At 38.7% G+C, this 113,143-nt stretch overlaps 10 protein-coding genes and 1 long non-coding RNA gene across 12 annotated transcripts; 6 read left to right on the top strand and 5 right to left on the bottom strand.

Annotated features, from left to right (window-relative positions):
• Positions 1-4,205: 4,205 nt before the first annotated feature.
• Positions 4,206-9,300, top strand: LOC144656351 (uncharacterized). The gene is made up of 3 exons (XM_078516580.1): positions 4,206-4,359; positions 6,846-7,896; positions 8,962-9,300. The coding sequence occupies exon 2, from the start codon at positions 6,879-6,881 to the stop codon at positions 7,878-7,880; it is 1,002 nt and encodes a 333-aa protein (XP_078372706.1). The 5' UTR covers positions 4,206-4,359; positions 6,846-6,878; the 3' UTR covers positions 7,881-7,896; positions 8,962-9,300.
• Positions 9,301-10,782: 1,482 nt separating this feature from the next.
• Positions 10,783-16,214, bottom strand: LOC144657092 (RWD domain-containing protein 1-like). Its single transcript, XM_078517385.1, has 6 exons — positions 16,012-16,214; positions 15,704-15,781; positions 14,785-14,912; positions 13,349-13,613; positions 11,855-11,914; positions 10,783-10,871 (listed from the first exon to the last, which is right to left on the bottom strand). The coding sequence occupies exons 1-6, from the start codon at positions 16,082-16,084 to the stop codon at positions 10,798-10,800; spliced, it is 678 nt and encodes a 225-aa protein (XP_078373511.1). The 5' UTR covers positions 16,085-16,214; the 3' UTR covers positions 10,783-10,797.
• Positions 16,215-16,499: 285 nt separating this feature from the next.
• On the top strand, positions 16,500-23,887 carry LOC144657359 (pre-mRNA-splicing regulator WTAP-like). 2 transcript variants are annotated; one of them, XM_078517706.1, is made up of 8 exons: positions 16,500-16,590; positions 16,660-16,715; positions 16,830-16,885; positions 18,620-18,684; positions 19,686-19,807; positions 21,750-21,928; positions 22,388-22,542; positions 23,099-23,887. In XM_078517706.1, the coding sequence occupies exons 1-8, from the start codon at positions 16,572-16,574 to the stop codon at positions 23,707-23,709; spliced, it is 1,263 nt and encodes a 420-aa protein (XP_078373832.1). In that variant the 5' UTR covers positions 16,500-16,571; the 3' UTR covers positions 23,710-23,887. The 2 variants fall into 2 exon arrangements, with proteins under 2 accessions (XP_078373832.1, XP_078373831.1); XM_078517705.1 differs by having other exon boundaries at positions 19,683-19,807.
• A 1,742-nt stretch (positions 23,888-25,629) lies between these two features.
• On the top strand, positions 25,630-48,922 carry LOC144657351 (NADPH oxidase 4-like). The gene is made up of 21 exons (XM_078517694.1): positions 25,630-25,832; positions 27,715-27,810; positions 27,896-28,006; positions 28,634-28,718; positions 29,753-29,850; positions 30,154-30,181; positions 30,315-30,361; positions 30,728-30,753; positions 30,946-31,026; positions 31,443-31,584; positions 31,902-31,994; positions 32,716-32,787; positions 33,599-33,661; positions 33,783-33,843; positions 34,612-34,726; positions 35,133-35,169; positions 35,631-35,713; positions 46,627-46,744; positions 47,199-47,270; positions 47,876-47,982; positions 48,501-48,922. Exons 1-21 carry the CDS (start codon positions 25,761-25,763, stop codon positions 48,619-48,621), a joined length of 1,728 nt encoding a protein of 575 aa, XP_078373820.1. The 5' UTR covers positions 25,630-25,760; the 3' UTR covers positions 48,622-48,922.
• Positions 39,262-44,935, bottom strand: LOC144657387 (uncharacterized). The gene is made up of 4 exons (XM_078517738.1): positions 44,807-44,935; positions 44,195-44,280; positions 39,865-39,996; positions 39,262-39,656 (listed from the first exon to the last, which is right to left on the bottom strand). Exons 1-4 carry the CDS (start codon positions 44,883-44,885, stop codon positions 39,369-39,371), a joined length of 585 nt encoding a protein of 194 aa, XP_078373864.1. The 5' UTR covers positions 44,886-44,935; the 3' UTR covers positions 39,262-39,368.
• A 3,174-nt stretch (positions 48,923-52,096) lies between the features above and the next one.
• Positions 52,097-61,804, bottom strand: LOC144657361 (coadhesin-like). Its single transcript, XM_078517708.1, has 8 exons — positions 61,720-61,804; positions 61,474-61,541; positions 60,059-60,236; positions 58,677-58,912; positions 56,670-56,864; positions 55,650-56,050; positions 53,219-53,397; positions 52,097-52,248 (listed from the first exon to the last, which is right to left on the bottom strand). Coding segments are annotated over exons 2-8 (1,245 nt in total). The 5' UTR covers positions 61,529-61,541; positions 61,720-61,804; the 3' UTR covers positions 52,097-52,247.
• Positions 61,805-66,980: 5,176 nt separating this feature from the next.
• Positions 66,981-71,249, top strand: LOC144658421 (integrin alpha-1-like). Its single transcript, XM_078518816.1, has 4 exons — positions 66,981-67,107; positions 68,291-68,560; positions 70,573-70,694; positions 70,978-71,249. The coding sequence occupies exons 1-4, from the start codon at positions 67,053-67,055 to the stop codon at positions 71,155-71,157; spliced, it is 627 nt and encodes a 208-aa protein (XP_078374942.1). The 5' UTR covers positions 66,981-67,052; the 3' UTR covers positions 71,158-71,249.
• A 923-nt stretch (positions 71,250-72,172) lies between these two features.
• On the bottom strand, positions 72,173-79,833 carry LOC144657369 (elongation factor Ts, mitochondrial-like). Its single transcript, XM_078517716.1, has 3 exons — positions 79,708-79,833; positions 74,200-74,474; positions 72,173-72,879 (listed from the first exon to the last, which is right to left on the bottom strand). The coding sequence occupies exons 1-3, from the start codon at positions 79,796-79,798 to the stop codon at positions 72,241-72,243; spliced, it is 1,005 nt and encodes a 334-aa protein (XP_078373842.1). The 5' UTR covers positions 79,799-79,833; the 3' UTR covers positions 72,173-72,240.
• A 57-nt stretch (positions 79,834-79,890) lies between these two features.
• Positions 79,891-92,272, top strand: LOC144657324 (uncharacterized). The gene is made up of 13 exons (XM_078517662.1): positions 79,891-79,955; positions 80,032-80,115; positions 82,159-82,251; positions 83,553-83,666; positions 84,406-84,534; positions 84,957-84,991; positions 85,701-85,894; positions 86,082-86,161; positions 86,827-86,898; positions 87,841-87,928; positions 88,532-88,579; positions 89,296-89,375; positions 89,901-92,272. The coding sequence occupies exons 1-13, from the start codon at positions 79,920-79,922 to the stop codon at positions 92,028-92,030; spliced, it is 3,183 nt and encodes a 1,060-aa protein (XP_078373788.1). The 5' UTR covers positions 79,891-79,919; the 3' UTR covers positions 92,031-92,272.
• A 204-nt stretch (positions 92,273-92,476) lies between these two features.
• LOC144657400 (uncharacterized) lies at positions 92,477-93,734 on the top strand. The gene is made up of 2 exons (XR_013571518.1): positions 92,477-92,530; positions 92,583-93,734. It is a non-coding gene; the product is annotated as an uncharacterized LOC144657400 (long non-coding RNA).
• Positions 93,735-96,695: 2,961 nt separating this feature from the next.
• Positions 96,696-111,580, bottom strand: LOC144657859 (neuropilin-1a-like). The gene is made up of 15 exons (XM_078518221.1): positions 111,523-111,580; positions 108,790-108,830; positions 107,973-108,043; positions 106,473-106,647; positions 106,161-106,371; positions 105,741-105,842; positions 104,414-104,613; positions 104,157-104,310; positions 103,351-103,529; positions 102,449-102,598; positions 101,817-101,988; positions 100,802-100,883; positions 100,596-100,642; positions 97,737-97,991; positions 96,696-96,949 (listed from the first exon to the last, which is right to left on the bottom strand). Exons 1-15 carry the CDS (start codon positions 111,578-111,580, stop codon positions 96,867-96,869), a joined length of 1,980 nt encoding a protein of 659 aa, XP_078374347.1. The 3' UTR covers positions 96,696-96,866.
• Between the last annotated feature and the right edge of the window lie 1,563 nt (positions 111,581-113,143).

Genomic DNA, 113,143 nt, shown 5'->3' with positions numbered 1-113,143 from the left:
TCAGAAATCTTAACAATCTTGATGCATTATTAGATGATGGGTGCAGAGGCTGTCCGCTCTGCTCCTCCTAAAGAATTTTTAATTATGTATTATTGTATTATATAATCCTCATAACATATTTTAACTTAGATTTAAATTTTATTATTGTAAATAGCCATAGTTTTTTAGCATTTTCTTTTATTTTAACCCTTTTTTGTTATGTCGCCTCGGGCGACTGACTCTTACGCATCTTTCGTGCTTAGCAACCACCCGCGTACATCTTTAACTCAATAGTACACGCTGTGACGTTTACCATTTGTTAAGTAAGAAAAACATTAAGCCTTAAAATATCATCATCATCATCATCATTTATTAGCCACTACAATTTACAGCAGTAACTATGGTAGGTAGGGCGAGGAGACCTCCAAGAAACCACCAGGCTTATAGGGGAGGCCACCTTTAAAGTATTTGCTATACACAGCAAACAGCTTGTATGTCTTAGTAAAATTGAAAATTGTGTTAACAAGAAGGCCATTATAACGAAACTAGAGTAATCACAAAGTAACTCTTGACAGAGTCTCGTGCCAAGCGCGGGAACTAAACGAATAACTATTGGTTTACTGATCCTGTATCTGATTGGTCAGAAAGTCAGCATTATATTTTCTGATTGGTTAGACGGTTTGCGATGCAAAGGTTGTAAAGGAATATGTTTGAAAACAATAGCGAAAAAGTTGAAAGTTGGAGGCTAACAAGTCAAATTAGATACAAGAAATCTGTCAACGATAAAAACAATTTCAACTATCTTACATTGTTAATATTCGACGCTGGTGACAGCTATGACTCTATCCCAGCTTTTTAATTTCAGGAATTCGGGAAAAACTCATGCGATCATGATGCAAGTAAATTGTTTAATAAAATTATGAATTCTCTTTAAGCTTTGCGCTTTCTAAATACGAGAATTCTTGTAATTAATTGAGACGACTATTTTAAACCGCTATCCCACCGAATGTCTTCTCATCTCATCTTCAGCCTTCCCTTTCTTTGTTATAGTGAAAAGCTTAAAATAAAATATGTCGCCTGCCTAGAAGGCTTGCGGTGCCTTTTATCTGTCTTTCAAAAGCTCCAAGATGAGTGATGCAATGAACGCGGCCGCGTAATAAATCACAAGCGAATCTCAAGCCGATTTTGTGTAGGCAGGTGAAAAATTTTTGGAAAATTCAACAATTTGACGAGCGGAAAGCAAGAGAATGATTTCACTCAAGATTAAATTTCCCTTTGCACATCTCCGTGTTACTTTCATTCCATTTTTTCCGCAATTTGCTAAATAGGATTTTTATACCTAATTATGATGTGAAAAAATAACCTCTATTTGCCACCGATATGGTATTAATGCTGCTAGTGATCTGTGCCTTATTAATTTTCTGAAGAATTTGTGTAGTGAACACAAGTCACTTTTCGGCGCCGCTCTCGTAAATTGCTACAGAACAATTTCTGATCCACTTAGGAAAGACTTACAGGATTAAATTCGATTTTTACGGTTTGCCGACTCCGCGCAAATACAAGACATAAAATTAATAAAATGGCGAGAAAAGATGCCTTGCTGTGGATGATGCAAGCATGGAGCTATAAGTCGAGTGGCAGATGCTGTTGTATTTGACGGGTTTACTTTATAATTTAGGTACAGGTAAATATAAAACGCATGGCGGAATTTTTTTTCAAGCTGGAATACTTTTTTATATCAAAGAAATGAGAAGGCATTTTTGTTAAATATACCGTTTTACGATTCGCACTTACAATGAAATAGCTTCATTAGTGAAACGTCTTTCTATGCAAATTCATTGTATTAAATTAAATATTTTTGCTTTGATTTTTTTTTTTTCACAGACCAAAAAGAAAAAAAACCTTGACAAAATATTCCATCGATGTTTTGCTAGCCTTGAACTTAACGCCATGATAACTGTTTACATTGTTACGGGAGAATTTTCCATGGTGTAAAATGTCTTCCGGCAAAAGAAAACTAAGAGGAAATCAGTTCGTAAACAACACTACCTTCCAATTATTGCTTCAGGAAATTGGAATTAGAACCTCATACATCACTTGAGGAGGGAACAAAATTTACAAATAGTGTAATTTCGTTGTTTGAAAAAATTTGGCTGTTTGATCTGTGTTTACTTTCTCAACTTTCATTTTTTATCAGTACAAATTTCTGGTGACAAGAAGCCATCAGTCGCGCGAAATATCGAAACACTAAGTTAAGTAAGCCTACACGGGAGTAAATTTCCCTTGAAAAGACAAGTTTTTTGTATGACAGATTTTTTTTCTGTAAAGCTATGCATTCCAGTAATTTTTTGTGACTTGATAAAGGTTTTTTACGTTCAAAAACTGGCTTGCCAGCATTTTAACAAGGTAAAGGAAACTTCTTATTTTTTTGCGCAACACGAGCAAATTGGCTAAACTTGTTTCAGGAAACCAAGGCGAAAATGACTTTGTAACTTTCTACTCTGATTTACTGCTATCCAAATTTTATTTTGCCTAGATGGCCGTATATATTTAAGAAATAATATAAATCGTGCTATTTTTAAATTGAGACAAACGTCTTCTTACTTATAGCTGTGTTAGATAATGAGCTAATCAAATTGTTCAATTTGGAATCAGAATTTGCACCTCGAAAATTGAAAGCACTTGAAATCTAACACCCGTATGATGCAATTGACGCGACAAAACAGGTGAAATGTGCATGAAAATTTTAACAGTGTCAAAGACAGCAAGCGGTGTCTGTGTTAATGAAATGGTGACAAACAAAAAGTCTTAAACAGAAAATGCTGAATCTTAGCTTTCTTTTTCACCTGTTGTGTTAAAACGCCTTATGAAAATGAAAAATAAAGAACGAGAAAAGGCGAGAAGTGAATACAAAAGGACACAAAATTAGGCGCTGGGGACTGTAGAATTGGTTTTCATTAATTTGTTTAGAAAAAGGTGTGCTTCAAGCTTATTCAATTAGAAAGAATGCGAGAGATTATTTCGAGGGAGAGGATTAATGACTCGCTCACGGATATCACTTTCGAGTTAATAAAATTGAGGACCACATTATGGAGTTTTTACTTAATGATATTACAACATTCTGGTTACGGGGGTTTTGGGGGTTTGAGCGTTATCTCGGAGAAAAAATAGAATAAAAATTGTACATCGAGGTGATAAACTTGTTGTTGACAATGCGCCACAAATTGATTTGATTTTGCAGTGGCCGCTACAGCGCACGCGCATACGCCCACTTGGCTTTCTATGAATGAAATCAGTTAGTTTTAAGTGCTAACGTTATACGCTGAAGCGCTAACTGCCAATCAAAACACATCAACTGGTCTAAATACAGTGTTAAGATTGGTTGTTAGCTAGATAGAACTAAGACCTGCCCCCTAGCGGGCGAGAACTCGACCAAAAAACACCAGCAATCTTAACTACGTTTTTGCACGGAAATTGACCACAAATAAACTGCTCCGTGCGCAAACAAGGCTCAAATGAAAACTGTGGTTTCTTTTTCGTGATGTTTTCTAGCTCTTGTAGTTTGTAACGTCAATACGGTGAAAACCGTGTTCGGAAAAGTTAGATTTCAATTTACGTTCACAGTTAGCAACACTACCCACCGCCATGATCTTTAAAATGGTTAAAAATTTAACCTGCGTGCTCTCTTATCGCACATTTCAAAAATCAAGATGCATCTAAAGGAATTGAATTCACCAAAATCAATTTATTTTATTTCGGTCGCCCTAATTACAACTAGGACACAAAACAAGACAATGTTTTGATGCAACATGGTTGCCATTTAGCAGATGACCTTGCAGGAAGGCAAAGACATAAACATTTATTACTGTCTGACATTTTTGTACAGGTTGATAAGCACCGTATAACCGGTCCATACCAAAGGTATTTCCCACATCGTTTCTTATCCTTATCACTTGAGTATCTAACGCCATCTCAAGTCAGTTATCGGTCATTATTAATTCTGCGAAATCGTTTACGTAAGATATTACTCGCCCCCGTATCTATCTCCCGCTAGGTTCATCCCTATTCTTGCTATACCACCTGCTGGTGAGCTCTGTAGCGGCCAATTCTCACCAATTTTAGTTAATTGCCTGATTTAGTTGCTAATTTCAATAATCAGGCCGCTATTGTTTCATTTATTTGGGCCACAGTTAATTGATACAGCCACCACAACGCACGCCGGAACTGATTTTCGTGGACACAAAAGGCGATGTGGGTCACTAAAAGAATATATTGCGGTCTGGTAAACGAACGCGAAACAGAAGGTCCGTAAACACAAAGAAGACAAGGTGGTGCTGCTACGAACCTGAAGCAAAAGTTCGCCTTGATTTCACCCTGAAGGTCAGTTCTTTTTTTCCATAGATTACTTTTCAAGTACAGTGTTTAGTAACCGATTTAAAGCAATTCTGTCGGTATGATTACAAACTGCGATGAATTTTTGAGAATTAAAAACGAAACTATCTTTTGACCACAAAACTGTGGCGCACGAAAAGCGAAAACAAAACGTCCATTTTGACTTTGATTTTTTTGTTGTTCGTCGGAAAATTTTAGTTTTAGTTTTAGTTTTCCCCTTTGATCATAAGATTTAGTTGCGCGGGGAAAAAATTCTTTACGATATGATCTTTTAGTCCAAAAATTGTAATCTGATTTAATAGTCGGCTTGTTTTGAAAAAGATTCCGCCGCGCTTTTTTCAGCGTCAAAACGCTAGATAACGTTTTCTTTATACGCTTGTTTAAAATTGTTCTAGTTACCATGGACCTATCCTCGTTAAGTTCATGCGCCCGTCATTTATAGGAGTTAGATGGTATTTCTTTTGGCGATTTTAAAATCGGAACCTCAGTCAATCTTTGTTGTTAAAAATTACGAAAATTTATCAGAGGAGATTAAGCGCCGTTTTTTGCTTTGCGTTTACAGTGTTGATACTCTTTTAAGGCAACTTTTAAATTCGCTGAAATGTCTTTTTTAGACGAAAAAAGATATTTCTCAAAGGATTTTCTCAAAAAAAAATAATTTAGATCGCCGAACAGAATCATTTAGATCAACATTTATAAGGTTTCGTTGTTTATGGCTAGACTGGGAATTCCTTTTCAAGAACGTAGAGAAAAACCTTTCCGCAAAATTAAGTTAAAGAAAAAAATTAAAATCTGTTACACCTATGAAAACTGGCTCTGTTTGCCCAAAATTGTTTGTAATTTCAAAATTAATGTTATGTCCGTGTACATGTTAAAAACTGAAAAAAGGAGAAAAGAAAAGATAGAATTTGCCAGTTATCTGCTAATCCAAACCAACGAGTCAAAAAATACTTAAGCTTGGCTTTCTTGATAGCACGCCAAATTAACGTGGTACTGCATACTATATTTAGCAAATTGTTGTTTCTGATTTGAAAGCATGGGTGTTCTAAAGTTTTCTTTCAAAGAAGCACTTCGAAACTTCGAGAAAGTGTTTAGTTTTCTTAATAAAATATTAATGTTGGGCATGTTTTCTCTTGCGTAGGAGAATAAGTGTTAGGCATCTGGCTTTTATTCAGCTGGTTGTACAAGCGCATAATTATTCCAATTTATGTGATTTTTTGAAGTTGTAAAGTTACTAAACGTTTGGGGATTAAAGTTCACTTTATAGTTTGCCTCACCCCAACTGACAAAACGAAAAATTGCGCCATTTATTCGATTAAAAAGTATATCGGAAATTTAACATTTGAAGTTCTCGACTCTTTCACTGATTGAAGGGTTTAATGGTGTTTGTCGCAAAATTGGATTGCATTAGATTTCAATGGGCTTTTCTGTGATGCGAAACACTGATTTATATTATGCTGGCTTCTACGTTGCGTATCAACGAACGCTATGAATTACCAAAAGTTCAAAATAAGTTGCCGATGTTCTCGCTGAGATACGACTTGTGCGAAAATTATGGTTTTACTGAATTAACTTTTTTAAGTGTTAAAGCGCTAAAATTAAAATATTACATTATAAGAATACAAGTGGCATCACACCTGTTAAAACTAAAGGGCTCAATAATAATTACAAAGTCAGCAAGACTAGTCTGTTTTTTATCTCGAAATTTCTAGAACGTTCCGCGTGACTGGAGTAAATTTAATCTTATTCCCAGCCAATAAAAGGGAAGAAACTGTTGATTGGCTTTTCTTGATCTCTAAAAGTAGTTGAAATATATCAACATTGTTTTAAGTTAGTCATTCGAGCGTTTTAGCAATTTTGGTTACATTTTTAATTGCCAAAATGCTATTCAGCCTTAAATGCCTTGTCAGGGCCGCGATTTACAAAACGACTCCTCGAGTAATTTTTACTTGTTTTAGGGAACAATAATTGAGCTATACAATTATAATGTAGACAAATGTTCAAAATATCCTTACAGGTATAGCTTATCCATAAAAATGACATTTTTAATAAACCAGTTTATTCTAGATTTGAAAGATAAAAATTTACACCATGTTTATTTTTGTCTAAAAGCAAAACTTCGCCCCAACACGAGAAAAGTTTGCTAATAACTAGTGAAAACGATGCAGTACTTTAAAATGCCATCTTTCGTCTTATTTGTATTTTTTATAACGCTGACCAAGCACTTTTATAATACAGTTGAATCCCGATAACTCGAACCTTCAAGGGAAGTCGAAAAAGGTTCGAGATATCGGGAGTTCGAGTTATCGAGGGTAGAATTAGTAAGAAAATGACCTGAAGGGGAATTGAAAAAGGTTCGAGTTATCGAGGGTAGAATTAGTAAGAAAATGACCTGAAGGGAAAACGAAAAAGGTTCGAGTTATCGGGATTTAACTGTAAATAGACTCAACCTATGACGCTTTTTTCTTCTTTAGTTCTAACGGACCCGTCGACCGCAACTTTCCAACATGTGGACATCAAATATCATTGTGTTAGCAGTGATCTGCTGTCATTTCCTACTGATAAGTGCAAAACCATTGGAAGACAAAAAGAAAGAAGCCGACGACAGTGACATGCCCGAATTCGCGGAAGGCAAATTTAAAGGATCCATGGAGGACCCACAATATTGGAAAGGACGTTTCTCTGACATGAAGGAAGCCGCAAACGATCCTCAATACTGGAAGGGCCGATTTTCCGACCCTCAATACTGGAAGGGCCGGTTTAGTGATCCGCAATACTGGAAAGGCCGGTTCTCAGATTTTGATAAGAGGGAGCCCCAATACTGGAAGGGCCGATTCAGTAGAGAAGAAGAACTACGGGCCCTAGTTCCAGGTCGCTTTGGAAGGAACTTCCAAGGTCGCTTCGGAAGGAATCTACAGGGTCGCTTCGGCCGTGGCATGCAAGGTCGTTTCGGTCGTGAAGACATGCAAGGACGATTTGGCAGAGAAGAAGATTCGCAGGGACGCTTTGGTAGAGAGGAAGACCTACAGGGCCGTTTTGGTCGGGAAGAAGATGATCAGGGACGCTTTGGAAGAGAAGAAGATTTCCAAGGCCGTTTCGGACGCGAAGAAGACCAGGGTCGTTTCGGACGGGAGGAAGACCAAGGCCGCTTTGGTCGTGACTTCATGCAGGGGCGATTTGGACGTGAAGAGGATCAAGGTCGCTTTGGTCGTGACCAGGGGCGATTTGGACGTGAGGAGGACCAGGGACGATTTGGACGTGAAGAGGACCAGGGCCGGTTCGGACGTGAAGAGGACTTTCAAGGCCGGTTTGGACGCGAGGAAGAAATGCAGGGACGCTTTGGTCGTGAAGAGATTGCGGAGGATGAAGACCAGGGGAGATTTGGTCGCGAGGAAGATGACCTCCTTGTAGAAATGGAGGAAAAACTGCTGAATGAAACCCCCGACGCCAAACGTGAAGTCGCCGCAAGGAGTTTAGAAGATTCCAAGGCCGAAAGCACGGAATCTTAACAACCGGAATTAATCGGTAAGTTGGTATGAAGTGGTCGAAGTTACGGTGTATTGGAAAGAATCGGACATGATGTTTGTCGGACAAGTTAAAGTTTATTCCTTAATCTCAAAGTTCTTAACAAATTTTTGTTTTATGACAACTCCAGCCAACTTCATGCGAAAAATACAAAACATCATTTTTTTAAATTAAAATCGACTGTTGGGCATTTTTTCTATAGAGGGTTGTTTGCCCAGCCAAAATTTAATTAATTTCGATGGCACATGACAAAAGCATTGTTTTGGTCGTGGTATGCAGGCCGATTATATAAGTCGGTCAAAGAAAAACAAAACAAAATGATGAACAACCCTATCAGAGCAACTGTGTATTTTCTGTATTTCTTTCTTAGTTTCCGCTAACTTTTGATTGGAGAATAATTCTGAATTATTCACCACTCAAAGCTATTCAACGGTTTACCTTTTAAGTTTTACAAGACACAAGACACGATTTTCTTCCGAGCGCGAGCCGATTAGTTCACGATTTTATTTACGATTCCTTTCGGATCGCGCTCGGAAATTGGTTGGCGAGGTGTTTTTTGGGAGATAGACTGATCAAGGATCCGTCAAATGCAATCTGTCTCAATCTCCCCCAATCTTAATTTTATTGAGGTTTCCTTCGGTTTGAAGGTAATCGTCCTTTAAAGTGGCTTTGCCACGGATTTTGACAGACTTTTGAAAGCCAAAAATATATTTGCTTCGTACGAAACCTAAAAATAATGGTCCATTTCTATTAACAATTGCTATATTAGAGCATAAAACTGTTAACAAGCCTCTTTTGCTGCGGATGGCTAGGATGGAAATGGATACAACTTGAAAAATTGAGGCTTAACTTTTCAAGTTGTGTTCTGCGCGTCTTCAAAAAATCGATATTTATAGCCGTGGTTTGATTTCTCTCTCGCAAATTTAGATTCTATCTTCATTTAGATGTTTAAGTTGTCTGTCACTAATTTCAGAGCAGTTTAGACCAAAAATCCGCGGAATCTCCGCGACCGACAGCTCCTTTAAGAAACGTTCAACTAACAATCTTGTTTAACTTTATTTGCAGGAATTTCAATAAAATGGTCAAGAGAGCAAGAGTTCTATAAAGTCTTGAACATTTATCTCACATTTGCATATAAATAGCGTTTAATGTAGTGGAGTGTTAGGTCTTGGGTCGTATACTTAATAAACTGCACTGAAATAAGGATTTCTTCACGTGTTCACATGTTCATTGTACAAACCACTGTGCAAATTTGAAATTTTATTTTGTTCCACCAAAAGAATTCTGTGTAACTATCAATTACAAGCTTGTTAATGCTACGTAGTTTAAGAGAGTGAAAATTTTACGTTAATTAAATATAGATTAAGAGTGAAGTAAAGAAATCAATAAACTAAGAAAAATAAATACGTCTGCGAGATTACTGACTTGCGTTTTTTTCACATCATTTTAACTTAAGATTTAACAATGGGGGATCCAGTGAACCGTTTGGGGACGGCCCCGCCCCTTATTCCTAAATCATACCAGGCCCGAAAGGCGGGAGAGTGAGCTTCTTCCCTCCCCCTTACCCATATCCCCGCCGTGACCCGTGCTGAAGCAAGCCTGGGGCACTCTCACTTTCTCCCCCCTCCCCTCGTGAGCAAGAAAGGGCCAAATTTTACTGCCCTCCATTCCCATTTTGAGCACGTCTGGATCTGATATAAGATATCCACAAGAAGATATGGGCGGAAACGTCACTCAACCAGAAAATTATTGCTTTGATGAACAATCGAATTCTCCGAAACCATTGGAATAAAATGGGAATAGAAGGGGTTAGTTTTGATCTACGTCTACCGGCCCAGACAGTCGTGTTTTTTTTACTCCAATTCCTGACTTTTAACAGCGCATGCTTACTTTCAAAGCTCTGCGTGCCACTTATGGTTTGCACAAGTCAAAAGATGATAGGAAAAAACTCTGTAGCACCCATGGTTGCACGAGTCGGGAGAAGAATGAAATGTGATTTCTATCGAAGGGTTAAGGTTTTTGCCCGAGGCCAAGGAGTACAAAGAACGGAGAAAAGTAATTCATCAACTACGTATACCTCGACCTAATATAAACATTGCATTGAGAAAGGAGGCTTAAATGGGGCATCTAGGGGCCCCAAAAATCCTCAAAAGAAGGCGACGATGGGCTATTTTCTGCTCCAGTAAAAAGGGGGGGGGGGGTGGCCCTCCAGGCTTGAGTTTTTTAGAAATAAATGGGGGCGGGGGGCGTCCCTCCCTTCAACTTGCAACTGGAATTAATATTGGTTTTCCAGATGGCATATCAAGGTTGTCGAAAAAATTCTTCACTGCACCCTTTTGACTCTGACTTCTTGTGGTCAGTTTTGACAGAATAGCAGAGAACAATCAACGTATATAATGTACAATGGCTTTAAAGCCCTACTAACTTTGTTTTATTTTATTGTTCACGTTTTGCCCTTGACTTTGTACAAAACCAAAGAAGGTTTTGAAGTGTTTCCAAGCAAATAACCAATAGAAAGTTTCGAATTCGGTTCAGTAATTCAATCATTGTGTAAAAACATAGCACAGGAGGTTGATTATGGCTGTGGCTTGTCCAGCATAAACTGTGCAGCCTTGGGAAGCACCTTTAAAGTGTCATTCCCTGTGTGGGTGTGAGATGCGCATCCCACCACGACTTTTTACACAGTCACTTAATTTTTTTTTGCTTCTTACTCAAACTAAGATAAAAAAGAGAGATTGCTCATAGCGTACTAGATATGTATCAATATCATTTTGTGCCTGGCGCCTGGTAAAAGGTAAGGGTTTTCAGCCCAAACTTGCAGTGTCATATCTTGATGCTGATGTGATTCGCAAATCAACAAGCAAAATCACTACTCCACTACTCAACTCTTAAAAAATAACTTTATTCTATATCCTCATCATCAAGGTCTAAGTCATCCATTTCTTGGAAAAGAGATTCATCTACTTTTACTTCATCTGAAAAATGATATCAGAAAAAAAATTAAAATTTAGAACAACAGTATTACAGCAAGGCGCCCAAAAGTGTGACCACCTTTAATTAATTCACATTCTTTCGTGCAACCACCATCCAATCAGAAGCCAAGGACAGCTCCCAGTTGACTTCTGATTGGATTAAATCTGCACGGAAGAATGTGAATAAATTAAAAGTGGTCACACTTTTGGGCGCCTTGCTGTAACAGCAACTGTGTCTTCACTATTATTTAGATAAGATAGAAAATTTGTAAGCAATCCTTATGCAAATAATAAAAATTGTACCACTGAGGCATGCACCCATCAAAATTAGGCCTGTTTTCAACAACAACACCCTACTGTAGTTAAATAGCTTGCATGTGTGGCTTACACACAACTCATAACCAATGGGCCAAAGGGTTCACAGGCCTCCATTATTGCTGATAAACATAATTTCTTGAGTGTCAAAATCCTCTTTTTTGCCACCACTTTCCATTATTGAAGCAAGAAAGGGCTCACCATCACTCCAGACTCCCTTTCGAGCTAGAAGAGGGTGCAACTTCTTTTTGGGCCCTAACCCCTGGTAGGTAAGGTAAAAAGGTAAAGTCTGCATTGAGCCTGTTCTTTTTTTTTTGTATTTTAAGTCTAGTGGCCCACACAGGCTGGAGCTTATCCCGGTTTCTGTAGCATGAAGCGACAAGGAGTATTTCTTCTCTTCCCTGGATGGGATGCTTGTCCATTGCAGGGTTACCCCCAGCATTAATTTGCCGGTACCAATTTGTACACCTGGGTGGAGAGAGGCACTATAAGAGTAAAGTGTCTTGCCCAAGAACACAACACGCTAAAATTACAAGGACCACTCGATCCGGATTTGAGAGCGCTAACCATTAGGCCACCCCACCTCCCATCTTAACTCCTAGTAAGTATTGTTTATTTATCACAATTCAACCTGGGATGATCATTTAGTTGTGAAACACAAATTAACTTACTTTCAAGGAATGCAGCATCTGAATTTTCCATTGAAGCATCCTGCTCAAAAAGCTGCCTACCTATTGATCAGTAGATTAAAAAATAATTTTAAAATTGTCCAGCAAAATCACTGCTGATTCTAAGTTGATGATGCTAACGGTCAAGTTGGCTAAAATCACTGAGATGGTGCACTGTATACTACAAGATTAAGCAGGATGATAATGATGATAAATTAATAAAAATAATGATAATATTTACAATAATAATTAAAGGCACGGTGGAAAGAACAACACTTCGGTTTTTTGGCCATTTTTGAAAGTGCTAAAAAATAGCAGAATTTTTGAAAAATACAGCTACTTTTGAGCACTTTAAAAAATGGCCAAAACCTGAACCAAGTGTCATTCTTGCCACTGTACCTTCAATTATAATAATGTTTTATTTTTCAACAAATTCTCAATGAATCACATTTTTACAACTACATTTTTTCTCTATATTGCAGTAACGTTGCTATAAATAAATAAATAAATAAATAAATAAATAAATAAATAAATAAATAAATAAATAAATAAATAAATAAATAAATAAAAAAATTTTGTTGTTGTTCAGAGCTTTCTGGACAAGTGTTCTTGAGCACACTTCCAAATATGGAAAAGCACATACATGTAATAGTATATCACAGTTTATTAAAAACCAGCAATGAAATATCGCAGTTCCTGCGTTTTGATTGGTTGACAGCCAATGGTATATGAGCTCATATACCATTGACCACAAATATGGTAGCCGATACACGTCAACGAAAACAGCTTGGGAGCTAAAATATTGCAATTCTTCGGGAATTTAAAATAAAACAATTATTCCACTCACTCTTGTTGGATATGAGATTGTTATAGCCAACTCAGGCTATGCGCCTTGTTGGCTATCTTCCATCTCATATCCAACGCGTGCTCATGGAATAATTGTTACATATCTGTCATGTACAGAAAACAAATAACAAGGACTTCCTGGTTATACATAGGGAACACTGCAACTGAATTTGTTAAATAATAAAATTTGATGTTTGTAGTTGAACTTCTTATTGATCACCAACAAGCAAAAATTGTCTGATTCATTTATTATTTGTTTATAATTTTATAATATTTATATTTATTTCTCTGATGTACACTCATTATCTACAATCATTGACAAAAGTGTTGACACATAATCAATTGAGGCCCTATTTTATTGTTAATTGGACTAATTTCATCCTTTTGCCCCACTTTTCCAACCCCCCTTCCCCCTATCAATGTTGTAGTTTGTTTTTAGTAGCCCTTTGCTACAATTAATTTTTACAACATTGGATGGGGGGAGGGGGAATTTTAGCAGACAGTCATGAAATTTAAAAACTAGTGGTAAATTTGCCATAATTACAGCAGAGCGAAGTCAATGTGTCAACTACACTCAAAAACATGTACTTTAGTCAAAGATTGTAGCATTTGAAAAAATTAATACTCTGTCCCTTCAGCATTTCCCCCTACCTGTGAGTTTGCCTTTAAATGTTTCTTCTTTAGTTGCTTTACTTTGAATCATTTCCTGCTCAAAAGCTTTTTTCCATGCAACAAATGTCTCTAATGTAACCGGTGTTCCTGTAAACCTGGCTTTTTCTGCCTCCTCTGCTTCTTTTTCTTTTCGTAATTTCTCATTTTCTTTGTCATTTTTTAACTTATTCATGAACTCATTAAGTTTCTCTTGTGCGGCTGACACTATCGTGAAGACCATTGCCATTCCAAGGTTTTCCTGTGCCTAGTTGAATTACAGAAAATACAATGTCAGCCTTGGTGGTGTAATGATGTTGCTTTGTTGACTGAAATTTATACTCTAGTCATCAGTGTGTAATTTACAAGTCGGGTGAAGAATTTTTCTTTCCTTAAATGAAGATGTCACTCTTAACTTAATCAATAAAATGCCATTTTTTTCCTGTATCACTTCTGCAAGTCCCAATAACAAGTCATGCTTAATACTCTTCTTAGTTTTAAAGATTTAACTAACATTACCTTAGATTATAACAGTTCTGTTGAATTTGTTTTCCAAATGGACTTGTTCAACTAAAGTTGATGACCTGAAGGAAGCAAGGAATATCTGCCCTATTCTAAATAATACCCTGTCTTCTGATATAGCCTTCCCTTGAACTTCCAAAATAAAAAAAGTACTGTGGACACAAAATTGAATCAAGAATAATATTATTATTACAGTGGGACCTCCCCAAAAGTAAACAGACACCTTCTGTAGGTGGATGTCATAGCCCCTGCCAGCTCATACAAACACTACTAACACTCCATTCTGGACTTCACTGATCACTGAGTCATTCAATTTAAATAAAACTACCATCATCATCATCATCATCATCATCATCATCATCATCATCATCATTATCATTGTTATTACATTTTCAACCTCCATAAGCAGACACCTCTCCTGAGCAGAAACCTTTTCTTGTTCCATGTGTGTCGGCTTACAGGTGGCCTGCGTCGCTGATGAACTACAGAGATTCCAACCCTTTTTGAAGGAAAATAGGGAGTATTTTTAGCACTGAAGGTGTGCGCCTCTAGGGGGGTCTGGAAGCATGTTCCACCGGGAAATTTTGTAAATTTAGGTTCTCTCAAGTGCCATTTCCGGCATTTTGAATCATTTCTGAGTTATTCTATTAGGTCTTTATTATTTTCACAAACACTTTTGGTACTTTTCTTTACTTTTGCTACACTCAGATCGCAAAAAAGTACTAAAAATTAGCAATTTTTCTCTTGTTTTTAGAATTTCATAATAAATCGGGAGAATCTGATAAAAATCGGGAGAGCGGGAGGCAACGCATCAAATCGGGAGGGTTGGAATCTCTGGAACTAAATCCTGGGATTTTGTTCCTTTGCGATGCAGGCTACCTACAGGAGTTTGACTTGACATGTAAAAGTAAAATCACCTCTTGTTCTAAAAACTCTCTAAGATTCTCTGCATCTGAATCATCCATTCCTTCATAAGACGGCACTTCAATGACAGGGGCATCATCTGGATAAGTGTCTACATAAGTAAACTGCAATGTGGCACAAACTGAAACATAAAGATAGTCGGCATTAGGCATTTCAGTCATATAGTACTTAAATAATTATCAATAAATTCTCCCAAGTTAGTTTAGAGAATTAAGGAGTACATCAGTCTCTGGCATGAGATACATGGGGCTGAATGTATTTAAGACATGGTTTAACTTGAAACAATGTTGGCTAGCAATCTCCTTCACTTATATGGAGTAGTCTGAGGGCTTCTACAGGGCCTCAGAAAATTCACAGCTTTCCTGCTGAGGTCAAGCCATTTTACTTGTGTTGGTCTTTACCCCAGGAGTACTCTATATATTTTTGGGTGGGGACATGCCGCTGAGACTCTGAAACCCTTACCCTATAATAATAATAATAATAATAATAATCATCATTTCTATAGCGCTATCTATAGAACTCTCCTATTCCAGACCATGTTAAGCTGATTTTACCAGCCTTTACTAGTCTAGACACTGAAAATGGATTAGTGTTTTTAATGGAAAACCATCTGTCAACAATGTTGCTGTAATGGTATTTTTTTTACATAATTTGAGAAAAGCCTCTTTTTCTTCCAAGTTTCTATTCCTATTTTGGACTTAATTCTTCATACCATTGATAAGATTTCTGGCAAATGATACCCTATTCTAGACCAAAACTCTCTGATTTCTATACCCTATCCCAGACTACACTGCTGCTGCTGGTCCCTGTTCCGGACGCCTTTCCAATCCCCCCTTCTTCCCTCTCGACTCCTGCCTCCCCAACCCCTCGCATTCTCCCAGGCGCATGCTCCCTGTTGACTTCATTAATTACCTCTACAGTCGTCATCTTCCGACTTCTCAGGTTCACAAGCAATTGAAACTTGAAAACAACATGGATCACTTTCAATCACTAAGAAGTAATAAGATGAAATAAGTCTTAAGGCAATTTAATAATTTAATTAATACATATAAGCCGGGTTAATAACCTATTTAATTCTTGATGGACCCAAAGAAAGGATGACCACACCCAACAACATATAAGTGTGCTTTTCTATTGAAAAATTCTATAAATGTAATTGGAAGCAAAACAAACAGTGAGATACAAAATCGATATGTTACGAATTGAAGTTTTATACTCACTAGAAAATTCGTCGGGATATATAGAATTGAGAGCTTCGAGTTCATGCTCTTGTTCCTCTTTGTGGTCTGTCATGACATTAAAATAATTTATAAACCCTACGTTGTCCAAATAAGTTGTAACGTCTTGAAATCCTTCCACATGTTTAGATTTATAAAATAAATCCTATACTATTGAAAATTGTCCGCCATGTTGATTTTTCGGCGACATGTGCGAGCCTCGTTTTCAGTATGGCAATATTTCTTTCTAGGGGTGATTGCCTGGTAGTTTTGCTAAAAATCGACATTGCTTATACCATTCTTACCTTTATCTGCTATAATACGAAACAAAATTTAAGAAGAATCAGTCAAATTCATTTTTAGTGCATTTTATTGTCAAAATTCATAAAGAAAAACAAACTAAGCAGTTTTACATGTAATATTATTACCACCCTCCTCAGTAATATCTCGTCATATGTTTCCCATGCTCCCTTGCAAGAAGTCATGCAGTTGCATATGGCGATTTTTGTCAGACATGACAAGCCAAATTCAACGTTAAAACTAGCTGAAATTTCACTTTAACTATGGCGGAAAATGAAGAAGGTAACAACCAAAATTTCGCTTAAAACTTCCTGCATACATTGAGCTAAGTTATACCTGCATTTGTTACAGCGAGCAAGAGAAAAAGCGAAGAAGAAGTAGACGCCAGCGAGGCTGCACCAAAACGAGTAAGCACGCCTTCCGTCTTGTGTTTCTTCTCACAATCCGCGTAGAAGTATTAAAAACAATTGGAGAGTGAATTGTATGCAAAAGAGTTTTAATGAGAGTTTTTCTTTTTGCAGGTACGATTGGAATCGCAAGATCTGAAGGAAATGTCGAAAGAGGACATTTTGGAAAGGTTAGTGTCTTGAAGCTTACATTTCATGACAGCTGAGATTTATGTCCTTTTGCAGTTCGGTGACTTAATTACACGGAACTGTTTCCACACTATCGTTTACCATAAATTCCTCTAATGGAGTAATCGCACAGCAACATGATTTAGTTCTCACGAAAGTATTTTGGAAAGGTTGTGATTATTAACTCGATTTGATTTTGCCAAATAACGACGGTGGAAATGTTATTAGCAGAAAAGTGCATGTTACACGAAGTTATGCTCTTAATTTGCACCCTTTTCAAAACAAGAACAGTGGATAGCGTGCAAGTGTATACTTTGTAAAAGGAATTAATGAAAAGTGGTAAATCTTTGGGCACCAAGAGTGAAACTATATGTTTTGGTACAAGTATGAAGTGTTCATAACTGATGTAGTGGATATTCTGGGAAGTACTGTACTTCTAAATTAAGCAAGTACATAAAGATAACTTCATGGAAATTGCATCATATGGTTGTTTAGTTTCTTGTTGAAAAACTTTGGAAATGAACAAGCGAGCATTTTCCTAAGTTTTGCGATTAGTGAATAAAAATCTATACAAAGCACTTTCTAGGCTGTAATATTGTAGGCCTTAGAGAGGCCCGCAATCCTAATCTTGACAGAAACCAGTGGTTTGCGTATAACGCGTGCGCACCACGTTTATAACAGGCCTGGCTCAATCCAGAAGTTGGAAATTTTGTTCTTCCACCAAGAATGATCAGAATGCGCCAAATGTGTCAATCACGAAAGCTTGTCGCAGCATCTGAAGATGAAAATCTGTTCTCTGAGAACAATTAGAATGCAAAAATGTGTCAGTCTTAACAGTTTTGGTCACTGAGATGGAGGCTTCTGTCACATGGAAGATTGCAAACTAATGTTTTGCAGACATTGTTTAGGTGTTGCTTTTGAGAAGATTTGCTTTGATTGTATCAGATAAACCACGGCAAAACGAATGATTCCAACAAGGGTTTACTCTCAGAAAATTCCTTAAAACACAGACAACATAACGAGTTTTACGACCGAAAAAGATCACATCTTGATTCTTGCCCATGCTCAATTACACTTTGCAAGAATAGAAAACTATAAAATCATGTATTCCTTGCGCGACGCGTTACTTGGAATGATTGTCTTTTGTGCAGTGATCTACCGACACTGTCTGAGAAATTTTGTGACCTGTTTAATAGAATAATGCAAGCATGAATGTATTTTGCAATCTAAAATTACGCACGCTCTCACCAGTACCTCCGCCTTTTGCTCACATCTTAAACACAAGGCTCTTTAAGTGCATGTAGGCCCGCACTTTCTAACTTTTGGTTACCACTAGTTTGTAATTTAATGAGAAATATTAAACCAATGTAAACTCTTAATGCAGTTTTTTCAGTCCTTTGACACACACATACATGTATATATGCAGGGCAATGAAAAACGCCTACAAAATGCATATTGGTTTTGTTACTATCATAGAATCACTTTCTAAAAAAAATCGTATGTTAATCATTAAAGGAAAAGTTACTGGCCACAAACTTTCCTAAACAAAACGCTTTTTAAATAAACGCACTACGTTACTTTTAAAAATTAACCCATAGTGCTTTATACTTGACATCAGGCAAATGAAGGACAAAATCCAGTTGCTGAGTGGAAAAACAATTATCTGCTAGCCCTAGCTGTACGTTGTTACAGTAGTTATGCTAGCACATATTTATTTAGTTTCGTTCCTCCTTTAGGGTTAAGCAGTTGGATGATTATGTTGAACACCTGGAAAAGAAGCAAAATGGAGAACAAGCAAATAGTAAGTTAATTACTGTTTTGTCTGCTACAGTAGTGCACTAAAGGGTCTTTGTGTAGGTTGTGCTATTTACTAAATCATTGCAGATTAAATGTCCATAGTGTGGATTCTTTTGTAATCCTTTTACTACAGTACTTCTGGTGCCTAAGTTTCAAAAATCCCAAATTTTATTTGTGAAATACTAAAAAACAAACAGTACCACTCTGAAAGTACTACTCAACATTTGAATGGACTATTCATACTCTTCTATGCCTTTTTATTTTTTATTTTGTGTTTTTCTTCAGTTTTAAACAATAATTGAAGGTACAGTGTCAAGAATGACACTTTGGTTTTTGGCCATTTTTGAAAGTGCTCAAAAATAGCGGAATTTAGGCATGCGAGCTTCCTTTTACATGAGAAGCATTGTTCAGTAGTTTTTTCTCTTGTTTGCGCTTTGTTTTTGAGAAATAAAATATGCAAAAAACTCAGAATTTAGATGCGGCTTTCTTTTAATGAAGACAAAACACTTAAAAAGAAAGCCGCTTTTAAATTCTGAGTTTTTTTGCAAACTTTATTTCTCCGAAACAAAGCGCAAACCAGTGAAAAAATCTCTGTAATAACATTTCTCAATATAAAAGGAAGTTTACATGCCAAAATTCAGCTATTTTTGAGCTTTTTCAAAAATGACCAAAAAGCCAAGTGTCATTCTTGCCACCATGCCTTTAATTGCACTGGGTACCAGAAATTTTCTTAGCACCAGTTTTAAAACCGTACATTGAGCAGAATAAAATAAGATTGATTAGTTATTTTAAAGTTATTTTTGCAATGAATATTTCTTAAAATGTAATTACAAGTTTAATAAAAGAAAACGTCAAAAAAGTTACTGACTCAAGATAGAAAGAAAAACCAAAGGTGTAGTGGTAAACCATAATGGAACAAGTGGATTGGGCAAAGTTGAAAATAATGCAAAACAACAAACTTGGGGTGATGTTTTAAGAATGTATTTCTTGTCTAATTCAAAGAAGAACTAGCTGGACTCTTGGAGACTGGAGAGAAGCTAAAACAACAACAGCAAGAATCCACGAGGCGCGAGAATGTGTTGGTGATGAGGCTTGCTACAAAGGAACAAGAAATGCAAGATCTACTGGTGAGGACAACAGAAAACAAGGCTTCATTCATAATGTACTGTACAACCACATCATGTGTGCCATGCAATTAATGGCACACTGAACAGAGACACTGCTTTAGCACATGGCCAAGTGTCTGTCTTGGGACGAGCGGTACGGGAGGGCCAGAACCCTCAGCGGTAACAGACAATTGTCAATCTTGATCCCTAGCAGCCAGAGAGCAGTGTAGAACTGTCCTGGAACTTTCACGAAGACTTGCATGTTCTCATGATGTTTCGTAGATACATTGTATCTTTGGAACAGAATTATTGACTCTAGAAAAAAATCCATGCATTTTAAGGTACAAGCAGTACTTTACTTAACTATCATGTGCATTATATAAAGTAAGTTTGAACAATAATATTATATACCGTAATAGTGATAATTTACTGTTAAACCTCATCTTTGGAACACCTCCTGTGTATGCTTGAATGGCAGTCCCAGTAACAGAATATGGACACCGATGCCTTTAAGTGTTCACAAGTAGGAGGTTCAGCTGTAGTTGTTCAAATGCTTTTTATATGTACAGTAAAAGATAGACACTTCAGTACAATCAGAAACATTTTTCATTCCTGAATAACAAGATGCAAGTCCTATTTTACAATGTATTTTTGTTGGAAAAGAAGAAGCCTGATGACTGTAAGATACTTGGAATGTCCAAGTCAAACAAAATTTTTTCTGTGTACAGCATCCCACTAAAATGTCAACTCTGTTTGAAGACAATTCAAAGTGTTGTACAAAGATTGCTTGCTTTTGCATGCACCACATATTTCCAACTGCAAGAGCACAATATGCTCTTTCTGTAGTGTGTTTGAAAAAAAAAGTAACTAAGTAACATTGTAATGTGCGAGGTCACTGTATCCAAAGTTCCTCAAAGAGGAAGCAAAGGTATGATCTAGAGTATTTTTTTAAAAGCTTTTTTCTTTGTCGATTAGAACAAGAGAAGTCTTGTTCACCCTCATTGTTGAAGTGTATGGCAGGACTAGGGGGAGTTCCATCTTAAAGTGATGGTGGTGTTCATAGGAAATGGGGGATAACTGGCAATCATAGGAAAAGATACAATATTTTCTTTTTGCACGTCACAAATTTATTTTCATCCGAAATAGGTACCAATTCTAAATGAAAAGTAAAGACAATTTCCTCAAATCTGACTTTCTTCTCTGACAAGTAAATATTTTTTCGTGGCTAAATACACTGTACCTCTTAAGGTACCTGGAAAATTCTATAGGTTGTCATGTTAGATTTAAATGCCCTAAATGGTACCAAAATAAAACAGAAATGTAAGATACATGTTATCATCCTCATCACTTTTGTATGGGATCTCTCCCCACCCCCCTATGGGGTTTCATTTCTTGCCCAAGAGAAGAATTGTGCATTTGTTATCATTCAAGCCAGCAAGTTGTGATCTCTTTGACTTCTGACAGCGATCAAGATCAAATTCTCCTTGCATTTCCAATATATTGTTAAGCAGATATGTTACAAGAAAAAAGGAAATCATCCTTGAGATATTTCTTTGATGAAATAGCTGGCTGCAAACCAGTAAAGAGAGTTGATATTTTAAGCCTTTTGCCACTTAAATGGTAGGCTAATGATTTAACATTTGTTACTTTTGTTCTGATTGCTCCCCTGTATTGAAGCTTGTACAAAACCATCGCTTTATGTGCGTGTTGATTATTTCCAAATCACTTGTAAAAGGTGCAAGCAAAATATTTACCCTTTCCTTGGCAGACGTGGTGAATATGCAGCTTCTCCTAACTATGCCATAAACCTAAGTCTTAAAACGTAATTCTCCCAAGTAAAATTTAAAAAAATGTTTTAAAATTGTAAGGAGAAATTTGATGTTGGTCAGTTGACAGAAGAACATGTAGTCTCGACATCAGTAGGCAGGCAGAGAGGCAAACATTTGTTCTTTGTCGTCCACAGACTCAAATCCACGATTTAAAACAAGCTCAAAATCCATCCTCGATACAGCTGCGTTCAACGTTACTGGATCCCGCAGTAAATTTGTTGTTTCAACGAATGAAAACGGACTTGGACTCTGAAAAGGAGAAACTGGAACAAGCACAAAATGACCTCAGCGCCTGGAAGTTTACTCCCGACAGGTGATGAAAATTTTACAGAAAAACTAAACAAACAAACAAACAAAAGACCCGTAGAAGCGTGGAAGTAAAGTGATCCAGAAATTGCTTTTCTCAAACCAACCAATTTTATTTTGGTGCCCATTAATGGACTCTCGTTCGAACAGTGGATTGCATTATTACTCGGGGGGAACAAGTGCTCATTTCGTGTGGAAGCAGTGGAACAGCATCTGCTAGAATTGTTTGAGGCTGCAATTTTTGAGAGTAATGTGGCTAAGCAATGCATCATGTCTTGATGCCGTCATGCTTACGTAACAACTCGGAATGTTCCTGCTATTTCTGATTGGACAACGAGAATCTGGATGTTGTTGGTTACGTCTGCAAAGATTTGCCGAAATCAGCACTCGTTCCCCCGACTCTCTGGTGGAAAGCGTGCGGAAGTTAGGAAATAACTGTTTTAACTTAGATCGTCTTTTTTTACAGTGTTACTGGCAAGAAACTGATGGCAAAATGCCGCATGTTAATCCAGGAAAATCAAGAGCTAGGTCGCCAGTTATCTCAGGGACGAGTAGCTCAGCTGGAAGCTGAGCTTGCTCTTCAGAAAAAGTACAGCGACGAGCTGAAAGGCAGTCAAGATGGTAAGAACAACCAAAACCTAGTCATTTGTTCTCTGTTTACTACTCCTGGTGTGCCAGTGTGGGAGTACACCTTTGTCTTAGCCAAACGGGGGCGTTCCTCTGGGTAGGGTATGGCTTTCAAGGTCTCTTGTTTTAAACAGGTTATTGCATAAAACTTCACTTTTTTGTGGTTTAACTCTGTATCTTTTTTGAGTTATTGAGCATATTAGTCATTACTGTACAGGTATAAATTCTATTACGACTGCCAAAAGTTTTTTACTAAGTAAACGATCTGACAACAGTAACGCTGGACGATTGGCGATGCGTTCAGTTACTTTCGCAATGATTGTGCTCTAATGAAATTTTGCCAGAAAGACACTGCTCTCTCAGTGCCCCTCTCCACTAAGAGGGTGACAAAATGCTGCAAAATGTTGCAGGCTGGGCCAGAGGTATAACCTACAATGGACTAACTTACGTTCTACGACGTGGAGTAGTGATATCCCAAGTCCCATAATGCTGTTTAATCTGATCTTTAAGTACTTTCTAACACGCTTTGTTTGCCCTCGTCCCGTTTTAGAGTTGAACGACTTCGTTATCCAGCTGGACGAGGAAGTAGAAGGTATGCAGTCGACCATCTTAACTCTTCAGCACCAACTGAAAGACTGCAAACAGCAATTGACTCAATCACAGGAGAACGCGCAGCTTTACGAAGAAAAACTAAAGACCACTGAAAGATTGCTAGATGAAATGCGCCAGCAAAACTCACCTGTCAGCGTCAAGTCAGAGGACCAAGACGAGCATGCGCAAACGCAAACGCAGCCGTCGCAGGCAGATGTTTGGACCGCGGGCGTTGAAAGCGCGCCAAGCGATAGAACATCCCCCGCCGCGCAAGTCGAGGAAAGCAAAGAAAGCGAAGAAAGGATACTGCTTAGCGCTGTTGTAACTGTCCCTACGAAACCCGCAGCCGGCGTGCCCTCGGCGTTTTCTATCAGCCAGTTGCTAGCGACTGACTCGAACCTTGGGAAGGAGGTTAAAGAGCGAAACACTTTAGAGAACGGCGGAAGCCAACACGAAAGCCCGCCATTAGAACCCACTGAAATGACTGAATCCCCGCTAGTCGCGGCCATGGGATTGGTGGAGAGGATTGGGTGTGACTCAAATACTTTCAATGGGGAGGTGACGGGTTAATCGCGCGCTATTCCCCCACTAATATACCCCTCCCCTACTCCTCCCCTTCCCGCTCCCCCACCACCCAAGTTGTTGAGCACCGTTATCTGCTCCGTTGCGAATGCGCGCCATGAGCAGAACTTTCTTATAGGACGTTTTGATGTCGTAAATTATCAATAAATGTCACTTGTTTTCACAACATCTGTTTAATGTCTGATTACACACGATGGGAATCGAAAGCGCTCTGCTTGCTGATTTGTAGTGTGCTCCCATACCTTAAAGACGATCTGTACCCGTTTGACAAGGTTCGTACCCATTTTCACAAACAATTTTGCAGTGCTTTTCAAAGACATTGATTTTTCCAGGACTCCAAAATTTACATTAACCCTTTCACTCCCAAGATCTCGATAATTTTTCTCTTACTGTCTGTAATTTTGTTATAATGTTAGTTATGAGAATTGAGTTGTTACTTGAGTTTAACAGATTTCCAGGACTGTAGTCTTTTTCCAGGACTTTCCAGTTCTGAAAGTGCTACAATAAAATTCCAGTTCTTTCCAGGATCAGCGCTTTCTTTCTTGCTGAACCTATTCTATATTGAGCTTTCTTGTTTCATTTAGGTCTCGTGCAGGAGAGACTGACGCAACTTGCAGGTTTCAGAGGGATATTTAGTGTAACGGTCTGAAATAAACAAACATGACCATCCCTTTATTCCGAAATGTTTTGAACATAAAATGTACTGGCCGTTTTGGCACTTAAATTCTAACGTTTACGAAGGTCTCGCCGCCTGTATTTTCGGGCAATTTTTTTTAAGACAACCGCTTGAATCTTTGTTGTCCTTGATCTTTGCATAAAGTAGGATGTTTTCGTGGGTGGAGCCAGGAGGGCGGTGAGCCAGTTGCAGGGCTGTAACTTGCGTATGTTTTAACTATTTCCGGCCTACTTATTGTCACAAGTTTCAAAAATTTCGAAACGGTGAATCGGAAGGGCTTTTAAACGATATAATCTTTCATGCTTTCGCTAAATGCAAGAAGTCTTGTTAGATTCTCAATCGCTGTAAAAAAATCCAGAATCTCGGCTTTAAATTTACCAGGGTATTTCACCATAAATTTTCCAATTGGTGCTATAAGGAACGTTTTCAGACAAACGAGGTGTCAGAACGCAAGTGAGACCAACTTGTGAGGTGGCTGCATTGAAAAGACATCACCCGCGTTGCACTCCCAGTTCTTGTTTTAGTACGCTTCGTCCGGCTGCGCAGATGAGATGTTCTCTAAAAGCGTTTACCGGTTTTTCGGTTGATAAATTCTCTAAGGTGTTCTTAAAGATCTTTTAAAGTCCCCAACCACTAAAGGTTAACTATTGTAGCAATTTTTCCGGTAAGGGTTTTACAGTAAATAAAAAGTAACATGACAGCCAAGGGTGTCCGGAAAGTGCCCCCTTGATGTCTAACAGACTGGCAGTTGAACGATGCGGAAATGAAGGATTCACCGTTTAGTCAGACTGGGCGTTCATTTGTTACCATTTCCGACCGTCTCTTCCGTTTTTACGGGACAAAAGCTGCCTCGCACCCAGACGCCTGAGGAGGAGGCAGGGACAAAAGGCCATTTGAAATGGTTTGGGATTTAATCTCTTTCTTTTCTATAGCGCGAAGGGGATAAAAGTAAGGCAATAATGAAAGCGGAAAGAGCAAGCTTGGGCAGCCTGTGGTTTCTCAATCACTCCAGTATTATGATGTATCCCTATGTTTTACACAACATTCAACGCGCGAGTTATCCAACCGGAAACTGGATTGTTTTTAGGTTCTTATAAAAAGACAAAGAGCTTTTGTTAATTGACTTTTGTCGTGATTCAAAACATTCGTCGTGTGATGCGATCCTCGTGTGTTTGGCTGTTATCCATAACATAAGTCTGAAACACCGAGCGAAGACTCGGGTATTTCTAACCGGCGTTTTGGAAAAGAAAAACTGAACTTAGACAATACCCTTGTGGTCCTTGTGACAGAGTTACTTTGCTTCGTAGAAAGCTTCATAAATTGACCGCAGCAAGGATAAATTAAATTTCGAGGCTCGACGCACATGGCTAAACAGATGAGAATCAAAAAGACCCTTCATCGGATTCTTGGCCTTCTCCGGAATTTTCTCGGACCGGTAAGTAACGTTTTCCGTTTTAAATGGTTTAACGAAACACAGATGAAACCTATCATTGATATATATTAGCTATACAATATAACTTCTCTTGTTTCCAGCATTAATGAAGAAAATCACGAAACAATTAAGTTAATTGCCACATTGACGGGAAATAGTTCTCTACGGGTCTTTAGTAATTGTGGTAGTAGCCATATTTAAGTTTCTGGAACACATACACAAGTCAGTTTTATCTGACCACAGACAAGACACTCTCTTGAGATCTGATATCGGAATGGCTGCTTTGTTTATCAAAATTCCTATATAATCTCGAGAGAACTATTAAGTACTATTAGTATAACCCCGAAATAACCGTTTGAAATCAAGTGTCGGTTTGAATGCTTTTGAAGCGTAGAACTTGGGTATTTTTAACTAGCAACAGGGAGCGATTGCGCTGGTGGGAGTGAGGAATTAACCGCTTTTTGACATGAATTTTTTTTTTCCAAGGTCTCCTATTTTAAAATCTATCTGTTTACTGATTATTCTATCGGCCCGGCAATCCGTCAAAGGAGAAGAAGGATATTTCTACCAATCACACGACCAACTGTGAGCTTGACCGTTATTGTGAGCAACTCAAACTCAATTAACTAAGACTATTAGCCGGAAAGAGTAAATTTGTCGTTGAATGCCGACTATAAATACGTAATGTATAGATAATCTTTAACAATTATTGGCAATATTATTGGCAAGGATTATTTCGACAATTTAAAAGACGATTTAATTTAAAAGACGACAACATGGACTTGAAGCAATATTTCATATTAGGTGACTTGAAACACTTTACTTTTCTTTTATGGGACCTAATGCCCCTTAATGTCGTTTTATTTTTCTGCTTTGTTCTGATGCCAAAGTAAAATTGAAATGTGGTTTACGTTGCGGTTAATATTGATATCTGAAACAATTTAGCAAGCGAGGAAAAGGAAGCTTTTGTTTTTCCCTAGGGTTTGGCAGGAAAACTATGTCAAGTGTTTACAAAATGCGGCGATTACGTCACGCCCTTGTAGAGTGCCTTAAATCCTTCGCGACGGAAATAACAAACAAGTAAAATAAAAATTTTATACAGGCCGAGAAACCACTCAGTTAGCATTTAATAATGAGCTTTAAATCCTCCTTTCTTTGTTAGAAAACTGGTTAATACTGATTATTGCACTGAAGCTTTCCGAGCTATATTAGAAATTTCAGAAATCACCGGTAACTCAAGGGATTGAATCATTGGATGACTCGACAAGACGTCCGTGTTTTGAAATGGTTTCTTCAGTTTCTTAATTAGACTACGAGAAGTCGGTCGATTTTTTGCGAAGTGATTTTCACGCGCGCTTGCGTGCTCACCTATTCTACTGACGGTGAGAAAAATGAGGAACTTCTTGTAGTTTTAACTGTCTAGCCTATGTACAGCCGTCCCGCTCCCCTAAAAAAAACGGAAGCGGGACGGCTGTACACAGGCTATAACTGTCTTGTACTACGAGTTTGTCCCCATGTTACAATGTTTTATGCAACTTGCTCACAACTCACAAGTTACTTCATTACCAGTTGAACTGTGTTATATCAAGTGCCGTATCTTCTTTTAGGAAAATTGTTCATGCAGTAGTAAGAAAGCGCAGTTACCAAGGGATAGCACACACTTGAATAATGACATCACTTCGGTTGTTTACAAACTTTCCGTACGCCAATATTAACCGTAGGTTCATGCAGTCAGTCTACTTTAAGCCGGGATTGTTTCCTCTGTAAAAGACGCATATTTCCGATCTGCTCTGTTGATCCTGTTAAGCCTGGCGCAAACATATGCGCGGCTTTTTTATATACCTTTTTGTTGGACAAATATAATTGACTTTTTTTCCTTTTGCAGGCCATAATATCAGCGGTCTTTGTGGCAATTTTCCTGCGTTCTTACTACAAGTACAGATCTTGTCCTCAATATTATTACCTTTATACAATGCTGGGAGTAAGTATATATAGTTTTATAAGAAGACTCATTCATTCAAAATGTTCTTCGATCAGAAAAAGTAATTTTGACACGCCATTTTCAGGACAGTTTGTGTTGGTCACGTGGTTCAGCCTCGGTTCTATGTGTCGGTTGTAGCCTGGTACTGCTTCCAATGTGTCGCAACGTGTTGGCCCTGATCAGGAACTCCAACAAGGTGGGATAACGAAAGTGAGATGTATCTCACCCGTACAGATACAAATGTATGTGCGGGCAGTGCGGCTAGTGGGGATTGGTAGTTTGAACTTTTAGGTCTGAGTTGGTTATTTATGATTAAATAGATCTTGACCTTTTTGACCTTAAATTGGTCAACCACGGATTCAGTTTCCTGGAACCCCTTTAGTGTGGGATGGGTTTTCTAATCAGTTTTCGAATTTTTCGCATGACAAAAACTTATGAAATACAGGTCACCGGTAGTTTACAAGATCTATGAACTTTTAAGGTCACTGAAAAATATGCCAAGTTACAGGAATGTCGCCTTCATCCTCGTCTTGAATTGTGGCAAATTAAGATGTCTAAGATGAAATAAGAGATAAATAGCATGATTTCAGTATTTTCTCGCAAAGTAGAACCTGACTTCATCGGAAGCAGTAATTTTTCGCGGGAGAGGCTTAGCTAAAAATATAAAATGCTGTCGCACAAATATACGAAAGTAGCACGCTCCGGGTGACATTAATAAGCATAAGCATAATAACACAATACATGGAAAACCTTACATTTTCGGTTTAGGACAGAAAGAGCCCAATTACATTCGCGAACTGTATGTTTTTCAATTGCACTGCAGGTTGTTGCCCTTGTATTCGGACGTCTATTGGACAGAAACATCTGGTTTCACAAGGCATGCGCACTTGTAATCATTATTTCAGCAGGTAGGTCACGTGGTTGCAAATTACTGATAAATGACCTTATTTGCCTCTCCGCTGAAAGTAAATACGTAGTGTAACCAGTGAAATATCCAGTTCTAAGCTATGGACATTTTGAAAACTACTCATTTATACAGGTAATAATCTCAGAAGTGTTTGTGTAGCAGTTTTTCACAGTTGTCAAGTTAACAAAAACTATTTAAGGTATCACGGAAGGAAAATTGGCGTTTTCGTTCCAAGCGAAATTGTGTGCAAACCATCAATGGTAACCCCAATAAAGTATATATTTTCTGAAAGTTTACTGAATAAAGATTGTAATTTTGGATTTTGTTTTTGATCATATAGACTATAATAAGCAACGTCAGCATTTTGTTTGCAATTATGATGTTGCGCAACTTTAGGTTTATTTGAGAACACATTTACATGAGAGCAAAAACTTTTATGTGGAATTTGATCTACATATATTGGTCTAAAAAACGGTGTCTCAGATTTTTCTTTTCTTGCTCCATTATTTTTTTATGAATTTTTAAACTTTAAAATGGCGTTTTTAGGGCTTCGAGGTTCCTCGAGCTTACTTGAGATGCATACACTGGTTTATTCTATATTTGTTGTGTCACAAAAAACTCCAAACAATGATATTGATGAAGATGATGATAATGATTACGATTGCGATAACAGTGACGGTGATGGTAATCGGATAGTGATAATGATAATGCTTTATATGACAATAATAATGATAATGATACGTTCAAGAACAGTCATACACAGATGACTTGTTCAGCAGGGCGAAGAGAAGTCTAATTTAACAGCAATTTCGGCTTTATATACGCCACGCAAATCGACCTTTATGATTCATAAAACCATTTGCACGCGACCGAACTTAGCAAATGCAATTGCTCAACGAATAAAGCCAAAATCACGGTGCAATAAGACTCCTCTGCGCCCTGTGTTTTGTTCTTTTGTTTTCTCTTCTTTAGTAAAATGTCGAATGTACGTTCACAATATTGATAGTTTTCTCTCTCTTCTGTCTCTTTCTTCAGGGATTCATATCGGAGCCCATGTTGTAAATGCTGGCAGATTTTCTGCCAATTACAGCTTTAACTTCACGAATTTAAACTTTGCCTCATACCCCAATCAGGTTAGAGTATGATTTACTTTTCATCTGTGTTTCTTTCGGAGAAAGGCCCGGCTCAAAACGTCTGTTTTTCAACCTTTTGCACATATATAGCCGCCGTATAGTCTGAGAATTTTTTGCAGCTACTTTCGTTTTCGATTGGGTGAACCTGTTAAACGTGGCAGGACAGGTGTGAAAAGATTTCCGAGATAAAAGTGGACAGTTGTTTCTGCCTTAATTGAATGAAAAGTATTAAATAAATCAGACTATGTATTGATAATACTGATTGTCTGACTCGCATTTCCCGGTTATCTATTTTATTTCCAGGAACCGTTGGAACTCTTCGTTACCTCAGGTAAGGCCATTGATTCCATGTGTAACCGACTTGTGCCAATGTTTTGATTCCCACTTTTGTTCAGTTTCCAATTTTAAATTTTCATGCAAGAATATGAAACGTCTTTTTGATAAAGTAAGCACTTCTTTTGCAGTTGCTGGAGTAACGGGATTGCTGATGACGCTACTTTTGCTTGCAATGGTACGTAGAACATTGGTAGCTGTGCTAATCCATCCCTCACCAGGTCGTTTTTTCGTTTTTCGTCCGTCACTCGCTCATACGTCTGTCCATTTTCTCTTCATTCGTTCATTCATTCACACATTTGTTCACTCATTCATTCTTTCGTTCGTTTGGTCGTTCGTACTAATTCCGCGGTCCGCCTGCCGTCCGTCCGCCGTCCGTAAGTCCGTCCCTCCTTCCTCCCTCCCGCCATCTCTCCCTCCCTCCCTCCCTCTCTCTCTCTCCCTTTCTACATTTCGTTAGTGTCTTCGTTCATTTGTTTCTTCTTTTTTCCTTCGCTGCTAATAAAAGTTTTAACAAATCAAATTTTTTATTGTTTCCTTTTAGATTATAACGTCTACCACTGCTGTGAGGTAATCAAAGACTTCTAACAATTAAAAAGATGCTGTGCTCATTTGTTTTTCTTTTTTTTGCCCATATTAACGAGATACCTTGAAAGCTTGGCTTTTGATGGTACTCATTCGTCTGCGCGCAGACGTCTGAGGTGTCTACACGCAGATTACTTACTTCTCTTTTATTTTTTTACTTATCTTTCCGTATTGTAGGCGCGCGTCATATGAAATGTTTTGGTATACTCATCATCTGTTTATCGTGTTCTTTTTACTTCTTTTTGTCCACGGTTTCGGGTGAGTAAAAAAATAAAAAACTCCCTCTTCTGTTGTAGCTATTGCCTCTTCTTTAATACTTCCTCAAAGCCTTCCCGACCCTGAATCATTGATCTCCATTCACGATCATAGAGAAAGGTTACACGACAACCAAACAAAACTGCAACCAACAGAAAAAGCAGGGGGTCTGTTGCATTGCAACAGATTTTTATAAATCTGGCCGATTTTTATCTGCAGACTTGTTATCTTATAAAATTTGGGCCAACGCGGGCCGAAAAATCGTAGGGTGTAAATTAGCCTTAATTTGAGAAATTTGGCCAATGTTTTCAAAAGATGCACTGTTTCTGTTTTGACGTGGCTCCTTTAAGGATGTGCTGTCTAACATCGTATCGGCCAATAACTCGGTGATTTTGTTGGCCAATTATTTTCTTTTACAGTGGCGTAATAAAACACCAAGTAAACCTGGACACACATTCACCCGGATGTAAGATGGCTCAGAATATAACCAATCAGAGGGGAAATATCAGTCACGTGGTATGGTGCTCAGAAGATCCAGTGTTCCAGGCTGATAAACCAGAGGTAACTCGAATCACACGTACCACGTTTTATAGAACGTTAACTGAATAATCATTCGCCACTTTAGAAGCGAGGAGAAAATCAAAGGCAAGTCTCATCTTGCTGCAGTCCCTTGTGAAACCGTTACTAGGGTCAGAACAAGAGAAGCCATAATTATTGTCCCTAGTAACGGCTCCACAGATGCAACTCGCCTCAGTTTCTTCTCATTTCTTTCTCGTGTCGAATGGGTAAGGTTGCTTTTTTGGTTAGCTCGTTAAACACCGGACTGAGGGGTACATTTTTTTTTTCAAAGCTAAATATGTGTTCTCTTTGACTTCCAGGCCTGGGTATGGTGTGTTGGGCCGCTTTTTGTTTACATAACGGAGCGCCTGGTAAGGGCTTTTAGAAGTTTTCAAAAAGTGGAGCTAATTCAGGTGAGGAACGCGTGTAAACGCATATAGATATTGAGAAAAAAATGCGTCCAAGAAAAGATATTGGCTGTATTTTAAAATATTAGTTTGTAATGTTGACATTGTACATCAGAAGCCTCGGAATTGCTATTGGGGTAACAGACAATGTCATTTTGGCTCGAGTCAGTTCTCGTCGAGCTGAATAGACATTTCTGCAATAACCTTCCGGGATAGATTTTTCGTAAGAATTAAATAACACCGGCAACGGTACTCAACATTTTCTTGGTGTAAAAGAATAAAGAAAAGTAAAATAAATGCAAATGAATCGGTGAGACGTCCGCTAGTGAAGGAATAAAAACAGCCACAGAAACAAACGAACAAAAAAAAAAACAGACGAATGAAACATCATGCAAAGCTGTTCTCTTAGAATAATTGCAGGGTGCCCGAATGCTCTGATGTAAGAAATCTTGGGTGCCCAGCTCATACAAGCTTTTATGGTAGCAAATTATACACGTTGCCCAAAGACAAAAGTAGGGTCGCCTGTGGTCCCCGGCCTCTGATAGAGGACAGCTTGGAACATAATACATTGTTAAACATTTAATTGTCTAGAACGAATTGGAAAGTTGCAGCATCATCAGTTTTCGACAAAGAAGCTGTTCCCCGGCCCCCGGGTATGTTCAAGGGTAACAAATACTTGTTAAGTAATTAAATTCTTCTCTTTTGCATTTTTCCCACAAATTGTTAGGTGGTTGAACATAGCGATAGAGTCGTGAAAGTAAAAATGAAAAAGGACAATTTTACAGCTGAACCTGGACAGGTAATGACGTCATCACCCTGAATGTTGGAATAAATTTTAAACAAGCGTGTCAGCGATCACAAGTTGATTTTCGTAGGTGTGTTAATGAAATAAAAAAAAATCAACCGTGTTTTGTTTTGCTACAAAGTACACAGGAAATGACGAGAGCGCTTTTCAGGTGATCTTTAGTGCAGCTGTCACTTCCTGAACGCTCTATAGCCAATCAAGGCGGGTTTAAGCTTTTTGAAATTCGTTTTATGATTACCTTATTACATGCTTTTCGCGCACTTTAACTGCGTCCTCGCGAATGGACTGACTAGTGTCGCGAACATACCGCGGTGATGGAGTCACTGAGGGGAAATCATCTGGATTTGTCGTCAGACTCAGCAACTCACGCAAGCATCTCTGTGACAGTGGCTGCTCTGTACGTGTGCTTTCGGTCCTGCCCTTCGTTTTGTTATTGACGTATCCTTGTGAGTCGTTATTACATGAATGTAAATACCAAGGAAAGTAAACTGTGTCTACTCAGCACTCAGTGAACCTCGCGAAATGGTCGCGAGCCACCTCAAAATCGCGAAAACGTTCGCGAAAACATAAAAGATAGTCACACTTTCAGTTTGGCACGCAAAAAACTGTCCATAATGGATGCCGTTGATTTTCAGTATTTGAAAAGTTATATGTACCAGAAGTCAATGAACTTTATTTATAGACTACTGATTGTGCAGTACGGATCATCACCCCCCCTGGGCGCCCCCCCCCCCCCCCCCCCAAAAAAAAGCGGCTGCGAAGGAGACTTGATCATCACTGAATGAAATATTTCCTTTGTTTGTAGTACGTGTTCGTCAAATGCGCAGATGTATCAAGATTCGAGTGGCATCCGTTCTCACTGACACAGGTGAGAGACATCATTAATATTAAAACGACTCCTCTACTATGGCGCGTTTCAAACAAAACGAATTCGATCCTTCCAAAAGATCAACATGAATAAAAGAAATCAATCGTCTCTGTTTTTACAGTGTCCTTCATCAGAAGATACGTCATTCTCCATACATTGTAAGATCCTAGGAGACTGGACCGGTGAGTAGAAAACAACGTATTTTAATAAAAGAACTTCTGACCTAATTTACTGACGAGCACAACAAGGTAGCGCTCTACAATCGCTGTACGTATGAGTATTATTCCTCTGACCTGTTGTTTGTAAACTTTTTCTGTGTCCTGCTGAAAAGCCCCGATCTCTTTTGGAAACATGCTTTATAGGTCCCCGGTGGGTGGGGTACTGCCGCCTCTCATTGCTCCCGGCCGGATCCGAGAGGGCGCCGAGTTCAAAACACTTACCCTTTCATATAGCATTTTTTACCGGAAAGGTAACCCTTTCGCATAACTTCGATAAAAAATGGTACCCCTATCACATAACTACAAAAGGGATACTGCATCTCTTTTATTACGTTTTCCTTCGAGTAACCCCTTAAAACCGTTCGGTGAATTTGTTCGATATATTTTGAAAAGTCCTTTTAACTAGCTACAAAACAGTTTTCCCTACCCTTAAATATACCTACAGCCTAAAAATGAACCCCTTTCGGTTGGAGCCTTCTCGTTAAGTCCAGCACACGGAGTTCCCCCTCCTCCGGGTTGAGCTCACCAGTGACAGCGTTCATCTGCTTTCCACAGCATGCAACGTCTTGGCATATTGCCACTCTGTCGCAGACTACACCCTCACCACCCCCTCGCTTGGAATTTTCGTAAAATAAGGTTCTTACTGCAACTTGTTTATACCTATTTATGTACCTGTGAATGTTCAATGCTTGATAGTTGTGTTGTCGATTTTTTTTTTTTTTTGTCATTTAGAGAAATTTGCTGATATGCTGTTTCTGGCGAGATCGGACTGGGAACAAAACAAGAAAACTCTAACTTCTTCGATACAAAATGGAGAATACTTTAGTTCTACGAGACCTGATGTTAAGTAAGTGTGCGCATAAATTAGTTTGATATTCAAGTTACAAAACCTAAACCTTCACACGTTTACTTGCTACAGAGTAATATTAATAATGAGGGCTTGCTCTCGCCATCAAGAACCTGGCGTTTTCTCTTTATCTCAACATCAATTTAAATATAAAATTTGATACATCATTCAAGAGCACTCTGTAGCTCACTACCGCTTATTAATGGTTGGTTTCCTAAGTGCAGGAAACGTGTTTAACCATAACTACTTTCTACAGTTGATTTCTCAAAAATTTCAACCCTGCTAGTTTTGCTTCAGAGAGAAAATCGAGAAATCCCCGGAGGTGTTGTATTGTTCTAATGTTGATTGTGGAAAAGTTCGGTAAATGAAAATATGGTGATTTATATTTCTACAATTGATCATATAGAATTGCTGTGGATGGACCTTATGGAAGCCCATGCATGGTAAGGTGACATTTATTTATTTTATGACGCTATTTAATTGTGGATGCATAGTTTTGTGTAAAAGTTGAGTTGTGTTTGGAAGTCGGCTAAGTTTTGTGCGGAAATTGATGTTAGTGTGGAAGATGAGTTTCGTGTGAAAGTTGTGCTTTGTGTGGAAGTCGTCAGGCTTGGCTGAGTTTCGTGTGGAAATGTAGTTTTCTCTGGAAGTTGAGTCTTGTGTTGCCCCCTGTAAAGGGCCCGCCAACCCATAACGCCATGCATGCTGCCTCGTCCTCAGGCGTCATCCTAACCATCAATCCCCGCGCTCCCTGTTTTCCCGCCTTACCGCCTCAACCATCCGGCCGATCGGCGCCTGGGGACGAGGCAGCCATGCATGCATAGCTCCCCAGGACCCCCAATGTTTGCTGTATAGACGCGTCTGTGTTTTTTAGTAATAGTATTGTGATAATTGTTTTTTCTAGGATGTTTGGAGGTACGACGTCAGTCTTTGTATAGCGACAGGAATTGGTGTCACTCCATTCGCTGCACTCATCAATGAACTCAGGTAAACGGTCGAGTGCAACTGCTCATTAACTTTGTAAAACAACATACTGGTTAGGTCATTGTCACTAAACTACGCACTAGTCTGAATTTTAATTATTTCATAAAGAAAATACCTTATTGTTACTTATTTTCGCGGAACTTAATTTTCGCTATTTTCGCGATTTTTTGCGAAATTTAAGACCCGCGAAAATTTATTTCAAACGTTTTCTATTGTATTTTTTTATGTTAATTACGTATTTTTGGCCAAATCGCGAAAATTAAATGCCGCAAAATATGCCCGTGCCATTTTCGCGAAATTAAGTTCCCGCGAAAATAAGTAACAATAAGGTAGACCCTTTATCCTGTTGGAATGTTACATTCCATTGCATACATGGCCTCTGGGAACATAGGCGTACGGGCAATTTTTTGCCAGGGGGGGCGGTGAGACATTTGCCCAAAAAATTCTCGCAAGTTGCCCAAATTTTTACGAAACAGTCGAGAAGAAACGAGGGTCATACGATGCACTAACATAGGCTTACAGATGAAGTGAAAAATTTCTTACATAAGAATATATCATATAAGCTCATAAAACATGTTAAAAGAAATAGCTGTCTCTACCATTTCGACGGCCGAAGATGTCAACAATACGATCCATGTCATTGTTGATTACAGAGTTGGAATATGCTATTTAATAAATGCTAATAAGTGCGATGACAAGTAATAATTTAAGCCAAGTAAAAAAACAAAAACAAATGTTTATCGTCCGGATTTCTATAAAAGAGAGAGCGGGCGGGCGCAATTTTGTTATTTTTTAATTATCTATTATTTTGTTGCATTTCATACCTGTCAGTGTTCGAATATCGATGTTTTTTCCTCCATCTTCAAATTCTCCAGGCCAGAAGCGAACTTTCAAAATAAATCCTGCAAAGTAATTGTCCTATCCAATACGGACCTAGCGTAACAAGGATGTAAAGTTTTTTTTGTTCGTTCTAACTTTTCCAAAAACAAAATAAATAAAAAAGAGAAGCGGCCCAAAAAAAAAAATGAAGCGGGCGGGGACGAGAAACATTTGTTTTGTTTTTTACTTGGCCTTACTGACACGTTGTCGCCCCATCAGGTGCTGCGGAGGTAAGTTTTCAATCTACGCAACGCACTGAATGATCGATATGAACCTTGAAGGAAACTGAAAACTTATCAAATAGATCATTCTCTCTGAAAAAGTCATGAAGCCTAATCCGCACACACGACGAAAACTCGCGCACATTTTCTGCTCGGCTTCAAGAATCTCGCCGTCGATTTTGTAAAATTTAGCAACGCGGAGAAGCTTTCTTTATCAGGTGTTTAACTGTGACAGATATTTGCAGTACAGTGCCCAACAGTCAAAAACTTACAAATATGTATATCAACAAATCCCCTTCACTACCAGCAGAAACTCATCAGGTGCTAAGCAGCCACTGTCTCATGTGAATTTAACTGGCTTTAACACGCCGTCTTCAGGTTAAAAAAGAAAATATCTATCGCGTTTCGAAAAAAACTTCCGTTTAAAAACTGGCTTTGCCCAAATTCTCTTGCTGCCCAAAAAATCTGAGTTGCCCAAAATTTGGGGGGGCTGCAGCCCCCGCCCCCCCGGCCCGTACGCCTATGTCTGGGAACGAGGTTGCCAGGTCCATATGAAGGTCGAAACTGAATGATCTTCGCATGCTCAAATAGTTGGACCAGCCTAAGTCGTGATACTAGGTGCTGATTAGGTTCACGACCTCTGGGGACAATGCAAACTGCCACAGTAGAATACCATTTAAATGATGTATTCCCTGGACTGATTACGTACGATCGGTAGATTGTGATACACCTGGGTCATTTACTTGAGAATTGTAAGGTTTCAATTACAAACAAAATTATTCTTCTTTTTCAACCAACTGTCAGCTAGAACGATCTGGTTATATGACGCAAATTCATGTTCTATTTGAGGTTCAGCCTTATAGATTAACAAGCAAATTCTTACTTCAAACACAGCTTCTTATATTGTAGCATGCGAAAGCAGACCGTTTTTCGCTGTTTTTTGTTTCTGTAATTACTGAGAAGTTGAGGCGGATCCAGGGAACATCCACCCTTTTCCCGCAAAAACTGACCACCAGAAGGGCAAAAATTGACCTTTCTCCATCGATGGAAGTATGTTGGCCTTATAACGCGAGCGGTACACAAAGGTTAACAAGTTTGTATCTTAAAACACACCACCATACAACATATAAAAATACAACCATCTTTAATAACGAAATGGCCAGCAAAACTGCTTGTTTTCAATAACGTTTTAAACTTGGTTTCCTACAAAGAAGACATCTCCAAAGAAAAATACAGAAATGTTCATTTGCAGACCAAAAAGTGAACAGTTCAAAAAAGGGCCACTACCATTTATTCTTGTTCTTATTCTTGTGTTTTTTCTTTGGCTTTGGTCGCCATATTAGCTTCTTTGGTGCAGGCGGTAAATTGGCAGCAGCTATCCTGTCTTTACGAGCTTTCCTGCAAAAAGATAAACCAGTAAATAAGTTAGTTTTGATAACAACAAAAAGATCCTGATCTATCTTCTATTCTTAGAGCATGATTGATGTGTCTTACATTTTAGCAACAGGCAACTAGTCCGTTTAACATGCTGTCCCAGGAATAGGCCGACAAAAACGCTGGGTTTTAACCAACATGAGAAAGAAAATTGTTTTTGCAGAATGTTCCTACACTTGATTGAGACCGGGGTTCCAAGGATTAATTATGTTCCAAAGTATCAAACTTTAGTTGGGTCATTTCCGGAAAATAAATGGTAAATTTTGACGGGTGGGGCTATTCCACACTTGTTCTGGTAAGCGGTAATTCAGCAAGAGAATCACCAGCGCCTTTCTAGACATTTCTTTTACTCTGTTATTTGTGGGGTCTTTGAAGAGCGACGGAAGGAAAAACGTCAGCGATGCTCTGACGACACCATACCGATAATATGAGTAGGATCTGGAAACGAGACATAAAGGGACTTTCGTTTCGCTCACTTTTTGTACTTTACTCACAATAATCGTCGAATGAAGTTCACTGTGGATTTAACCAACAGGTAAATTGCAAGGAGAGCAACATTCGCAACAATCACGGATGACATCATAAAAAAGACATCTTTCCAGGTCGAGGCAGAAATGCGTGCTTTAACATGTTTTACGTGCTCTGTTGGGATAAACGAACAAAATAATTGTAAAGAAAAGCCTAAATAGAGCAAAACAGAGGTGAACCAAAACGAGGTGCACTTATTATATAGGGGCGTGTTTTTATATGAACATTGCCCAGTTGTGACAAACGCGCCATGCTGTTTCTATCAGCATATGCAAGAAGTATATCAGAAGTAAGTAAATAATCCTGGCACATGCTCCTGCGTCAGTTAAATATATTATCACAGTTGACGATCTGAATCTGATGACAACAAAAAGGTTCTTTACTTACTGTCCAGATATCCATTATAAAACTTCACAACAGCATCAGTCACGTAGTTGCCAGGGAGAAACAGTTTTCCAATCCATGCCAGTCCATTCCAGGCTCTCTCGGTCATCCATACAAAGCCATGCGAAATCCAGTCTACCATCCATGTCACGCCATTCCACAGTCTCTCGATCATCCAGGTTAACCCGTTCCAGGCCCGATCAGCCAGCCATCTACAACCGTCCAACCCTATTGACCAACCATCTAAATCCATTCCGCGCCTTATCAGCCAGCGAAGTGACTTTACACCAGATCCATCCAGTCATCCATGAAATTCCTTTCCAAACTCCATTAGCCGTTGCCACTGTGGTTTCGTAACATTTGTTCCATGTCTGCTTTGCGGTTGTCACTGTAAAGTCCCAGACTCTCGTCAGCAAGCTTGGAGATCCGAGTTTGAATGTTTCGTGAATGCGACATGTGGCATTTCGGGGATATTCAGTGGATTCTTTAAACCTGTGGATCTGACAATAATAAGTGCGATACCATAAGAAAAACGCTACAGACGAAAAGATTTTCTAGCAGCTTTCCCTTGTCATGAAACTTAAAATAAACTAAAATTGAATATATTATTAAAGCTTGATTTAAAATTATATTACACATACTGACTGTAAGATTACACGACAGAGAAAATTGTAAGCCTCCCTTCGATAACGTGTGATATTTTAATACCTTGCCATGTTTGGGTGTGCTGTTATCATTGGGTGTGCTGTTGACATTTGCCGAGTTTTTGTCCTCATTGAATTCAAAAGCAAGTTTCATTTCCAGTTTGATAGATTCAAATTCCATCTTAACCACATAATCCTATAACCAGAAAAAGATAACATCAGGTTTTAGTATAATTTCCAGAGGTGAATTCAATTCTGATTGGTCGAGAAGCTCGGACTATGTCGCAATATTCACCGCGCTAGGCGGTGAATATTGCATCTGAAGGTATAGCTACTAAGCCATGCCACGTTTGTCATCCATGCCAGTGAACATGGCGGCATTTGCGGAATGAAAAATTCTCTCATTTAAAAGAAATTACTCCAAATCCTGAATATTTGAATCATTGGGAATTTTGCAAATTTACTACCAAGGCTTTTGGACCGAAAATATTTTCAAGAGATGGTTTGCAAGGCATTAGAATTGATCATAAACATGGTGGTTTTGAAGATCGCACACGGTCATGTACTCAGTCATGATCGTTTGTCAAAACATTATTTAGTTCTCTTCTCACTGGAGCTAGTAATTTCGAGAGGATTCACACAATTGCTCAGAAGTCACCAACGATTAAACAAAGGTACCGGATATCTATCTTTTTCGTAGTGTTTGTTTTGTTCCGTTTTATTGCTAAAACTCGAGCGTTAATTATGATTTCAATCGCTGAATTAAACTGGTTTACACGTATGCAAGCGAGCACTTTTGTTTGTTGTTTTCGTGCTTTCTATTGCAATTTTGCCTTTTTTGATATTCACCTCTGAAAATTATACTTAAACAATTATTCGCCGAAGGTGAAATGATTATTCAACATTATTATATGTCTACAATAGTACGCGCGCTCTGATTGGCTGCTGAGCGGGCATTATTTTCTTGTAATGACCGGGCATTATGAAACTTTTTTTTCGGATCGACGGTTTTTTGAGTTGTGAGTAAAAGCTACCAGTGAGGGGGCAAAAAACAACAAAAAATGCCGACAAAATACAACTATCTTTTCAATAACTGAAAGAAAAATATAAGCATACCGATACTTCTTTAGTATGAGCAACGAAGAGAGCCACAGAGAGCGAGTTTTACCTCCAGTGTTTTTTTCTCTTGATTATACTCTTTTTTGAATAGTGCTTAAAGGCCATATAATAAATAACTTATTGACCTCGTCCGTTCGGCCATTACAGGGGAATCTCAGACCTTGACCTTGATGTATTGACCTCGCTGTCGCTCGGTCAATACATCACGGCCTCGGTCTGAGATTCCCCTGTAATGATAGTCAGGTGCCCAGGAGTCCAAAATGTGACACCCACGGGCATTTTTGTCTGATTTTTGGCAACATAGCCATTTGTACTAAATCGAGTACGCTGATTTCGAAAATCAATGTTGCCAAGCTTAATTCTTGCGTTAAGATGATGTTTTGATGCATTTAATTATGACGTCATAGTCCAAATAAGGAATTTTCTTTCCTTTAGCTATTTTAAGCATAATACATCCAGAAATTCATTTAAAGCATTGTTAGTGTGCTTTTAAAATGATTTCAAGAATTTTCTGAGAGTTTTTACTCTTTTTATGTGAAAATCAAGCCCTTCAGTGACAATTGACCACGCCCTCTTAAACAAAATTCACCATATCGCGGGAACCTTATCACGGGTGTAGTTTTTGATATTTTGTCAAAGAACAAATGCGATATTTGTATTAACAAATCGCTATAGTTGCAATAAGAAAGAAAAATATGGTCGTCGTGCCACGCTGAAGCTAAGAGCTAGCGAGCATCAAGAATGACGCCATTACAATTTTCATATATCGAGTTTCCCTTGTTTCTGCATTTTGTTTAAGTTTTGTGGTAAACTAAATGAAAATAACATCATAGTTAATGTCGTAATATATCATCGTTGTTTTAGTTAGAGATAAAACTTTATTGATTGTCTTGTATATTGCTGAATCTAACTTATTTCACAATGCACTTTGTCTGTTATAGGCTCATGATAAAGACTTTGGTTGAACGCATATAAAATTAACGAATTTAAAATGATCATAACATTGCTCCTTGCTTTCAGGTTTAATCTGTCTATAATATTTTTAATCAATATCGGTAAATATTTTTAATATATCTTCTGAACTTTTTTAAAAACACTGAACTAATATTGCTTTTTAAACAAGTTTCTTTAAAGCGCTTTAGCGCAGTTTGATATAGCAATTAGCGTCGGTCTTGTGCATCCACACAGCCAAGTGCACATGGCATGCGTTTATTTAAATTCATAGCGAAGAGGCACATATATAGCCAGTGGTCAGATCGGATTTCATACATTCAACAAATAAACGTTTTCTGCGGAGGTAGTGGTGTCAGCTTTGAGGACATCTTCGCCGACCGAAAAGAGAAGAACAAATTTTTCTGTGATAACTCTCCACAGATGAAAGAGGTGCTGTTACAGCCGGTGATGGTGTGAGATGGTAACAATGAACTTGACGAGTTATTAGGAAGATTTGCTGAGACATCCTCTAAAGTTATTTACGTTAGATTCTCTGAAGTTCCTGCCCATATCCACACTGTTGACGAGAGCTTAGCGCGATCGATGTGCCAGGAGAAGTAACAGCAAGTCTGTGCCTCGAGTGGAAACTATAATGTTGTCGACATTCCCGCTATGACTGACTACATAACGAACAAACTTCGTATCGACTTCCTCTTGGTTGGATCTCAAAAAGGCTACATCTAGGCCAGAATCTGAGCAGAATCCACTTCGTATGAAAAACCACCAGATATACTACGATTGCAGAGTCAGTGCCTGCGAGATAAGTTCATCTGAGAGAATCCGTGCAAAGTCCGCTTTGTTGTCTCCTAGTGCCAAAAATGCTCGCCACTTCATCGGCCGCAACTCAACCTCTCTTACGTACTTCAATGACTCTGCTCACAGGCCGCGCCGTGTTCTCGAAGCGTCGACTTCTTGTCGTTGCTTTTATGGAGTGCCTCCCATCGAGTAACACATCAATCCTCTGGTATCTAGGACCTTTCCGTAAAACAGTGTTTACGTAACATTTCGCAAACCCACCGAAAGCATTTGCATTTTTTGGTTTGCCAATAGCTGCCACCATAATTAGTATGCTGCCACCAGGGCGAAGCCATCGAAGAACAAACTGACTCTAGGCACTGACCTTTTCTTCTGAGAACGTCTTCTAAAATTGACTTGTTTCACACTTGTGGGGTTCATTTCTGCGAGAAACAGTGGCACCGGCATTATACCTCAGATGCTACAATATGGCTTGCATGTTTATCTCGCGCCTGCCTTCATACACCGTGACTAGACAACATAGAATAATCTGGTTTCCATGCAAATTTAAAGTCTTTCTCTTTTTGCGGCTAGTTGCAGCACTTTTAACTTCATAAAGGCTGGCAAATAGAGGTGGATTATTCTTGCGAACAGGGTCACGAAAGTTTGTCTTCCATCCCTTCTTCCCGTTCCCGTTCTTCCTCTCTGTCTGAAGATAGTAGCCTCCATTCCACGAATCGTTCAAGCTGAGTCTGTCCAATCGAAAGATCTTGTTTTATTTCTAGAGTCACGAGATCTTTCTTGACAATTTTTTGCAATGTCTCATTTGTCCCTGACAAGAACAACCCGGATTTTGTTGTGTGGAATGTACAGAATTCTCAGCTTCATTATCTTGCTTCTGTCTCTCCTTGCCACTCTCTTTGTGGATAAAAGCAGTCGTTATGGTGTATGTTAAACATCGCTGATGTTTGTGGAGCAATTCAAATACTACTTTTTATTAATACAAGAATCACATTCATTTTTAAACAAAATGTTAACACTATACCCGTGATAAAGTGATTTTTTATGAGAGGGCGTGGTCACTTCCCACAAGACGGCTTGATATTCATAAAAACGGTATAAAAACTATCAGAAAAATTCTTAAAATTATTTTACAGTATACTAATAATGTTTTGAACGAACTTCTGGATGAATTATGCTTAAAATAGCTAAAGGAAAGAAAATTCCTTATTTGGACCATGACGTCATAATTAAATGCATCAAAACATCATCTTAACGCAAGAATTAAGCTTGGCAACATTGATTTTCGAAATCAGCGTACTCGATTTAGTACAAATGGCTATGTTGCCAAAAATCAGACAAAAATGCCCGTGGGTGTCACATTTTGGACTCCTGGGCACCTGACTATGACCTCACTCTCGGTTAATAAGTAGTATATAATCACTTCGCCTTCGGTGAATAATTGTTAAATATCATAATATTAGCAAATTATTAGTGTCATCGGTGGGTTTGCCGCGAACCTCGTTTTTTTACGCAAATACACCAACCTTGTCAAGCCAGCTTCCAGCTATGATCGTGCCATGGGTAAAATCCTTCAGGAAAAAATCCCGTTTCTCAACAGGTTTGAGAATTTCTGCAATCAAATGATTTCACAACTGTTATGTTATTCATTCTTGTTTTAGAAATGAACTTTCTCCCTTGAGGTAGCCTTTCAAGAAACGCCAACGTGAAGACGATAACAAACTGTGACATAAATACTAACATTTTTTTGGCCCCCCTTTTAAACTATGACTTTCAGGAAGAAGTAATCTTAAATGTAACCGTCCAAGCGCGCGCTTACAACAAAATAAGAAAAACGCTCGCGCGCGCGATGCCCCGTGAAAATCGCCATGACAACTGCAGTTGTTTGGTTTTCCGAAAAACTGGAAACAACTTTTGTTTGTCCAAACTTTTTTTTTTGAATTTGCAATCGGTGAACAAGTACCCGTTCTTAGACTGGCGTCAATTTTTTTTTCACTTAAAGAATAGAAATGGTATAAAGTGTTTTGAAAAGCAAATGTTTATAATGAGAACAACGCATTATTTTAGGCTCTCGGGTTGAAAATTTAAAGCGCAAAAAAAAAACGAGAATAGAGTTTAAAAACACAAGAAAATCTCACCTTCTCGTTCAGCAGGATACGTAAGATATGATAACAACAAGAAAAACGTCAGCGCCGAAAGCAGATATACAAACTTCATGCTTACAACAAAACTTTTTTCTTCTCGCGATGAACGCACAACTTGTTCGTTCCGCGAAAAAGAGCGAAGTGAAAATTTGACGTCACAATCAGCTTTAAATGCAGAGCGCGCTGGATAAGTAAATTTACAGTTTAGTGTTTATAGTAGTCCTTCCGAAACCGTTTCGTTTAAGACAAGCCGTTTAAGATAGGAGAGATACGTCGTCTTCAACTTTTCTACTTTTTTATACCATAACTCTCGTCGTAAGTCATGGAACATTTTACCGGACTGATTTTTTTTCAGATAACTCGAGCACAGAATACGCACAGACCTGAGACTCGAAAAGTACGTTATCTCTCAAAACATTTCCAATTCTAAACTTTTATTCACTCAATAGTTTTGTCTTTACTCTTTGGGCGCTTATTAGAATATATAAGAGCAATAATAGGCGAAACGCATCGAAAGGGTGACACTCGTTAAAAGGGGGCGCTTATTGGAAAAAGGGCGCGAAATTAAGTCTCTGTCTCATTACCGTAATTAAATAGCCCAGCACATCACTCAGTTTCAACTTAACAATAGTTATAGACTTCTGGACACACCCATCGATGTCAAGATTTGGACCATTCCGGTTGTAATGACGTTTCGATTTCTGTGGGCTGCGAATACAAAAAGCGATCCTACTGAGTTGTCACTAGCACTCTTGTCTCCAAAGCCTGGCTTTCTTTTGATCAGCACCAAGAACGCAGACTCTGGACAACTGAGTTCGACTTTTTGAGCGTGCGTAGTGTTCGTTTTCGATTGTCAGCCAATCAGATTTGAGCTGAAACGAGCAGAAGTTCATTAATCACGGGCTTTCAAATCGGACTTGGCCAGAGTCCGTGTTTTTGGTGCTGACCAAAAGAATAGCGGGCTTGGGGACATGATTGCTGAATTGTGTTAAGCCTGGTTTTCATTAGCGACGCTAGCACAAGCGCAAGCACAAGCACAAGGATAACCGCTTTTATTTCACAGTGAAAACGGCTTCGACGCAAGCAAAAGTACAAGCGCATTGTATTCTGATGCTTCTGCTTGTGCTTGTCACAAGCACAAGCACAAGGGTCAAAATTTGTCCTTTTTGTGTGATTCCTCTTGTGCTTGCGCTTGTGCTTGCGCTTGTGCTTGCGCTTGTGCTTGCGCTTGTGCTTGCGCTTGTGCTTGCGCTTGTGCTTGCGCTTGTGCTTGCGCTTGTGCTTGCGCTTGTGCTTGCGCTTGTGCTTGCGCTTGTGCTTGCGCTTGTGCTTGCGCTTGTGCTTGCGCTTGTGCTTGTGCTTGTGCTTGTGCTTGCGCTTGTGCTTGTGCTTGCGCTTGTGCTTGTGCTTGTGCTTGTGCTTGTGCTTGCGCTTGTGCTTGCGCTTGTGCTTGTGCTTGCGCTTGTGCTTGCGCTTGTGCTTGCGCTTGTGCTTGCGCTTGTGCTTGCGCTTGTGCTTGCGCTTGTGCTTGTGCTTGTGCTTGTGCTTGCGCTTGTGCTTGTGCTTGCGCTTGTGCTTGTGCTTGTGCTTGTGCTTGTGCTTGTGCTTGCGCTTGTGCTTGCGCTTGTGCTTGTGCTTGCGCTTGTGCTTGCGCTTGTGCTTGCGCTTGTGCTTGCGCTTGTGCTTGTGCTTGCGCTTGTGCTTCAGCTTGTGCTTGCGCTTGTGCTTGTGCTTGCGCTTGTGCTTGCGCTTGTGCTTGTGCTTGCGTCGCTAGTGAAAACCAGGCTTTATTCAGAACTGTTCGTCTTTTACAGGCACAAGATAGAAACAAGGAAACCTTTGCAGCTCAACAGACTGTATTTTGTGTGGGTTTGTAAACACGTAAAGTCCTTTCAATGGTTTGTGGACCTTTTACACTCCGCCCACAAGGAGGTATGAATTTCTCATGCTTCATATTACAGTAAAGTGAAAGCTCGGTGAAACGCAGTGCTACGGGACTGGGAATATGTGTTCATTTATACCGAGCCGGTTTCTATAAGCGAAAATTTAACGAGGTGCAGCCAATAAGACTATTCGCTCAAAGAAAACGAGGGCGAGTAGTCTAATTGTTTATCTCCAGCCTAACAGGCCACTAGCTTCCAATGTAGACTTCAACTTTTTATAAAAACAGTGAAATTTGTTTCGTTTGTTGACTTTGAAGGGAATTCAACACTGAATTAAGACAAACAAAACATTTTCCCCGTCGCTAGACTGTGTATCTTGCAACATGTCTCGCAGTTAAGCTGCTTTACACAGTTTCCTTTCGTGAGCACAGCTTTCTAGATTATACATGTAATCTTGTTTAAACAAACCTTCACTAACTGTTCGTTGTTCGCGTGTTTTGCAGCTTTGGGAGAGTAACCAACCAGATTTCCTTATATGTAACTTTTACGTCACAGGATCGCAGGCAGAAGATCAGGTAATGCGCATGTAATGCATAGTGTTTTGATATTTTAGGCGTGAAGGGGGATGGTACAAACTCAGTGTCAGTTCCAATTGTGACTAGTTTTCTAGTGTCGACAATATTTCTTTACCTTTTGTCAGTTAACATTTTTGGTTCTTAAGGTGGAGACGCTATTCGAAACCTGGGCAATAATTTACAAATAGCCGTATAGAAAACAAACGACGCACTCTTCTGTAGTCCGCGACATTAAGCAGTTATCACCCAGCCCACCCTCCCTGCAAGGAAGCAGGTTTAACGTCTCCGTGATCTACACCCCCGAGCCAGGTTTGGGCTTTTCCCAAGCCAAAGCGATTCCTTATACTTTATCTACCTGTCACAAATAACAATACCCAGAATATAACATAATTTTTAATTAGAATTTTGTACCCATTTGCGATCAACATAAAAAATTTTGGCTGCTTGTCTTTTGAGATTTCATTTTCCTTCCTATTTTCTGATATGTGTGATTCAGTTTTCTGACGCGTTGCCAACTGTTTTTTCTGATGTCTTTTGACGTACTATATTCAAACAATGGCCAAATAAATATATGAGTGTATTTGGGATATAATGCTCATTTTCAGGTTTTCATGAACTTAAAACAGCGCAACGGTTGGCTTACCAGCAGACTGCATCAAAATAAACCCTCATGGAAAGCCGTGTTTGACCGAGTAAGCCGCGAAAATCCAAGGTAAATTTGAATGTGTTTTGCATTGAACACGAAGCATTTATTTTGTGAGAATAGTTAAGCCTTTACAAACTATTTTTAAACTGCACCGCACAATTTACAACTTGAATGTTCGGTGTGAACATGTCTGAAAAACCTAACGAAATTGCTTGTTGTTTTAGTTGTTAGGGTACAACTTTTTACGTTCTTTTTAAATAAGTCGGATTTTTATAAGTGCGCAAGTTTTTCAAGAAATTGTAGGAGGGGATTCTTTGCGAAGAGGTTTTCTTTTAGTGGTTTGTCCTGCTTTAATGACCTGACGAGTCTACTGTTTTGCGCAATAACCTCCAACATGGGAACAACGTTCTAAAATTAGCCTTTGGTGTGAAACGCTGCTTCTTCTCCTAGTAATGGGCTCTATAATTCTTTTTAAAAAAGTTAATTTTGACTTAATTTCGTGCATCACACTTGTACAGACTGATAATGTTTGGGTTTGTCCTGGGTTTTCATCTTTCCATATCTATTTTATCGTCATTTTTTAGGACCAAGGTTGGAGTATTTTACTGTGGAAGTAAAAAAGTCACCTCGGTATTGAAAAAGACCAGTCAGCGGTTCTACCCAACTAGAACAAGATTCATCTTCAATAAAGAACTTTTAACTTAGGAATACCTCATACACTCAAGAAAAAAGAAATAAATATGTTTTCATAATATTTGCTTGTAAAAATGTATGTGTATTAAAGGCTAAAAAATGTTATATCAGTAAATATCTAAAACCAAAACGTTTTTGACCGTACGGTCATCTTCATTGTTTAAACCGAAATATATATGCTTCATGAGTGATAAATCGCTTGTAATGTGACCTTTTTGCACGAAGAAACCTGAAAACATCAACAGACATTCAGCGCCTAGTTGAATGTGGATTGAATGTATGTGAAGGTCGCGTAAAAACACCAGAACGGAAAGAGTGAGCATGTGTTCCCTGATTGACTGATTACTGTGAAGTTATTCTGATTCAGTGCTTTAGTGATATCTTTCTATATTTTGAAACATTTAAATATCGAGTAAGTTATCAATCATACTGTGATATTTTAAGCAGTAAGAGTCCTGCCTCCAATGCAGTAAGGGAGTTACCAACATTTAATAAGTGCCCCGGGTGTTATCGATTTTACGACACAATGATACATGCGATTGTTACAGTTAAGTTCCGCTTTGAAACGTTCATATTTCTTTTAAACTACGCATAGTGGAATCTCGATAACTCGAACCCTCAATAACTCAAACCTGTCACTACACTCGAACCTTTTTCGATACCCCTCCAGGTCTTTTTCTTACTTACTGTCCCCTCGATAACTCGAACTCCCGTTATCTCAAACCTTTTTAGATTTCCTTTGAAGTTTCGAGTTATCGGGATTCAACTGTCACTGTTTCATTTTTCTTGTACATGCAAAATACGTTTGCGTTTGACATTTTCCTCACTATAAAAAAAACATAACTATCATTTCTACTGATCATAAATCCTTTATACATTGCTTATACATTGTTGTACCGGTTGGGAAAACTGGTTCAATGCTAAATACAAACAATATAATTTCCATTTTGTGATCATTTCAAAAGTCTCCGCTTGACCTGCAAGTTTGAGTATGTCTTGACATTACAAGACTCAGATTGGGGCTTAAAGAATTAATTGTCAATACTGTTTAAAATTAATAATTTATTTACAAAGTAGAATTTACTTGTTTCACTTCTAACTGGCATAGCGTTTAATTACAAGTCAACGTCTTTACGATAACAGTTTTCCTCGCTTGCTGAAGAGGATCTTCTTTGAATTAGCGAATAACTTGAACCACCGGCACTTGACACTACCAAGAATGATCTTGTAATTTCTCCGGGTATTTTTCGTATCGGCGGCGATTTTCTTTTCTTGACTTTTTTCACCTCAGTTGAAGTTTCCTTGTCAGGATGTTTCTTTGATTTAGCATTTTTCTTGGCTTTTTTTCGCGATCGAATTCGTCTTTTGGCCGCCGTTGAAATATCAGGAAGCGTTAAGGATTCGCCGTGAAAATCATTCTCAAAAGTGTAGATGTTTTCATTACCGTTCCTCTGGTTTATTGGAGGCAGTTTTGAATCCTGTTCACGAAACTTGCGAATTTCTTCTTTGAAATCCAGCGGTGTAATTATTGGCATTATTTGATCAAAAATTATTTAACTCGGGAGTCGGGACCAAACTTGATGACAAAGTTTACTTTTGCCTTTCACCTTTTGAGAGCAAATTAAAGTTTCTGATATTAAGCTGTCTTGTTTGTTTTGGGGTGGCAAAAAACACAATGAAGTAACAAGTTAATGGGGAAAGCTCATCGCTGATTTGCTGATGTCGAGATGGAGGCTTAATAGCTATAGAAATGTAAAGTCTACAGCAATTAACAAGAGATTTCGTCAATAGGTTTGTTTGTCGCAACCACCTGCCAACGGAATTACAGAATAACACATTCTTGCTCGTCTAGTTCAATTTTACTGAAATATCACGCTTACATAAAATAAAATAAAAGATTTTTTGCTTTTGTAGCCTTTTGGTTGTGGTTTTTGAATGTTGAACTCGTTTTACGAAGCACATTTTGATGTGAACTGAGACCCAATTGCAATTAACACTTTTTGTAATTAAATTTTAGTCTGTGTAGGAGAACTGCGTGGTAGTCATAGAAACCGTATTAACTTAAAATCTCAAAAGCTGCTTAGAGCGATTTTTAATTGACTGCCGAAAGTAATGATTTGTTCACAACATTACCGTATAAAAGCTCGATTGAGCCCCTAAAATTAGTGATAGGCAACTTAACCCATGAAAAACATTATCTTTGAACCTCTAAAGGAAGCTGTAATCTTAATTTGCGGACAGAAATTAAGCTTCGGCTGTAAATATCGATTTTTTGAGGACGCGCGAAAACAATTTAAAAAGTTAAGCCTTAATTTTTCAAACTGCAATCCATTTCCAACTGAGCCATCCGCAGCAAGAGACGCTTGTTAACAGTTTCAGTGCTCTAATATAGCAATTTTTAATAAAAGTTGACCATTATTTTCAGGTTTCCTACGACACAAATATAAATTTTGGCTGTTCAAAAATCTGTGATAATCCGTGACAAAGCCCCCTTAACAAAGGATATTTTGGCAAATCAAATCAACCCTTTTTTTGTAAGTGAGTTTACTACAGTTGATTTGATTGGCTACATTTAAATTCTCTTTGTTAAAATCTAGCCAATCAAATTATGTGTCCCCAGAGCCACTTGTTCCTCGTGCCAAGCGGGTCTAGGAACAAGAACGCCCCGAGGGTTTTTTCTTTTGGAAGCACGAAGTAGGGTTGGGGGGGGGGGACTTGTATAACAGTAAGTGTTTCTATAAAAGAAATTAAAATTTCTGTTTAGTAACGCACATTACACATTTTCAAACAAAAGGTAAACTTGGTGGATTGAAAAAGTGTAAAAGCCTAAAATAATATTGTTTTCTTGTTCATTCGCTTGTCATGGTCTGCCATCTAGGGAGGGGGTGGGGTTTAACAGATTTACTTGATTTACTTGAAAACGCTCTTACAGATTTTTCTAAAATTTCGTCAACAGTTAGTCAATGTACTAAACTTCAACATATCAAAAAATAAACACCAAGAGTCAATCTAGATTTCGAGAAAACCAAGCTTGAATGAGAACAAAAGGCAACGTCAATCGTTGCTATGGTAACCGTTGTGACTAAGTGACGGGTAAAAAATTAAAATTTGGTCATATTTGATCATTATGGTGTATTTTGGCAAAAATCAAACATTGGCTTCCTAGATAATTTTAATTTTTAAAACAGCCATCCTTCGGCTAAACAAACTACATCGAGCCTCCTTAAGCAGGCCTTCATCCGAAAGCATACATCAGGTCGCAATTATTGAGAAATGTTGATTAAACGAGGGCCCATGCATCAGGCAGTTAAGAAACGGGGAAGTTATTTGTGATTTCTCGGTTACCTAAGTCGTAGGTTCTTTAAAGCTTATACTAATTGGTTTGATATATCAATAATATTTATGTTTATTTTAGGAAAGGTAGAATATTAAGAAAAAAAAGAGACGAAATTAGAAAGGTAAAACGTATGGTCTAACAAGCAATAAATCAATCGAGTGATTCTTTTATTATAGCGTTTTATTGTTGTGTGACATCTTTGTAGTGCATTGTTCACATGTATCTAAAGCCTAGCTTTTTCAACCCTGGTAATTAAAGTGAAACCGATAGAAGGTTTTCTTCACATGCTATTAATGTGTTACCTGCAAAAACAGAAGAAAACAAAGGTTATCACAAAGAAAACTGATAAAGAAATTAAAAGTTTTTTAGGAAAGTTTACAAAACTTCTCTCCCAAAATTACTTTCCTTGTTCTGCGTATGTGTGTTTTCTAATTTTTATAACATTTCAAGAAACTCGTGCAATATATTCTAACCAATCATAACGAAGCTGACTTATCTCTGCCAATCAGGTGCAATTTCGTACGTGAATGTTCCCGCGCTTTTTACGGATTACTTGTTTCAAGCTCTCAGATGTAGAGGCGTTTGCCCGAACAACTGTTATAACCGTTTTAATGATGAAGTGCAAATGTATCCAATGCACATATGCACTATAGTATAGTAATGTATCAAACATGAGAGACAGTGTTTCATTGGGTTATCCAAACACCGAGAAGAGAGTTGCAAATGCGACGCGCAGCGGAGTATCAGGGACGGCGGAGCTGGGGGGGGGGGGGGGCTGGGAGGGGGCTTTAGCCCCCCCCCCCCACTTTTTCCGAAAAAATAAAGACTTTTTAAGAGAAGAGTCTCTTAAGTCCCCCCACTTAAAGTCACTAGTCAGCCCCCCCCCCCCCCCCACCTGGAAAACTGCTCCACCGTCCCTGAGTATTTTTGACGAAATTCGAGGTGTTTGGATAGCCGATGAAGCACTGTCTCGAGTGTTTGATATATCTTTTCAATCGAAACAAAACCTACGGAGTAAATAGAGAAATAAACGAACTGTAAAAATCTATGCTAATTAAGACCGGGTATCTAAACCTCCTTCACGGTCATGATTTTCTTTGTTTTAACTTGATGAATTTAATGATGAGTTTGAAAAGCACATATGCACTATGGCAATTGGTATAGTAATAAATCAAACACAAGAGACAGTGTTTCATTCATGTTCATTGTTTGCTGCAAAATTAACCCATGACATCCCATTCTACATAGGCTATGTATATGTAAACAACTTACTACTGAAGAAGCCTCCTGGTAGCGCAAGAGATTTTAAGAATCTCTTTGATCCTCATAACAAGTTTGTCAAACTTATCCACTTGGACCACGTTCTCTTTTTTGCCATCGGCGATCTCTGTCAACTCGGCCAAGTCCACTGACGGACCCACTCCAATAGCGATCACTTTCACATTCTCATCCTTTTGGATATAAGGAAAAAAGGGCTGGTTATTAAAACAAAACAAAACCATCGAAGAGTCATCCCCTTACTATAAATAATAAAAAGTCCTTAGCTCAGGTAAGTTTACCTGAACATAAAGTAAAATTAATGGGAATTTACAGTGGCATCTTCCACATAGTGGCTCTTCCAATCCCACAGAATCCAGATCGAATTGTAATTTAGAAGTGTTGGTTTTGTGGAGGGAGGAAAACGAGAGAACCCGGAGAAAACCCTCGAAGCAAGGACCATAAACCAACAACAAACTCAACCCACATATGACGCCGGGTGCGGGAGTCGAACCCGGTCCGAACTGGTGTGAGGCGAGCGCTCTCATACTCGGATATTAAGTCCAAAAATATCGGACTTCCGGTTGAATTGCGCTAGCCTAAGTTTCAAAAACCTAGCTCAACGACCTCCTTGGTGTTCTACGTCCGGACAGTTGTTTAGATTTCAAGACCAATCGAAATCGATTCTGTAACGGAACTGTCGGGAGTCGCTCGTTTCGTCAAGCTTGCACCGTAAGGAACGAAGACTCGAGGTACGAGAATGTCGGATTTGCACTTTTAAATCCCGATAACTTGTTTATTGCGTATGCGCAGTAGTTCACAAGTTAAAAAGAAGCAATGAAGGGAAAGATTAAGGCACAACGATAAAACGAGTGTGAAATTGTTACGCCAATTACACCGGAGATTTACCCTTTTAACTTGAATTTGCTTTGTACCAGCTGTTTGACGGGTGACGATCTAACCAACGTCTTGTAAGACGACTTTTTTGTTCCTGGTTTTTAGTGCACAATGCACTATTGTGATGGTTTGGTGGGTTGGCGTCTGCTAAACCCCTAAACCACTAAACCACTAAGCCACTAAACCGCTAACGCGGTGTAAACTTTTAATCACCAATTATGGGGGGATGGAGAGAACCTGACCGTGTGCCCTTGGTAAAACGGGGAGTATATTTGCGATTTTTACAATTGAAGAACTCACGGTATATATTTGTTTCAGAAAGCACTATGCTCTCCTTGGGGTACAATTCTTTCTGGAACAAAATACTTTGTGCTAAACGCATGCGCAGATCAGTCTACATCACGAACATTGCGTGTTTCTTCTGCAGAAGGATTCGCGTAGACTCCGTGGCGCCAAGTTAAAACCACAAATTAATTGAATTAAACACTAAGGCGTCATAGTAGTTAATGTGAAATAATTCATGATATGGCAACTTTTTTTTCAGAAAAGGTGATGTAGCATCTCATAATTAATTGATAATATCTGTGTGATAATCAATGTCGCCTTGTTTGCAGAAAATAAATCACGTTACCATATCATCATGTTACATCCGTTTTCGATAAAAACAAAAGTGTAATGTAACATGTTTTTGACAACAACAAAAGTATCTCGTTTGCTGTTTCAATATCAAACTGAAATTCAAGCTATCGAAAATTAAAATAACAGGGACGTGTTTAGAAATTTTGTATTAAAGCCTAACGTGGTGTGCTTTTCAATGCGGTAGAATTCCTGTAGAATCCCTGGCGTTAATTTAATTAAACTTAAAAGTCATCACAGCGATCTGCGAAAAAACAACAGTATCATATTACATCCGTCACTTCCTTTCCTTTGATTTGTTCTCCATCGGTTGAACTCATCTCCGTTTTATTCTGTAAAACCTCTGCCTCTAAAGTTGTTCGAACATGCTTTCGTGGCGGTTCCGACATTTCTTGAAAGAAATCTTCACACTACGTGCTTCTCGGCTTCATGCTTGAGTGAGCGTGTGACGTATTTACCAGACCGTGGCGAGAGCATGATCTGGCGCACGAAATGCTTTAGCGACAATTCGGGAAAAAAGCCGCAATTTTTAGCGACAATTTCGGGGGAAAAGTCGCAATTTCGACATTTTATGCTTTGTAATTCATAGTTTGTGCTCTGCTCGAACTGAAAATTTGTAATTTTTAGGTCGTTTTCTAAATGCTGAAGAAGACAATGCGGTATGATTCTTGTAGAATCCGTGGCGTTCATTTAATTAGACTTAAACGCATCATAGCAGTCTAAGAGAAAAACAAAGGTATCATGTTACAAACCTTTGCACGAAAAGCACAAACATCACATTTGCTGCTTCAATACTGAACTGAAAGGTAAACTCATTTGACTTATTCTCAAGCGAAATTATCATGCTGTCGATTGATTGGCCATAATGCATTCTGCACTGTCCTTTGAGTCTCTGAGTTTGTTATTTTATTACCTTAAATGGCTTTAACACATCTTTGTATTTCTTGGACCTCCTGCTTGTCTTTCCATCCGTGATAACTAGCAACACGTGCGGAACGTCTGGTCTATCCTCGGGCAACAACTCTTTCGAAGCCATTTCTATGCCTCTATCCGTCCTAGTCCCTCCCGGTTGGTACTTCAAGTTCTGGATGGCTTTCTTGAGAGCGACGAGGTTCTGCGCCACGTCCGCGTTAAAATCCCAGTCCAAGAACGCTCTGTGGTTGTAGTGGATGATGCCAACGTGGGTCATGCGATGAGAGACGTGCATCTTGTCAACAAGATCAATTAAAAACGTCTTCACGTGCTCGTAGTTGTCACGCCTGACGCTGCTGGACGAGTCCACTATAATGCCGACATCCATCACCTTATCACAATCTAGTAAAGCAAAAGGAAAGACAAGTCGCTACATGAACAAACGTTTCCCTTTCCTTACTAAGAAGTGAAAAAGAAGAAGATCGACATCAAATTCTGCAGCACTCCATGTATGCACAGTTTATAGAGGGAAATGGTTAGAGCATGGCAAAGTTCTAAGTTGTTTGTTCGTGTTTGCTATTTTGGGGGTTGACCCTGCACAAAACCTGACAAAATACAATAGGTGGTTACGTGTGTTCATGCCACTAATCAATAGAAACATTGCGATTACGTAATTCATGCATAGTGTTATGAGCGAAAAACAAAAGATGTGCAGGGCCGTGGACCTTCCAAAAAAAATCTTGGCCTCTTTGTTTGCTCCTTTGATGTTTGCCGGGCTTCTTTACCATTTACTTCCAGAAATTTTGATGTATGTAACCACTAGCGAGACACCCGTAATACAATGCATGGTATATGTGTCACGTGACCTAAATCCTGCTATCTGATTGGCTTTGCCCTATATCGACCCTCCTTACTACTAACGTCTTTCAGTAACGTTAGTCACACAACCCTTTAAAAAGGGACCTTGGATAGCACCACCTTTAACCTTTTTGCAATAGTTACAAATACTCAGCCTTCATACTATCGCATTCCTGTTCGTTGCATCTAACAGATTCCTCTGGTTCACCCACACAAGGACGCCCATTTCCCTTTGGCTCAGGATTGCTGCAAGATCTCTCTCGCGTCTTCTCTCCTCCGCCGCATGTCTTGCTGCATTCAGTCCACTGAGACCAGTTGGTGTAATTTCCATCAACATCCGGGGTTTGGGGGCCTGGATCTAAACAGGAAGTTAAAATTTAGACAAATCACATTTCATTGACTAATTTTCAAAGTAAGTAAGTAAAGTCTTTTTTAATGAAGGTAGCGCTAAAATGGCATAAAAATAAAAACAAACCAGTGGCCCTTTAACATTTATTACAATAAAATACACTACAATACTATGACTAAACTGCGAGACAATATAACGAATAAAAATACAAGAAACACGAGATAAAATATTAAAAAAGAAAAAAGGGTAGAAAGTATAAATTAACCGTTAGTTACAGAATAAAATGATTTAAAAGCTGCTGTTCTTTAAAAATTCTAGAGTTCCTAAATGATTTAGGAGACGGTATTTTTGGCATAGTTAGCGGTAAACTGTTTCAGGCTTGACAAGCAGTCACTGTAAATGTTCTTCCTCCTTCGGTTTGCCGTTTGATAACAGGACGAACTTTGTTAAAGTTGGCTTATCTAGTCTGACGTAAAATGAGTCTCGCTAGTAAGCTTAAGAAAGCTTTTAAGATAGGTGGGTACATGCCCCTGTAAACGCTTGTATATAATACAGCACTTAGTTAGCTTAGCCTAAGATTTTGATCAAACCTCGGTTTCAGAGTCTCTATTCTTCGCGTCTCTTGAAGCGAGAAGAAGAGAGAGGTCCTTGGAACAAGGTTGGTTACGATCCCCTGCAAGGATTGCATGCGGGAGCTATTTCTCAGGGCGCACTTGGATACAGTGGTATATTCTAGAAATACTGTAATCTGATTGATTCCTTTGTAGTACGGAGTAGTACGGACAACAGTCACTGGTTATTCTAGCACCATGAATGTATCACGATCATCATGCCTATGGCAATCGGACTAAGTGACTGCTTTGAACAAAGTTATCTGTGGCTTTCCCATTTGTTAAAGTAGCTAATTGCGAACAGAGCATCTCGACAAAAAAAATTAATAATAACTGACCATTGTCAATAATAAAGATGGTAAATTTTAAGCTCGGTGATGAATAATGAAAATGAATTTTTCAACAATGACACTAGCATGGGACAAAGGAAAATTCTGAGTCCCCGACGGGAATCGAACCCATGGCCTCCCAGATACCGGTTGGGCGCTCTAACCAACTGAGCTACGAGAGACTCGTTGCGAGCTGGGCCATTTACTAGTTTGATTTGTGACACGCGTCCTGCATACTGCTAGGATCAGCAATGTCGAAATCATCAAGTGTGTTATAAGTAATAAAGATGGTAAATTTTAAGCTCGGTGATAAATAATAAATAATGAAAATAGGTTCGATTCCCGTCGGGAACTCAGAATTTTCCTTTGTCCCATGCTCATGTCATTGTTGAAAAATCATTTTCAATAATTGACCATTTTATGGAGTTTGTCGTAATTCATCTTTATCTTCCTCAGTAGCAACTTCCTTATTTATTTTGGGATTATTAATACTTCTTTAGTGTTTTCCTACCTTAAAAACAATTATTTTAGGGTTCATTCAATTTTATTATGTACATCAGAAAAGTGACTAAAAATAACGTGACGTAACTCAGAGGGTAACCATGGGTACTTGTACTTAACGACTGCATACCCATGCAGCTTATATAAAGAAATACCCCAAGTATCTTTGCATTGACAGTGATATTAATCTGGCAATAAAACCAACTCCTCGTAATAAGATCCGAATTCTTTTGCTTAAATTTTTTTGTAGAATCATTTCCTGGCAAAAATTTTCGTATTAAATTGAAAGGGCAGACTGGAGTCAGGCAAAGTTGTCTTTTGTTGGATAAAAAATTAACTTATAATTCGAAAGTATCAACCGCTATATTTAACTGACTTACTTTCTATCAGTCTATAGATGTAGTTAGTCTTTTGCACCCCCACGCACTCCTGACTTGATGACTGGTCACAGTCTGTTGGACTTTGCAGATTCATTATGCATTTGTCAGCACTAGCTATGCCATCACGGTTAAAGTTCAGCTCCGCAGACGGTCCGCTCCAACACTCGCCAAAAAACTGCAGACCAAATACGGTGTATCCTTTTTCAAGAGCTTTCTGAGCGCATCGACATGCCAAACTGAAAGAAAAGAAAAAATATTAATGCTGTAAACTTTACTTTTTGCATAATGACGTGGGCTCTGTACGTGTTGCGTGCCTATATGAGAGCGGAGAGACTTTCCGGTACAGCGGTCTTATAAAATCAGATCGTCACTGTCTCTGTAGACTGTTCACAGTCCCCTATTTTTCCGTGAAGTTCGGACTGAACGATCTATTTCTACGACTTCACAGAAAAATAGAGGACTGTAAACAGTCTACTGTCTCTCACTCGTGTCAGTCTCTTTATTATTGGTGGGCACTCTCAGCGTGTCCTATTGGAGATCCGCGCATCTGATTGGTTCTCCTTCTGTTTTCGCTGATAGAACATGATCGCGCGCACGTTGCTTTTAACATACTAAAATTGTATGTTTTAAAATGCAATCCCTTTGGGTGTCTACTAAAACAATTCAACTCAGTGGACCGTTAGTCTACTCGGCTGCGCATCGATCGTTGACTATATATTTTAACAATAGAGTGTTTCTGTCGAGGAACTATCGGCTGATAGTTGCCCCGCGGAAATTTGATGTTCTTAAAACAAATATTAGCCCGAGAAGCGAAGCTTCGAGGGCAAATATGCTAGTTTTAAGAACATCAAATTTCCAAGGGGCAACTATCAGACCGATAGTTCCGAGACAGAAACACTCTATTGTCTTTATTGTTCACCACTAAATTTTCTCCCGCGCGCACATACAAAAACAAGCACCGTGAATTTTTTTTACTTTTGAGGATAAAAAACTCAATTGAAAGCCGAAATTTAACAAACGAAACAAAACCAGACGAGAAACCCACTAAATGCAGTAAATTTGGTTGGGTTTTTTGTCTGCAGGCAGCTTGTTTACAAAAAAACAGTCACGGGCGGGCACTATCGATCCGGGCATTTTTCACCGGAGGGCACTATGGGCTGATAGTGCCCTCCGGCGGACGGGCACTATCGCGTCACGTGTTCAATTTAAACCAATCAGAATCGGAGAAAATTTAGTGGTGAACTATAATCGTTCATAGAAATTAAAACTCAGGCTCGTAGCCTAATACGGCTTTGAAGTGATTCTTCTCAACTGTCGACTCTTTTTGTTGTAACGTCTCGTGAGGATTGTCTTGATTGTCAAAATAATTAAAGTAAGATTACCTGTGAGTAGATTCCTGCCATCTGTGCCAGTTTAGCCGGTAGCCGGGTTCGTGATACTTGCTCCTTCTATCCCTGTCATTCAGAAGCATTTCAGGAAGTGGTCGGGAGGGCTTTATGTTGTCTTTGAAACAACCGATTTTCGTCCAGGCTCGGCCGCATGTTGCAAACTTGTTTTGACCTTTTCCGATAGAAAAATAAATAAGCTAGCTAGCTCAGTAGAATGATCAACTATGAAGGTAATTTTAAATAGCAAAACGACAGTATACTTTATGAGCTGGCGTCAAAACACAGAAGCAAGATTAATTCTGATTCTGTTCTCTTTATTAATTCTGGCATATTGACTGTTCTTTATTTGAGCAGCTGTCACAAGAGATTTTAATCACGACTTTTAAGCTCGGTTGCTTCAAGAAGGGAACATCCCCCAACATGTTTATGTTTGAAATTACCCGGAAGACGTTTTAGATACATACGCGTGTGTATCGATTTCATTTCCTTTTGTTAAAAACTAATCAAGCAGTTGTCAATTTAAATGTACTTGGTTTGATTTTGAAAATGAACGCTCAATTAAATGACTGACAAGTTGATTTTCTATTTTAATTTAGCTCTTCAATTAGCTTACGTTATCGTTGAAACATTACTAAGCTCAATAAGGCATTATGTTTCTCTTTTTTTTTTCTTGTGTAACAAAACAATTTCTTCTTTGCTAAGACAGGGAACATGCAACATTTTGATTCTTGTAAATACAAAGATATTTGCCTAAAAGGACAAACGTTCTCCGTCGGTTTTTTTAACCGAAATTTGAACATTTGAACGTTATTAAGATTTGTTTTCTTTTGCTTTGCTCTTTTGTACTAAACAACCGTGCACAGTTTAGGACAGAACTGAAATTTCTACTAGAGGAATTTCTAAAAAAAATTTCTTACACAAAATTTGATAAATACACAACCTGATTCGTCCGAAAGCCGGAAATTATGAAAATAATTTTGACCGTGCCATATTCAACAAGTTTCATATCTCAGCTAAAGCTAACTGTTCAACCATTCAAAATAAAAATTTTTGCCTTTAGTAATTTTGCTGCTGTAAGTCGTATACGAAGATAACATAAAAATTATTATCTTGTCCTTTTAGACATTGCTAGCTAATATTGTCAAAATTGGAAAACTTATGTCTTTTTTTTAATAGAATACAGCCGGACCTGTTCGCAGAGCTAGGAAATGCTTTGAGTCTTTATCCGCGTTTATGTTTCGTCAGCTTATAAAGTTTATGAGGGGGAAACGGGAATGAATACATATAAAAAGGTCATCTTAAGCGTTCTGATAATCCGTTCACGAGATTAATTTGAACGTTTGCTTTTTAGAATGGCAAGGAAAGAGTTGCTTTTTATAATCAATATGATACCAAAGTGATAAACCTACCTTGCGCTTGCAAAGTGTACAAGGCGAAAATAACTGTAGCTAAAAGAATCTTCATGATTTTCCTTGTCCTAAAAGAAACAAAACTGACAATCAATACGTTAAACAGTCCTAAAATATAAAATAAATGTTGCTGGGCAGACATTGTATACTCTTAAAATCTCTTCAATCTGGGACGATTCGATTAAAAATTTTCAAGTTTCCTTTTAGTTATTTATCACCGATTCAACTAAATCAAATCTTTCTCACCTGAAAATTGTCTTCGTTGTAGCTTTGACTGAGTGGAAGGATTTTTTATCGCAAAGCCTATTATATACGTTAATAGACTCGGCGGATAAAGGTACAATAGCAATTATGTTAATTGGGAGCAAACATTTATCAGACTAACACGTATTTTATCAACTGTTTTGTCCCTGGCGCTTTTTTAGGGAGCAGTGTTTACACGGATCGGAAATTAAAATCGTTAATGACCAGAAATGAACAATTTGTGGTTCCTAACATACTCTATTTATAATATGCTGAAAATGTGACTTCTTGTGCCAAATTCACTTTGAAGAGTCATCTGTTTGAAAACATCACAAGGTCCAAAATAAATAATTTTCTTAGGCATTGTGAATGGGATCAGGCATTTATTTCGCTGAAAGTACTGATATTTTGTAAGTAATATTTTGTAAATTTTTTTTTTGTAAATTATTTTTTTATATATTATTTTTTGAATATTATTTTTTAAAAAATATTTTTTAAAAATAATTTTTTAAAAAAATATTTTTAAAAAAAAAATTTTTTTTTTTTTTTCAGTGCGGTCAAGCTTTACTGACCGCACTGAAAATAAAATAGGACTGAATAATAGCCAGGTTGCCCTTCGAAATTTGATAGAAAATTTTTTGATACAAAGAGAATAATAAAAGATTAAACAAATTGAAACAAAACTGGCTGGTTTTTGTTTAATCAGGTGATGAAAAAACAATATACTTCTTTGTTTTAACCGGTAAAACAAAAATATATCTTTTACTGTTTTGTCTAGCTACAAATTCGGTCACTACTTCTCATATCAATTTGCATGAATCTTTTCACCTGATATTGTGATTAACAAGACGTGTCTGGGAGTCAAATTTTAGCAAAAGCCTCCATTTAAAATACTTTCAAAAAGAATCACATTTTGCATTTTTTTTTTAAACCAAGCAAACTTAGGAAGGTTAATTAAGACTGTATTTCCGATTTTACCTTGAATATGTTTTAATATCGAAGAAACAAAAGAATAAATATTAACAAAGGAGAGCTAAGTGTTTAACTAGTCATCGATTAGGCGATTTTACTTTAATTAAAAATGTTCACGAGATATTCTTTTGTTACACGACTACGATGTGTTTGTTTTTTATATTTGACGAATGTATCTTTGCGTGGTTTGGCGAATAAACTTGCCTTTTCTAGTACTATGTAAAAAAAAAGATGCATGGATTTCTATTTGTTGAGTCTCCTTCGGGCTTTTTCGTTATTAAGTTTTGCAATCTTAGTGCGCTTTTATTTTTCAAAATTATTACCACAACAAGCGCATTAGTGTAATTTTATTGTATCTAAAACTACTAAGTTACTCGGGCTTTAGGAAAAAAGTAAAAGATCGACAATGCTAATTGTTCAGTAAAAATTAAATTGTACAGTGTAACAAAATCTGTTAAGATGGATATTTTGAATAAGATGCTAGTTCTATATATCGTAGGGTTTATTTTGGTCAGGTTGCTCCATCGCAGGTACAATAACACGTATACCCGGGCCCTGGGTGGAGAGGGCACTGTGGGAGTAAAGCGTCTTGCACAACTTAATGTAACAGACTTTGTGTTTTTCCCCCTGGCTAACTTAGGTCTCTATAGATCTTTTTACATTCTAACAAACTCCCTCAACGGTTTTAGTCCTCCCTAGTGGGGTGTGCCGAACCCATCAAAATAAAGGTTTACACTTTTCCAATACGTGTCGAGGCGAAAATAAAGAAATATTTATAATTCTACTTTCACGGACATTTTCTCTCTGTTTCTGTTTATTGTTGTTTTATTTATTTTTTTTTTTTTGGTCCTTCATTTCTCCTGGTCAAGAAAAATAAAATTAATCCTTGTGGATTTCTTTGCCCTTGAGAGGTTTTATATCTAATCAAAAGTGGAGCCGATCAAGCTTTTGCCTGGTCTGGTAAACAGGAGACAGTTCTTGGTCAAGAACACATTACATAAAAGCAGGACCACAACCCCATTTAGAATTGGATGTTTCCAAAGTCAACCACAGCATGAAAATTGGGATTTACATTAATTAAAGGTGGTTAAATTGTGTAATGTCGGTTATCTACTACACCATCATAATGTTGTTGGGTGGTTACAGACCTTTACACTATATGTGTATGTGATAAAGTTGGTGTATGTCTCTTTATCTACCTTTTACTTGAGTGTAGCTGGAATGGTCAGCTGAAAATGTAAAGTCAGCGTATAGCTGAATAAATTTCAAATTTACGCTAGCTTTATTTGAGCTTTACCCCACGGTAAAGTTATGTTTTCATGCTGTGAACACGAACCATAAGCCCTGCATCGCCCCTACCGAACCGTTCATATGACAACAACGCATTTATTTTTTAAAGTAACATTCAATACCACAATGAAGTGAGCGAAAAGCAAGAAAGAGTTTTCTTAAGTTGAACTTAATAATTCGGAACACTTATTGGCTTACGTCATCAAGGTTACAAGTACGTTGTTATAGCAACATTACAGACTTGTAAAAACCTAAGCCAGCTTTACGAACATCGAAGGACGACCTCACATTTTACAGTTTTTAAGATAGTAAGCGTTCAAATTAGATCCTATAAAGGTCTATAAAGTGGTTTAATTTTTATTTTTTCTTGTGGCATTGCTATCTACAGGATATTAGCTATAGGGACCTTCAAATCGGAGTACGAGTACGACTTTCTAATTTTAATCTAGTTAGGTTCTCAGAGCCCTCACTCTTCAATGTTAATTGCTGACAAGTTGAAAAGGAGACTTTCGGTACGAGATTGGTGTGAACTGTGATAATCATATAGGCATAAGCACTAGGTTTAAAAAGTCGTACTCATACTTAATCTCGTACTCGAACTCGATCCAACTGATCTAAAGGTCCTTATTGTGCTGCACAGCGCGAGTTCTACATTAAATTGTACACGAAAACGAAAGTTTTTAAACCAACAAAATTTTGCCATGCAATGTTGCGAGAACTAGAACACGTCAAAACTGATTAAATCTGGATAAACCCAAGTAATATTGACTAAAATGTTTTGATCCATAACACTAACTTCATTTTCGCCAAATGAGTCAATATTCTGTGGTCTTCTGTTAATCACCTCATCCATTCTTGAAATACATGTTCGGTATTGGTTGGCGAGGGGTGGGGAATGGGACAGGGGGTGGGAATCTGGACATAAAGAGGTGGAAAACTGCAGGAGGCGGGAAATGAGTACGGCGTTTAGATGAGACTCCCAAGGTGGCCTGATGGTCTGAAACTGGAGAAATATGGCCTGCGACCTGGCGTTCTTCTCTTTTTTTTCACCGCAAAAACAAGAATGCCTGGTCGCAAGTTAGAATGCCGGAAGGGGAAACAGTTTTGCAACATTGCGTAATATTTTGCAATAGACAACGGCACAAGGAGGGGGCTAGAACCGGGAATTAAAGTTACGGGAAACGGGAAGTTTAGACCCCCTGCTCCTCCCCCCCCCCTCCCCCTATTTTTTAGAGGACGTTCAAGTCTCCATTCACTGGTTCTTGTGTCAGTGAATAACCGCCTGTTAACTCGAGTGTCACTCAAAAAGAACAAAACATTAACAGTTTGTTCTCGGTTATGCGTCTTACGTATTATTTCTTTTATGTTCAAAACGCTTTCCTCACTTGGAATCTTTGATTTTAATCTTGATCGCGACACAAATTGCGAAAGTTAGTAACTGTCAAGAAAATAATTCATGCAAATTAAAATGGCGAAAATTTGCGTCCCAAAATATTGCCCTTCCAAAATCGGGAAACAAATTTTCACAATAATTTCTTATAACTGAAAAATAAAAGGTTGAGAGAACTGTAGAGAATGACAACTCGTTAAAAACTTGCAAATCGATAAAAATTTATATTGCGTCTTCGTGACAAATATATATAGTTCAAATGACTTCGGGTTTTTTTTTTTTGAGTGGTGTCGGTTTCCTTTCGTCCTTGAACACGATTTCTTGCAGTTCTTACAAGTTTTCGGAGAAAGCTAAAAGAACACAGAAACAGTTGTGCCTATAAAATAGTTGATTTGAAAAGCACCTTGAACACTAACGTGCAGATGTAAACTCGGTCATGAGGTTACCAAGAGATAGTTCTCGATTCTGCGTGGAATGTTTAATTCACTTTTCTACAAGAAACAATTAGCGATTTTCCACTGGTTAATTTAGATAAATGCATATTCTAGTGAATCTATTCTCTACTATCTATTCCGTGCGCCTATTTTTTTAAAGACGATTGTTTAAAAAGAAAAAAAGTTAAGACGAAAACTGGCAGATTGAGCAAAAAGCGTTCGACTTCAGCCTATTGAAGGTAAATAGTTTATTTGATATGCTTTTCAAAGTAAATGTTTTCATAGATATTGAAACCAAACAATGTTATAACGTAATACAGCATGGTAATTTGCATTATAGCAGCTTATAATCTTAGATAATAAAATCCTTTTCACTAAAGCATCGATTCCTAAATTAAAATTATGAAATCAGTTAAGAAAAACCCTTTTAAGCTGCCATAGTGCCAGCCAGTTGTTTAATGAACTTCCTAAGCACATAAGTTACAAAATCACGGAGAATACACCAACGTGAAAACTCATCAAGCAAGGTATGACCGTAAATAACTGGTTCTTGTTATTCTTGTTAAATACCTTACGATCTTCTGAGAATGACATACTCTTTAGCCCGGCCGACTTCAACGAAGGTCTGTCTCGGTTTTATGAAACGTATATGCAAAATGATTTCGCTTGCAATTTTCTGTTTTGCAATCAAGAGCATTAACAATGATTTGGTTTGGTACCATTGATTTGTATAGGTTTTCCTTGAAACAACTTTCTGAAGAAATCTTAATTGATTTTTGGTAAGAGCACACAATTTCTGAAGAAATCTTAAATGATCGGATGACGAGTTGCATGTTAAAGCACTTTACATGAAAAATTAATAATAACGCGAATCGACGTTTCGATGTATCAAACATCATTTTCAAGATTAAAAGTTGTTAAGAATCGAGAATGATTTTTGGTTTTGTACCGCTGGTACAGATAAGTATGACTTAAATTAAGAGCAGAAAATTTCTCAAGAAAACTTAAATGATTTTTGGTTTAGTACCGCTAATACGGATAATTTTGACTTGAAGAGCACAAATCTCTGAAGGGTTTAGTTCTGCTATACCCTGGGTGCTAGAGGTTTTTCTTGCGCTGTTAAGTATTTCCATCGCGCGCGAGAAAAATCCCCTGGTACCCAGGGTAGTTCTGCTAGTACCGATTAGTTTGACTCGAACAAGAGGGGTTAATTTTGTTCTATACGTTCTATTCAGTCTTTCAGAAAAAATATGAACGTCGGAGCGGTTGTTTTCATAATATTGTCATCTGTTTCGATTACTGAAGGTAAGCCAGTCCATAGAGCTTCAGTAGAATTGATTGAGCAGTAAGTGTCAAACGTAGAAATTTTTGTCGTTCACATGTTGTTTTCAGGTAGTCTTAGTTAACTTTTGGAATTGTTTAAAGCTCTATAGCTCTAAAGGTACATTTTATTGACATGAAACCATACATGTATACCGCGCGTATTTAGAAATTAAGTGAGGGTTTTGCCTATGGAAATTATTGAAATTGTTGGGATTATTGGGATAAGTAATCTTCTCAGTGAATGGATAAAAGAAAAATCAAACTAATCCAGGAATACATATAGCGAATTTTGATTTCAGCTTTATTAGCTTTTCAGTGGGTTTCCTGTTTATGTTTTTTATCCACAAGTTTTGGCGTTGACTAATCTCAAACTCCGGTGAACATTAGCAATAAAAAACACACTTTAAAAAAGGAATCATTATAGCTTTTGATCACCTTTTAATTCTTAGTTAGAGTTAATCGGCTTCAAACAAACCAATCTGCAGTTCGCAAAAGTAGATTTGTATTATTGCGTTAAACGAAAATTTCACTGCAAAATTCCGGTATTTTAGTACTAAATTTAAAACTTCAATTTATTTCAAATGTAGTTGCTTAGCTGTGAGGGCTTGTCAGTGGGGTGGGGAGGGTAGTACATGTTTCCCTGTTCCCTTAGAAATGTTGTGCCTTATTTCTTGTTTCGCATAAATCATTCTCGTCCCCATAGTTTTTTCGTTTCTCTTAGCCGGCTTGGCACAAGAAAACGAAGGGCTCTGAGGACATAGGATTTTTGAATCAATTCGAATTTTTTTGATTGGCTGTTTGGAACAAAGAATTCCTAAACGGAAGTCGAAAACGTAACGACTCTCTCATACATTCATTTGAAACGTCATGACTGCATACATGAAGACCGGAAGTCCTAGAATCTAGTACTGGAAATCCTGTGTCCCCAGAGCCCTTCGTTTCCTCGTGCCAAGGCCCAGCCGGCTAAGAGAAACGAAAGGGCTATGGGGACGAGAATGTGCATAAATAACTTCAAGTGGTTTCCAACATTTTTTCATGCCACGTTCCTTTTAATGGTAGAAACATCTCTTGTTCCCTCCAAAAAAAAATCAAACAACATACCGTCCTCAGTTCCCTTCAAATAGATGACCATTTACCCGTTTCCCATAAAAAAATAACACTCTAGGAGCACCTCGACTGTGGAAATGCGTGACGTCACCAGATGTGGCAATGGTCCTTGACGGCTCGACTAGCATGGGAGTAGCGGGTTTTTGGTCTATAAAGAGCTTTGCTATTGACATGATACGAAACATGGACGTGGGACCTGAGGCGACCCATGTGTGCCTTGTACAGTTCACCATGGGACCCGCTGTGGTTTTTAACCTCACAACCTACTTTTCCTCGAGTGAATTGGAGTCCGCCATTGACGCGCTCGTTTACGAGGAAGGAGCCACGGGTACATATCGCTTTACGTTGTTTTATTTTAGTTCAGCGCATTTTTAACCTTATTTATTGAATCCTTGCAGATGCGAAGGAGCTAAGACCCTATTTAAATAAAAGCTCACTTTATTATTTTAAAGTCTGAGCGATATTAGGACGAAAGTGGGCGCGCGTGCGTCTTTTAGAAAGCGATGCAAAATAAATGAATATTTGAGGACAAATCAAAGAAACATACCAGATAAATTATTTTTAGAAATGCTGCACTGCTAAGCAGCTGCCTAGATGGACGCTCTCCAGGTGGGCGAAGACAGCAAAATATTTAAAAAAAGATTTCTGAACTGAATTCAACTGGATACTCTACAGAAATATCACTTTTGACATTTTTAGAGAAAGACTGAATGATAAAGATGAACCAGTCCCTTTTCCCCAGAACAATCCAACCTCTTTATAATTAATACGGACACCCAGAGGAGGAACCAAAGGGGCAGAGCCGAGTGTCCGTTTGTCCAGTCCCTGAACTCTCTCTATTCCGCGCGCCCTTTATAGGGGTTGAACCCAGGCGCGGAAAGAGAGAGTCCAGGATAACTTGCATGCGCATGCTCAGAACGAACCAATCAGAAGCGAGGAGACTGGCGTCACTTGCTTGGGACGCGCTAGACTTGCCCCAAGTCCCTCGTTTTTTCTTTGCATCTATAGTTACTTAAATAAAATCGCTTTGAAATCAAGCGAGAAAGACCACTTGAGTAAAATCACCTTTGTAATCGCGCGGGATTTATTTCTGTGAACGCGCACGCGACACTTACCGAGGAATGGCTCGGAACGAGCGACTTGTGTCACTTGCAGGAAATCGATTCTGGCTGACGTTTATTGCCGCGAAAAATTGCATCATGCTTGAGTGCACTGAATTGGTTTCTTTTATCGTATTGACGTCAGTTTCGTGCGCCGTGTGCAGCTGACGCGCGCTGTGGCGTGTGTTAAAATTGCGATTTTCTTCCCTTTTTGTGGGAAATCATACTTAGGGCCCTTGATGGCTCTCTCATTTCTGTAAGATTTAAAAGGGACATGCACAAAAAAAAGACATTTGTGTTGTTTGTTCTAAAACTGGTTTAACTGTCAAGCAGTGGTGGCCAGCCTCATTTGATCTACAAAAGGTCATAAAAGTTAAACGCAAGCTTGTCTCGCGAGCAGCGCGCGCTAAGTTGGCGGGCACAGCGCGCTCAGTAAGTTCGCGCGCAATACAATATGATTGACATAATCTCGATGGCGTCACCGGTGGAAAAATCCACCGGTGACGCCATATTTCAGAATTGGCGCGCTGCAGGTGAGCCAAGTCGCTCGTTCCGCAACGATCCTCCGCCATTTTGTTTCTCATGCCTGCGCGCGCCCTCCGTTTCCGTATCCGAATCTAACGAGCGACTTGAAACAAGTCTAGGGACGCGCGCGCTTGGTTAAAAATGCTCGCTCAAATGACGAATTCAGCTACGCGACCGAGCGCGCGAATAAATGCAAGAAAAAAACTGTGCTCGAATGCATCGAAAACCAATTCAATAAACAGCTTCAAAATACTAGGAATAATTGACGGATAGCGATTTTTGTTTCGGCCGTTAGCTTTTAGTAGACACTGACTGCAAAGTTAGGCTTTTTAAAGTTATTCCGGTGATCCTGCTTTAGTACACGGTCGCGTAGTCGAGCTCGTCATTTGTGCGCGCGCGTCTTCAAAAGTGCTGCCAAATATGGTTTTCCCCCCAATTTGGGGGGAAAACTGGCGCATGCGCATGCAAGTTATCCTGCACTCTCTCTTCGTGCGCCTGGGTCAGCCCCTATTAAAGGCGCGCGGGAGAGAGAGCTCAGGGACTGGACTAAGTGTCCGTATGATTACGGAGGTGACCGTATTACAGAGGTGGAGATATTACGAATTCTGACTGTGAAGTGTCCGTAATATAGAGGTCTCCGTATCATGGACGGAGTTGTCCGTAAGTAGAGGTTCGCCTGTACATTGTTTTACTTGTGACATTTTCGCTGTTTTAGGAATTGACGCAGGTTTAGAGCTGGCAGCAGGAGAGCTCTTTCGACAGGAGGGTGGCGCGAGATTAAACGTACCAAAGTTCCTGGTTGTGTTTACAGATGGGGACTTTATGAGTTACCACTCAGTAAGTTTATTCTGCAAAAGAAGACGGTTTTATTCTTTGTTTAATTACAAAAAGAGGATATTTTGACACATCAGTATCTGTCCCTTCCAAAAATGGAGGAAGGGAGGGGGGGCTGCCTATTTTGAGTTTATTTTCGGACCGCTCGCCATCATGGGTGTTCTAAAGATAGGAGTCGCCGACATTTTGTTCAAGAACTGATGGAGATGAAGGGATATTTTTTCTTGTTGTATTACTCCCCGGCCTTAATTTCGTCCCTAACTCTCTTATTTTCTCAAACCCACAGGATCCCTGGATAAACGGCACACACGTGATTGCGATCGGAGGCGGACCGAAAATTAACAAAGAAGAACTCAAGTCACTTGTCAGAAATCCAAGTAAAGATTTCTTCACTACTGATGACTCAGCCCAGAGTGTCGTACAGCGCATGCGTGTTTTGGCACAGCAGGACTGCAACGCACCGTAAATAAAACCAGCCATCCCGGCGATGGAATTCACTTTCCTAAATCTCAAATACATTGTTGTAAATCATAATCGTATTATATCAGTAAAGGGTAAAACGACAATCAAGTCTTCAATTGTATTTCTACAATGGCGAGACAGGCCACCTCTGCCTTTATGCAGTGTGAAAGAGCGAACCGGTAGATTTTCTGTATCTTGCCAAATTACCTGACCCCCTCCGCATAAGTAATGGCCAGAGTTACTTTGTGACAATTTTGAAGATTTGACATTACATATTATTTTTGTCAAATAATATGTAATGTCAAATCTTCCCGGAAACCGATCAGTATTGGTCGTTACTGGAATGTTGTCCCAAACTATCGATATCAGAGACGAAAGGAAACAGCAAGTTACAAGGGCTCCGTAATAATTCATCATTAGCAGGCATGAAACAGCGCAAGTTGCACATGTTTTTTTTTTTTTAAAGAAATCGATCGTTATGGTACACTTGTCTTTAATGTTAAAATTCTTTCATTGATCTATCGGTTGCGATTTAACCTTGTGGCTGAATACTGTCTCTGAAATCTAATTTAAAATCTTTATTAATCCTCATATTTCCCTCCAGTATTTACTTTCAAATCCAGTAATCTGATCTTTAAGTTCCTCTCCTTCATACATATCTTAAAAAATCATCAAGCAGGTAGAAATGCAACAGTTAAGAATCATTTCTTAAGTTCGCGGTTTTTAAACAGCTTTCACTGGACTGAACACATCCAATCGCAAAATCACATTACGTTATCCTTGTAATAGCTGCATGTACTGGAACGCAAAGAAGTTGATAAGGGCAGTGGACCACCATTGTGGCTTTTAGCAGCTGATGTTTTAAGCGCTAGCAATTGCCTGATGCAAATGAGCCCACAAGAAGGGCTAACACTTAAAAAATCAGTACAAAAACGACAACACCAACAAAACAAACAAAGAAAAAGAACACGTTGAAACGGATGGATAATACACGGTTTTGGTTTATTATTTTTTCTGCAAGCGTGTTGAAAGGAAAACAGCAATTAAACCTAGTAAATTCTTGACGACCAAATACAAGCAAAAGCCATTATGCACCACATTCATATCGAACAAAATCAACAACTTCAACCCCCTCTGTATTTAACAAGTCCTTGACTATAACACTGTCATCTAGCAAGTATTCTTGCTCAAGCAACACATTGTTCGCTTCTCCGTCTTTGACAGCCTCATTATCACTACCAACTTCTTCGATAACCGATGGATTCATTCCTACCACGTGCTGTGCCAACCTATTGGCCAAACGCTGCACAGAATCCATATCAGAATTACCTTGCTTTGGCTTTACGGCGACTATTCCCCCATACCTCCCCAGTGAACAACCTCCTAATGACGTCACAAAAGGGCCGTGAACGTAGCTGCCAATAACATTTCTTGTTTCCGTTGTCATTGCAATGGCTTTGTTTATTTTGATGTTTTCTCCCAATTTGCCGATTGTCCTGGCCACAGTATCGGCCACAGTCTCTCCATCGCCGTCCTGGATTAGCTCATTTTTCAGTTTATACTCAGGTATAACCTCCCTTAGATGTTCGAGCTCGCCAGCAAATGCGTTAATCTTTTGGTTTTGTTCGACAATCTTCTTCCGTTTCACCATAGCTGCACTTGTTACTTTGGACACCAGGTCCACAAAAAGTTCATTCCTGGCTACAAAATCTGTTTCACAATTAACCTACAATGCCAAACACAACTCGAGTTTAATACTATTATTTTTTTAGATGAAAATGACTTCGCAATCAATCCTCTGCACTCCCTTTTCCAACCCTTCAGGGTAGCATGCATTTCATGGGGATTAGCCAACTTTTCATATTTGCAAATTCATAAAGCTTAACATAAAAGGAGGGCAGATTCAGAAACAAGCTGTTAAACACATGATTTTCTTCAGCTCCTTGAACTTACTTAGCATACAAACAGTTTAAGCAGAGGATCCCTTTTTGTTGAAGTAAATCTGTTGTACTCCACATTGGTTTTCAGCTATGTTAATTTTATTATTGCCTATGGAGTGGGTGATATCTTATCCCTGTAGAGGATAAGGGGGGGGGGGGGACACTCCCATATGAAAGGGACCAGAAAAAAAAATTTTAATTGACCCCTAAAGGAGACCAAATGCTTTCAGAGAGCACTAACAGCTGGCAAAAAGCATTGGCTACTTTGTTCTACTCCACTCAGAGAAATTGGCTACTTTTTCCCTAAATTTTAGTAATCATAGAAGATTCCTTCAAACAGTTGGTTACTCTACTCAAACATGCTGCCTACTTCAAATTTTGTTGAAAGCCGTAGAGACCAATCTGGGCATGGCTCAAGCTTTTTGGCCCCTTAAGCCAGCCACACACTAGCACGTCGCCCGCACATGTTGAGAATTTCCCTTTCGAGTCAAAAAATATCAAACGAGATAGATATTTTCCTCAAGACCTCGCGAGGTAAAATTCTCACAAAAAATGACCGCACACGAGAGAAATCTGCTGAGCAAACAAGCACGCAAGGCGATTAGCTCAGCTAGATGCTCTAGTGTGCGGCTGGCTTTAAAGATAGCATTTTTCATGCCTGATCCACCTATACCACCAAAACAGTATGACAGAATGTTTTTTATTTTTTAAGTGCAACCTTAAATGAGACCTTGATGGCTAATAATACTGGCCTTACGTCCTGGACACCCCAAGTAAGACCAAAATCCATAATTTGCACCCTAACTAAGACGACAAGCAACCCCATCCCTACCATGGCAGGGTGTTCATTAGGCATGGGAGATCGGAGAATTCTCCTTCTACTACGTAGAATTCTCCGGCTAATTTTCAAAGGTCTCTACCTATTTTCTTATTAAGATGTGAAACCTTTAAAAATCATTCTACGGTTACTTTACACTATTCTCCTGCTATTACAATTCTTAATGAAAACCCTGCCATGGGCATTTTATCCACTAGAATTAAATATAACTACTGGAGCTTTCACAAAACAGGCAGTTGATTATATGGTGAAATTTGACGTAACTTACCTCAACCATAGCACCAAAGTTACCATCCACCAAGACTCCAATAAGTCCTTCTGATGCAGTCCTCCCTTGCAGTTTGGTGGCCTTTTCCCAGCCTTGTTTCTCTGCCTCAGCTTTCAGCCATGTGATAGCTTCATTGTAATCGTTATTGAAGAGCTGTAGGCTCTCCATGCACTTAGCAAAACCAAATCCAGTCTCCTTTCTCAATTGTGAAAGCAATGACTTGTCCACTTTTCTTGACTCCTGCTGCTTTGAGCTTAACAGTCGAACTGGCAGCGCTGAGAAAATTTGATGAAATTAAAAATGTTATCAATAATCAGCCTTTAAAATCCAGGCCATTATCAGTCAGAAATCAGTTTGTAAGCTTTGTTCCCTTAGGCCCGGTTCAGACGCCATACTTTTCATGAGCCGAACTCAATTCAAATTTGGACCTACCCAAATTGACAAAAGTACGCCTCTTGATTCAGACGCCGTACTTTTTGGCCGTTCCAAGGCCGTTCCTAATACAGTTCCAATAATTGAGGTAAACTGCTGGCAAAATACATTATAATAATTTATGAATTAGGATCGGCACATGAAAAGTATGGCGTCTGAATCAAAGCCGTTCCAAAGGCGTTCCACAGGCGAAATTCTCGGCCAAGCCAGGCGGGAAGAAAGGGTGAGCCGTTCCAAATTGAAATAGCTGTTCTAATTTGATTCAGACGCCGATCTTTTCATGTACTTAATTCAAGGAATTAAGTTCGGCTCATGAAAAGATTGGCGTCTGAACCGGGCCTTAGCTACATTTATTTATTTTTTTACCTTCAGAATGGGTTTCTAAAACAGCTTTGAGGCTTGTCATTTGAATAACATGCAATCATTTGGAATGACTACACAACGCATTCCTAGAATACCAATTCTTATAAAGGAATCTTACATTGGAATGTTTACACAGGAATGCAGAAAATGACTATTGAGATGGACACCAGATGCATATTCAGCTATATGTTTTGTTGTTTCAAGGATCGTGCAGAATAAGCAGATCTTGCTTCACGCTAGACCAACAATTCCCATATCACACCAAGAGTCACAATAACCCCTTTACTGAGCAGGGCCGTACCTAGCGGGGGCGCAGGGAGGGCAGTTGCCCCCGCCAGGAAAACTAAAAAACTAAGAAAACTAAAGAAAAAAAGAAAAACTAAACTAAAAAAGGCCCAGTTGCCCCCCCCCCCCCCAGGAAAACTTGCCCCCACAGACAAATAATCCTAGGTATGGCCCTGCTGAGGGTCTATTATAGGGGTCGTACAATCCACAAACTGCCATATTAATTTTTGTTCTTCCTGGACTGAAAATTGCTTTTGTTTTCTCCTACAAACCGAAACCTTTATAATTTCCTCACCCTAAACCACCAGATAAATAGGACTGTAGGACCTTGTTTTTGGTTTCCTTTTATTATTATTTCTCAGTACGAACTCAATAAATTTCAGGCCCTTCCATTTTCTTTATAACGGCTTCGTTTACGTACCTCGGCTTTTTACGTTTCATTTTCTCGACGGGCGAGAACATCTTCTGTAAATTAACGAAATCCTCACTTGATCACTCGATATCCTACCACGAAATCCAGGCTCGAGATCGATGTCCTCGAACGATTAAGAAGATATATAAAGAACCCGTCATTTTAAGGAATATATTAAGTGTTAACTGGACTTCAACTGCTAGCCCCTCTCGTAAACAACTTGGTTTCTCCGGCTGTCACCGCAACGAATATCCACAAGTTAAAGAACTTGAATCATTATTAGCGACATTCTTAGCCTTTGTTAGTAGTTAAAATTTTCCTTTTCTTTGTTTGTTTTTGTTGCTGTTGTTGTTTCTTTTTTAATGTTTCACAATTCCGCGTTTTAGAATATTCCGTCATTCCGCGTTTTAGGATATTCCGTCATTCCGCGTTTTAGGATATTCCGTCATTCCGTGTTTTAGGATATTCCGCCATTCTGCCATTCCGCGTGCCGTACCGTCATTCCGCTGTCGCAGTGATCTTGGTATCCCCCAATTTTAGGCACCCCCGTACCAAGATCCCTAGTGATCTTGGCATCCCCTCAGGGGATGCCAAGATCACTAACAGCGTCGAATACAGCAGACTGGGGCAAGTGAAGCAAACCAAAATTCCCTTCAAAGACCATTTTGCTTTATCACAAAGCTTTGTTCGTAAATTTAATTGTTCTTAGCAAACAATATTAGCGTCTTTGCAGATATTGGCAAAGGAAAACAAACCGTTTGTCGGTTTGATTCAAGTCCGCGCAATTATTCTTAAAGCCGAACCACGCGCCGGAATCCCTTATACTAACACGCACATGGTGCTTATCGATAAACTTTTCAAGGCAGGTTAATATTTCAAACATAAACGATTGTAAGAGATTCCAATTTGCTCGGTGGATGAAAATTTCACATGCGAAAATGCTTGATCAAGAAACCGACAAAGGACTGTCACGCAATAGAAACTCGATATGAATGCAATCACCAGGCTGTGAAAATTGACCTCTCAAGTCTGTCAAAGATTTTAATAACCTTAGACCAAAGATTTTGTTTTTTGATTTTTTTTATTAAATGCTCATTTATTCCATGTGAACTAATCCCTTTTATTTGTATCGGTATTAACAATATAGTTAAGTGACAAATAAAACAGGTATGTGTAAACAAAGAATACGTAGTCTGATTGGGATAACGTACCGTAATAACCTTTACTCCTGCACATAGTGATTTATAGGTATTTAATCATCGTCCCAAGAGTACAACGAACAGCCAAGGCACAAAGATGAATAAAGAAAATCTCGAACGTTGAAAACGTGGTAAGGACAAGACATATTAAAACGTCAGGAGAGAGAGATATATTGGGGATCAGGGGATACCGAAATCCCTAGTGATATTGGTATCCCGTCCTACTACAATGTCTCTGATGAGTATGATGAAGAGAGAATTTACCAAGAGAAATGAAAAGTAGGTTACCTCGGAGTACCTCAAGGCTCGTGCTTAGGGCCTCTGTTATTCATAATATATGTGTCCAAGCTGTTTAAGATCGTAGAACATTATCTTCCTGATGCTCATTGTTTCGCAGATGATACGCAGCTGTACCTGAGTTTTAAACCACTTGGTAACACTGCTCAAGCTGATGCTATACAAGCTATGGAAAAGTGCATTGACGCGGTGAGGAAACGATCGGTTGATGATCAATGATGACAAAACCGAGTTTTTGTTGATCGGCACACGACAACAGCTTGATAAACTAGATTCGTGTTCCATTACTGTGGGCGATAATCGCATCAGTCCAAGCCCATGTGTCAAAAACCTTGGATCGTGGTTTGACAGCAACTTAAGCCTGACTGATCATATAAACAAGGCTTGTAATGCGGCATTTTATCATTTGCATAATTTGAGACGTATTAAGAAATATCTATCGAGGGATTCTTTAATTACTTTGGTTCATGCTTTTATAACCAGCCGTCTTGACTATTGTAATGGTTTATTGTTTGGCTTACCAAAGGCGCAGATTGCTAAATTAGAACATGTACAAAATGCAGCAGCAAGACTTATTCTTGGCATCGGAAAGTTTTCTCACATTACACCGGCGCTTTACGAGCTGCACTGGCTGCCGGTTTCTTTGCGTATTGATTATAAGATTTTACTTTTGACTTTTAAATGTATTTATGGCCTGGCGCCAACTTATCTTAGCGATCTAATTAGGATAAAATCGAATTCATTATACAATCTTAGGTCTACTGGCATGCCCTTATTGGACCATCCCAAGGGAAAGATGCTGTCAACATTGGGAGCTAGATCATTTTCAGTAGCAGCTCCGAAACTCTGGAATGTTCTACCTGTGGAGCTTCGTCAAGCGACATCACTTATCTTTTTAAGAAGTATTTTTATAATTTATAACTTTATTTTTATTTTCATGGTCATGTAATTTTTTTTAATTTTCTCTTAAATATGTAAAGCGCTATTGATCAGAACATGGAAATATGCGCTATATAAATTAGCAAATTATTATTATTATTATTATAGACGAAAAACGTTCAAACGGTAAAAAAAAGTTATTATTATTTAAAAGTCTTGTTATTTCTATATATAATTAAGTTAACTGATATTTCATAATGGAAGGGGGTACGCATATCGCTAGGGATTTTGGTATCCCCCTAGCTAAATTCCTCTCTCCTTACCTTTTCTACAGGTTAGAACGCTTATCGTCTAGGTAACACACCTTTTTATCTTTAGTGTTGGTTACTTTTCTATTCAGAATTCTAAAAAATGGGATACAGAATGGGATACGGAAATCACTAGGGATTTCGGTATCCCCCAAAATTCCTCGTCCTCACTTTTGTACCTGTTTGAAAGCCTTGCTTTTAGGTAACTGCTTTTGATAGGTTAATTCTCAGAATACTCATCGGAGATAATATAGTACGGAAGGGATACGCATATCACTAGGGATTTCGGTATCCCCAATAAATCACTCTCCTTATTAGATGTCTTGTCCTTTCAACGTTTTCAACGTTTTAAAGTTTTTTTTATTTTTTCTAATGGTAAATGTTCTAGCCTTGGGTCGATGCTCGAATACCTATATAGACTAAACCGAAATCACAAGGTAAAAGTCATTAAGTTAACCCAGTATTTATTTACCCTAACCTGCAATAAAACCTTTTGCTGATAACAATACAAACAAAAGAGATAAGTTCACCGACTCGAGAGGTCAGTTTTCACGCCTGGCGATCGCATTCATATCGAGTTGCAATATTGCGTGACAGTCCTTTGTCAGTTTCTTGATCATGTTCGCATTTTTTCTTAAATGTTCATTCACCGAGCAAATTGGAAGCTCTTACAATGCGCTTTTTATGTTTGAAATATTAAAGGTTAGCCGGTATAAGGGATTTCGGCGCATGGTTCGGTGTTAACTGGTTTTAAGAATAATTACGCGGACTTGAATCAAACGGTTGTTTAGCTTTGCGAATATTTGCGAAGTCGTCAATACTGTTTGCTAAGAACGATTAAATTTATGAAGACAAAGCATTCTTATAAAGCAAAATGGTTTTTGAATGGAATTGTGGTTTGCTTCACTTGCCCCAGTCTGCTGTATTCAACGCTGTTAGTGATCTTGGCATCCCCTGAGGGGATGCCAAGATCACTAGGGATCTTGGTACGGGGGTGCCTAAAATTGGGGGATACCAAGATCACTGCGACACCGCCATTCCGCCGAATAGGGTCACCCCACTGATATATGATCCAGCCAGACAGTCTACGTGGGTACCCTTCGTTGACTCCTATCTTTGAGTTTTCATCTATCACCGTTTAGCCAATAATCTACATTATATTTAGCAGGGGGCCCTGAATTAAGAGTGCCAAGCGCATTACAGTTACCCATATTCAGTAGCTATAAAGCATGCTTTTATAAAATATCCGGTCACATTTTGAACGACCGCAAGCACTCTTCCGTGCTTGTTTACTGATATACCCAGAAATAAAAACACAATATCAATACGATACCTTGACTACTTCTGATGCTAGAAAGAACAAATCTTGCTCCAATCGATCTGGCGGTACACATTTTCGAACATGCCATCGCAAGAGCCGCCATTTTGAAACAGCACTTGTTGAGGAGGATTGGCACTAGTCTTGAATGTCTTTATCCTCCCCACCCTCCCACACTCATCTTGTAAATTGTCTGCATCACAGTGAGGCTATAGAGTTTCCAAAACATGGCTTCTGGAGCGGAAGTACCTAGCCTTCCACTGGTAACTTGTCTCGTTTTCTCTGATATCAAAACCTTGATACTTCGCTATCTAGTGATTGTCTCCTTTTATGCTACAGACTCGTCCACCTCCTCATCTAGAAGGGAATTTGGTTTTTCACAGACCAGCTAAGTTCAAAGGACCAAAACGAGCTTTCTTTGTGGTAAGTGTTGCTCTACTGGAAGTGCAATTGTGTTTTGATTTTGGATTGCTTGTTTCCGGCGGAGAATTAAATAATGTTTGTTATTACAGTGTGTGATTAAACTGATAAATTACCAAACTTCTAACAACCTGGGAGTTTTATTAATTTTGCTGTAAATAATTCAAAGTTAATGGCGAAATGACTCGATCATCATAAGGTGCCTAGTTGGAAACTGAAACTGAATTTTAATATAAGCTTATTATTCTCATAATTAAGCTTATGTGGGCAGAATTTAATACTTCGTCATACTTTCAACTGATGCAATTTTGTTGTTATTATTATTGGTTTTTAAAGTTTTGCTTTTTCAGTCAGTTTTAATTTTTTTTGCATTATGTGACCTAGTTTGAAGTTTTTAAAAGCACCATCAGTTCCATGTGAAGCTGAGATATGAGCTGAAAAAATCATACTGATGTATACCTGCCAACTCTCACGCCTTGGGCGTGAGTCTCACGCCTTGGGCTTGAGTCTCACGCCTGCGAGTTGAAAACTTCGATCTCACGCCAACTCACGCTTACGAACCAATTTCTCACGCCTAGTCGAAAAATGTGAGTTTTTAAAACCACAAATGACACACTTTCCAAAAAATGTAAACTCAAACCAATGTGAGAAATGAAAACTCCATGTAAAATGAGTAAATGACGATACTTTCCCCGAAATCTCAGAGTTTTGACAAAAAAAAAGCATTGGGAACAAGGTCGTGTTTAGGAAAACACGTACGTACATGCACTGGGTCAGCTAGAATATGTTCGGAACGTCTTCGGAATACTTCGGACATCTTCGAAAAACTTCGGACATTGTCGTATCGTTTTCGGAAATCCTGGCACTCTGAGGATAAAAATCTCACGCTTTTGACCCAGAAAAAGTTGGCAGGTATACTGACGTCCTAGCCTTTTTGCATTTTCAAGTGGTCGTTAGTCCCATTTGACATAGTTTGCATGTCAGCCATCGAAAGGGGAAAGGGAGGGAGGATGCTTCTTGTGTTATTTTTTTTCACAACTCCTCCCCTTTTAATGCGCCTGCCATGCAGGCTACATTTAACCAATCAGCTGCAGCATTGCATGGATCTCTTTTGTGCACATCATTTAGTGTGTACATTTTAAACTCAAAACTTAAATCAAAGGCGATTTTCTAATAATTATTATTGATGTTATAATGTATTTCTCATGACTACCTCTCGCTTCCTTTACCTTTTACTTCCATTTCCCATACCTTTTACTCCTGCTTCATTCCCCTTTCTGTGGTGGTTTCCATCTCTTTGTCCCATATCAATTGCAAAATTTGATGAAGTGTTCCAAACGTTTACTTGTTTTCTCCTGCTTCCCACCCTTTTTCTCCTGGGCTCCCACACCCTTTCCCCCCTCCACAGACAAGAAAAAGAGAAGGGTGATGGATTTAGACAAGCCATAGGCAATGCCTATGGCTTGAACAAGTCAACAGACATGAAAAACAAAACTTGAACAAAATACTGACAATGGAATCCTGATTTCTTAAGCCCAGGCTTTTAGCCAGGTGGGAGTCAAGGAGTCCTGTGGACAGCCACTTATCACTGAAATTTAATATGAATTACTGTATACAGAGGTTTTTCCAGCAAATTTGGAAGTTTTTAGACACCTTTGCACTCATAACTGCAGAAAAACACCTTGCATGCTCCTCAGGCCCTCCTATGGGGACAAAGTCAGGCTTTATAAAAATTTTGGACCCCCGCTTTTTATATCCTGGCTAAAAGCCTGTCCAAGCCCACAAAGGAACCAAAAACTGTTTCATGAAGTAGAGAGTCCAAGAAATCAGGGAAAAATATTATGGTGAGGTGCTCAACTTATAGGGATCGAATGACTTTTGGTTTAAGTTACCAGCTGGAGGCTTGAAAAATCGGCAAGAGTTTGAGAAATCAAAGCATAATCTATTTTTGCTTAATAATTATTAATAGGAACTGTTCAAATATTTTGTTCAATAATGACATTACTTTCTTAATTAATTAATTAATAAGTTTCCTTTAATTGACAGCTGTTGGAAACAGTGATTTATCAGTATGAAAGCAGGGAGAGTTTTCACAGAGGACAAAGATCTAAAGAAGATTTTAAGATACATCTGGAAGAGGTGCATTGCAAACTTTTTTTACTGTGTGTGAGAAGTTAAAATGCAATTAATTAAATTATTTATTTCTTCAAAACCCCTTGAATATAATTAAGTTTGTAACCAGTCAGCTATATATGTATCTATGCCAATTAATATCATCAGGTCAAAGTGGAAGGGGTTGTAAGGTGGAAATTCAGGGGTTGCATTATTGTTCGGGATGGGGGATTTTTGAGACAGACTAGCTCCCGAGTTAGGGTTTCGAGTTAGGATTTCCTGTTGGATTTTCGAGTTGGATTTTCGAGTTGGATTTCGAGTTAGGATTTCGAGTTGGATTTTCGAGTTGGGTTTTCAAGTTGGATTTTCGAGTTAGGATTTTCGAGTTGGATTTTGGAGTAAGGATTTTCGAGTCAGGATTTTTTTGACAAAGCAAAACCCATTAAAATTATTGAAAGCTAACCGTAAACAGGCTAACCGGAGTGCATAGTAGGCTAACCGAGGTGAATAGTAGGCTAACAGGAGTGTGTAGTAGGCTAACCGGAGCCTATAGTAGGCTAACCGGAGTGCATAGAAGGCTAACCGGTGTGTACAGTAGGCTAACCAGAGTGTTTAGTATGGTAAGCAACTCTAAAATCCAACTGGAAATCCTAACTCGAAATCCAACTCGAAATCCTAACTCGAAATCCAACTAAAAGATCCAACTTGAAATCCTAACTCGAAATCCAACTCGAAAATCCAACTCGAAATCCTAACTCGAAATCCAACTTGAAAATCCAACTCGAAAATCCAACTCGAAAATCCAACTTGAAATCCAACTCGAAATCCTATTTATTTTAAATCAAGTTTATTGTTATACAAGATGAACTTTTATATTGTTGGCCCCTCCCACAGTGACTACATGAAGTAGAGTTAACTTCTGGACGTGATTATGCATATCATCAAACTGTTACAATGGACAATATAATTGTGTCAAAGTGGCACGAGTGAGCATCGGTGCTACTTGTCATGAGTGAAGGTGTCCCCTATATCCTATTTAAGAAATTGTGAAAATACCAGGAGCATATCCAGAGGTTGTTAATAATGTTAGCTTAAGTGAATAAAAATAATATTTTCTAACATCCAAAACCCCTCCCCCTTATTCTCCCCCTTATAAAAATTCTTGTGAAAGCACTCCGTCTCTCACCAATGTGGCCGAAGTGCAAATTGTGATTACGTTTATTTATTTTAATTTTTTGAGCCCTGGGTCACCCTGTCATGGAAGAGTCCCCACCCTTCCCCCTACAGGTGAAGGTCAAGAGGCATTGTATCTATCACCATTTTCTTAGGTGTGTGGCATCACCAGCGCAGAAATGTTGATGGCCAACAAACGATACAAGAACTGCAGTTTCAAGCTGACACTAAATGACCAAAAGGCCACAGAGTATATGTTTTCTGCTGAGGTAATTAATAGTCATCTAGCTGTGGAGGTGCAGTGGTCTTATGACTGTTAGACTTTAGACTGACTGATGCACATTATAGGGTTGTTCAATCTCTACAATGCTGACTGTTCTTGGGCGAAGTAATTTCCCTCCATGCTGTGTTTCTTGCCATGCAGAATTCTGCTAGTTAACTAAAAGGGAAACTGGACAAAACACTGTAAGTGTTGTAACCTGCAATGGACTTATATCCCATCCACAAATAGAAGGATTTATCCCTTTTTCATGTCATGTACACTGATGAATCAAAATCCAGTTAGAGCTTACATGTATAAAGAACCATCCATATCACTTTTGATCCAGAAGCTACTGATCAACATCAGTGCTACTGTCACACTAACATACTTCACTTTGATGTAAGAATGATGAGATAAGTTGAGGTGATGTGAGGTGGGGTGGCTTGAGGTGGGGTAAGTTTGGTGGGCAGGTGGGTGAGGTGAGGGGGAGTAAGGTGGGGGTGGGGCAAGGCAGAGGAAGGTGTGGCTAGGCGAGGTGAGCTGGAGGTGAGGTAAGGTGAAGTGAGGGGCAGGGCAAGGCAGAGCAATGTGAGGTGAGGGGCAGGGCAAGGCAGAGTGAGGGGAGGCAAGGTGTGGCTAGGCAAGGTGAGGTGGCACATGACTGTAATTGAAATTATTGACAAACTTAAGTTGTGGCCCTTTTAAAAGTAGAGATTATTAACCAATTTGCATATTACATTTAACAGTCAACACAAGAAATGGAAGAATGGGTGAGTGGTTTAAGAGAAGCAAAAGAATTCTGGATTGAGCATCGTAAGCGGAAAAAATTCCTGCTGCCTGTGTCAGTCCATAATGGAGGAGACAGCTTGCATGTAGTAAGTACTCAAGAGTTAATGATGTAAAAGTGACTAAGGGTGACTGCCATGTTTAACTTTCAGGGGTTAAAAAGTGTGGTTTGAATTTGGTACCTCCTAGTGTGTTTAATAAGACTTAAAATAACCACCATAAGTACAGTTTTCCTCCAGTGTTGAGAAAAAATCAGTTGTTTTATTTTTAAATATTTGATACCCTTTAGGAGTGAAACTAATTTGAGCCACACCCACAAAGCAAGATTCTGGTATCTTTAAGAGGTTTCTTTTGAATTTTCAGACAATCACCACCGACAACCCCCCCCCCCCCCTTTCCCCCTCACTTTAATGTATAGGAAAACACCTCCTGAGAGTTGATTTGAAATTTCTGCAACATATGTGAATGTCTCAGATAAAGATGATTTATGGGGACCTAATGTTATTTCTAGGATAAAAGCATTTCCAGCAGCTCAAGTGGGAACTGGTAAGATGTAAACTCATGGTGATATATTATTATTATAACTACAGTCGAAGCTCTCTTAACCGACACTCTCGTAAGCGGACAGCTCTACTTACGGCCGCCTGGTTTGAAACCCCGTTTTAACTCCCATACAAACTCTGTATTTTTACATTCTCTTAAACGGACATTCCCATAAGCGGCTGCGGACAATTTCAGAGATAACGAGTTAGACTTTTTCTTTGTTTTTAAGCTCCCGTAAGCGGGCACCCTAAAGAAAATCCTATTAACAACCTCTTTATCTTGTTTTTATCATTCAACTTCACATCGTCGTTCGTCACAATGATTTTACAGTAATTACAGTACAATATTTCAGTGTTTGTTTTGTCGTAATCCACGTCCGTCCGGTTATTGTTAGCTTGGCAAGCTCCTGTAAGCGGCCATCTATCCCCTACACCTCTAGTGGCCGCTTACGAGAATCATTCTAGTAAGCGGCCAGCTCCAGTTACGGACACTTTTTTCGCGTCCCGAGGGTGTCCGCTTACGAGAGCTTCGACTGTATTTGTTTGAATTAATTAATTAATTAATTTTTACTATGGTGACGCAATTTGGGAGACATTTACATAATTGTGATAGTCATGATTTTGGGCAATTTGATGAACACCTTTAAGTGACTTCACTGTGAGACAAATGAATAGATGTTTATCTATCTTTGAAATTTCCTCTTTTTTTATAGTGAACCAGTTCAAGTCTCTGTCACCACATGGGATGGAGTGACTCGTAAGATTCTCCTTCCATGTGTTTTTGACATGGAGGAGCTGCTATCTGCCATGGCTACAAAGTTACAGAACAAAAGATGCGCTTCCTGTCCCATCTGTAAGCTTCAACAATCCTCAATGGAGGTGTGGACAGTAACTGCCAATGGAATTGGTAATTTCTTACTTGGTAATATTTTCATTTTGAGAGTATTTTATGCCAGGAAAGGGAAGAGTGCTTTCTAAAAACTGCTGACGTTAAAAAAATACACCAGTCGTTGAAAAAATGGTACAAGCTTGTAAGTAGATTTCTTTTACATCGATATGCAAAATTCCCCTTACAACTTCATCTTCAATTTCAGGACACAAACTGGACAATGAAAGTGCACTGGATGTTTCCAAACATGGAAAACACTTTTATCTTTTAGTGCACAACTACAAGGTAAATAACAAGGAATTTTTAATACAAGTACACGTTTGTTTCTTTGTACATTAGCTGGAAAACGTAAATAAATTGGACAAAAGTTTTGTTATGCCCAAATTAAAGCTGCCTTGTTTGTCCAGGCCTTTATATATCCTCTTATAGAGGTCCTTGAAGGGGAGGAGGGGGGGGGAGAGAAAGGGTATTCTCCAAAAATTTGGGAGGGGTGTGCAGCGCACTTCCTGAAACCCTTACCCTATTTCAGACCAGACCCCAAATTTCAGAACTGATTGTACCCAGGGACTGCTTAGGCTTGCGTAAACATTTAACAATGATTGTTTCCCCGTTTGCTCGCCCATGAGCAACAATGTGTCCTCCTTTTGCCACCGCCTTTAAGGATAGATATTAAGAATTAAAAAGTGGTTTCTTTCAAAAATTATAACTACATGTAATTGCTGATCTAAGTGCACAAACCAACCCTGTTTCAGATCAAAATGGTCAAAATCAATCCCGTATTATTTTCGGACGATGACGACTCGAAAACCTACCATTTAGCGCCGCATATGCCTATCCAGCTTATATAAGGGAGTTCCCATCTCCCTGTTAGAGAACAATAGAAAGCAATTCTGTTAAGGAATGAATGGACTATTTGACACACACGTACTATAATTTTTATCGTCACCTAGCTGCTGATTATTCACTTTGAGGATGGTACATTTCAAGTTCTTCCGTGTTTGGTGTCCTTAAAAGCAAAGGAGGTAAGTTGTCCTTGAGAATAGTTTGTAGAATATGGGTTTGTCCATTTTTACATCAAGGGGAAGTGGTACTGGTAGTAATTATTGCGTGATCTCCTGCCCTGCCCCTCGTGGTTTTTTCACCTAATTCGAGATAAAAGACAGTCAACTACTGAGACACACACTGTAGAGTCGAATAACGCGTTTCTTTGTGAAGTATTTTGGATGGTCAACACTGGACAACAACAAGTCGAACCGTAAAAAACGACTTCTTTAACGGGAACAAATTTTGTTTCAATGTGTGTAAAAACGTTGTGCAAAATCTCTCTTTTTTACTTTTTACCGTTTTTTACTTTTACCATTCCATAGTATTTGGAGATTGTAATTACCATATTTACTCGAATGAGCGCCTCCCCCGAATAAGCGCCGCCCTCGAATAAGCGCCGCATTTGGGACAATTTCGTATAACTTAAAATAGCACTACAAAGCAACTCTAAAACAGCCTTGGGAATTCCTTTTCATCAAAAAGCGATGTTTCGCAGTTCAAAGTCATTATTATTTTTACCGCCTCGCCCATTATTTTTCTATCCAAAATTCTTACAATTCTTCTTTATTGGGACAGCAAACGCAACAACTCTCTTCCGTAAGAGACGAGTACTGACAATCAAAAGACCCTTCTTTTAGTTACTGTAGACGTTTCGTCTAGATTAGATTGTTTGGTGTCCAATTTTAAAATAAGCGCCGCCCTCGAATAAGCGCCGCACTTGAGGCGCGAAAAATTTAATAAGCGTCGCGGCACTTAATCGAGTAAATACGGTAGTGCAAAAAAACGCAAAAACAGCAAAAAGAAATAAAAATGTGGTAGAAAATGACAATCAAACTACTGATTTAGTTAAGAGCTCACGATGTTAACTACAGGAGAGACACTTAATCAATACTAACAATCTTTCTTTAAATACTTCACAGGTTCCATATCTTCCCATTTTTGCTGACAAGCTTTCGTCTCTTGGTTTCAGTAACTTTGGTCTGTTTCTGGTGAACGAGAAGGGAACATGTATGTGCTTCATTTAACTACTGGGTGAATATATTTGTTAGGAAAAATAAATAAGGATAGTCAAGGGGCTAGGCTGGAATGTATTGTAAAAGAATTCTTTAAAGTTAGCTCTTTCTTTAGTGTTTAGTTTCCGCCTTAACTGTAGGTGTGCATTTTTGTCCTGTGAGGGAGGTTTTTAAAAGTTTGTATCAATTTTATACTATTTGTTTTGTTTGTTTTCTTTTTGTGGAGTATCTGTTTACTAGCTGGAAGCCAGGGCCATAACCAGACCTTTGCCATAGACGAGGCAAGATCTTGCTAGGGGGTTCTGGGGGCATACCCTCCAGAAAATTTTGAAATCTAAGAGCTCTGAAACTTTTTCTTCAACATTTGTCAAAATGTATTTCTGGAGAAAAATAATTCTTGTTCAACTTGGGATTATTTTCTTCATAAAATATATTTTGTTTTTAATTTTGGGTAAAAATCTAGACGAGGCAAGTGCCTCGTCTTGCCTCTTGCTATTTACGGTCCTGGGAAGCTAAATGTATTCCCACAATAAATAAAGTATCGTATCGCTAGCCCCTTTTTTTATATTTCACTTCCCCGTTCCGTTTGTATTTTTAGCATTTCCCTTCACTCCAGAAGAAGAGCCATTAAAGCACTCATTTCAAGGTATGCTTTTTATGTGATTTGTGTCCCATATTTTGATTTCCGCTCAACTTTTAATGTTTACTTCCTTGTGATCCCGCAGCCGTATCCACGTACCACTACATGTACTGTATGCAGACGAAAAAACTTTTATAGTACCAGCGAGTGCTCGCACTTTGTCCTATGGGCAGTCTTCAATATATGCCGTAGAAATGGCACTTGCTTCCCTAAATGACTTCACTTAGGAATCATCAAAATTGAGCGGTTTAATTTTCAATTTGCTAGTTGCAGTTGCGAGTTGCGAGTTGCGAGTTGCAGTTGCAAGTTGCTAGTTGTAAGTTGCTAGTTGCAGTTGCGAGTTGCGATCACATTTGCCTTCACTTTGTTACAAAATTTGATGACAAAATTTGTTGTAGAGATGTTTTCTTGATGCTTACATTCTTTCCAAATATCAAAGTTCTGACGGAATTTACAGGGCTGACGCAGTTCATTTAACCTACCAGAGCTGTGCTCTTACAGAGCCCGGTTGCCACAGGCGACTTACTTTTTCCTTTGGACGACTTGTATTACTTTGCTATCATAAAAGTTTTTCTTGAAGAGCTAGGCACCCAGGATTTCCTACATACCAGCCTTTGGGCACCCTGCAATTATTCTAAGACCACAGCTTTGACCTACGCCACCGAATTCTTCCTTGCCTTGCGTTGTGAACTGATTAGTTTTCCTTTTCTTGAATATTGTAGGAAGACTGATCCTAAAAAACAAAGCACTGACCGTTTCATCTCCTGTGAAATCAATAGGCTTGGAAATTCAAAAACAAAAGGTACAACGAAATAATTTTTGCATAGCTTATATGGACGGGACTGGGTATGTTAACGAAAATTATCAAGGCTTAAGTCGTGTTGTCGACCGAAGGTAAATACTTCTTGATAACGAAAAACATCGCTATTATACGTAACTCGAATACCATTATAACCCCCCTGGTTATAGCCCCATCTACCTGGAAACAAAAAATACATCCGGTTATAAGCCACCCGGCTATAAGCCCCTCTCCCCCCGATATAATCCCCCTCTGTTGGATAACAGTACTGAGCAGGGCTAAATGTTGCTTTATTACGACTTTTAACTTAAAAACGTATTTTGATCGACTCTTATTCCGCTTATAAGCCTTCCGGAATATAAGCCCCTCCGTTTATAAGCCCACTCAAAACGCCCTACGAAGTTGTATAAGCCCAGGGCTTATAATCGGAATTTTACGGTATAGTAAAATTATAATTGTTCTTGAAATAAGTTGTTCACTGTAGAAATTAAAAAAAAAGGTTGTTTTTTTTTTTCGCTTCCGTCACAGCTTAAAAAGAACCAGCAGAACAGGAAGAATCAAAAAGCACTGAAAAGAGTGGAGAAGGAAAAGTGCAAACAGCGAAGCCATTTCTATGTAAGCAACACAATCGGTGAAGGGTTTACTCCACCAGATGGTCTGGTGTTTGACTACGAACATTATGGTGATACAAAACGACCTCCTGCAGTCTTTGCTGATTTTGTTGAGCACACTGATAGTACACTAGCATCGGCAGATGGAGAAGATGGCTCAACTGAGCGAAGACAATCCTTTGGGAGTTCCAGCATTTCTCAAACAGCCGAAAGCAGCAGAGATAAACGGCTTGTTTCTAATGCAGGGACTAATACTAGCTTGCAGGAAGAAGGTGAAGGTGAATTTAGTGAAGGGTTTCTTGAGATTGTTAAGACGTCCAGTGACGAAAGTGGATATGCAATACAAGAAAATAAAGCGAATGTTGATAAACGCAGTTCCGTAAACACTAATTCCTCGGTCACGTGTGAACATGTGCCAAATGACCAAGCAAAGGAATCACTGAAGCTTCCAAAATGTGCTTCCGAAAATAATCGTTCACCTGGCCAAATACAAGAAAGCGAAAAATGTGAAACAAGTGGCAGAGGGGACCCTGCGTCAACTGATGATAGAAATGGGAAGGCTGCAGCAGCATCGAGTAGTGGCGAGAAAGAAGCAAGAAGTGAACCTAATTTAACAGATACTAAACTCACGAATCGCAGCAACAAAACATCCGTATGTGGCGATGAAAATTCCATTATACATGAAACCATTGAAGAAGTGTCCGACCCAAAACACCATGGTGGGGAAAACGAAGAAATTTCTGCACAAATTGAGCGTGCCGAGAGTAATGATAAGACAGAATCTCCGCATAGCAACGAAAGATTTGCTAGGGAAACAGTGCCTGCAGACGTAGAAAAAACCACAGAGATCCACGAAACTTTTTCTGGGCATTCTACATTGATTGACCAAAGCACTGATGGTCCTGGGTCTTGTGTTCCCGTTGATATCCACCAATGTGATTTCGCTATTGTTGGCTCCCCTCATTTGCTGAGGCTGGTGTTAAAAGTTTGTTCAGGCCACAAAGTTAATGAAGAGGAAGTGGGTGAAGCCAACACTTTTTCAAGAATTTGTCTTTCTGGATGGCACTTACAATGCAAAAATGGGCTGTGGATTGTGGTAGAGCGGGGAGGAACACATACAGGCGGTGATACTCTTTCCTCTGCTGTCAAAATTCAATTGTCAGAAGGTTTTGAAGCTTTGTTTCATAAAGAAGAGAAACTGTGGACTGTAAAGGAAAATTTACACGTCGCTAATCAGATTCCGAATCAAGATGTAAATGGCACTTCTCCTGCGACAGAAGACTCGTCCAATGATGTCACGTCTAAAGATCGACCTGTAACACCTGATCTTAGTCCAAATAGCGCCTCACACCAAGATCCAAGTGCCACGTTTCCACATGGTCAATCTCAAGATGTTAGCACTGAAAGCCCAACAACCTTTGAAACCCACGAACTCCCTGGAAGTTACACAACTACACGTATGTCCAGTTCAAGGGCAGAATCGTCAAATCAAGAAATTCTTCACGCAGCTATTCAAGGAATTTTCCAACATATGATCGATATCAGTGGATCGCCAGAAGAGGCCATTGCTGATACAAAGCATGAAAACACTACAACAGAAAGTATTTGTAGGCCTCTGTGTAGCGCTCTTTGGAATACCTTGTCAGTTGGATTACGTAAGAGGTTTCTTGTTAAATACACAGTGTGGAATGTAGTTGAAGAGTTCAAGGATGTTTCGAGTCACGTGCGCCGAACTGTTGACTGGGTTAACAACAGGTACGCCTCTGTCAATGAAACACACAAATTCCAAGCGTTCGTTTGCGAATGTCTCAACATCGGACAAGGTACCTTGCACAAGTGGCTGGACAAGATCTTAAGACAAGACAAGAAAAGGCTTGACAAGTACTACGGTAAAGATGGCGTAGTCTTTCACCTGTCCCGTGAAAAGCTGGAAGAACTGGTGTTAGATCTATCAAGAATCAGTTCCCTGCATTTTGAACTCCACTTTGAAAGTTGGGTTAAAATGCAGGGTTATGACCTTAATGACGCAGCTTTCACATTTGAATGAAAATGAACTGTGTAAAAAGATATGCCGTGATCGCCAAGAATGTACGATGCCCAGTGACTCGGCCTGTTGCAGCGCCAAAATGCTTTGCCAACATCTGATCAATCCTGTATTTATCAACATTTTGCACAACTTTGAAGATGCAGGTCAAGTCTGCCTCAAGCCTAGTGGCCCATCAGGCCGGAGCTTATCTCGGATTCTTTAGCATGAAGCGACTAAGAGTATTTATACCCCCCCCCCCCCCCCAGCATTAGTTCACCGTTACCCATTTTTACACCTGGGTGGGGAGAGGCAATTGTTAAAAAAAAAAAAAAGGGCGACGGGGAAAACCCCCGGGAAAAAAAAAAAAAAAAAAAAAAAAAAATCCGCCAAATACCCACTCCAAAAAAAAAAAAAAAAGCCGCCAAAAAACAACAAGTTGACTATATGTGACGCTGTCCCAAACGGTTCTTCACCAAGCATTGTTGGAACATGATGACTGTATCAAAATGTTTGGACAGGGTGTTTTATCATGTCCCGGTGGGGTTGTCAAACGGTTACGACATTTTCACCAAGCATAGTGCAACATTTTAGGGAGTCGCGATGGCCTAATGGCTAGTGCGCAGGAAACCTGATCTAGTAGGCTGCGTTTAAGCCCTGGGCGGGGTCGTGATATTGTGTTCTTAGGAAAGGCACTTCACTTCCACATGGCCTTTCACCACCCAGGAGATAAAAATGGGTCCCTATGAATTCTTGCAACCTGACAGAATGCTGGGGAGTATCCTGTGATCGACAACCATCCCATTCGGGGGGGGGGGGGGGGGAGAATACTCCTAGACAGAACTAGAAGAGCTATAAGACACTGTTCTATGTGCATTATAGTTTAGTTTAACTTTACAATAATGTACGCCATAAGTAATATGCGTTAAAGCCGATTTACACGGTACGATTTTGTCGCATGCGACATGCTTACGACAGGCCTACAACATGACTTAGGGCCATTCAGGTTTGATTTACACGACACAATTCGTGTTGTAGACCTGTCGTAAGCATGTTGCATGCGACAAAATCGTACCGTGAAAATCGGCCTTTAATAGTTACTGGCACTAGGCTTGTGAACATCAATAATTCAGAAAGAAAAAAAAAGGTTGATGAAACGTAATGATTTAAGAGTATAAAGGTATTTCTTGTAAGGATTTTATTTTTTGACAAAGTATGTATATTTTGCGTCTCTTTACTACCATTCAGGTTATAACAGAACTTTCACTGACTTATAGTTTTATAATCAGAAGCTTGCTGAAAACGAGAGAAATCTTAAGCAAGCCTTTTTTTTCAACACGTAAAACTCTGCCAATGCAAAAAAGAGTAAATAAAATATAAACTAATGTTTACTTGTAAGCACCATAGGTCATTCCTGAGCTTCCTTTTACCTCTTTTTATACCTTTTAAGACCGGGGCCCAGTGCTAAGTCGTTTAAGTGAATGCATGGACTTGAACACTTTGTGATAAATTAACCTATTACATGTACATATAAAACCTTTTGCGCAAAAACACCTCTGAAAGGTCGACCTGTTCCAAAAATTGATTCCTGTTTCGGAAAGTGACCTTTTACAACTGGCAAGTTAATCTTCAAGGTCGTTTAGACCCGCCATCAGCACAAACGAGTTTCCGTTCTTGTCTCAAAGCGTTTGTGTAATGGTTCTTTCAATAAACTGATTCACAAGCGCTTCCAGCTGTTCAGTCTTTTCGTCTTTTAATTCTATACCAATATCCGGGAAACCATTTGTCTTGTAACTTTGCCACCAGGCCTTCCCAATGACTTTCTCGTCGCCATGCCAACCGTCAATCACTTGCTGTACGTTGTATTCAAGTTCAACTCTGAAGCAAAGACTCACAGGACAGGTTGATAATAGATGACTTATGGATAAACTCCGAGAGCAGAAAGCCTCTCCGCACGAACAAATTGCTTTTTTCTTGTCATCATCTTGCTTTGAAAAGTGCATGCTGCGAGTTTCTTTAACTCTGCCGTTATCATTCGTTAATTGACCTGAATCACTCGCCGAGTGGGACCCATTATATTTTCCTGGTGATGAATTGAATCGAGTTTTCCAGTTAAAATTTCTTTCGCAAAGTTGAGTCTCATTTAACGGATTGGGTCTACGTCTTCCTTGAATAGAAATTTGCGTTTCATATTCGACTTCGTTTTCATTCATCACGGCTTCGGGTATGTCGCTTTCGTTTAGAACATTCAACTCAGTGTCATCTACGATGTAATTGTTGTCAACTGTCCTCGAACTTTGGACACATCTTGTTTGGAAATCGCAACGCTTTAAAATTTTTACGTTCCTCTCGCGCATTTCAGCTTCCTTACTACAGCTGTTACTAGCATCTTTGTTATGATCTTCATTCAGTAACGCTGTAGTTTGGTCAGGTTTTTGTGTTGAATTCTCTGGCCATGAATCTACAGATTCAGATGGTTTATCATCGTCGTTGTTGCAGAAAGGTTATCTGGCCCATTCAAGTGTTAAGGAATACTTTTCCAAAGTCGTATTTAGTTGCCAGCTTTGAAGGAGGCCTTCAGCGTTAATGGAGTTTATAAGGCTTTTCAACACTGGCGGAAATGTGTTCTCTTCCATTTTCACATAAATAAGCCAACGAAGGCTAAAAAGAAGGAAATTGCAGCTCGTCAAAGTGACTGAGCCTCGACGTTTAAGTTGAAGCCCTGAAGAACTTGTTTAAAAAACCAATGCTTGATAAAAAAAAATCCTGAGTCAACATTCAACAACAACATTATTGTTGTGAAACCTTTTTATTTTAGCTTTGTGTTGGGTTTGAGAAAAACAACCTTTGATAAATACATCAATAATGCAAAATCTTTCACAATTTTGTGTTAGCCGATTGGACGAAGATAAACCAAAGAAGGCAGGTGAAAAGATAAATGGGATTGTTCGATTGAACACCGCATTGAATCAAAATACATCAAAAGCCGCTGAATTTTTACTTCGAGTATTTTTTGTACTTTTTGTCTCCTAATTTTCTTTCTTTTAAACCCATTTTTCCACAAAATGTGCTGACAATAGAATACTTTCTCTTTTATATAGCAATAAATTGTCTAGCAGTTATTGGGCCACGTAAAAAAAAAATCAAGAAAGATGGCCTCTGAGTTGCGGATATTGTAATGATGCACCACGGAGTTCTCAGAACGGACATTAAAAGAAATGAAAGGAAGCTATACTAGTAACGAGAATTGATATTTTGATTTTAAGACTACAAGCATTAAAAAATACATTCCCTACTGGAGAGTGTAGCAAAGAATGTCGGCAAGGATTGTTCGCACTACTTACAGCCGGCTATTACATCCAGGGAGAATTATCAGCTTATAGGTTCATTTGTTGCATGCTGGACCCTCGATCACTCATGGTCCCCATTCCTAAAGATGCATTGTCCGCTTAATAAAGAGTCGAACCCCCCCCCCCCCCCCCTCCCTGCTAATATTCTCAGGGGACAATCTATCTCGTACCTTTGAGTGGTTGAAAAATCGTGTTTAGGCGCCGCTTAGGGTATTCCATTTCAAATTTTACATTTGCTTTGTATAAGAATTGCACCTACATTTTCGGCGAGTCCCCTTGTCCCCGTATGTGTGCTAGTTAAATTAAAATCACTTGTCTCAATTCTTAGCTCCACACGTTTTATTAATTCCTTTGCATTATTTACAAAAAATACCCTTTATTACAAATGTACCTCCTGAGCACTATTCATTGAACCAAAAATCCCTGGTGGAAGTTACTGTTTTGAATGCCGAAATGAAACAGAATTTTTCACTTTCCTAGTGATCGGGCTCGACATCCACCTGAACTACGTGTTGTTCCTTTTAGAGCAGTTTTCACTTGAGTGTCGAAAGTTAATTGCGTTTGCTTGGTTTTGCATTTCTCGCTTAGTGATGGCTAATCTCGCGCCATTTTCTCGCCAATCAGAACTCCTCGTACTCGCTCGCCGTTTTCCCGCTTCGTCCCTCAGTGTTGTTGGTTCACTGGATTGTCTTGTCCTTGTGTTGGCCAGAGTCTGGTTCTGGTTCACACTCAATTGACTGCTCTAGGGAACTTGTCATTAATTACTCACCACTACAAACCGGTGTTTAATACAATATAAGAATACAGTAGAACCATGCTTTACGATAACCACATTACAACGGGCAAAGGAAAGCCCAGTCAATCATTCAAGAAACCCATCTTAGATACGAACTGTCCCACCTTCCGGCTCAGCAATGCAAGTGGAGACGATCAGTTCTACGACTGGAACCTACTATTGTCATGGAAACAGATGATTGACTTGCACCAAAAACTCATTTTTCGAACGAAAAAAATCGGTTGGAGGGCGCGTGTGATTGATAATTACTGTAATACAGCCACGCCATTTTTTTGAGCCGTTGTTGATCGTATCCAAGGAGGGGGGGGGGGACTCCCACGTGAAAGGAACGGGATGCTCGTAGTCTCGCTTAGAGGTGTTCAGGACAGAACGCCTATATTTTAGCTGTTGAAGTCTCGTTTAGGGTTGCTCGTGTAGAAAAAACAACATCATACTATGTCTGCAGTCTAGACAGGTTAGCCGCATGAAAAATGGTCTCTTAGGGGTGAAAAAAAGTTTGAGCCATACCAAGAGTGGTCTCCTTTAGTTGTTTAACTCGTCGTTTCCGATTCCAATGAGCATCCCTGTCTCTTTCGATTCATAAGAGAGTCCCCCCAAGAATGAATCGTATCAAAGGGGTCTCACTGTATTTTAAAGAAGTGTGTTTCCCAATGAAGGAGACCCAAGATTACTATATAAAGGAATCACGTTTGATGCAATTAAGCGTTCGATTTGTTAGTTTCCGCAGCATTTCCAGGAGGCTACCATACTCCAGTCAATTTGGTCAGCGGCCATCAAGTGAATGCCAGACCCAGAAACTGAAATTTAAAAACAAAGCACACAAACGATTTTAATAATATTAACATCGTGAGAAGTTGCAGCTATAGGACTATCAGGTCACATGAATGCGCTGTAAATCCCAATAGATAATATGGGCATTGTGCAATTTCTTAAAACACAGAGTAGCCCTGAGAGTAGGCATTCTGTTATTTTAATACAAAATGGAACCGACTGATTACATCATTTACTGTTTCAGTGAAGCTTAAAACAAAAAAAAATACATATTCATTTTACAAGTCCGATTCACGTCCGATCTGCATGGGTATTATAATGGCTCGTCCTCGGCTCACCATTGTAAAAACCCATACCGACTGTATATATCACTTTAAACATCAACTCGACCACATGTTTTACACAATACGTTTAATACCAATTTGTCTTAACCACACGAAGGAGACTTTTTTCTTGCAAAAGTTGAAAAAAGAATTTTTTTTTTCTCCTCAAAATGAAAAAAAAATATTATTATTATTATTATTATTATTATTATTATTATTATTTTTTTTTTTTCTTAATTTTTTTTTATAATCTTTTGGGCCCCGAAAACGGGGGGGAAAAGAGCATTTTTGGTTTACAACACCCCCCCCAAAAAATCGCGGTACCCCAAATATTTTTTTTATTTTACTGATGCTTTTTTGGGCGGGGATTTTTCCAAAATAACTCTCTAGTCCCTTTTTGATAGCTCCAAGTTATTATTATTATTATTATTATTATTATTATTATTATTATTATTATTATTATTATTATTATTATCTCCACCATACTCACCTGCCCACTTATTCCCGTTTGATGTAACCGCTGACCAGAAGGAGTCAGGCTCAGTAGACACCATGTTCTCTGGGATTCCTTTGCTCATTACCAGGGCAGTCTCGTTCTTGACGTCATGAAAGTGCTTGGTGGAAATGGTCTTCCAAGACACGCCATGGCTGGTACTCCGGTGAAAGTTCATTTTACTGTCCACTCCAAAGAGCATCCCATTCCTGGGGTCCAATGCAATGATACTAATGATGAACTCCTCGATGTCTAGAAAAGTTTAACACCCAAAATCGTAAAAAAACACCGTAATTAAAGGGCCAAAGTCATGTTTTTGTACTGTCATAAAGCATATCGGTCGTTATCTAAAAGTTCTCGCCTTTCACATTTTTCTCACCTTCTGCAAATTTCGGGTTGACAGTACATAACACTACTACAGGTACTACAAGTTCATTCAATACTTAACATTGGAAAAAATAACTGATTAATATAATGGAAGTTTACATTAGAGTGAATTCGTGTAACCCGTTTTTCATATGCTAATGTGCTGTGTAATATTCTAATGAGCTGTTCAGGAAAACAGAAAATTACGGACAAATCGTCAAGCTTTTATCAACATGTAAAAACCGAAAAACCCTATTTTCCCAGAGGAGACAGAGGATTAAGAAGAAAAACTAAAACAGGTAACAGGACTTAGTATTTGTCATTCCTTGATTTGTTTTGCAATTTTCGATAAACATTTTATATTCAAAATCGCATTAGGAAAACAAAAAATTACGCTTGACTGTAACACAATTCTGTGCGCGCAATTCATTTTGGGGAGCTTTAGCAAACCATAATGGCAATCAGGTTTAATGAGAAGGAAAATAGCTGTGCACGTGTTCTTGGCAAATTTGTTTGCCGTCTTCTGATAAACAACAAGTAGAAAAGATTAAATTCTGTGTGTTTTGAACCAGACCGATAATTTTTTTTTTTTTTTGTTTCAAAATAAACGTCCGCTTTATTTCGATTTAGGTTTATAAAGTGTCAAAGAAGGAGGAGGCTTTGAGGTTTTCTGACCACTCGTGTATTGTTTTATTGTACACAAACATTAAAATATTTTGCGGCTCATTAGCATTTAAGAAGGACTTTAAATAAAAACCGCGCTTGCTCTGGCAGAAAATTGAAAAATCAAATTCCTTCATTTTTTTGCTCATTAATAGCTTTTAGGTAGATAAGAAACCTGATGTATTTTGTTCCCCCCAGAAGTCTTCTAATTTCGAGGAAAAACCCAAAGTCAGTTTTCATGATCGGAGCCTCAAAAGTGACACAATTTTCAACCCGAAATTCGCCCGGAAATTCGCTATCGTTAACTCTCGTCGCGTTCACAAACAAAGCCACATTGAGAACTTTGGATGCTTTCTATCAACAGAGACACTCTTTTCCATTCGCTAAAATATAATTTCAGGGCTTAAGCAAAACTCTTCGAACTGAAATAATTAAAAAGGTGGGGAATACTTTTCACGATACTAGAAAGTCGAATTAAACGGCAGTTTTCAACGGAATTATTTAATATGTGGTATAACTCCAAATTTTCTCAATTGTCGTTTAAACACACATGTAAATGTTTATCTAAGACATACCTGAGGATTGGCTCGGGTTGTTGAAGGCAGCATATTTACCAATGCATCGTAGTCCCACAAAATGTTGTGATATCGATCAAAATAGCCTAACTGACAGCTACACATTTCTTGGCTCCAAAATACAACAAAGCAACTGTTAAGCGCGAAATTCCTTTTGCATCTTCATCCTTAGCAATTTTCCTTCATCGTGGTTCTTTTCTCTTGACGAAAGTGTGTACAGAACTCCAGAACGATCAATTTGCTTCCTCAAACTGCGTTGGCGGTGCTGGAGAATTGTTTTGCGTTATTTTAACTTCGTGACATTCTCGACCCCAGAGCTCTTACTGCGCAGACTCACTTACGTCACAATATCGTGTTTCATGTCACGTGTATTATGTCACGTAAGTCACAAATGTAATCTTGTGGGATCTTGTGGCAAAATGGCGAAGAGGTTTTGCGATCAAAATGGACCTCGGTTGGCTTTTTTATCTCACTCTTCCGTTGAAAAGGGAATTTCGCAATGGAACATTCGGCAAGAAGAAGGAAAGACGAGCATTTGGGGTTAAAACATTCATTATCGTGGCGTTTGGCAATTAGAAGTATTTACACAGTCGATACACAGTTTACGGTCATGCTGTGAAAATTTGCCGAAGTTTGATGCCCTCTAAGTGAGAATCTTTCCAATAACCCGAGCCAATTCTCAGGTATGTTTAATAAGAATATCTGTATGCACGTTTGAGCAAGAATTTAAAAAAATTAATGTTATACCACATGCTAAATACTGCCGTTGAAAATTACTATTTCATTCAAATTTTTGTTATCGTAAAAAGCATTCCTCGTCAGTTCATTTTTTTCAGTTGGAAGAGTTGCGCTAAAGCCCTGAAATTATATTCTAGCGAAAGAAAAAGAGTTTTTATGTTGATAGGAAGTGACCAAATTTCTCTGCGCGGTTTTGTAAGCGAACGCGAGTAGTGTTCATAATAGCTTATTTCGGGTTTAAAAGTTAGGAAATTTGTGACTTCGACCACCGAAATCGATTTTCTTTGTTTTCTTAAAATTAGAAGACCTCTAGGGGAAACAAACTACATCAGGTTTCTTATCTGCCTTACAGCTAATAATGAGCAAAAAACGAAGAAAAATCGATTTTCCAATTTCTGCCAGGAAATCAAATTCTTGCTCGGCCGTTCGTAAAAGTCACTCTTAAAAAACGGGTTACACGAATTCACTCTATTGCGAGTTTTTCTATTTTTTAATTAAAATAATTTCACATTACCTCTCCAATCTTGACCATTATTGGAAGAGAAACAGCTGCTCTCATATCTAAGAAAGTAAGAAAAGAGTTATTACAAATCACATGTCAGCTTTCTTTAATTCGAGTTCACTGAAAGCTCACGCGTTCGCATGGCTGCATAAAGACCATAAAAACGGCTGTGAAAAGACTATACTTTTGCCAGCCGAAGTCTGGTTAGTCATATTTACCTTTGGTCAGTATACATGCATACATAAAACCATTCGGAGTCTGGGTCCAAAAGCACGGCTCTTCTAGAGTATTCTGGGACACCTAGCGATGAAAAAAAGTGTTTTTCATTAGACTGGATACTACGCCGCACATGTTTTACATTGAAATGTAATTATTCAAAATTAGAATTCAGACGATGAAGAAGGCAACAAAAAAGATGAAGAGACGTTTAAGGGACTGTGTCAAGGCTGAGTTAAGTTTATTTTATCTCGTTTTGCCAAATACTCGCTATGAAACTTCATTTCTGCAAAGAAATTACTTCTATGGATCTATAAATGACAAAGCCATAGCTTCACCAAATGTGTCTCCCGGGCGTTATAATTTAAAGTTACAAGTGAACAAGATGAACTTTGAAAACTGTTCAGCCCAACAATATTTCAAAAACCCATATCGCAATCCGTTTCAATCGTCGTCGCTTTTGGCCATCCGTACCTCCCTCTGTATTTGCAGTGTTATTGAAATTTTCCTCCACTGTTTTGAGACGTTATTTTTATATTTCAACGAATTAGATGGTCATTTCCCATGCCTAAACTTAGCTAAAATCCGTGACACAGTCCCTTTAAAGTTCGAGGATAAGGAGCAGGATAATGACAATTATTGTCATCATTATAATATTCTCGTCGTCATCGTCATCATTCTCGTCGTCATCGTCATCATTCTTGACGACATCATCATTATTAACAATATTATGATCATCGTTATTATCATCTCAATGTCATCATTGTCATCACTATCATCGTCTCATTGTTGTAGTCATCAACATTATCACCACTATCGTCACCATCTTAGTATCATTACCTCGTCATCATTGTTGATGATGATGATGATGATTATGATAATATTGATGATGATGATGATGTTGAATATTGAAAATAATGTTTGTAACGATGATGATGACAGGATCCATGCCCATGGTATCATGAAAACGATGACACTTACGCTAAAGGGAATGGTGAAAGCGTTAACTGAACATACCGCCATAACGAGGCAGTGGCTCCGCCATACAGCCATACAGCTCAGCTCGCATTACTTTGAGGGCTGGAGCAGTGGTTGGAATGAAACGTACATAACGTGCTGTGATTGGCTCAAGGAGTTTCACCACGACTGAATACTTTGCTTCATGCGTATCCTTTGGACCATTCAGCTCCTGAAAGAGAAACAGAAGTGTTGAAGGGACATTACAATGAGGATAAGTCAGCAGGTTTTAAATTGCAAAATTATTTGAAATAGGAAACAAAAGCATAATGCGAAAAAAGCTTGGATTGTAGCTTTATCTAGCTTTACTTAGCCAGCTGTCACAAGGGCCAGCCACGATCCTTGTAACGGTCTGAAAACGGTTTGTAAAATTCATCGCATAGAGAGTACAAACTCTTCAGCTTTCTTTGCATGGACTACATATCCAAAGCATGGACGGTAGTCCATGCTTTGGATATGATCGAATCAACAGAGATTTAGCTGTTTTTTTTTTTTCTATAAGAGGCATAGGATAAAATAATTGTGAAAGCTTTTTTGAGGTATAACGTGAATATCCTGTTCGAGACTGAGATTTTCCTTTGCATAGACAGACACAACACTCTTACTTGTCACCAGCCATCTATCGGCCTCACCTTAGCAAGTCCATTTTCGCTATACTCAATCCAATCGACACTGTTGTTACTGTATTTAAACTGAAAACTCTCCACGTAAAATGGAAACGGTGAACCATAAGAACCCTGAGTCGCCACTCTAGTGACCTTCCGTAACGATCCAAAGTCAACCTGAGGATATGAAAAATTATAACCCACCGATTAATTTTCGCGCGCGCTCATTGGACAAAACGCATCACGTGGTACAAAATCGGACGACGGGTATCAGCGAATATACCCTGTCCGATTTGATATCCGTCGCCCGATTTTGTAGGCAAGCACAAAACAAACGAATGAAGTCTCCTTATTCAATTCTAACTTTTCATGAAATCACAGGGTTAAAAAATCACGTAAACAATCAACTTACACTTGTTTCAACCACAGTTATGCCGGGTTTATTACGTAGGTTTTTTCCTATAAATTTACTGGCGATAAAGCGCATTGTAGAAATTAATCGGAGGGTTATAAAATAAATAAACCCCTTTCTGGCTTGCTGGTGTATTGGAGGATAATGCCCTTGGCTGAAAGATTGTCCTCAAAATTTCACAGTTACCCTCGAAGCTTCGCTTCTCGGCCAACTGTTCATTTTTCGACAATCTTTCAGCCTCGGGCATTATCCTCCAATATACCATCCGCCTGAAGGGGTTTATTTACTAAATGTAAGTCCGAGAAATGTATATATTAATTTCCACTACTTTCCATCACATAAATGTTGTCTTTGTATAACACTAAAAGCCTTTCGTTATCGACAGAGAAAGCAGTTAACCTTTAGTTAATAATTAGTTATTACGGCTGCACGAGATAATCCAAAGGGCACTTTGATTTTGCTTTGTTGTTTGTTTTCACCGCGAGCGGTGTTTGAACTCTCTAATTCAATGATTTACCTGTAAATAATCTAGCTCCCCCAGTGCAGCTTGCCAGCCGTTGGGAAATTCAGGAACTTCCTTGTTAAGGCGGATATCCGTGGGATTAGACACGGTCTGAGACGACGGCTCTACACTATGACTGAGAGCTTCATCCGGGATATACCCAGACTCCAGACCGAGAGGGTAGATACAATTTACTGAAGGAAAAGAATGGCTATATCTGTAAATAGAGATCTTAAGAATCCCAACAAAAGATACGGCCAAAAGGTTTGATTTCACGGGTTTTTTGTAAATACGAGAATAAATATATATTTTAGAAAACTTTATCCAGTAACTCCTTTTGATCAACGCAACCGACGTGGTTAAATTTGCGTAGGAATAATTGTGCCTTTAGTTTGGTATTAGTTGAAGTATTAATAATTTTGCCTCTCATAAAAGAACTTTTTTCGCACATTATTTTTCGCAAAAAGCGCCACACTCTTTCCGCCAGAGTATTACTGGCTCACACGTGTACACTCTTTTATTCCTTGCAATTCGCAACGCAGTAATGTCGCAAAAATGGGATGTTACACGTTAAAGTTTTTGGAAACTGGCAATGCAACGTTTATTGCGTTGCAAGCACCGTATGGAAGTACTCTCCCTCCGGGTGAAATGGATGTTTGGACATACTGTAGCTGGAAGCGGCACACGATATCATAAAAGACTTCAAACCTATCAAAAGTTATACAAACACAATAAATACAAAAGAAAACACACCGGGGATACTTTTGATCCTGTTATCAAGCGATGTATTTTAATGATTTAATTTTATATGTTGAACTTACCAGGAGAGCCTTCAAAAGAACAACCAAACACCTCAAAGCGCATGCAGATTAGTTTCTCCCAAGCCAGCGGTCGCACGCGAATGCTGTAAGCCTCGATGTCGTTACTCAGTTGGTAGAAAACTGGAGTGGACTTGTCATAGTTGCCAGAAAATTCCTACATGGAAAAAAATCAGAAACTTGAAATGTATGGTTCGAGCCATTATCATTGCTACACCTTCCATTTACGTGTAAAGGTAAGGACATCATTCCATAGTTACCTTTATAAAGCCGTTTTCCATATAATTGTGCCATATCACTTCATCATTGCTGAACTGTATCAGATATCTCGTCACCCAATGTTCTTTCTCGCTTCTGCCATACGTCACGATTCCCGTCACACGAGTTTTTCTCGTGAAATCCAGCTGAATATATTGTTGATTGTTCGTGTTAAACGCACACCATGCATCATTCCCTGCACCTTTAACAATAGAGAAAAATTTCTAACAGTGAGTTAGAATTTTTTCCTCTCCTTATATCACAAGATATATTTACATGCGTTCCTGGAAGCCTTTCATATCAAGAACCTTAAGCCTAGCATTAATGAAGGACTCAAAGCCTCCAGAGAGTTAGAACTATTTCTCTAATTACCAATATTTCTATACTGTATTACGTAACATCTATACGTCTTAGGTATTTAAGTTTCCTCTTGTAAAATTTAACATCCCATGTCTATGACTCTGTAATAGAGCCGAAATATTGTATTAAAACAAATTTTCTTGTAATAAACCAAAACTTGGTTTTTACAATGATTAAGCTTCTCGGCCTTGCCTTCTTTATGTTATATTCTAAACTGTCAGATGGCTCCGGATATTTACATGCACTCGTCATATATAGAGCTGTAAGTCTTGTCAATATATACATATATTCCTTGCGTAATATTTAACAAATAATCGTGCTTTAAAAGTGTCTTGTTTTGCCAGAAAGTGGCGACAGCACGAAAGAAGTGTGGAGAAATTGTATGCCAACAATATAAAGTTTATGATGGCTTTCGTATATATGGCACTCAAAATTTAGGCTAAGTGGCAAATAAAATGATGATGATGATGATGATAAAAAATTTGATCTCGTTCTTGTAATGATCATATTATAGAGCTTTTAGAGCTCTCAGGTACAAAACTGTCGGCAGTGGTTGTGGAAAATATATCGTTTTCCTTCCCCCCCCCCCCCACCCCCAAGAAAAGTCCCGCCTTCATTTGTTCACTTCACTCCTCCCCCTCTCCTTCTTTGCGCGTCTCTAGATCCACCACTGATTGGTTTTCTTCTCTTCTTCCGCGTGCTTTATTAGAACGGTTGAAGCCCTTTGTATTTTACTTATTGTTATGTTAACGTAGACTCCTCTGCAGGCAACTCCCTTTATTACGAAAAAGAAACTTGGACCAAGCAAAAGAGCAAAACCAGACAACTTCCTCGTCCCCAGTCTACCTCTCTACTAGTCCCAGTTTTCTCTCTTCCCCTCCGCTACCACAGGAAACCCATTATTGAGGATTAAAATGAGGAGCACGCGGATGAGGCTAATGTTAACGGTCCCTACTTGTTTATTCTTACTTGGTCGAGCCTGGTTTGGCTGTGACTCTGAATATGTAGAAGAGGCTGTCAGCTGGTAATCTTTGATTTCACCAGACGCCATTCCCAGCGCGGAAGAACATCCTGGAAAAAATTATGTTACGAAGGTTTAGTCCTCCTGCTATTTGTTATGATATTCAGTGGAATCCCGATTTTTGGAACTCTAAGGGAAATGAAAATAGGTTTGAGAAATGGGGTAAAGCCTCTAGTCAAGTGGCCCATACTTGCCGGAGCTCATCCCGGTTTCCGTAGCATTAAGCGGCTAGGGGTATTTCTACTCCCCCCTGGATGGGATGGTAGTCCATTGTAGGGCTACCCCCAGCAGTAAATTCGCCGGATTCCACTTTATTAATGCACGGTATTGTCCTGATTTTGTTGCAATATTCAAATCAATATGCCCACCAGGTATTTCGATGTCAATAGCGACTGTCTGTAGGGGACTGGAGAAGGAAGCTCCTTTGGTTATCACGTGACCATCTTCGCTGTAGTCCTTGTAGTACAACAGTCTAACTGGTGTCACAATATGGTGCCTGCCCGTCTTCAATGAGTTTTCGCTGTCGAATATGACGCTAAAGTTAATATTAGCTTCCGCCGACCAATGAATTTCATCAATCTAAAAAAGGACAAAAGTTAAAACGAAAATCAGATCGTAAGATTGTGAACTGTTAAAAAAGGAATTAGTATCAGCCCAGCATATGATATTCATCTACTTACCAGAAATGTCACGCTATCTCCTTTCTGATCAATTCTAAAAGAACCCGTGATCGAGGATGGCGTGACATCTTTGATTTTGATAAATGGCGTCAGCATCCAAGTCACGTGAACACCGCGTGCGTTTGACCGGGATTCAGAAGTATGCTTGACAGTGAAGCCATATTCATATTCAGATCTGTTGATAGACGGAGATAAAAGTTACAAAACCCTAATTCTAGCTAAGTTATGGTATCATCATACATTTATGACGTCTGACATGATGAGAACAAAACTGACTCGTCTCCTGGGCGTTGTTCATGTTCAGGAAGAACTACACTGAAGCAACACGTATTATAGAAATTAACAATGGGTATTGTAACCCGGAATTGTTTGGGTTTAGCTTTAGTTCGCTCTGTGATTGGTCGAAAAAGAAAACTCGCGCCAATCACATTCAAAACAAAACCAACCAAATCGATTTGGTTTTGGTTTTTCGACACTCAAATGAAAACCGCTGTAAAGTAGCTGTGTCAGGGTTTTTAAGATATTTCTGACGTCCAAAATAACTTTTAAATTAAGGGAAATTTCAAAATAAAAGTTTTCAAATGTAAAAAAAAAGTAATAATAAACGGCAAATTAGCAAGTATGGTTATGACTGAGGAAGATTGAGATGAATTGCCGAGGGCAATTTTTCATATATTTTTTTTATTTTAGAGCGATTTTCGATTGAGTGTCGTAAAACCAAATCCAAAGTACCCGTAAACGACCTAATAAACGCCTGGAGCGTCTATTAAATTTTTGGGGTCCTAGGGGAGGCGTTAAATAGATATGAGGCGTTTATTAGAGAGAGGAGTTTATTTTAATTTAACAGTAACAACGTCAACAAAACAAATAGGATGGGTAGTTTTCTAGTGGAGTAAGATACATAACAGAGTTAAGGGGTAGGAGACTTATCTAATCTGCGCTAATACAAAGCCTAGAGATATTGTTCATAGTTCGATATCGATGTTTTTATCGTCATCGGGGTCAACCATGTTGGCGTTGTTGGCTTCTTTGTTGTCCGAGTCAAGCAAAAAAACTATATTGCGTGATTTTACTCTATGGAGCATTTCATTGGTTTTTGAGATGAATCTTGGAGGAGGGCGTCTATTAGACACGGGGCGTTTATTAGAGGAGGGGGGCGTCTAATACAAACTTTACACTTCAGGGGAGGCGTTTATTAGATACGAGGCGTTTATTTGAGAGTGGGCGTTTATTAGATCATTTACGGTAATCACTCTAGCCAACCACAAAGGACACAAAACAAAACCCGAAGCAAGTAAATGTAGCAGGCGCAAAGCGCGTGAAAATGCGTGCGTGCTAATCACGACTGTTTTGGCTTTACTTCTGATTGGTTGATAAAGAGCAGCGAGGTGACGCAATCACTAAGCATAGTAATGCAAAACAAAATCACTAAGCGTAGTATCGGTCTAATATCGGTACTCAAGTAAAAACTGCTCCATGTAAATGCTGTTTTGCACTAACCCGTGCGTCATGGTCATACTGGCACTGTTGTTGAGGAAATGAGTGACTGACATCTCAAGTTGAGGATCACCCTATAACAAAATATATTTACTTCTTATTAACCAAGTGCTTGGGTCGTGTACTGATATTCTCTGATTACGATCTTGACCTAGTAAGAAATAGTAACAAGTTTGTTATATGGCTCTTTTTTTGCCGCACTGAAAAACTGCGTCGATCCTAGTGGCCCAAAAAGGCCGGAGCTTATACCGGTTTGTGTAGCATGAAGCGACTAGGAGTATTTCTACTCCCCCCTGGATGGGATGCTAGTCTATCGCAGGGTTACCCCCAGCATTAATTTCGCCGTAACCATTTATAAACCTGGGTGGAGAGAAGTACTATGAGAGTTAAGTGTCTTGCTCAAGAACACAACACAATGATCCCGGCCAGACTCGAACCCAGACCACTCGATCCGAAGTCCAGAGCGCTAACCAAAACATCGGGCCTCCCATTTTTGCCACATTGTTGCCGATATTTTGCCAACAAGCCGAGCACTGACATTGTTCACAATATCATCGGGTATTGCATATATAAGCCACATATAAATCACAGCGCGTGTTATGTCTTAGTATAAAGTAAGATATCTTACGAAAATTTCAGCCTATCCTCTCATTGTACCACTTACAATGACATAACCTTGTTGCCAACTATATTCCTACTTTAACTCTTTCACCTGCATGGAAATCATACTATTTATTAAACCTTTAGGTTCTATAAGGATCCTTCATTAATCAAGCATGCGGATTTAGTACTGCATATAAGTTGTAAATAATCAACTTACATTGCTGGACCTTCGTTTTATTTGATGGTCCTCACAACAAACTGTAACAAAGAGAAAGAAAATCATTTCGGTCAATACCGTCATTTCCCGGGTGACTCCCTACAGTGGCCTATATCAAATCGCGAAATTTGCCTCTTCCATTTGCAAGGCTATAAACCCCGGGATTTTAAACCTTTCTTTTATTTGTTTAGCTGGTCTCCTTTGCTTCTGTTATCCTCAATCTGAATTCTGTGATTAGGTCCGAAAGCATTTCAGATATCGGACACCAAACTCAGGGGGATGTTGTGGTTCAATTTTATCCTTGGTTTAAATTTTATTTTTCTTCGTGTTTGAGCTTTTTTGGGTATGGTAATGAAAATTAAACACCAACAACTACATAAATAATAACAACTTTTGAACTTAGAGACTCGATTGTCTCAATTGTCTCGATTTTGTCGGACTACAATAACGTCATATTGGAGTGTGTATTAAAAACGTGAAACGTAAAAACGTGAATTTGAAAACGTGAAACGTGATGTGAATCGTGAGACTTCTATTTCAATCTATAAGATGGTAAAGCAACTCTAAAGTAATGCTAGCATAGTCTAAAACTTCTGGACAGACGTTTTAGTTTGGAAAAAAAGTTAGTGATTGCATGCACATATTTAAGATAAACAATATACGTAAAAAATCTTTGATAGCCACGTTAAAGGTTTGAAACAAATTCTTCAAAAAAAGTTAGCCGATAGAAACGGAATATAGTCTATGTCCGGGCCTTCGTCCAGTTTATTTTTTAAACTAATACGTATATTGTGCAACCATATTAAGCCGTGTTGAAGCCTGTATTACAACGATGAAGTGTCTGTAAAATTAGCAAGAAAAATTTCGAAGTCATTCTTATTATTTTCTACGTAAAAACTGACAAACTATGCAATTTATTTCACGATATCGTAAAACCCTTTTTTACTTTGAAACTTATCTTGCTTTTAATAGCAGGAGGGCATTTTGCGTACGCATGCGTCGATATGGGCTAGTGCGCACGACAGAGAAGTTCTGCTATCGATTGTTTACATATTTTTTACAATTTATGGCCTAATTTTCAGCTCAAAATAAAAGGTGTTTTAAGTTTTATTTGCTGTATACGATACTAAGAGTCTTTGCTTTATCTTCTGACAACAACAAGCATACTTTGGTGTCGGCGTGCCGTTTATCTGATCGACTTTGTCTATGTGTATTAAACATTGCGCGTGGACATTATGGCGACCGAATGTCGAGAACCTAAATACCTTGCCCATGTTTTTAATAGCTGGGAGATCTAAACGGACAAAGCGCTACGGCTGCTTAGTACAAAACTATAAAACAGCAGTTTTAACTATACGATGTTATAATCAAGTATCCCAGGTTTGAGCGAGTGGTCATGATTTTGTTCAGATTTTTCATAAAATTGCAATTTCATCGTTCTCACGATGCAAAAATCTCAAAATCTAACCTTGATCTCCAGCGTCTACCGATGATATATGGAGCCTGAAGTACTCGAACTATCGTCTAATGCTGCGAAGGTAGCGTTAAAAAATGGTCTATTGTGGTAATTTTTAGCTTTCTTTAACGTACGTTCTCGCTGGTTTATTCTAACAAAGAAACTATCGTTTGTGATTATTTCCTTAAACTTAAGCATTGGTCAAAATAACTTCACATTTCGATGTACCACAATTATTCCGTTGAACAAGAAAAGAATTACTGAGATCGGTCTTAATTTTAAAGTGTTATGGTAATTATTTGCTGGTAGACTATTTGTTTACATTTTACTATGTTAATTAGTACATTTTTGGCTCCTTTATCAAAATCTAACCTTGATCACCAGTCAAAAAATAGCATGAAACGAACAAGCGATATATATATATTTCAGAAACATTCTAATAACTGCTGCATAAAATGTCTTAAGAAATAATTTTTAACTATAAACAATGTTATTTTCAAATTTTCATTCAACGTTTGTTTCTTAAAGATTGATGTTCGTTCTGTTATAACGACTGTTTTACTTCTGTGTCGCCTAAATGTGATTTAAAGAACTGCAGTTCTTGTTCCAGGAAACCCTGTTTGCCAGTCGAGGGCAAGTTGGATTTGCTTTAGAGTCATCAGTGGGCTGCATTATCATGTGCAGAACACCCAAACATGTCTTACCCCTCAGGGAAAACCCTTTTCTCTGGTGGCCGTCCCTTTGGGCAAAAAATCTCCCGACAAGCTATAATATTGCTCGCACTCTGCCTGTATTACAGCAATTGATTTGATGTGAAGTTTTGATCCTAATATATCACACTCCAGCACACGAATAAATGTTTTCCTCTTTTTACGGCCTGTTTGATTTTTGTCGGTGAAGGCTTTCCTACCTGTCTGTCCCACATATTTTCCCATTATTTGCAACAACGATCCCGAAGCAGGCCAGAAAATCTGCTTTATAATAGACTTGCCACACACAAAACACTTTTTCTTAGCGAAATTTACGTCTATATTAAATTATGTGACGATAAACAGTACCAAAAACAAAGTTTGAATCTTCCGCGCCATTTTTATTCCCAAGATCACGCGGTCTTTGTACAGCGGTTGCACGCATGCGCCCGCAAAATGCCCTCCTGCTGCTTTTAATTGCTAAACTGCCGAACCTCTGCAAGGGCCTAGCAGTAAAGATACAGGCATTAAAAAAGAGGTCTGGAACCATAGTGCGTTACTTCATAGTCGCTTTGAACCGTTTTTTACCTGATTGAAGAAGTCTTAAAAACAGGATAGCAGTGAACACAGTTTTTGCTTTCATCATGACTAACTTGAGGTTCTCTCCCACTTTCGTGATTAAAACACTTCCCGTTGTCGACTTCCACTATCTTGGGTAAGATAAGATTGCTTTCACTAAAACATAGTCCAAACAACAGCACTGATCAAACAATAAATAACAACGGTGATAATTAGAAGAGCACTTTAAAGATAACATCAGCCTGATGTGTAATCAACTTTGCGTGAAATATTTATCGTGTCTGTATTTCCACTTTATTGATATTTCTTTTTTAAACAATATTTACTTCCATATCCATTGGTAAATAATGTCATTATTGAACGGTTAAGATGCTTAGTACATGTATCAGGTAGCTAATAATTTAATATTTCCAGAAAAATGGTAAAAATGCCAGACATGCTTTATTATAAATCACACAGTTAGCTAATTGTAGAAGAAAAATAAAAAATGAAATGAATTCACAAGCGACACATTTTTTTTCTCAGGAATACCAATTAAAGGTGCTAATCGTTTTTAGTTGATTGATAAATTTTTCAGTCGATGAAATTTCATTCTACCACGCCTTCAGCAACCAATGTGAAGCTAAAAAGTATTTTAAATATTAATTATCTGTATGCCTGTAAGATGACGTTATTGGCCCACACAAAAAATCGCAAAAAAAAAAACCGGCAGACTTTGTTATGTTCCTGTATAAAACGATGTTTTTTGCAGCATTAAGAAAAATTTTAAATCCGAAAGTGTGTTCTGCATGTCTTCAGAGAGAAAAAACCGAAGCGCATTTATGTTTATTTAAATATTGTAATAAAAATATTGTCTAGCGCTAACAATAGTTAAAACCTGTGACGTTTCGAGACTTGTCTCTTCATTAACGGTGGTAAAACTTGGGTGTCAGGAATGTCAGAGGCCTCGAGTATCAACGTCTCCATGAGAAATTGTGTTTAAAGCGGCCTTCACACGACAAACTAAAGTTGGCAAACTCATGTTGGCAAACTCAAGTTGGTGTGTGAATGACACAACAACAGTTGGCAAACTGTTGGTGAGAATGGAGACAAGTTCTATTTTGTCGCCAACAGTTGGCCAACTTGTTTGCCGTTGCTGCGTCGTTCACACACACCAACCCGAGTTTGCCAACACGAGTTGGCCAATAGTTTGTCGTGTAAAGGCCTCTTTACCCCGATAGGCCATTTGGCACACAATGTCATAACTTGACATCAATATTTGTCCAATTAATTTGAATTTTTGTCACCAAAATTGCCTTGGAAAGATCTGCATTTTCAAAACATGAAATTGTTCCTTCCCCTATTTGTGACTTGATTGACCGCCCCGAAGGCTTTTCAAACTTTTTACCTGATACGTATGTGAGATGCAACATAACTGAAATTAACCACAACACTTTCAGAGAGCTGCACAATTAGCTATAGTTATACCTACCACATACGGAGATACACACATTTTTTAACTTTTTTCTTTTTACATTTTAAAGCCATTTCTTTCAAGGCCATAACTTTCTTATTATTTGTTGACATGCTTTATAAACTATTCTGATCAATACCTTTCAAATGGTGTATCATACATGGACATCCGGTTAAT

Source organism: Oculina patagonica, chromosome 6 (assembly GCF_052425735.1).
Source record: "Oculina patagonica isolate OP01 chromosome 6, crgOcupat, whole genome shotgun sequence".
Classification (NCBI taxonomy): domain Eukaryota; kingdom Metazoa; phylum Cnidaria; class Anthozoa; order Scleractinia; family Oculinidae; genus Oculina; species Oculina patagonica.
This window is presented reverse-complemented; position numbering and strand designations above follow the sequence as displayed.

What these genes read in the sequence shown, in the direction of transcription:
- LOC144656351 (XM_078516580.1), top strand. Translation starts at nt 6,879, where the DNA reads ATGTGGACATCAAATATCATTGTGTTAGCAGTGATCTGCTGTCATTTC.
- LOC144657092 (XM_078517385.1), bottom strand. Translation starts at nt 16,084, where the DNA reads ATGACAGACCACAAAGAGGAACAAGAGCATGAACTCGAAGCTCTCAAT. An exon ending in GGAAGATGACGACTGTAGAG is followed by an intron (nt 14,913 to 15,703) that starts GTAATTAATGAA and finishes TTTATGTTTCAG; the next exon opens with TTTGTGCCACATTGCAGTTT. An exon ending in ATTTAAAGGCAAACTCACAG is followed by an intron (nt 11,915 to 13,348) that starts GTAGGGGGAAAT and finishes ACTGATCAATAG; the next exon opens with GTAGGCAGCTTTTTGAGCAG.
- LOC144657359 (XM_078517705.1), top strand. An exon ending in AAAGAGGACATTTTGGAAAG is followed by an intron (nt 16,886 to 18,619) that starts GTTAGTGTCTTG and finishes TTCCTCCTTTAG; the next exon opens with GGTTAAGCAGTTGGATGATT. An exon ending in GCTGAAAGGCAGTCAAGATG is followed by an intron (nt 22,543 to 23,098) that starts GTAAGAACAACC and finishes GTCCCGTTTTAG; the next exon opens with AGTTGAACGACTTCGTTATC.
- LOC144657351 (XM_078517694.1), top strand. Translation starts at nt 25,761, where the DNA reads ATGGCTAAACAGATGAGAATCAAAAAGACCCTTCATCGGATTCTTGGC. An exon ending in ACCTTTATACAATGCTGGGA is followed by an intron (nt 27,811 to 27,895) that starts GTAAGTATATAT and finishes CGCCATTTTCAG; the next exon opens with GACAGTTTGTGTTGGTCACG. An exon ending in TCCAGGCTGATAAACCAGAG is followed by an intron (nt 31,585 to 31,901) that starts GTAACTCGAATC and finishes TTTGACTTCCAG; the next exon opens with GCCTGGGTATGGTGTGTTGG.
- LOC144657387 (XM_078517738.1), bottom strand. Translation starts at nt 44,885, where the DNA reads ATGAAGTTTGTATATCTGCTTTCGGCGCTGACGTTTTTCTTGTTGTTA. An exon ending in GTATCCTGCTGAACGAGAAG is followed by an intron (nt 44,281 to 44,806) that starts GTGAGATTTTCT and finishes ATTTGATTGCAG; the next exon opens with AAATTCTCAAACCTGTTGAG. An exon ending in CTGGAAGCTGGCTTGACAAG is followed by an intron (nt 39,997 to 44,194) that starts GTTGGTGTATTT and finishes TTCTGGTTATAG; the next exon opens with GATTATGTGGTTAAGATGGA.
- LOC144657361 (XM_078517708.1), bottom strand. Translation starts at nt 61,528, where the DNA reads ATGAAGATTCTTTTAGCTACAGTTATTTTCGCCTTGTACACTTTGCAA. An exon ending in GTACACTTTGCAAGCGCAAG is followed by an intron (nt 60,237 to 61,473) that starts GTAGGTTTATCA and finishes CTATCGGAAAAG; the next exon opens with GTCAAAACAAGTTTGCAACA. An exon ending in CATCTATAGACTGATAGAAA is followed by an intron (nt 56,865 to 58,676) that starts GTAAGTCAGTTA and finishes CTTCCTGTTTAG; the next exon opens with ATCCAGGCCCCCAAACCCCG.
- LOC144658421 (XM_078518816.1), top strand. Translation starts at nt 67,053, where the DNA reads ATGAACGTCGGAGCGGTTGTTTTCATAATATTGTCATCTGTTTCGATT. An exon ending in ATCTGTTTCGATTACTGAAG is followed by an intron (nt 67,108 to 68,290) that starts GTAAGCCAGTCC and finishes ATAACACTCTAG; the next exon opens with GAGCACCTCGACTGTGGAAA. An exon ending in TTACGAGGAAGGAGCCACGG is followed by an intron (nt 68,561 to 70,572) that starts GTACATATCGCT and finishes TCGCTGTTTTAG; the next exon opens with GAATTGACGCAGGTTTAGAG.
- LOC144657369 (XM_078517716.1), bottom strand. Translation starts at nt 79,798, where the DNA reads ATGGCGGCTCTTGCGATGGCATGTTCGAAAATGTGTACCGCCAGATCG. An exon ending in TAGCATCAGAAGTAGTCAAG is followed by an intron (nt 74,475 to 79,707) that starts GTATCGTATTGA and finishes AAATTTTCTCAG; the next exon opens with CGCTGCCAGTTCGACTGTTA. An exon ending in ACTTTGGTGCTATGGTTGAG is followed by an intron (nt 72,880 to 74,199) that starts GTAAGTTACGTC and finishes TTGGCATTGTAG; the next exon opens with GTTAATTGTGAAACAGATTT.
- LOC144657324 (XM_078517662.1), top strand. Translation starts at nt 79,920, where the DNA reads ATGGCTTCTGGAGCGGAAGTACCTAGCCTTCCACTG. An exon ending in AGCAGCTCAAGTGGGAACTG is followed by an intron (nt 84,992 to 85,700) that starts GTAAGATGTAAA and finishes CTTTTTTTATAG; the next exon opens with TGAACCAGTTCAAGTCTCTG. An exon ending in TGTCCTTAAAAGCAAAGGAG is followed by an intron (nt 86,899 to 87,840) that starts GTAAGTTGTCCT and finishes AATACTTCACAG; the next exon opens with GTTCCATATCTTCCCATTTT.
- LOC144657859 (XM_078518221.1), bottom strand. Translation starts at nt 111,580, where the DNA reads ATGATGAAAGCAAAAACTGTGTTCACTGCTATCCTGTTTTTAAGACTT. An exon ending in GCGAAAATGGACTTGCTAAG is followed by an intron (nt 101,989 to 102,448) that starts GTGAGGCCGATA and finishes TTTCTCTTTCAG; the next exon opens with GAGCTGAATGGTCCAAAGGA. An exon ending in AAACGGGAATAAGTGGGCAG is followed by an intron (nt 96,950 to 97,736) that starts GTGAGTATGGTG and finishes TTTAAATTTCAG; the next exon opens with TTTCTGGGTCTGGCATTCAC.